At 41.1% G+C, this 144,179-nt stretch overlaps 5 protein-coding genes across 9 annotated transcripts; 3 read left to right on the top strand and 2 right to left on the bottom strand.

The window, feature by feature from the left end:
• Positions 1-5,062: 5,062 nt before the first annotated feature.
• Positions 5,063-12,317, bottom strand: mtmr8 (myotubularin related protein 8). The gene is made up of 14 exons (XM_020464960.2): positions 12,030-12,317; positions 11,436-11,558; positions 9,326-9,488; positions 9,049-9,206; positions 8,746-8,874; positions 7,554-7,688; positions 7,327-7,459; positions 7,036-7,145; positions 6,727-6,852; positions 6,545-6,594; positions 6,156-6,356; positions 5,904-6,032; positions 5,625-5,751; positions 5,063-5,534 (listed from the first exon to the last, which is right to left on the bottom strand). Exons 1-14 carry the CDS (start codon positions 12,051-12,053, stop codon positions 5,325-5,327), a joined length of 1,818 nt encoding a protein of 605 aa, XP_020320549.1. The 5' UTR covers positions 12,054-12,317; the 3' UTR covers positions 5,063-5,324.
• A 10,724-nt stretch (positions 12,318-23,041) lies between these two features.
• Positions 23,042-41,589, top strand: LOC109873184 (probable ribonuclease ZC3H12B). Its single transcript, XM_020464770.2, has 6 exons — positions 23,042-23,477; positions 35,088-35,878; positions 36,003-36,142; positions 36,519-36,753; positions 36,839-36,945; positions 37,045-41,589. The coding sequence occupies exons 1-6, from the start codon at positions 23,280-23,282 to the stop codon at positions 38,487-38,489; spliced, it is 2,916 nt and encodes a 971-aa protein (XP_020320359.1). The 5' UTR covers positions 23,042-23,279; the 3' UTR covers positions 38,490-41,589.
• Positions 41,590-48,025: 6,436 nt separating this feature from the next.
• On the top strand, positions 48,026-83,055 carry msna (moesin a). 3 transcript variants are annotated; one of them, XM_020463680.2, is made up of 13 exons: positions 48,026-48,334; positions 62,090-62,173; positions 66,223-66,318; positions 66,431-66,705; positions 66,809-66,892; positions 72,722-72,868; positions 73,038-73,134; positions 73,826-73,989; positions 74,416-74,546; positions 74,793-74,953; positions 75,299-75,391; positions 80,621-80,851; positions 81,048-82,143. In XM_020463680.2, the coding sequence occupies exons 1-13, from the start codon at positions 48,323-48,325 to the stop codon at positions 81,210-81,212; spliced, it is 1,740 nt and encodes a 579-aa protein (XP_020319269.1). In that variant the 5' UTR covers positions 48,026-48,322; the 3' UTR covers positions 81,213-82,143. The 3 variants fall into 3 exon arrangements, with proteins under 3 accessions (XP_020319269.1, XP_031663694.1, XP_020319270.1); XM_031807834.1 differs by lacking the exon at positions 48,026-48,334 and adding an exon at positions 54,167-54,399; XM_020463681.1 differs by lacking the exons at positions 48,026-48,334; positions 66,223-66,318; positions 66,431-66,705 and having other exon boundaries at positions 62,115-62,173; positions 81,048-83,055.
• Positions 83,056-94,942: 11,887 nt separating this feature from the next.
• fdx1b (ferredoxin 1b) lies at positions 94,943-99,515 on the top strand. Its single transcript, XM_020465164.2, has 4 exons — positions 94,943-95,193; positions 95,556-95,683; positions 95,841-95,970; positions 96,201-99,515. The coding sequence occupies exons 1-4, from the start codon at positions 95,027-95,029 to the stop codon at positions 96,304-96,306; spliced, it is 531 nt and encodes a 176-aa protein (XP_020320753.1). The 5' UTR covers positions 94,943-95,026; the 3' UTR covers positions 96,307-99,515.
• Positions 98,247-133,706, bottom strand: arhgap20b (Rho GTPase activating protein 20b). Of its 3 annotated transcripts, XM_020464671.2 has the most exons (15): positions 133,351-133,706; positions 128,224-128,306; positions 121,957-122,121; positions 121,562-121,711; positions 121,423-121,464; positions 121,199-121,283; positions 120,934-121,008; positions 120,450-120,516; positions 119,011-119,196; positions 107,462-107,634; positions 107,131-107,292; positions 106,831-106,940; positions 103,021-103,210; positions 102,094-102,208; positions 98,247-101,978 (listed from the first exon to the last, which is right to left on the bottom strand). In XM_020464671.2, exons 1-15 carry the CDS (start codon positions 133,423-133,425, stop codon positions 100,360-100,362), a joined length of 3,297 nt encoding a protein of 1,098 aa, XP_020320260.1. In that variant the 5' UTR covers positions 133,426-133,706; the 3' UTR covers positions 98,247-100,359. The 3 variants fall into 3 exon arrangements, with proteins under 3 accessions (XP_020320260.1, XP_020320261.1, XP_020320262.1); XM_020464672.2 differs by lacking the exon at positions 128,224-128,306 and having other exon boundaries at positions 133,351-133,705; XM_020464673.2 differs by lacking the exons at positions 128,224-128,306; positions 133,351-133,706 and adding an exon at positions 122,288-122,332.
• Positions 133,707-144,179: the final 10,473 nt, after the last annotated feature.

Below are 144,179 nucleotides of genomic sequence, written 5' to 3'. Positions count from 1 at the left end.
GCAGTGACATTGCAGTATATAAATGCCCTTTACATTTAACATCCTACACATTTCCATTACATCAAATTAACTGCTTGCAAATTCCCTTTATACACTAGAATGAACTTCTCACATTCAAAGCCCCCTGAAATAATGGAAATGACCCTCTGGCTGGTGTATTTTTTTCTTGCTCCGTCTCACAGGTTGCACTTGATTATGGAGAATGTAAACAGAATGTAATTTGCTCCATGCTACAATGACACAGTCCATTCAGATAAACTATATTGCCTTAAAAATGTGGTTTGGCAACTCAAACAAATAAAAGTGCAATCATTTTGTTGGAAATCAATGTTACAGTTGATCACAAACTATGCATTATCACAACCTTAATCACAGATGAGAAAGAACACTTTTTATTACTGGCCTCAATATTCTAGAAAAACCTGCAAAAAAATATAAAACACATTTGATCATTGCTTTTAAATTCACACATGCCTCATCTCTGGTACAGCCTCTTTTGTACTCTGACATGTTTGAAAAAGATCCATGCATTGCAATTTGTTCAGGCTGTGCTATTCTTTCTACATAAACAGTTTTGCATTTATTTGGTCCTTTTCAACAAAATGGCATTTCAAGAAAGTGACAAGAAAAGGCAGATATCAATTCATTAAAATGTTGTTGCAAATAACAAAGACACATGTAGAGCATATTCAGCATGTTTGCAGTAGAATAAAAGGGCATTATAAAATGCATAAAAACAACTATTCTCAGGGAATCTCTCATTTAAACTGCAATATGTAACTTTTTGGGCGACCCAACCAAAGTCACATAGAAAAGTGAGTTACAGATCTGTCATTCTCATTAAAAGCAAGTATAAGAAGTGGTATATCTGTTCTATGTGCACTACTTCTATGCTCCCCGTTCTTAAGTTTTGTTTGAGTCTTTCACTTTAGTTTTGGTACACTAGATTCAAACAGCTGGGATAGATGGTGAAATGATTCTCTACACAATGACTGCTTGTTTTGTGAAACTGATATAAGGTACAACTATTTGAATTTTAGCATATTGCACCTTTAACAATCATTACATCGCAAAATTAAACCAAACTTAGGTCTATACTTTTACAGCATATTCCCTTTGTTGGGGAGTATTTCAGTATCCTTGATTCATACAGAGCCTCAACATTTATTATGCCATAGAGTGGGTTTCTATGGGATACTAAATACAGTTGAAGTCGGAAGTTTACATTCACTTAGGTTGGAGTCATTAAAACTTGTTTTTAACCACTCCACAAATTTCTTGCGAACAAACTATAGTTTTGGCAAGTCAGTTAGGACATCTACTTTGTGCATGACACAAGTAATTTTTCCAACAATTGTTTACAGACTGATAATTTCACTTATAATTCACTGTATCACAATTCCAGTGGGTCAGAAGTTTACATGCACTAAGTTGACTGTGCCTTTAAAACAGCTTGGAAACTTCAAACAAATGATGTCATGGCTTTAGAAGCTTCTGATAGGCTAATTGATCTAATTTGAGTCAATTGGAGGTGTACCTGTGGATGTATTTCAAGGCCTACCTTCAAACTCAGTGCCTCATTGCTTGACATCATGGGAGAATCAAAAGAAATCAACCAAGACCTCAGAAAAAGGAAGGAAGAAGACGCGTTCTGTCTCCTAGAGATTAACGTACTTTGGTGTGAAAAGTGCAAATCAATCCCAGAACAGCAAAGGACCTTGTGAAGATGCTGGAGGAAACAGGTACAAAAGTATCTATATCCATAGTAAAACAAGTCCTATATCGGCATAACCTGAAGGGGCGCTCAGCAAGGAAGAAGCCATTGCTCCAAAACTGCCATAAAAAAGCCAAACTACGGATTGCAACTGCACATGGGAACAAAGATCGTACTTTTTGGAGAAATCTCCTCTGGTCCGATGAAACAAAAATAGAACTGTTTGGCCATAATGATCATCGTTATGTTTGGAGGAAAAAGGGGTAGGCTTGCAAGCTGAAGAACACCATCCCAACCGTGAAGCACTGGAGTGGCAGCATCATGTTGGCAGCATCATGTTGTGGGGGTGCATTGCTGCAGGAGGGACTGGTGCACTTCACAAAATAGATGGCATCATGAGGCAGGAAAATGATGGAGATATATTGAAGCAACATCTCAAGACATCAGTCAGGAAGTTAAAGCTTGGTCGCAAATGGGTCTTCCAAATGGACAATGACCCCTAACATATTTTCAAAGTTTTGGCAAAATGGCTTAAGGACAAAGTCAAGGTATTGGAGTGGCCATCACAAAGCCCGGACCTCAATCATATTGAACATTTGTGGGCAGAACTGAAAAAGCGTGTGCAAGCAAGGAGGACACCTAGTCACTCAAAGGTTTTTCTTTATTTTTTTTACTATTTTCTACATTGTAGAACAATGGTGAAGACATCAAAACTATGAAATAACACATCATGTAGGAATCATGTAGTAACCTAAAAGTGTTAAACAAATCAAAATATATTTTATATTTGAGATCCCTTTGCCTTGATGAAAGCTTTGCACACTCTTGGCATTCTCTCAACCAGCTTCACCTGGAATGCTTTTCCAACAGTCTTGAAGGAGTTCCCACATATGCTGAGTATTGTTGGCTGCTATTCCTTTACTCTGCGGTCCAACCCATCACAAAAGTCATGTGATTGTGGAGGCCAGGTCATCTGGTTCAGCACTCCATCACTCTGCCTCTTTGTCAAATAGCCCTTACTTACCTGGAGGTGTGTTGGGTAATTGTCCTGTTGAAAAACAAATGATAGTGGGACTAAAGGCAAACAAGATGGGATGGTGTAGAATGCAGAATGCATTGATGCTGTGATGTGCCTTGAATTCGAAATAATTCAGTGTCACCAGCAAAGCACCCCAACTTCTCCTCCTCCATGCTTCACGGTGGGAACCACACATGCGGAGATCATCCGTTCACCTACTCTGCGTCTCACAAAGACACGGCGGTTGGAACCAAAAATCTCAAATTTGGACTCATTAGACCAAAGGACAGATTTCCACCGGTCTAATATCCATTGCTCGTGTTTCTTGGCCCAAGCAAGTCTCTTCTTATTATTGGTGTCCTTTAGTAGTGGATTCTTTGCAGCAATTTGACCATGAAGGCTTGATTCAAGCAGTCTCCTCTGAACTGTTGGATGTTGAGATGTGTCTGTTAAGTGAACTCTGTGAAGCATTTATTTGGGCTGCAATCTGAGGTGCAGTTAAATCTAATGAAGGTAACTCTGGGTCTTCCTTTCCTGTGGCGGTCCTACTCATGAGAGCCAGTTACATCATAGCACTTGGTTTTTGCAACTGCACTTGAAGAAACTGCATTGACTGACCTTCATGCCTTAAAATGATGGACTAATTTATCTTTGCTTGTTTGAGCTGTTCTTGGCATAATATGGACTTGGTATTTTACCAAATAGGGCTATCTTCTGTATACCAACCCTACCTTCTCAGAACACAACTGATCGGCTCAAACGCATTAAGGAAAGAAATTCCACAAATGAACTTTTAACAAGGCACACCTGTTAATTGAAATGCATTCCAAGTGACTACCTCATGAAGCTGGTTGAGAGAATGCCAAGACCATGCAAAGCTGTCAAGGCAAAGGGTAGCTACTTTGAAGAATCTCAAATATTTATTTTACCTTTATTTAACTAGACAAGTCAGTTAAGAACAAATTCTTATTTTCAATGACGTCCCAGGAACAGAGGATTAACTGCCTTGTTCAGGGGCAGAACGACAGATTTGTACTTTGTCAGCACGGGGATTCGATTTTGCAACCTTTCGGTTACTAGTCCAATGCTCTAACCACTAGGCTACCTGCCCACCCATATAAAAATATACTTTGATTTATTTAACACTATTGGTTACTACCCGATTCCATATGTGTTATTAGTTTGTCTTCACTATTATTCTACAAAGTAGAAAAAAAATAAGAAAAACCCTTGAATGAGTAGGTGTGTCCAAACTTTTGACTGGTACTTATATATATATATATATATGGCATTCCAAAAGTATTCAGACCCCTTGACTTTCTCCACATTTTGTTACATTACAGTCTTATTCTAAAATAGATTTTTTTTATTTAAAAAATGTATTCCCCCTAATCTACACACAATATGACAAAGCGAGAAAAAAAACAGGATTCTAGACATTTTTGCAAATGTATAAAAAATAAAGATTAATACCTTATTTACATAAGTATTCAGCTATGAGACTCGAAATTGAGCTCAGGTGCATCCTGTTTTCATTGATCATCCTTGAGATGTTTCTACAACTTGGAGACCACCTGTGGTAAATTAAATTGACTGAAAATGATTTGCAAAGGAACACACCTGTCTATATAAAAAGGTCCCATAATTGACGGGGCATTTCAGAGCAAAGACCAAGCCATGAGGTTGAAAGATTTGTCCGCAGACCTCCGAGACAGAATTGTGTCGAGGCACAGATCTGGGGGAAGGTACAAAATAAAATCTGCTGCATTGAAGGGCCTCCGTCATTCTTAAACGGAAGAAGTTTGGAACAACTAAGAATCTTCCTAGAGCTGGCCGCCCGGCCAAACCAATCAGGCCTTTACATTAGAGTGGCCAGACGGAAGCCACTCCTCAGTAAAAGGCACATGACAGGCCACTTGGAGTTTACCTAAAGGAATCTCAGAACATGAGAAACAAGATACTCTGGTCTGATGAAACCAAGCATAGTGCCAAGACAATGCAGGAGTGGCTTTGGGACAAGTCTCTGAATGTCCTTGAGTGGCCCTGCTAGAGCCCGGACTTGAACCTGATTGAACATCTCTAGAGAGACCTGAAAATAGTTGTGCAGCGACGCTCCCCATCCAACCTGACAGAGCTTGAGAGGATCTGCAGAGAATAATGGGAAAAACTCCACAAATACAGGTGTACCAAGCGTGTAGCTCGAGGCTGTTGAAGCACCTTTGGCAGCGATTTCAAAGTACTGAGTAAACATAACATAACATAGTAATACATATGTAAAAACTGTTAATAAGGCTGTAACGTAACAAACTGTGGAATAAGTCAAGCGGTCTGAATACTTTCCAAAGACACTGTATTTATCCCCCAAAAAAGGTTGTAAAATAAATTGTTAAATAAATGTTCAACTTCTATGGCTGCTAAAGAATTGGATCAGAATTTGTTTCATCAATAAGGCTGTAATTTGCTCAGTCAACTAACAGATTGGATAATCAGGCCACAAGCTTAACTGCTTCAGTGGTTATTTCAGAGGAACTTTGTCCCTCCTCTGACATCTTTGATCTCCATGGAAACAACTGTGCCCTTTGTGGCAGTAACTCAATTTTCTATAGCTACTGGTTCCATCTTCTCGCTCCCTGCAGTAGGTACCAACTCTATTTCAGCCTCCTCCACTGCAGCGCCATTCATGAGTGGTTTAGCATTTTCGGCTGTGTGGCTAACCGATACAGGAGCCAAAGAGGTTTGTTCAGGTGGCGTGCCTGTTGGACTGCCCTGATCTGCCAGAACCCCATCCATGACTGCCAACTGCTACAGAGGAATGAAAACATTGGAGAAATGTATTCAAGCCACCCAAGAAAGCTTTTACATGTGCCATTAGAAAAATCTATATCCACTTACTATCTGGAGATCTGTCATTTTCTTCTCACCCTCTGCCTTTTTCTGTGTTATGGTTAACAGGTGTTCCAGAATGGACTGCTTTGGCTGCATGCCCTTGTCAAAATGATTATACATGCCACACCAAAACCTGTCAAATAAATAATGCAATTGGTATTCTATCAAATTAAACACAAATTCAAATGTTTGAAAAAAATACTCCTGTACAGATATTGCTCATGTACATTGACAATATATTTATTTGCTCATAGTGGAAAACTCAGGAAACCAATGAGAACTTACTTGAAATTCAACGGCAATGTGCTTGGCCTCAGAACCTCCCTCCCTAATGAGCATTTGTGCAGAGGATTTCTGTACTGATGGCGGTTCTCCCAGAGAAATGGCCAAACTGAGAAGGTCCTCTCATAAAGTCTGAAGATTGAAAGGATAAATTGTTCACGAACAGATTAAAACCTCCAAATTGGAAATGACTACTACAGAAAAGGAAATCAGATGTCTGCATAGGCACTGCAGTTTATTTCAGGGACTCCTCACCGCATCTCCTCTCGCTCTCTTTGGCAGTTGCCAATGAAATTTCCAAACTGGCAGGAGTAAACATGGTTGTGGATTTCCAAAAGGTACTTCTCGTTGTACTCAAAGCCACAGGGGTACTGCTCCATGAGATTCCAAAGACATTCAATGAACTGGGTGAATACAGGAGACACCTCCTTGGGATCCCCATCCACATGCCCACACCTGCAACTCAATATTATATCTGTTATCTTCTTATGTCCTATGTACACCATGAAAATCTTATGTTAAGACTTATCTGGGTTTTAGCTTGTCCGATAGTTCAGTTGTTTTCGTCTCAAAGTTGTGTAATTTAGCAGACACCAACATGGTTAGATGATTAGCCTTGTTCCAAATATATTAGATGTTAATACCTTTGTGTGAATTTATGCCCCATAGATATCCATTCTTTTTCTATCAAAACCTAAAATAAGAAATAAACAGAATGGGAGTTTAAATAGCGTTAAAATCATTATATTTTGTAGACAATAACTGTGTTGTCCAGCACAAAAATACTCAGTGTCAAGATAATGTAAGCAAACCACTCTGTTCTCACCATGAGTCCCTTGATGGTACGATAGAAGGGGTCCAAGAGGATGCTTGCCAAAGAACACACCTGAGCTGTGCGATCCCAGCCATCTGAGCAGTGTACAAGCACACTAGCCTTATCCTCAGCCACAGCCTTAGCAGAGACAAAGGATAACTCAGAACCACATCATACACGCTAGTTTAAAAAACTAGATGGATACAAAGCAAAAAAATAATTTGTTTTCATACATTTCTAAGATTATAGGTACTAAATAAGAATGTGTTGCTGTGTTTATATTGAACTAAGAAGATCGCTACATGGCAGGATGTCTATTACCTTAGCCAGAAATACTCCAGCATCCATCACAGCCTTGATGTGACGCAGCCAACCAGAATTCTCCAGTCCCGTCAAGTAGTCACTCATTGTTGGAGACTTCATAGCACACACTGAAAACAGAAGATGACAACTAAGCACCTTATAAACTTGACTTTGTCGAGCATGAACTTTGCCTGGTCTTTAGTCCATGCTGCAAAATGACTTTTCACTTTAGTAAATGATTCATAAGTATAACCCATTACATCCAATGATTATGGTTCCTCGTTTTAATGTGAGAGCAATGACAGTAACCTTCCAGAAGCTTCTGCAGACTGTTCCTCATGACATGGATATTCTCAATGCCCACAAACTGAAAGCAGATGTTTGAGTAGTTGTCCTCATTCTCGTATCCCTTCCCTGCTGCTCTATTGGCCATTGCATTCAACTGGGGGAAAAGTAGGATGGTTTGGATTAGGATGGGGCAATTGAAACATACAGGAGAAATTAGCAATACAATTATCTGAAAGCGTATTTATTACCTTAGGCCTGGTATCCACCACATACATGAAGGTGCTTTTGGGATTAGCCCGGCTGATTGCCTGTAGCATCTCCTCATCTTCTACACACCGAGCACTTAACCCGGACAGGGGCTGGCTACAGCGGCAAATGGCAGCCTGGTAGATGAGGGGGAAACCAAAACAGCTTCACCATGAAGTGCATTTGGAATGCCATTGTAATCATTAACCCTCCTGCTGTGTCCGGTTGAATTGGACCGATTTACAAGTTCTCTCTGAAAAATGTAGTTACTTTAATCTGATTGTCATAAGGTGCCATGACTTTGTCCACACAGGGCATTTGAACACACTAAATACATTTTGATCATTTTCATTACATTTTGTGTGTTTTATTGAACTTTTGTACACCTGTGGTGTTCCCGATCAAAAATGACCAGTCTTTAAGAAATGAATGGGTGAGACTACAATTAATGTATAAAATTGAGTTCAGGCACATGCCCATTCATCAGATGGACACACTTCGTCTCCCAGACCCCCACATGCATGTGTGTTTGAGCACACACATACAAACACCTCACTCCCCTTCTTGGCTTCCATGGCAACCCCCATGGGAACCTTTCTCCAATATAATCTTCCCCCAAAGGAGAACCACACCTGTTGGCATTCTCACAAACAATTGCAACATTGTCGCAGTAATATAGCAGCTCTGGTACATAAAGCTTTTTTGAGACCTTGCTTACGATTCATTCTGTGGCAGCACAATGACCAAACGATATACTGTATGTGAGGCTCTTGACCATATATTTTATCATGACACTGGTGAGGAGAGTCCTCACCAGTGCACAATATGTTTCATCTGAGTATTTGTAGTCAAAATAATCCATACATTATGCTTTTCTTTTTTTTTTTTACTCAAAAACTAGTTGTATGAGCTCAGGTCAATGAGGCCTACAGGCCATAAATAGCAAATAGAAGTTAAAAACGTGTAATGTTCACAAGAACTTAAGTTGATAAAAAGATTTAACAACATTAGGTGATAATATATGTATTATTATTGATTTATAATCAGCTCTAATGGGACGGTCATTTTGGACCGGGAACACAGAATTAATTAACATTAAACGAACACAATAGGAGGGTTAACAGATACGGTAAGTATAGCATGCGCAGAGATGAGACTGAACCTTGCATTAAATTAGGGAGAGTCTGAACTTACATTACTTTCCTTGTGGTAGTAGGAGAGAGTAGGAATGCGCCCCCTGCTCCTGAATTTGGCACTCCCAAAGACTGTGCCCTTACTTGCGGTTTTAGGAATGCCCAGTTCTGAGTGATATGTGCTGCAAAGCTAAGCAATCCAGAGGGAACAGAACAACGTGTGCATGCATTAGTTGCAAATGCCTTTGCTTGATGAGAAGCTAATGCAAAACTAAGAATTGCATGGGGGAGGCAAGACAGCATTTGTTTGACAAAAAAGCAAATCCAATAAAGAGTCTGAAAGGCATATGATTGCTTAACTTACCTCATAGTTCTTGTTGAGGTCTGTCATTTCCCAAAACTCATTGGGCAATCCCATTCTTTTGAAATCCATGGCTGAGTCAATAAAGCCCCAACCATTTCTTCTCTCATCTTCATCTTGTTTTGGGTTGTAAAGAAAAGCATACAACTCTTCCACTTTCCCTATAAAAAAAAATTCCAATGTTACTGTATGGACGAATTGTATAAATATTCACAGTGGATCATAATTTTGTTTTTCCCCGAAAGGGAGGAGGGTTGATCTGGAATGCTACTGTAAGTACCTGGTTGGGAGAGTCTGACCAGGGACTGATGAACATTTTGGCAGTCCCTCTCACTGGAAATGACAAAGTGAGCCACATGGAAATTCTTGCAGGAAATGTGAAGTGGGCATCCCATGGCTGTAAGAGGGAGTTTCTCTACTGTGGCTATGAGATGGTGTAACATCTGGTGAATATGAGAGTGAAACCAAAAGCTATTAATCTTGAGTCCTGGCTTTTAAGTTCCCTACCACTTCAATATTGGCAGAAACCCAGATAGGTGTAGGCCTAATATTTGTGGCACCACCCCTGCTACCAAGGGGCATATACAGTGGGGCAAAAAAGTATTTAGTCAGCCACCAATTGTGCAAGTTCTCCCACTTAAAAAGATGAGAGAGGCCTGTAATTTTCATCATAGGTACACTTCAACTATGACAGACAAAATGAGAAAAGAAAAAAAATACAGAAAATCACATTGTAGGATTTTGAATGAATTCATTTGCAAATTATGGTGGAAAATAAGTATTTGATCACCTACAAACAAGCAAGATTTCTGGCTCTCACAGACCTTCTTTAAGAGGCTCCTCTGTCCTCCACTCGTTACCTGATTTTAATGGCACCTGTTTTAACTTGTTATCAGTATAAAAGACACCTGTCCACAACCTCAAACAGTCACACTCCAAACTCCACTATGGCCAAGACCAAAGAGCTGTCAAAGGACACCAGAAACAAAATTGTAGACCTGCACCAGGCTGGGAAGACTGAATCTGCAATAAGTAAGCAGCTTGGTTTGAAGAAATCAACTGTGGGAGCAATTATTAGGAAATGGAAGACATACAAGACCACTGATAATCTCTCTTGATCTGGGGCTCCACGCAAAGTCTCACCCCGTGGGGTCAAAATGATCACAAGAACGGTGAGCAAAAATCCCAGAACCACACGGGGGGACCTAGTGAATACCATCAGTAACACACTACGCCGCCAGGGACTCAAATCCTGCAGTGCCAGACGTGTCCCCCTGCTTAAGCCAGTACATGTCCTGGCCCATCTGAAGTTTGCTAGAGAGCATTTGGATGATCCAGAATAAGATTGGGAGAATGTCATATGGTCAGATGAAACCAAAATATAGCTTTTTGGTAAAAACTCAACTCATCGTGTTTGGAGGACAAAGAATGCTGAGTTGCATCCAAAGAACACCATACCTACTGTGAAGCATGGGGGTGGAAACATCATGCTTTGGGGCTGTTTTTCTGCAAAGGGACCAGGACGACTGATCCGTGTAAAGGAAAGAATGAATGGGGAAATCGTGAGATTTTGAGTGAAAACCTCCTTCCATCAGCAAGGGCATTGAAGATGAAACGTGGCTGGGGCATGTATCGTGAGATTTTGAGTGAAAACCTCCTTCCATCAGCAAGGGCATTGAAGATGAAACGTGGCTGGGTCTTTCAGCATGACAATGATCCCAAACACACCGCCCGGGCAACGAAGGAGTGGCTTCGTAAGAAGCATTTCAAGGTCCTGGCGTGGCCTAGCCAGTCTCCAGTTCTCAACCCCATAGAAAATCTTTGGAGGGAGTTGAAAGTCCGTGTTGCCCAGCAACAGTCCCTGCTCTGCATCGCTGCTCTAGAGGAGATCTGCATGGAGGAGTGGGCCAAAATACCAGCAACAGTGTGTGAAAACCTTGTGAAGACTTACAGAAAATGTTTGACCTCTGTCATTGCCAACAAAGGGTATATAACAAAGTATTGAGAAACTTTTGTTATTGACCAAATATTTATTTTCCACCATAATTTGCAAATAAATTCATTAACAATCCTACAATGTGATTTTCTGGATTTTTTTTTCTTCTCATTTTGTCTGTCATAGTTGAAGTGTACCTATGATGAAAATTACAGGCCTCTCTCATCTTTTTAAGTGGGAGAACTTGCACAATTGGTGGCTGACTAAATACTTTTTTTGCCCCACTGTAGTTGCTTACACACCAACTTAGTCTACATCCTATCCAGTGCCTTCATATATGTGAACAGTGAAGGTGTACATAGTATGGGAAAGGGCCATGGGTTGCTTTCATACCAGGCAATTACACCCCTTTGGCGCTCAAACCCTTGCCATGCTCTCTGAGCAAGTGTCATACCCAGGTTTCCTTGCGAGTGTTACAGGAGGTCTCCACAAAGATTAGATGGGTTGCTGTTAGATAGAGAGTGCCAATGGCTGGCTTCTTTGCAGTGTATCGATCCAACAATTTCACTTCTTCCACCTGTATTTCAAATAAAAACGACATTAGGACAGATTGAGTCACCACATGCCATTCTCTGAATAACAAATATCAACAGGTGAATGAATGGCAGAGAAATAATTTCCAAGCACTCTTACTAAAACCAACACCAGGAAATCCTGGAGACCTAGAGGTTCCAACACAGGTGTGCTGACATGCAGGAATGTAACTTTAGTTAGCTAGCTAGCGTATTTGCTGTTGCTTGTTGTGACGGTCAGTCTCATGACAACTATAGTTGCTAGCTAGCTAACAATCAAACATGACTAATTTAACAGTGTTATGTAGCTAAATCAGAGAGCTGGCAGATTATTCAGTTTTAAAACTATCCTATGAAACGTAACAGGCTAGATAACGAAGTCAGGTAATGTTAGCGTAGTTGCTAGCTAACTAACGTTAGTTATTGCCAGTTAGCATCACTGGCTAAAGTTAGCTAGTTAGCTAGTGGCCACCTACCTTTGGCGTTAAAATGTGCTCCATCGTCCAATGCCAAGAAATGGGTGCTGGTCTAAACAAGATTCATTTTTTAAAAACGACTTTTTTTTTTTTTTTCGGTTGCTATTTCCCGAAGAAACTTGTAATTCTGCCTTCCTACCTAGCGCAAGCCAGCCTAGCAATAAAATGTTGGTGCGTTCAAGGTCGCCTAATTTGTAAGGAACTTCCTCTATATTTTGAACTTTTAGCAGTTTCATGTTTCAAGCGAAATGTTACAAAGCTAGTCAAATTTGACAGTGTAGCAGTTTTCAAATGCATGTAGCCATGTGTCATTTGTGCTACAGTAGGACCATTTGCACAGGAAAGAAATGCCTACCAGACACATGCATGACTTAGTAGTGTGCCTTTGTACAGTATGTGTATAACATTTCTGGACATCAATTACATGCATTTGCTGAGACAGCTTATTGGCTTTTTCAAACACACCCTCATCACTGTTCCATTTTTGTCCGTTTGCTCTGATTTTAGCAAGGGTAACATACCAAAGTTGTGCTGATGTGAGATATTATTGTACAGCTGCAAAATTGGTACTTTCAATTATATGAAATACAACCCTTGATTAAATCATAAGAACATACTACTCTTGTTTATGCTTTTGTTGTAATCTCGATGCTGTTTAAAAATATATATATTAATTATGTTTAGAAAAGGTTATGAATGCTTTCAAAGAATATCACTCACTGTATAAGCCCCTTTTCAGTACATGACACATACTACGTCACGCACAGAAGCACGGGACTTTAGGATGCAGAAAGAAAGCCATCACCATCTGTACCCGTTATGTATAGCCTATATTTACGTAGTTATTATTTATAAACAACAAACACGTTTTGGGGTTGTAATACGCTTGCAATGTTATTTTGATTATCGCTTGAAAAATTGCTCAGATTATATTTGGTTGTGATCTTTGCAAAATACCTATTTTGGATGCAGCAGTTGTAGTTTGAATGCTAACGCTCATTGACATAGGCTGGAAGCAAAGCTAGCCAAAGAGCCATTATACTTGTTTATTTAAAATAAAATAAAATGTAAAACACAGTTGATTTGCGATGATGACACAAACAGTATATTAAGTAGGACATTCATACAAATCATAAAATCTAATTATAATCTAAAAGTATTGTGAAATTCACTCATAAGCAACATGTCAATTTTTAATATATTTTTTTACCCTGGTGGTCTATGAGAACTCCTTGTTTTCTGCAAGCAAATAAACGATGCAAAATATGTTTTGCAAGTGATGGATCAAGTAGCCTGTAGTTTTGTATACTTTTTGAATGGTTTTCAAGGAGCAAAAACATAGAGCAATGGTCTTCAGCGCAAAAACTTAATGAAAAGGCATCTGGTAGAAGTAAATTGATCCACCATTTTCATGTTATATATATAAAATGTTTAGTTGGCCATTCCTAAGGGGGAAGTGAATGGGGATTTACACTGAAAATATGGTCCGAGGTTAACACAGGTTTAGGAGATCTTATACATTTTGTTCTATGAGATAATATCAGTCAGTTAAATTTACTTTCATGAATTATTAAGCCTTTGTGTGCTTGTTTTGATTAAATGCTTAAACATTCATAGAACAAAATGTATAATATCTCCTAAACCTGTGTTTACCACCGACCTTATTTTCGGCGTTTATCCAAAACAGTACAAAAAGCCCATTAATTTCCCCATCGGCTTTGGCCAACGAGCCATGGCGGAGTTAGCCGCCATTAGTCCCTAAAAAAAGACACCATTACTATTGCTCTGGAATGTCAAGATGGATATTTATAATGGGCGTGTTCCTCTGCCCAGGCGTTGCTGATTGCATGCCAGATTTTACAGCGCCTGGATATAATATTTTAGATAGGCTACTGTATCAGCTAACCACATCATATATTATAGCAATCTGGTGCCAGTCGATGACTGGGACTGCCACGCAGAAATATCAGCCCACAGAGAGAAACACGAGATTGAACTTCACTCAACTTTCTAGAGCAGTGGTCACCAACCGGTTGTTCTCCAATGCATTGCTAGTCGATCGCCAAACATTTACGTAAAAAACCCAACGATGAAGCCTTGTGTTCCTATTTGGTTTATTCTTTTCTATTTATTTATTTTGGGCTGTTGGGGGTAGATGCACCTGATTCAACTGCCCTGTGTGCCAGGAAGGCAAACTGTTGTCATTTTGAACCATTTCTGGTGTCCGAAGGTATAAACTCTGCCTTCCCGGCGGGCCCAGAGAGCAAATCAAGTGCACTACAGGTCTACCGCTGGCCAATCTAATTGCTCAGATTACCGTGTCTGCAGTAATGTAGCAGGCGTAAGAGAAAGCTACAGCAAAATTGATACTGTGATATTTCAAAACGTTTAAAACCATGACTAGAGAGACTGTCAACAAATACAGCAAATAGTTGGTGTTTTTATGAGTGAGTTCATGTTTAAATTCTTACTCAGCACTGTCAACACTTTGTATTCAACACTTTTATAAGCCATAAATTGTGCATTCTTCCTATTTCCACTCAGTGCTACAACAAGCAGTGCATCAGTACTGATTGAGTAGGAGAGTGTATCTGTAGGCTTGAGCTGTTCTTATTATTAGCGGCTTGGGTCTTTTTTAATATCGAGGAATATTTCACTTTCTCTGTTCATATGAATAACAACATGAATTTGTGCACGAGGCAAAAATAATGCTGCGAGACTAGAAGAGACTCGAGTCGCCCCGTCAGCTGGAAGTCTGTGTCCCTTTTTGGTCAGTGTCAGTGGAGGAAAGGGAGAGTGGAGGGATGTTGAGAGGCGGACCCTCAGTCTGCTGCTCTCTCCCTAAAAGTAAAGAAACCTTAACAGAAAATGACTCAAGTAAAAGTGAGTCACCCAGTAAAATACTAATTGAGTAAAAGTCTAAAAGTATTTGGTTTTAAATATACTTAAGTATCAAAAGTAAATGGAATTGCTAAAATATACTTAAGTATCAAAAGTAAATGGAAAAGTATAAATAATTTCAATTTCCTTATATTAAGCAAACCAGAAGGCAAAATGTTCTTGTTGTTTTTATTGATGGATAGCCAGGAACACACTCCAACACTCAGACATAATTTAAAAACTAAGCATTTGTGTTTAGTGACCAGATCAGAGGCAATAGGGATGACGAGGGATGTTCTCTTGATTAGTGTGTGAATTGGACCATTTTCCTGTTAAAATGTAACAAGTAAATCAAATCAAATCAAATTTATTTATATAGCCCTTCGTACATCAGCTGATATCTCAAAGTGCTGTACAGAAACCCAGCCTAAAACCCCAAACAGCAAGCAATGCAGGTGTAGAAGCACGGTGGCTAGGAAAAACTCCCTAGAAAGGCCAATACCTAGGAAGAAACCTAGAGAGGAACCAGGCTATGTGGGGTGGCCAGTCCTCTTCTGGCTGTGCCGGGTGGAGATTATAACAGAACATGGCCAAGATGTTCAAATGTTCATAAATGACCAGCATGGTCGAATAATAATAAGGCAGAACAGTTGAAACTGGAGCAGCAGCACAGTCAGGTGGAAGTTGAAACTGGAGCAGCAGCATGGCCAGGTGGACTGGGGACAGCAAGGAGTCATCATGTCAGGTAGTCCTGGGGCATGGTCCTAGGGCTCAGGTCAGTTGAAACTGGAACAGCAGCATGGCCAGGTGGACTGGGGACAGCAAGGAGTCATCATGTCAGGTAGTCCTGGGGCATGGTCCTAGGGCTCAGGTCCTCCGAGAGAGAGAAAGAAAGAGAGAAGGAGAGAATTAGAGAATGCACACTTAGATTCACACAGGACACCGAATAGGACAGGAGAAGTACTCCAGATATAACAAACTGACCCCAGCCCCCCGACACATAAACTACTGCAGCATAAATACTGGAGGCTGAGACAGGAGGGGTCAGGAGACGCTGTACTTTTGGGTGTCAGGGAAAATGTATGGAGTAAAGTACATTATTTTATTTTGGAAAGTTATGAAGTAAAAGTAAAAGTAGTCAAAAATATAAATAGTAATGTAAAGTACAGATACCCAAAAAAACAACTTAGTATGTCACGCCCTGATCTGTTTCACCTGTCCTTGTGCTTGTCTCCACCCCCCTCCAGGTGTCGCCCATCTTCCCCATTATCCCCTAGGTACTTATACCTGTGGTCACTGTTTGTCTGTTGCCAGTTCATCTGGTTTATTCAAATCAACCATGGGTTTGTTTCAGCGCCTGCTTTTCCACTGTCTCTCTTTTTTGCGGCCTCTTGGTTTTGACCCTTGCCTGTCCTGACTCTGAGCCCACCTGCCTGCCCTGACCCTGAGTCAAGTCTGCCTGCCGTACTGTGCCTTTGCCCCTACTCAGGATTACCGACCTCTGCCTGACCTGACCCTGGGCCTGCCTGCCGTCCTGTACCTTGGCCCCACTACTCTGGATTATCGACCCCTGCCTGCCTTGACCTGTCATTGGCCTGCCCCTGTTGCAATAAACATTGTTACTACAACACAGTCTGCACTTGCGTTTTACCTGAAACCTGATAAGTAGTACTTTAAAGTATTTTTACTTAAGTACTTTACACCACTGAGATGCAGGCACCATCAGCCCAGTAAAATAACAATAAAAAGCAAATTATTTAAATGTATGCTAACTCAGCTGTGCCTCACAAGTAATACAACAACAGATCTATTACCGGTGTGATCATATAGCCTACCTCAAATTTTGAAATATAATTTTTTTAAATGGCCTGAACAACAATGGATTGGCAGGTCAATTCAAGCAAAGCCAATATACTGTGATAATGTATTGGGCCTATGGCTTACTGCACAAACCTCATTGCTTACAGTACTGTTTTTAATTGGTTAATTTTGCAACGGCTTATGTTTTTTTAATGTAATGTTAAAAAAAATCTGAGCAGTAGATCTCGGCTTGCATTTTGTTCTAAAGTGTTTCCTGTTAATACTATCAACGTTTCCCTTTACTGTGGCAATTGTGATCGAATCAACACAATATTATATATTAGCAACACAATATTTTCAATGCAACATACTGAAACAAAACAAACTATGCAAGAGATTTTGTTGTAGGCAGAATGCATCGGATTAGGATTCTATTGCATTGACACACACTACTCAGCTCATACTCTACAGAGACCAGTGCGGCATAAACAATCAAAGCTGCAGTAGGCCTATATGCAAATAGACCATTGCCATATATGGATCTGTGCCATTTACGTTGAACTGAACTGTGTTTACAGCATGAGCGGTCATGAGTAGATGCTTGTTTTGAAATCAAAGCGAGAGCTGCATGTAGCCACGTGTGCACATTTTGATCATATCCTAGTTATTGAGTTATTAGCCCAGTTATAGATAATTTGTGGTCAGCAACAGGGGAGTGACTGCTAGTGATGTATTAGCCCAGTTATAGAACATTTGTAGTCAGCAACAGGGGAGTGACTGCTAGTGATTTATTAGCCCAGTTATAGATCATTTGTAGTCAGCAATAGGGGAATGATTGCTTCCTACAAGAGCACAAAATGTGTACATTTCTAGGCGTCTTTGAAAAGCAAGTCAGGTAAAGAGCTTTTTTTAAATCTTAACTGGGCAGTGTTGTATTTTGAGACAGGCTTGAATAAGCTAAGTAGCCAATAGGCAGAGGGTAGCATAATATGTCTGATTATATGTAATAATGGTATTGAAATAATAATGTATTTTATTTTGTAAAGTGTTTTCTTGCATCAATACAATAACATTTTCAGTCACCTCCTTGTCTGAAGGACAAGTGGATAAAAAGGTTAATGTCAAGCCCTCCATGTTTGTTTCAAAAGTCTCATGGAATGTAGAATGCAGCCTACATTGGCTGCTACTGTAGGCTGAATGATAGAATAGCTATTTCCATGGTAAAATGTTATGGGATGCATTTTCTCCATTGTTTTTGATGGTAGGCCACTGGTAGGCCTACATTATCATGAAATAGCCACAGTAGACTACATGGCCACTGTTAAAACTGTAACTTAAAGCTGGTACAGCCTCAGTGTTCACAGTAAACACATGCTGGCAGTTGCACAGAATTCTCACAACGTTCAAGCTTGCGCTCAGCGGACCTGAAATTTGCTCAGTGCCAAAATAAATGACAGGGAACATTGGTCATCATGTTATTAGCAGAGATTTGGTATAGCACAAAGAGATTACATTGCAAACCATTAGTATTCAACTGACACTGCTAGCCAGTTGAGGATTTTGGATGCAAATTTGCAAGCTTGTTTTTACTGAGGCTGACTTGCTAGTAATGTCCCTTAACATTGCAATGGACTTCTCAGATGGGGCATATAGAATATGAATTACTTTTTCCCTGCTGTATGATACATCTATTTGTAGAGGGTAGTGATCATAGAAATAAGAATGAGTATAACAGGTGTCCCCATTTAAGTGAATGATGGCATAATGGGTGGACTGGCGGTCATTGCGAGTGTATCCATTAGAGCAAAGCAGGAAGTAAAAGCAGGAAGTGTAACCATCAATCTGTGCTGTGATTTGTTGAATCAACTCAAATTACATTTAAAAAAATACATTCCATTGCATGAGCCAAATCAGTTAGCATAATTTAAATTAACTTTCTACAGTACCATAGAAATGATTACATCACTGTCAAATTACCAGAGTTAGAGGTTCCAAGCCCATTCTATTCATTCTTATTTCCATAGTAGTGATCCTATAAGGGCATAGAAAATATATTGTATCTTGACTGCTATTAAGAAGAAATCTCTCTGAAACACTATTATTACAATACAGCAACAACATTTGATTAGGTTAGTTAGGTGTTTATTATATAGAAAGCATACACAAAACAATGTCACTTTCCTTCAGCTCATCCCACATGAAATATATTACAGTACTTAATATAGAATTCTGTAGTAAACTGTAGAATACTATACTACACACTGTAGTATCACTTGATCATGTGTAGTACTTACTATAAAATGTTGTAGTATACTGTAAAATACTAATACTACAGTATTATCTGCAAAAAACAATGTAGTAAATACTACAGTAATGTCTGCAAAAACACTAAATTGTTTTTATCTGCCCATTCCCCACCCCGTATGCCAATTTGTGCCACCCATAAGTGAGAAACCTAAATGCCAGGTATAGACCATATATTTTGTTCCCTACAGGTTATAGAAAAGAGCAAAAGCTCTGAACTATCCATTCAGACCCCAGTCCTACCAACCTATAGGCTATGAAAAAGTTATCTTTTAGTATTTACCCAGTAGGTTTCCTCAAGTAGAAAGCCTCCACTTGTATGTAAAAGATAATACAACTAAAACACTATGGTAAATACTACAGTATTTTCTGCATAAATACAGTGCCTTGCGAAAGTATTCGGCCCCCTTAAGTTAATACTTTGTAGCGCCACCTTTTGCTGCGATTACAGTTGTAAGTCGCTTGGGGTATGTCTCTATCAGTTTTGCACATCGAGAGACTGACATTTTTTCCCATTCCTCCTTGCAAAACAGCTCGAGCTCAGTGAGGTTGGATGGAGAGCATTTGTGAACAGCAGTTTTCAGTTCTTTCCACAGATTCTCGATTGGATTCAGGTCTGGACTTTGACTTGGCCATTCTAACACCTGGATATGTTTATTTTTGAACCATTCCATTGTAGATTTTGCTTTATGTTTTGGAACATTGTCTTGTTGGAAGACAAATCTCCGTCCCAGTCTCAGGTCTTTTGCAGACTCCATCAGGTTTTCTTCCAGAATGGTCCTGTATTTGGCTCCATCCATCTTCCCATCAATTTTAACCATCTTCCCTGTCCCTGCTGAAGAAAAGCAGGCCCAAACCATGATGCTGCCACCACCATGTTTGACAGTGGGGATGGTGTGTTCATGGTGATGGGCTGTGTTGCTTTTACGCCAAACATGACGTTTTGCATTGTTGCCAAAAAGTTCAATTTTGGTTTCATCTGACCAGAGCACCTTCTTCCACATATTTGGTGTGTCTCCCAGGTGGCTTGTGGCAAACTTTAAACAACACTTTTTATGGATATCTTTAAGAAATGGCTTTCTTCTTGCCACTCTTCCATAAAGGCCAGATTTGTGCAATATACGACTGATTGTTGTCCTATGGACAGAGTCTCCCACCTCAGCTGTAGATCTCTGCAGTTCATACAGAGTGATCATGGGCCTCTTGGCTGCATCTCTGATCAGTCTTCTCCTTGTATGAGCTGAAAGTTAAGAGGGACGGCCAGGTCTTGGTAGATTTGCAGTGGTCTGATACTCCTTCCATTTCAATATTATCGCTTGCACAGTGCTCCTTGGGATGTTTAAAGCTTGGGAAATCTTTTTGTATCCAAATCCGGCTTTAAACTTCTTCACAACAGTATCTCGGACCTGCCTGGTGTGTTCCTTGTTCTTCATGATGCTCTCTGCGCTTTTAACGGACCTCTGAGACTATCACAGTGCAGGTGCATTTATACGGAGACTTGATTACACACAGGTGGATTGTATTTATCATCATTAGTCATTTAGGTCAACATTGGATCATTCAGAGATCTTCACTGAACTTCTGGAGAGAGTTTGCTGCACTGAAAGTAAAGGGGCTGAATAATTTTGCACGCCCAATTTTTCAGTTTTTGATTTGTTAAAAAAGTTTGAAATATCCAATAAATGTCGTTCCACTTCATGATTGTGTCCCACTTGTTGTTGATTCTTCACAAAAAAATACAGTTTTATATCTTTATGTTTGAAGCCTGAAATGTGGCAAAAGGTCGCAAAGTTCAAGGGGGCCGAATACTTTCGCAAGGCACTGTACTACAGTATACTACAGTCCACAAAACACTACAGTATACTACAGTCCAAAAGCACTACCGTAAATACCAAAGCATACTGCAAACCGCAAAAAACACAACATTAATTACAGTACTACAGTAAATACTACACTATTCATTGTAGTGTTTTTGCTGACTTTAGCCCTTAAAAACACTACAGTGAATACTAAAGTGAATTCTGCAAAAACACAACAGTGAATAATATAGTATTTTTAGTAAACAGTTGAGGGATGGAGCTGGAGAAATGTAACCACTCTCAAAAATGTAATGTAACCACTCTTTTTTTATTTATTTTACCTTTATTTAACTAGGCAAGTCAGTTAAGAACAAATTCTTATTTTCAATGACGGCCTAGGTACAGTGGGTTAACTGCCTGTTCAGGGGCAGAACGACAGATTTGTACCTTGTCAGCTCAGCTCTGGATGCAAGAACAGAGTAAAACAAGGTTATATTTTGTGTTTTGATGATGTAAGACAGTTGAACTCAGCTCGTGAAGCATTAATAAGTTGTATTCTTCAAGAATCAATGGGTACATATAATTAATTTTAAAGTAACAAAATGGATGTAACAATCACAGATTGAAAGAAAGAAAGTCTACATTCTAGCATTAAACACATCCTCCCTAAACTCCTCCTCACAATTTTTGTTGCACTGAATGGAGAGGGGTATTCTACAAAGCAGGTTCAATGAGTTAGGCAGCTAATTTGCCTAAATTCAATCATAAAAAATGTACACAATCTAACCATTATGTGCCTCACGCAGCCACCTGGTCCATTCTATAAGCCATATGTGAACTATTTGATGCATCCAGAGCACACAATGTTAATGGTCCAACAGTCTTAGATAACCGCTACATGTACAGACACCAACTGGTCGTCCATTCCATCCCGCAGTCTCCAATGCACACAGAACAGTTGTACACAGGTGTCACGATATGATGCGATTACACTTCTATAGATACTTTTTTTGCCACATGACACAGAAACGAGCAGGACTAAAATGGTATTTGGAAAACAAACATAGTTGATCATATTGGTGGACACTTTGCATCGTACAGTCATTTGTGAGTACCCACTTGTTGAACTAAGAGTTATCTATGGAGAGAGTACATACAGTACATTTTGGTAACATGTTTATTATCCACTGATTTCAGTGCATATTTATGTGTAAATAAAATTCTTTTCAGCAATTTTGTCCTAACTGATCCTATAATAATGATTCCAAACTGTCTAAAATCCCACCGTAATAAAGGTGACTAATACATAGTGTGACAATCATCCCATAGGCCTATATTGACAAAATGACTCATGGCATTGTAAAATGAGTGCCATGGTAGAATGCTAGAACAATAGCCTTCCAATGTTTTGGGCTGCAAACAAGCTATATCTTCAGGATAGCCAGGAGATTTGGAGTTTAAGGATTTTGTGATGTATACTATCCTATAAGTTTTTAAAATAGTGTCCTTGCTGGTGTGTGGGGAAAAACAGTGGGAGGGAAGGACAATCTCTTCACACAGAGGATTTAAAAAATATATATATTTTATTTTTATTTAACCTTTATTTATCTAGGCAAGTCTCGTAGCCTACTAATAGATTGGTAGGCCTTGTCTCTTGAAAATTAGTTTTGGGAAGTGAGGGATAGGTAAATAGCATAAGAGGGCACAGCTGGGGACTAAGAGGATGCACAGTCATTAGTGTTGTTGAGACTAAAACACGTTTTACATAGGACTGTAGTTGTGATACAGTAGGCCTATAGCCTATATAATGGGTGGGGGTAGTATTTAGTGTTCACATTATTTCTGTTATGTGAGACATGGAAAAACATTTCAGTTCAGCATGCACATCTCAACTGAGAACAAGTCTTTAGATACAATGCCCACCAAACTCAGTTATTGTAATATATTTTGATGCCACACATGAGTCAGCCAACTCATAGCTTACTTTAAAAATATATATATATATTTAGCTGAAAATAAATAAATACATAAATAACCAACTTGAATATGCAGTTGAAACTGTCTCTGTTGATCAAAGTAACCTGGCTATATGAGGCGGTAGTGATGATCAATTAATTCTCGAGGCATTGTTAAAGCTGATCGTCTGCACAGCGGGATAGTAAAAAGACGACCTGGAACGGCACCACATTCTTTCTTTTCCGTTTCACTGGCCTGCCCTGGTGTAGGACTTGTTGCTAAGATACAGTCTGTGGGAGGCAGACAAAAAATGATGAAGGGAGGGGATGATGAATGATATTTAGCTATAGTAGCTTGCTAGCTGTGTTTATTATTTGCTGTAATGTTCGTAGATAGACTTTAATAAAGCTCAATTTTGAACTTTCTGAACAAGACATCATAGCTAAGGTTAATAAATTCGTTTGACGGCTGAGTGCATTATATTTGTGGGTCGTTGATTTACCATAAATAAATGGTTTTGGAGCTGGCAGTGCCCGCAAATGCAGGCCCTTTGCTTCACCGCTCCATCCCGCACATTGAGCGTATTTTCCGGGTAAGGGTCAGCTACGGATCCGCGGAGTCAAGCTGCGACAGCGCAAATGTCAGCACCAGCAATATCATAATAGTACATGTCGCGGAGGGCAAGGAAGATGACTGCACCAAGGCAAAAGTAAGATAACTTTGTTGTAACGCTACTGTTAATATTTGCTTCGTGTTATTTAGCTAGCTACCGGTAACGCGTTAGCCGCATAGAAGCGGTCAACTAGTTAGCTAGATAAATCTGCTAGCTAACGTTAGTTGATCTACTCTGGATTGGTGTAGTTAGCTTTCACTGCAGGCTAGTGTTTGCTATTAACTAGCTAGCTCCCTACTATATTCGCTAGGCTAATATGAAACTAACGTTAATCTCGCTTGGGGTGGATTTGGTAATGTATGACTAGAGCTTCATGATTACATGTACGTTAACGTTAGTTATTGTTTTCTGGTAGGTAACTAGCTAGTAATTTAACTAACTTTACTGCCAATAACATTCTTAGCTAACGTCATTTTCATGAGGCGCAATATTAACTGTTTTGTGCTCTAACAAGTGCTAGCTAAGTTAACGTGTTTGAGTATTTTTTTTTAATGTATATACATTACATTTTTTACATAGCTGAAATAATGTTTCTGGCTAAGCTAGTCTTTACATGTCTCAGCTACTAGCCAATGTAACCAGAAGGAATAATTAACGTTTGTACTGTTTAACTAGGTAGATTTGTGTTGTATGGTAAACTATGATTGTGAGTTAACGTTAGCCTAGCTACCTTTTGCAGAAATGTTGCTGAAACATAGCTTATGCAAAATAAACTATTCGAATCTAACGTTAGCTAGATAGTTAGCTACGGTAGTTATCTAATTATATTATTCATCGTTGGTGTCTATGTAATCTGCACTATGAACACTTCTAAGAAATTCTGTACACCTAATACCTACTTCAAAATACTCCTTATTTGACATTTTATGGGGTTTGACTTCCAGGACTTAGGCTACTCATGGTGTTGAACCGTTAATGTTTTGTGCTTCAGAACAATATTCAGGTGTGTACCTCCATTACTGCAGCATATCTGTACTTTGCATCCTCGCTGTGGGGCCTCAGCTTGGCCAAGCATCTTAGTCCTTCTGAATGCACATGCTCCACTTGTTGCTATGATACAGGGCTGCACAAGCCTGTGCATGTGCAGTGCTTGAGTGGCCTTGCTGTGTCTCAGCCTGTGATGTGGAGGTGGAGAAAAAAAAAGATGGGGCTTCTTTGTTGTTTCATGCTGCTCTGCTCCTCGACAGTTATGTCATTTTGTTCCAGGAAATTCCAACACATCAGTATTGTTGTGAGGTAGCTATCGGGTTTCCTGCAAATACATAAATGTCTGTGTTGACTTTGTGAGGACACCTATACAATATCTGCCACTTTTGTAATAGAATGGGTTAGCCTCTTCCCAATATGTTGTCTTTTTATATAATATATAGCCTAGTTATTCTTATGGAAATAAACTACTTTGTCCTTAGGATGAAGTACAGTAGTTTCATTCATTCAATTTTCTCAAGCCAGATCTACTCCATTATCTTAGGTTTTGTGTAGTGTCCTGACTCACTTTCTATAATAAGAGGTTGGGAAATAAGTAGGCTGGGAAATAAGTAGGCTATCTAAATAAGTATTATTTAGGCTATCCAAGGTTTTAAGCTGTTGTGCACATGTTCATTAGGACATTAGCTGCATAAGGCTCATCATATTACTAAATCGTAGTAGAAAGACTACTAGAGATGGAAATGTCCTGTTAAGTGGTTATCAAATGCCTATTCACAATGTGGAGGTTAAATCTGAAAATAGGATGATGCAATCTGTACAAAACTGGGGGAATGATGTAGCTATGAACTGAATTGTTTGTTTCTTGTGCAACTTATTACCCCTGTTTAACATTGTAATTCTCATATTTTTAGGCACGCTACGTTAATCATGTTTGCCAGGCTGCCTAGAGAAAGATGGGCTCTGTTTTGTTAGTCGTGACTGCTAAAAAGCAGTTAGCTGATGACAGGGCTGCGTTGCTAGGCAACCCATGTCATGAGCTGAGCCTCTTGAAGCAGGAATGGAAGTAGCTATCTACTATCTGCAAGACCTGGGGAAGTACTGCTTTCAATAGCACATGCATTTGGTGTCCATTTACATTTTTTAAAGCACTTGGATTTGTTTGCATATTTGGATACAAATTAATAAAGGTTTTTAAATGCACATGTAATGTCAAATGCATTTCAGCCTTTACATTCTGTCGATTCACAATGGATAAGATTGAGCTATTCATTATTTTATTTAGGGGCTTTCGACTGGCGCAGCAGTCTAAGGCACTGCATCACAGTGCTAGAGGCGTCACAACAGACCCTGGTTCGATCCCGGGCTGTAATAGGGAGTCCCAAAGGGCGGCACACAATTGGCCCAGCGTTGTCCTGGTTAGGGTTTGGCCAGTGTAGGCTGTATTTTTATATGGGGAGGCAGGTAGCTTAGTGGTTAGAGTGTTGGACTAGTAACCGAAAGGTTGCAAGATCGAATTCCCGAGCTGACAAGGTACAAATCTGTTGTTCTGCCCCTGAACAAACAAGGCAGTTAACCCACTGTTCCTAGGCCGTCATTGTAAATAAGAATTTGTTCTTAACTGACTTGCCTAGTTAAAAAATATATATATATATATATATATACACATTTCAATATTTTATTTTATACAATTGCAACATGGGCACCATCATGCATTAGCTTGCACTGATCCAGAAGAGTTCTGAGACATATTTACAACTCATTGAAACTCTGAAAATAAATACATGGGCAAATGTTACCAAACATGATAATAATAGGGATGCATTACGGTAGGCAGCTAATTGTTAAATTACACTTTCCATCCTTACCTTGTTAGGTCACTGTCTCTGTGCTGATCGCCTGTGAGTGAGACAACGCTAGAGCTAGCCAATGGGAGCGTAGTATAATGCACCTCTGAATAACGGGGCGTGGTTTTGGCTTAACTGCGTTGGGAAAAAGAAAGACGCACCCAGACTATTTGCATTGCCCCCCCTCTTTTACGCTGCTGCTACTCTCTGTTATTATCTATGCATAAGTCACTTTAATAACTCTACCTACATGTACATATTACCTCAACTAACCGGTGCCCCCGTTATATAGCCTCGCTATTGTTATTTTACTGCTGATATTGCATTTTTTTGTTACTTTTATTTCATTTTTTTGAAGTTATTTTTCTTAATTAACTGCATTGTTGGTTAAGGGTTTGTAAGTAACTATTTGACTGTTTATTTGGCGCATGTGACAATTTTATTTGAGTATTTATATTTCAGTTTATTCTTTTCAGGGGGAGTTCAGGGGCTTTAGATTTCCTCTAGAGTTGCATTGGGCAACAGACTGAGGGTTGGTGGTAATCATCTGGTGCAGTTCTGAGTTCCGGTAGACCCTTGCATCATGCACTGTGCTGGGGTAGGCACTAAATACTCTGGTGAAAAGCATTTTGTCGTCGCATACAGCCTGGAGGTGCATAGAATGGAACGACTTTCAGTTGACATGCAGTTTGTCTCTGTATTCTCGGGTGGCCTTGATGGCAATGTGTGTTCCGCAATGGCTCAGATCACTCCAGGGAACTTAGCTGCCTTTGTGATGCCACTGATGACTTCTCGTGCTCTGGCCCTTGAGAGATGAGATACAGCTACGATCACCGTTTGTAAGCAGGCTTCGACCGTAGATTTAGAGACATCAAACCTGATGCCGATTCCCCTGCACAAAGGAATATAATGTATATTATGATATTTATATACATTATGATGTAACTGTTATAATAACATAACGCTGAAACAATTCAATCCTTGCCAACTAGGCCTATCAGTCATGATTTGAGATCAAATCCAAATGATGCTGAAGTAACATGCAGTTCATCATTACCACCACAAGGCGTCAGAGCTACCATGTGCCTTTTAATGACAGTTGAAAGGTCATGTCAATATAATGTAAACAAGACCAATCGACCATTTAGCAGGATGAATTTCTGGTGAGTTTTATTGCAGATCGCTTGCTGTTTATTTTATAAAATATTTTGAGTGACAGTCTGGCCCTGTTAACCTGTTGTCTGAGCATTATGACAACTTTATTAAAGTGTTTGAAGTATCTACAGTTGAAGTCGGAAGTTTACATTCACTTAGGTTGGAGTCATTAAAACTCGTTTTTCAACCACTCCACAAATTTCTTGTTAACAAACTATAGTTTTGGCAAGTCAGTTAGGATATATACTTTGTGCATGACACAAGTAATTTTTCCAACAATTTTTTACAGACAGATTAGTTCACTAAAAATTCACTGTGGGTCAGAAGGTTACATACACTAAGTTGACTGTGCCTTTAAACAGCTTGGAAAATGACAGAAAATAATGTCATGGCTTTAGAAGCTTCTGATAGGCTAATTTACATAATTTGAGTCAATTGGAGGTGTACCTGTGGATGTATTTCAAGGCCTACCTTCAAACTCGGTGCCTCTTTGCTTGACATCATGGGAAAATCAAAATAAATCAGCCAAGACTTCAGAAAAAAAATTGTAGACCTCCACAACTCTGGTTCATCCTTGGGAGTAATTTCCAAACGCCTGAAGGTACCACGTTCATCTGTACAAACAATTGTACGTAAGTATAAACACCATGGTACCACGCAGCTGTCATTCCGCTCAGAAAGGAGACGTATTCTGTCTCCTAGAGATGAACGTACTTTGGTGCGAAAAGTGCTAATCAATCCCAGAACAACAGCAAAGGACCTTGTGAAGACGCTGGAGGAAACGGATACAAAAGTATGTATAGCCACAGTAAAATGAGTCCTTTATCGACATACTCTGAAAGGCTGCTCAGCAAAGAAGCCACTGCTCCAAAACCGCATAAAAAACTGATTTGCAACTGCACATGGAGAAATGTTCTCTGGTCTGATTAAACAAAAATGGAACTGTTTGGCCATAATGATCATCGTTATGTTTGGAGGAAAAAGGGGTATGCTTGCAAGCCGAAGAACACCATCCCAACAGTGAAGCACGGGGGTGGCAGCGTCATGTTGTGAGGGTGCTTTGCTGCAGGATGGACTGGTGCACTTCACAAAATGGATGGTATCATACGGGAGGAAAATATAGGATATATTGAAGCAACATCTCAAGACATCAGTCAGAAAGTTAAAGCTTGGTCGCAAATGGGTCTTCCAAATGGATAATGACCCCAAGCATATTTTCAAAGTTGTGGCAAAATGGCTTAAGGACATCAAAGTCAAGGTATTGGAGTGGCCATCACAAAGCCCTGACCTCAATCATATTGAACATTTGTGTGCAGAACTGAAAAAGCGTGTGCAAGCAAGGAGGCCTACAAACCTGACTCAGTTACACCAGCTCTGTCTGGAGGAATGGGCCAAAATTCACCCAATTTATTGTGGGACGCTTGTGGAAGGCTACCTGAAACGTTTGACCCAAGTTCAACAATTTAAATGCAATGCTACCAAATACTAATTGAGTGTATGCAAACTTCTGACCCATAAAAGCTGAAATAAATCATACTCTCTACTATTATTCTGACATTTCACATTCTTAAAATAAAGTGGTGATCCTAACTGACCTATGAGAGGGAATTTTTACTAGGATTAAATGTCAGGAATTGTGAAAAACTGAGTTGAAATGTATTTGGCTAAGGTGTATGTAAACTTCTGACTTCAACTGTCGGTCTAATTGTATGTTGTTGGTCTGTGCACGTGTATGGACTACAGTGACTAGCTGGGATGGAATTGGCTAGTTATGATGTTACTTATCAATGGTGTGGTACTGTAGATTGACAACTTTGTCAAGTTCTGTACCTTTTTTATATTGAACCTTTTATTTAACTAGGCAAGTCAGTTAAGAACAAGTTCTTATTTTACAATGACTGCCTACCCTGGCCAGACGACACTGGGCCAATTGTGTCGGGGATCGAACCAGGGTCTGTAGTGACGCCTTTAGCACTGAGATGCAGTGCCTTAGACAGCTGCGCCACTCGGGAGCCTCTGTCACATTCATGATTATTTTAAAATGGCACAACAATATTAATCTGAATGAGTCCTGATTTCCTAGTAACCACAGCATGATCATGAGCTGCTTGTCTGCTAGATTGAATGGCAAACAGACTGCCTGGTTGGTTATTTGGGTAGCTGTTTCCTCGCAGAGGGTTTGGAAGGTGCCCCTTTTCATTCTGATGTGCATTTTGAAGTCGTCATCAATGTACGTACAGTGCCAGTCAAAAGTTTGGACACATCTTGTCATTCAGGTTTTTCTTTATTTTTAATAGTTTCTACATTGTAGAATACTATTGAAGACATCAAAACTGTGAAATAACACATGTAATCATGTAATAACCATGAGTGTCATCCAGCTTTATGAGGTAGTCACCTGGAATGCATTTATTACCTGGTAACTGCTCGGCCTCCGACCGCAAGGCACTACAGAGGGTAGGGCGTACGCCCCAGCTTCCTGCCATCAAGGACCTCTATACCAGGCAGTGTCAGAGGAAGGCCCTAAAAATTGTCAGACTCCAGCCACCCTAGTCATAGACTGTTCATTCTGCTACCGCACAGCAAGCGGTACCGGAGCGCCAAGTCTAGGTCCAAAAAACTTCTTAACAGTTTCTACCTCCAAGCTTGAACGGCTAATCAAATGAACTGTTTGCATTGCTATTCTCTGGTTATTATCTATGCGTAGTCACTTTATTCTACGTACATGTACATATTACCTCGACTAACTTATGCCCCTGCACATTGACTCTGTACGCTCGCTACTGTTATTTTACTTCTGCTCTCTAACTATTTGTTAATTAAACATGTTTACTTGTCTGTTTTTTACTTGACACATATTTTTCTTAAAACTGCATTGTTGGTTAATTAACCTCTCTGGGATACTGGCCAAAAGCCAGTGAAAATGCAGAGTGCCAAATTCAAATAAATCAAACTTTCATGAAATCACACATGTAAGATACCAAATTAAAGCTACACGTGTTGTGAATCCAGCCAACATGTCAGATTTCAAAAAGGCTTTTCGGCGAAAGCAAACGATGCTATTATCTGAGGGTAGCACCTCCGTAAACAAAGAGAGAACACATTTCAACCCTGCAGGCGCGACACAAAACGCAGAAATAAAAATATAAATCATGCCTTACCTTTGATGAGCTTCTTTTGTTGGCACTCCAATATGTCCCATAAACATCACAAATGGTCCTTTTGTTCAATTAATTCCGTCGATATATATCGACGGAAAAACACTGGTTCCAACTTGCGCAACGTGACTACAAAATATCTCAAAAGTTACCTGTAAACTTTGCCAAAACATTTCAAACTACTTTTGTAATACAACTTTAGGTATTTTTCAATGTAAATAATCGATAAAATTGAAGACGGGATGATCTGTGTTCAATACAGGAAGAAAACAAACTGATGCTACCTTTCTGGTCACGCGCCTCTATCTAACAGTACACTTCAAGTGACCCTTGTTCAAGATGGCTGTACTTCTACATTACACAAAGGAAAAACATCAACCAATTTCTAACGACTGGTGACATCCAGTGGAAGCGCTAGTAACTGCAAGAAGGTCCCTTAGAAATCTGGATTCCCAATGAAAAGCCATTGAATGGTTTGGTTGACCATTGAATGGTTTGTCCTCTGGGTTTCGCCTGCTACATAAGTTCTGTTATACTCACAGACATGATTCAAACAGTTTTCTATCCAAATCTACTAATAATATGCATATCTTATCTTCTGGGGATGAGTAGCAAGCAGTTGAATTTAGGCATGCAGGGTAGCCTAGTGGTTAGAGCGTTGGACTAGTAACCGGAAGGTTGTGAGTTCAAACCCCTGAGCTGACAAGGTACAAATCTGTCATTCTGCCCGTGAACAGGCAGTTAACCCACTGTTCCCAGGCCGTCATTGAAAATAAGAATGTGTTCTTAACTGACTTGCCTGGTTAAATAAAGGTAAAATATATATATTTTTTTAAATATGCATTTCATCCGGACGTGAAAATACTAAGTAAGCATTTCACTGTTTCATTGTATTTGGCGCATATGACAAATACCGTTTTTGATTTGATTTGATTTGATTGATCAGGTGTGCCTTGTTAAAAGTTCATTTGTGATATTTCTTTCCTTAATGCATTTGAGCCAATCAGTTGTGGTATGCAGAAGATAGCCCTATTTGGTAAAAGTCTATTTTATGTCAAGAACCGCTCAAATAAGCAAAGAGAAATGACAGTCCATTACTTTGAGACCTGGCCAGGCAATGCAAAACATTTTCAAGAACTTTTAAAGTTTCTTCAAGTACGTTGCAAAAACCATCATGCGCTATGATTAAACTGGCTCTCATGAGGACCACCACAGGGTTACCTCTGATACAGAGGATAAATTCATTAGAGTTACCAGTCTCAGAAATTGCAGCCCAAATAAATGCTTCAGAGTTCAATTAACAAACACATCTCAACAGGAACTGTTCAGAGGAGACTGTGTGAATCAGGCCTTCATGGTTGAATTGCTGCAAAGAAACCACTACTAAAGGACACCAGTAAGAAGACTTGCTTGGGCCAAGAAACACAAGCAATGGCCATTAGACTGGTGGAAGTCTGTCCTTCAGTCTGAATTTGAGATTTTTGGGATGAGTTGGACTACAGAGTGAAGGAAAAGCAGCCAACAGTGCTCAGCGTATGTGGGAACTCCTTCAAGACCGTTGGAAAAGCATTCCAGATGAAGCTGGTTGAGAGAATGCCAAGAGTGTGCAAAGCTGTCATCAAGGCAAAGGGTGGCTACTTTGAAGAATCTAAAATATATTTTGATTTGCTTAACAGTTTTTGTGGGTTAGTACATGGTTACATATGTGTTGTTTCATAGTTTTGATGTCCACTATTATTCTACAATATAGAAAATAGTAAAAAAAATCTTGATAAATCCTTGAATGAGTAGGTGTCCAAACGTTTGACTGGTACTGTGTGTATGTATGAATGAATTAACAAAGCCATCGATCATGTGGTACCATTCATATATAAATATGCGAAGACTCAATAGTGCAAATTAAGTTGGTTAAGATGGCATCTCATGGTGACCTAACGTGCGCAGTTTGAGCTACTCCAGGAAGTAACGTTGCAGGCTGGCTCAGTGCTGCCCCCTCGCATTGAGTAACTCAAGTTGAAGGCTGACCGGGTTACTGCCATTAGTAACTAAATTATCCTTAATGTTTTCCCTGTGTACTTTTAATATAATTGGTTCAAGGACCTACATCTGGTGTATTTAAAGCAATTATTAGTACCAGGATTGTCTTCAAAAATGTGTTTTGACATGAAGATTGACCACAAATAATGCAATTTTTCTTTTCACTGTAACTGGGATAATGTTTTCTACAAACAATGCCTGCAGTAACACGGCCAGCCTTGAACTTCAATGGCGTCAATGAGAGGGGGCAGTCATTCTCCCCTGGGAGCAGCTGACAATAACAGCTAAGCTAGCCACTGAAAAAGTTCACCTGAAAAAAGGTTCTCTCAACGTTAGCCTTAACTAGTGAAGACAAAAAGATCTTCATGAAAGTCAGAGATGCTTTTGAGAATAATTTTGTGTGCAAACACAATCTATGAGAGGGCTAGAGTCATCACATGGCGTCGAGCCAGGTGTGTCAGCTGAGACATTTATCAATGCAGTTCATAAACTAGCAGAGCACTGCCAGTATGGGGGGATACTACAAGAGGCGATGATCAGAGGCAGACTGGTAGTAGGCATAATGGATCATGAGCTGTCAGATCATGGCGTACCATGCCACCCCTCTGGCTCATGCAACATCAGAACTCTTTTGCCAGTCCCATCTCAACTCAAACCTGAGTGGCCAGACCTCAAGTCCTTTTGAGAGGAAGGATAGGGATATGAAGGACAAACAAGCCGCCTGGTTCAACAGACGACGGAGAGCGCAGGAACCACCAAACCTTGTTCCAACCAGTCTGTATCAAGAACGTCCCCAGCATTGGCATGGTCAGCAGCTCGGCAGACTCTAAATTCCTACAACATCGCGATGCCAACAGGCAGCCTGAGAAGAAACAGGTCTCCGCTACATGTCATCCCACAGAGCGTCCTACCAGACGACCACAATTTCTGGTTGCATCATAAGACCTCCTTTGATTTATAGAGACACGGGGGCCAGAATAACCCCCTACCACAGAGTTTCAGGTAGTCTACCTTGGCTTCTGAAAAGAAAAGAGCTCCTGGAAAAATAAATTGGTTAAAGCTGCAATATATGTAACTTTTTGGGCGACCTGACCAAATTCACATAGAAATGTGAGTTATAGATATGTCATTCTCATTGAAAGTGAATTTGAGAAGTGGTAGATCTGTTTTATGTGCGCTATTTCTATGCTTCCATTAAGTTTAGTTTTTGCATCTTTTACTTTGGGTTTTGTACACCAGCTTCAAACAGTTGAAAATACAATATTTGTGGTTATTGAAAATATATTTCACAGTGGTACTTGCTTGTTTTGTCACAAAATGAAATTAGTAAAAATATTAGAATTTTAGCAACCAAGAAATGGTGGAGCGATTTCTGCATATTGCACCTTTATTTTTTAATTGAACCTTTTATTCAACTAGGCAAGTCAGTTAAGAACACATTCTTATTTACAATGATGGCCTACACCGGCCAAACCCGGACGACTCTGGGCCAATTGTGCCCCGTCCTATGGGACGCCCAATCATGGCCGGTTGTGATACCCTGGTTCGAATCCAGGCTGTGTCTGTAGTGATGCCTCTAGCGCTGAGATGCAGTGCCTTAGACCGCTGCGCCACTCGGGAGCCCAATGTATCTGCCCTGTAAAAACATTTTTATCTCGAGTTCCTAAAAAGTGTCTTGATTTAAATCTGTCTTTACAAAAAGGAGGACATGTAATGATGCTCATTAATACATGTATACAGTTCTACAACGTCTCCTGTGTCTCTGTTCAGTCCTAAACTCACAGTGGAGAGAGGGAGTGAGTGCTGGCAGTAAAACAGGTAGCCCTACTTTGCAGATACTTTCATTGCAAGAATCAGGATGATAGACATTACTGTTCACCAGATAAGGGTTTTAGAACCCAAAAATCTGCAGGAACGTTGTGTAGCCTAATCACCGGAAATGACCTACCTGCGCAATATATGCTTTGGTAAAGAGGAAGGCGATGTCAATTTTTCATTTTTATCATCTTTCTTAACATTTACACATGCATTAGACATTAGTGATGGGGGAAAAATCAATACGATTACATATCACAATATTATTTTGGATGATATTGTTTCGATACTTTGACTCCACATTTTGGCTAGGTAATGTTAGTTAGCGCTAGTCAGCTGTACCTGGGACAAAACTATTGTATTTGTCATTCTATATCTTGTCTCGACCTTCTTTTTAAATGGTGAGCCATCATGTTTTCAACACTTATTTCCATGACTGATAAACTATAATGCTCTCTCTTGTCTCTGCAGCAGACATATAGTGAGCAATATGTTTTGAAATTCAAATCACAGGACGGAATCGCAATGCATATAGAATCGCAATACATATCGCATCGGCACCTAAGTATAGTGATAATATAATATTATAATATCCCTGGCAATACCCAGCCCTATTAGACATGCATTGAATTTTTTTACTTGTAGGCAGGGATGACATTTGGCCAGTTTGGCGTTTTTATCGACAATCACCCTTTGTTTTTTTCCAGGATTACATCGTTTCCTTAACTTCGCCAGCTCACCGAAAGAGAGAGCATCTAACGTTGGCTCAACACAAACAGCTGGTTGTGCTGAAGCCAGTCATCGAGTATGACTCTCAGGCTGTGGTGGAGGTGAGGGAGCATGTGGTGGACATCTCCGGTGGCGAGAGGAACGTGATGACGGCATGGTCGATGGTGGAGAAGATCAAAATGGAGAAACACCCTTGCAGGGAAGAGGCCTCTGAGCTGACTGAGGCCCAGCAGCCCAGTGGGGAGTCGGAGGAGGGGAACAGCTCAGAGAGTGAGTCAGAGCATCAGCTGCAAGTGAACAGCGGCAGCTGTAAGAGGACGGAGCTCTTCAGTGCCACCAAGCCTCACCGTCAGCTCTGTCGCTCTCCATGCCTGGACCGGCCTAGCTTCTCCCAGAGCAGTACTCTACCAGAGCTCCGCCCTGACGACACCAAGGCCGCCGCATTCCTCAAACAGGCCAGTGACAAGGTGTACCAAACCAAGATGGAGTTTGCCTTGAAGCTGGGATACTCAGGTGAACAGGTGGAGACTGTGCTGAACAAGTTAGGGGCTGCTGCCCTCATCAATGATATTCTGGCTGAGCTTGTGAGGCTTGGTAATAAAGGTGAACTGGAAGTTCAAGCCAGCAGTAACACAGGCACGTTGGTCTCCCGTGGAGGCCCCTGTGTCAAAGAGGCTGTCAGTCCGGAGGTGTCACTTGAAGATGATTCCGTGGATCCTTATGATAATCTCAGGCCTATTGTCATTGATGGATCGAATGTGGCAATGAGGTAAGTCTCATTTAGTACCTTACCTCGTGCAAAATGTGTTCTGAACCATCTGTTTTTGAAAGACTGTACTTGAATTACCTTTACAAGCAGACTTTTTTACTATGTGGTTGTTTTTGTTTTGTAGCCATGGAAACAAAGAGGTTTTCTCTTGCCTTGGTATCCAATTGGCTGTTGATTGGTTTGTGGAGAAAGGGCACAAAGACATCACAGTGTTTGTTCCTGCCTGGAGGAAAGAGCAGTCGAGACCTGATGCCCCCATTACAGGTACTAAAACTCTACTTCAATTAGCCACATTTAGACGTACAAGCCCGAGATATTTTCTAAAAAGGTTGTCTATGTTTTGGGGGGAGGGTGGGTGTATGTGTTTTATCGACGTGTGTGAACATTGAGCTCAATTATCCAGTGCAAAAAAAGCACCTACAGTGAGAAATTATTGTTACCATTTTAAATAATTTAAGATGATCTAACAATTATTTGAGTTTGGATTATGTTGGACTGCAATTCATTTGTTTACAAATGTAATGCATATGAAAATCTCAATGTGTAATCACGCAAACCACAGGTACATAGGCCTACAGAGTTCTGTGTAACAATTTGTACACTGCTGTTCTTGACTGATGTTTTAACTTTCATTTCACAGACCAAGACATTTTGCGGAAGCTGGAGAAAGAAAAGATCCTAGTGTTCACCCCATCTAGAAGAGTCCAAGGGAGGAGAGTGGTGTGCTATGATGATCGCTTTATAGTGAAGCTGGCCTGTGACTCTGATGGCATAATTGTGTCAAATGACAACTACAGGGACTTACAGAATGAGAAGCCGGAGTGGAAGAAGTTCATAGAGGAGCGGCTGCTGATGTACTCGTTTGTCAATGATAAGTAAGTCATCAAAGGCCTTAGTTACTTGGGCAATGAGTGTAATTAACTACACAATAACTAAGCATATTCCCATTTTATGTTTTAGATTCATGCCACCTGATGATCCTTTGGGAAGACACGGTCCAAGTTTAGAGAATTTTCTCCGCAAGCGTCCTGTTGTTCCAGAGCACAAAAAGCAACCCTGTCCATATGGTAGGTTGTCTCAACAAATAATTATATTGTATTTTTGTGGTTTAACTGCTGATGTATATATTGTTTAATTTGTGCTCTCTTTGATATCACCTTATACAGGGAAAAAATGCACTTATGGACATAAGTGCAAGTACTACCATCCAGAGCGTGCAAACCAGCCCCAACGGTCAGTGGCTGATGAACTGAGGGCATTTGCCAAGTTGTCTGCTGTGAAGACAATGAGCGAGGGGGCCCTGGCCAAGTGTGGCACTGGACTCGCCACAGCTAAGGGGGAGAGTGGCTCTGAGGCTAAACGAGTGACCCCGAAGCGCCAGTCCGACCCCAGCATCCGCTCAGTCGCCTGCGAGCCAGAGGAGAGACTGTCCGCTGTCCGTAAGCCTGAGGCAAATTCTGTGCCTTCCCTTGTGTCTGCCCTCAGCGTGCCCACCATGCAGCCTGCAAAGAGCCATGCGGCTGGTGCCTTGAACACACGATCAGCCAGCAGCCCAGTACCCGGCTCCCTCCAGTTCACCCACAGCTCCCTGGAGCATATGTCTAGTGTACAGTACCCACATCCACCCATCCTAGTCACCAACAGCCATGGTGCTTCTGTCACTTACAGTGAACAGTTTCCTAAGTACGATTCTGTGAGCACGGACCACGGATACTACTCTATGCTTAGTGATTTTTCTAACATGAGCATGAGCAGCATGCACAACGTGGATAGCTTCTGTAGCATGGAGCATGAGCACGGGGTTTATCTGAGAAATCCCAGCCAGCATTGCCCTGAGCCCTGCCTCAGCCACTCTAACAGTGACTCCTTTTCCTCTTATGGGGAATTATACATGAGCTCAGTGGACAGTAGCCTGGATGAGAGCATGAAGGGACAGCAGTCTCCAGCACAGAGCAGACTCCAGGCCTCCTCCCATGGGGGGTTCCACCACGAGGCCCTGACCCGGGTGCAGAGCTATGGCCATGAGGAGCCCAAGCAAGGTCCATGCAGGAAGCAGTCCATATCCCACCTGGTACCGCATGTCCAGCACCCTGTTGTTGGGGCCCGGTCCAGCTGCCCAGGGGACTACCCCTTACCTCAGAATGTCCTCCCATCACAGTCCTCGCAGCCGGGACGCTCCCTGGGCATGACACGTATGGACAGCATCTCAGACTCCAGGCTGTACGAGAGTAACCCCATGAGGCAGCGCAGACCCCCACTGTGCCGCGAGCAGCATGCCAGCTGGGACCCGCTGCCCTGCGGCAGTGAGTCCTATGGATACCATTCCTACCCCCTGAGTAACAGCCTGATGCAGCCGTGTTGTGAGCGGGTGATGGTCCGCAGCATGCCTGACAAGATGGAGCAGATTTGGAGGTCTCCATGGGAGAACCCGCCTCAAGTCGAGCACCAGGAGCGCCATGTCATCCCAGAGCACCTGTACCAAACATACCGCAACCTCTGCAACATCTTCCCATCTTTCGTGGTGCACTCTGTCATGGAGAAAAACCCTCATCTGACGGACCCACAACAACTCGCTGCCGTCATTGTCACAAAGCTGAGGTCTTGCCATTGAGTATTTAAATTTAATTTTTGAATCTACAATTGTCTGAATAGTATTGGTACTCTACATTTGAAGTAAGTTATTTGATTGTCATCCAAACAATTTGTCCTCATGAAATTCACTAATGTAAGCGACTTTGACTGATGGTAAGATATTGAATTTGAACGAAGTCGTCCATTTTAATACAGAGCAGAATTATTTCACTATACGTAGATCATATTGTGCATATCTGACATTGCTGTAAATGCTACGTGACTTTTTTGTTTATTGTGCAATTATTATTTTGGGGTAAAAGACAGAGGGAAGTGAGTGCAAGCATACCTCAGAGCATGAACTTTCACGTTTAATGGCCTTATATCTGAATGACCTCACTGCTCCAGTCATTGTTTAACGGGTTTCGATTAATATCCTAATGTAGTTGAGTTCAGTCTCCTTTGCGTTTTAAATGTTAAGCACTAAGTATTTAGAATTATATATATATTTTCTCAATCTCACTTTACAAAGCTACTATTTTGGTAGAGCTTGCGAGTGCACGTACATAAGCAAGCCAAACTACAACTGGGAAAGATTATACTTAAAACATCTGTGCACATATAAAACACATGAAAGCCATTTAAAAGACATTTCAAAGCTGCTGAAATAATGCCAAATATTTTGAGAATTAACCTTGTCATTATAAAGCGATCGTAGTTTTGATGCAGACAATTGATTGGGTAGTAGTGTAACATCACATCAGTGTTGTAAGACTTAACCGTTGATTTATTGTATGGCTGGTTGTGTTGATTAGTTACCTTAATGTAACTGTTACATGGAAATGATTGGGAAAATTTTTGGGGCATGTATATATCCTTGTCTTGCACCTTGGGACCTGGCATGTGACTTGATGGCACATCCAGTGTTTAACGTGACTTATATTTGTAATTACTAAGGAACTGGTGAAGTCTCATCTGCAAAATGCTTTAAAGAAAAGCATCCATTTCCTTATTTATGCTGAGAGACAAGCCATGTAAATGAACACATGAAAACGAAAGCATCTCTGAATGTTATTTGCCCAAAATATTTTTCGGGCTTTGTTGAGTTTGTTTTTTCATGAACTAAGAGCAGGCCATGTTGGGCCTCTTGTCTCTTCATGAGAAGGTGTGACACACTGCCTAAATGTTTCTTCCTGTGAAACACTCAGAAAGCGAGGCTGCCGTCAGGGTTGTTTCTGGCATTTGGCTTACAGTTTGCGTGCCTACCTTTCCCCTCAATATTTTCCCTCAAGTTTGAAAGGCTTCATAATGGTAAAGTAATAAAGACCCCCCCCCACACTTACACTAAGTGACATAAAAGTGGGAATAGACTACTGAAATGTGAAATTTGTTGGTTATAATGTAATCTGTCACGGAATCATGTTTCTTTTCTCAGTGAGTAAAATATCATGATCTGAAATCAAGGTTTTTGGGCCATATCCAATGCACATTAGTATTTAGTTTATTTTGACATGGCATGTGCATGTTTCATGATGATAGCAGAAAGCCCCCCCACCCTCGCCTTTTGAAGTGCCGCAAACGACCAAGCCTAAAATGTCTAGAAATGACATTTGTTTGTTGATACAAATTGTATCTATTTCTTGATTGTAAAATATATTTATGAAATGTATATTATAAAAAATGGTTTTATTTAAGAAGAAAAAAATACAATGCCATAATGTTTGTGACACTATGTGTCACTGGGAGTAGCCCATTGGTATGTATTATTTCTTACTGGGAACAGTAGTTTATTTACAGGGACACTTACGTGCTACATAGAAGTGCACAGATACCCTGTGTGTAGCTGTAAGCATAGTGTCCTCTCTCTCTCTCTCTGTGTATACTAAAATTACCACTCAATGTACCGTTTTAATGTGCTTTTAAACTTGTTGCATTAAAGTTTTTTGCTGTGTTGTAACCCAAGCAGCTTGATAAAAAATATATATATTTTCTGCTCTTTTCCTGCATTGATACCATCTGTATTTAAATGTATTGACATGTAGACATTGAAAAACATTTTAGTTGCTTCACAGAAAACTGAATAGATTGAAATGCCAGCCATAATTGCTTGGGTTACGAAACTTTGGGGGTTATTTGTTAAATTCTATGAAGAAAAAAGGATTTTACCCAGATAATAATATATTCAACTCTTAGTCTACTGACACAGTAAAGTCAAGTGACTGTGTGTCAGTATGATTAAGTGAGTATTTGAGACAAGTCATCTGTATTACCTCTGATTGGACAAGGGTAAAACGTGTGGAAAGGGATTTGATGAATAACCCTCTTTTATTTGGTAACAAGATTATATCTTTATTGATTTATAGTTTACTTTGGTAAATTTGTCACTCACAAATGGCACTTGATCTAGCCTTAAGTATTTTAAAGCATGTGAGATTATATTGGTTTTAGTTATAATATGTTTCAAATGAGAAATGTTATTTTAGCCCTGAGCATTTGTAATTACATTTGAATTTAAAAGATAGGCCTATGTTTGTGATGACTGATTTCACTCTATCTTCATATTGGTGGTCTCAGCAACTAGGCTTGCGGTTGATTTTATTGTTTGAATTGAACACAGCAGATAGAGGGTTGAAATGCTACAAATAATTGTCAATGTGTAGATTAACCTTGAATCAATGTTCTAAATATACCAGCTCACCTGACATTGTACATTTATCTTATACACCACAATAGCAATTCTCAGGTACTATGAGATTTACTACAAATTACTTCAGAAACAATATTATTGATGTGTGCTATTACTATAAATGATAAATGCGCTTACAAAGTCAGATTTGTGAATTAGTTCAGGTCTCATGTCCTAAAGCTAAATTGAACTGTCTTGTATTGTGGTTTTAACATGTAAAAGGGTTATAAGAGTGAGTTGACAACTAGGTCATGTGTTATGAGCTGCAGTAGTTTGTTCTATTCTATGTTGAATGAAACGCATTGCTTTTAAATTGTTTTAAGTAAGAAAACAATTACAAAAAGACAAAAACACTGAACTCTTTGGGTCTGTTGGCTCAAACAAAATGTAAGTCTCTATGACCAAGTGTGTTTGTTTCCTCAAATAAAGCAAAACTATGTTTTGGTGTTATTTTGTTGGCCCTATCAAGCATTTCATCTTGTCAAGCATTTCAGATGTCACATTTTTTTAACAGCATTTTGATATTCTACAGCAGTCCCCCATCCAAGGGCCAGCAGAGGGGTGCAGGATGGCTGCTGAAAATAGTCACCATTCTATAGTCACTGAGGAGAGCTTGCAAGTATCCAGCTCATGTCTGCAAAGTAGTGTACTGTGTACACTACTCTGTATCCTGTGCTTATGACAAATTAACTTTGATTTATATGCCACTGGATTTTTTTAACAAGTATTCTGACTGAATATAATTCATAAGAATTTGTAATTCTGATACATATTAGTGGCATAAAAGCGATGAGGGGAACCTTATGTTTGCGTTGATCTATTGCTTACTCATAGATGGGTTGGCTGAAAACGTCACAAACGATGTGCGTGCTTCCATGGGGCAGATGTAGGCTGGTTGTGATTTGACTGGCCAGATTGATTTAAAAAAAAAACTGCAATGTGTGCAATCGTAAGTGACTCGTTTCATCTTATTATTACCTTGTTTTGAGGGATTTCATGTCAATGTTAAAATTCGCCCGCTAGCGAACCAACAACCGTAACGATGTATTTGAGAGACAAGTGGTCATTGTGCAAATGTATTTGTTTTCAATGAACGGCGGAGACGAAATATAGCTAACATGTTGTCAACAATGTAAGCGAGCCAACCTAATCTGTTTTGCCCCAAGGTTGCGCACGCAATGTTTTTGTTGTTAAACAACCAACCCGTCTATATTTCTAGTTATATTTCTATGGAAGCCAAATGATTTAGAGTATAACTGATATTGTTTTGTTGTTTCTTAGCCTGCATGTGCATCGTACTGACTGGTAATCTCCATCTCCACCTGATTGTCAAACACGGTCATGATAGAGAGGTTATTCACCATCAGGCAGGAAGAGTCCTCCGACTGGCCTGGGACTTTCCCAAGTGTTCTTTCACTGGACTTTGTCTAAAGAGGCGAGAACACAAAATGCATTGTAAGTTGATTATTGCTTATCAATAGGATCCTGTTTAGATATAATGAAATAACATGGAATCAGAATATCCAATCATATTCATGTTCTGCAAATTGGCATGACAACCGAACTGACCTGTGCAAAGTTGCCAGGGAGAACCCCTGAGTTCCGCGGCCCTCTCGGCCCGAACAAATGGGCTCAGGTACTCTTGGACGTCCTCCATCCTCTGGCTGGGCCTTGCATGGGTCAGACCCGGTGCTCCATGTCCACCAGGATACCAAAAGTTCAAACAGTAAGTAATTTTCAAACATAATGGCAGAAAATATTTTTCATAAGCTGGTACAGAGCAATAGAGAATACAATAAGTGATGTGTGTACATAATTAAGTCAGTTGCTGCTGGAGCAGGTGAGGCATTGCCACACGGAGCGTTCAGACATGCTGCAAGGAGTTGCTGCCACCTCAGCTGGATATGATTCATGAAGATCTTGTCCTCCAGTCTGGCATTCCTTTGGCTTTTTGATTCATAATGTTATCAGGTAAATCTGGCACTGTTTTATCTTTAAATTGAGTTTATTATTGGGGTAGAACATGATTGTACAGTTGGCGTTGCAGAGGATGACATCAGAGATCCACCCAGCAATATAGAAGGGTCTGTGTTTCTGGACTACTTCAGAGAGCTGCTGCAGCTCCACAAACAGTTTCTCCAGGAGGAGGTGAATAAAGAGCTGAGAGTTGAGAGCCTTCAGGAGGGGCAGCCAGAAATGCAGGACGACTCGAGGAAGGCCGGGAGCAGTGGGGTAGGCATTTTCTTAAAAAACTACGGCATTCTTCTCTTAGTAAGGTAAGTGTGTATGGCTTACACTATTTTTGACATGACTCCAGTATTACTACAACATCCATTCATCAATAAATTAATTATAGAATTTACACAGATTTATTTTAAGAACTTTATTGGGGGAAAACAACCTAATCCCAGTCTTACCTGAGGGGTCAACACCAAGTGACTCCAGCTGTACAATGGTTGGAACCATGACTCCATCCTCATCAATGCATATATTAGTATTTCACTATGTGGGAAAAAGATCAATGAGGGCCTGGAGCTTTTCCATTTCAATACAATTACTATTTGTTAAATACATTCTGATGCAGTTTGTCGAGTTGACATAACCATTACAATACCAATGGATGTGTTAACTCTAGTGCAAAGTGCTTGATCTGGGCAAGGATCCAGCTCATGTCTGCAGAGGGTGCTGGCCATAAGCTCTTTGGTTTGTCTTCCTCTCGAAATCCTTCAAACGTCTACACAACAAAAAAACATAGCAATGATGACCAAACTCACAATTCATGTTCTGGGACCAAATGTATAGATCATAGAATTGAAAAGAGAAGTATAGTCTATGATTGCTTTGAGCCCTATTGCGTCACAACCGAAAAACACATGCCACCTGTTTATTGCACCCACCCTACCCCTCAACTCAACTTAATGGCATCACAGTGAAAGGCTGGGATGAGTACACAACCATATGCTATAAAATTACTCTACAGTAATAACCAAATGTCTCTCTTGAGAGGCCCTTGTGTATAGATGGGGTAGAGGAGATGCTGTGACGACTAGAGAACAGACAGAACGTCTTGACCCTCTATTAATATAGTATATTGAGTTGAGTGCACAAGTCTCACAAATCATAGGAAAAGTGTTATGATGTTATGATAATTGAATGAAATTCTATTGGTCACGTACACATATTTTGCAGATGTTATCATGGGTGTAGTGAAATGCTTATGTTCTTAGCTCCTACGGTACAGTAATACCAGGCTGAATCACATCCGGCTGTGATTGGGAGTCCCATAGGGCGGCGCACAATTGGCCCAGCGTCGTCCGGGTTTAGCTGGGGTAGGCCGTCATTGTAAATAAGAATTTGTTCTTAACTGACTTGCCTAGTTAAATCAAATAAAAATAATTAAAAAATACATACAAATCCCACAAATAAAAAGAAAGGAATAAAGAAATAGAGAAATATTAGAATGAGAAAGAAATAGAGAAATATTAGAATGAGAAATGTCAGAATCTGGAATGTAAATATAGTGTGCCTTCAGAAAGTATTCGTACCCCTTGACTTATTCCACATTTTTTTGTGTACAGCCTGAATTTAAAATTTATTAAATAGATTGTTTCTCACCCATCTACACACAATACCCCATAATGACGAAGTGAAAACATGTTTTTAGAAATGTTAGCAAATGTATTGAAAATGAAATATCAAAATTGCAAAAGTATTCACACCATTGAAGCAATACTTTGTAGAAGCACCTTTGATGGTGATTATATCAGTGTCTTTTTGGATAAGTCTCTAAGAGCTTTGCACACCTGAATTGTCATAGATTTTCTAGTTGATTTAAGTCAAAACTGTAACTAGAACATTCAATGTCTTCTTGGTGAGCAACTGCAGTGTACATTTGGCCTTGTGTTTTAGGTTATTATCCCGCTGAAAGGTGAATTTGTGTCTGTTGAAAAGCAGACAAACAGGTTTTCCTCTAGGATTTTGCCTGTGCTTATAGCTGTATTCCGTTTATTTTTATCCTAAAAAACTCCCTAGTCCTTACCCATGACAAGCCTACCCATAACATGATGTAGCCACCACTATGCTTGAAAATATGAAGTGGTACTCAGTGATGTGTTGTGTTGGATTTGCCCCAAACGTAACGCTTTGTATTCAGGACAAAAAGTTAATTTCTTTGCCACATTTTTTGCAGTATTATTTAAGTGCCTTGTTGCAAACAGGATGCATGTTTTGGAATATTTTCATTCTGTAAAGGCTTCCTTTCCCCTCTGTCATTTAGGTTAGTATTGTGGAGTAACAACAATGTTGTTGATCCATCCTCAGTTATCATATCGCAACTATTAAACTCTGTAACTGTTTTAAAATCCCCATTGACCTCATGGTGAAATCCCTTAGCAGTTTCCTTCCTTTCCGACAACTAAGTTAGGATGCCTGTAACTTTTTAGTGACTGGGTGTATTGATACACCATACCAAGACTAATTAATAACTTCACCATGCTCAAAGGGATATTCAGCATTTATTTTTTAAATGTCATTCAAAAATCATGTTAACCACTATTATTGAACATGGAATGAGTCCATGCAACTTTGTTAAGCACATATTTACTCCTGAATTTATTTATGCTTGCCATAACAAAGAATTTGAATACTTATTGACTGAAGCCATTTCAGCTTTGAATTGTTTGTTAATTTCAAAGATTCCACTTTGACATTATGGGGAATTGTGTGTAGAAATAAAAGATCCCAAAATTTTAGCATACACTCAAAAAGCTTATTTCTCTCAAATTATGTGCACAAATTTGTTTACATCCCTGTTAGTGAAGATTTTTCATTTGCCAAGATAATCCATCCACCTGACCAGGTGTGGCATATCAAGAAGCTTATTAAACAGCACGATAATTACACAGACGCACCTTGTGCTGGGGACAATAAAAGGCCACTCTAAAATGTGCAGTTTTGTCACACAACACAATGACACAGGTGTCTCAATTGTTGAGGGAGTGTTCAATTGGCATGCTGACTGCAGCAATGTCCACCAGAATTGTTGCCAAATAATTGAAGGTTCATTTCTCTACCAGATGCCAACTCAAACATTGTTTTAGAGAATTTGGCACTATGTCCAATCGGCTGCACAACCGACCATGTGTAACCACGCCAGCCTAGGACCTCAAAATCCGACTTCTTCACCTTCACGATCATCTGAGACCAGCCACCCGGACAGCTGATGAAACGGAGGAGTATTTCTGTGCTCCTGCCCAGTTATCAGTGGGGGGAAAAGGACCCAATTGTCATACTTGAGTATATGTAAAAGATATAACATATGTTATTATAAAATGACTCAAGTAAAAGTGAAAGTCACCCTGTAAAATACTACTCGAGTAAAAGTCTAAAAGTATTTGGTTTTAGATATACTTAAGTATCAAAAGTAAATGTAATTGATAAAATGTAGTTAAGTATCAAAAGTAAAAGTATAAATAATTTCAACACCCTAGACCCACTCCAATTTGCATACCGCCCAAACAGATCCACAGATGATGCAATCTCTATTGCGCTCCACACTGCCCTTTCCCACATGGACAAAAGGAACACCCATGTGAGAATGCTGTTCATTGACTACAGCTCAGCATTCAACACCATAGTACCCTCAAAGCTCATCATCAAGCTAAGGATCCTGGGACTAAACACCTCCCTCTGCATCTGGATCCTGGACTTCCTGACAAGCCGCCCCCAGGTGGTGAGAGTAGGTAGCAACACATCTGCCATGCTGATCCTCAACACTGGAGCTCCCCAGGGGTGCGTGCTCAGTCCCCTCCTGTACTCCCTGTTCACCCACGACTGCATGGCCAGGCATGACTCCAACACCATCATTAAGTTTGCTGACGACACAACAGTTATAGGCCTACTCACCGACAACAACGAAACAGCCTATAGGGAGGAGGTCAGAGACCTGGCCGGGTGGTGCCAGAATAACAACCTGTCCCTCAACGTAACCAAGATTAAGGAGATGATTGTGGACTACAGGAAAAGGGGCACCGAGCACGTCCCCATTCTCATCGACAGGGGCTGTAGTGGAACAAGTTGAGAGCTTCAAATTCCTTGGTGTACACATCAACAACAAACTAGATTGGTCCAAACACACCAAGACAGTTGTGAAGAGGGCACGACCAAGCTTATTCCCCCTCAGGAAACTAAAAAGATTTGGCATGGGTCCTGAGATCCTCAAAAGGTTCTATAGCTGCAACATGGAGAGCATCCTGACCGGTTGCATCACTGCCTGTTACGGCAATTGCTCGGCCTCCGACAGCAAGGCAAGACACCTCAGAGGGTAGTGCGTACGGCCCAGTACATCGTTGGGGCAAAGCTGCCTGCCATCCAGGACCTCTACACCAGGCGGTGTCAGAGGAAGGCCCTAAAAATTGTCAAAGACCCCAGCCACCCCAGTCATAGACTGTTATCTCTACTACCGCATGGCAAGCGGTTCCGGAGGGCCAAGTCTAGGACAAAAAGGCTTCTCAACAGTTTTTACCCCCAAGCCATAAGACTCCTGAACAGGTAACCAAATGGCTACCCGGACTATTTGCATTGTGTGATTTTATTTAGGAATGTAGTAAAGTAAAAGTTGTAAAAAATAAGTACGTAAGTACTTTACACCACTGCCAGTTATGTGAAATCCATATATTATTATATGTTTGTTATTTTATTTAACCTTTATTTAATCCGTAATCCATAGATCCATAATGTATTTATTTGAATTGACCGATTTCCTTATATGAACTGTAACTCAGTAAAATCATTGAAATTGTTGCAAGTTGCGCTTATATTTTTGTTCAGTATAGTTAAACTGTTTACGTTTAACTGGAGTTTTACAAAGGCATAACGGGTCATGAGAATACAGGCGGAGTCTGCTGAAAACTACTTTTAGTATGTCTTCATTGCGTTGGGTGTGGTTTTTCAGTCACAGTGCAGGAAATCAAGCTCTGGACCACGACTTTGAGGCGAAACAAAGAAGTAGTCAAATACGAGTAGCCTTCTTTAGGTTGTGGGAAAAGTTTGAAATCAAAGATAAACTGAACGTGACTGACGCTATTTCAGATTGCGCACCTTATCTAATGGACACACGTTTTAGTTGACTCCATTGTTGCCATCATCCAATTCCTGACATCAGTGACTAAAGACCGAGAACTGCAAAAATGCCAAAGACGGTGAGTATTTTTTTTTTTTGTGTTTTGGGGACAGTTTATTTCCAACGTTCACATATACATAGAAGTTATTTAAAAACGCCACTCTGGTAAAAATGTATTCCGGTCTTGTTAAGTCGAGAAAGATAATTTAGCCCATGATACAAGGTCAAATGTTTGGATTGACTACACTATATGTCTTCATAAGCATCTATTCGACTTAATAAACTAAGTGAGGATACTGAATTTGTCTGACTTTGTATCCTAAAGTAGCCTAGGGCTATAGGTCTGAAAAGGTTTCGCGCGCATCAAATGAATGAAACGTTTATTGTCTATATCGCTGTTACCTATATTTTCCCTGCAGATTCTCCAAAACTTGTTTTATTAACGATTTCAATGAATTGATAGCTTATAATGTTGGCCAAATAGAATTTTTGTTGACCTATGTTTGTGTCAATTCTATTAACCGTTATTTTGTGTCAACCTATGCGCTATCGACAACCCCCCCCCCCCTTCCTGGAACGTGATTGGCTTCCGAATGAACTTTAAAAGAAGTTGAATGGCGCTTCGTTGTTTTCATATCAACTCTATCCCTGTTCGTAAACAATTATGTCAGACATTTTGTACGTTATTATTCATATCAACGCGGCCAGTTAGTTTGGGTTTTGTTTGCTGTGGGTTTACCGGAGGTTCCCATTCGTTGACGTTGTTTGTCTTTGTGGTACCCAGTAGTACAACATCTAGCCTGACAGATGCACTCTTCAACAGTGAACTCCTACGGTAGTCTGTCCTATAGGATTGCTATTGAATGATGCAGGTCAGGTCACATGCAATCTGCTCTATCAAAATGTAGTCTATACAGAATCTAAAAGTACTTAAAGTTTGATCTATGGCAAACCTTTGTTAAGTTTACCAGGCCTGTGTATTAGGTTTTTCCTACATAGCCCAGCCCAGGGAAATGTAGTTCAATGTAGAATCCACTGAATCAGTTCTATTGATGTTACATTGCACTGCATCTGTAATTTATATACTTTCTACATTATCTTTATCAAGTATTTACATCAAATTAGGAACATTGAATATGCCATTCTGTGTAGCATCATAGCATAGGCCTACTACATGATTCACAAGACAGAAAAGTAAGACATCAGGATTTAAAAAAAATCACTGCGATCAAATGCGCCTCAGGTAATGACAGTAAAATAAAGTGCAGTGTTGTGACATTTACCTTTTAAGACTTTTAACTCATGAGAAGATTATAGTTGTATTATTTTTTTATCTTTGTATTTGTATTAACATGTCTTTTCACACCAGTCATTCATGTGTCCCCCTACCATTAGTGTAGGCTTTGCTTCTTTTGGCATTGTTACAGTTTCCCAAGGAACTGTAATCTAGTGACTCAAAGTTTCTGAGATTACGTCAGTTCCTTTTTAGCTATTTCCTGGCCTGCAGTCTCTTGACTGCCACTGAAAGCCTTATTTGGTGTTTCACAGCACAGACTCCCCCTTCTCCGCCCTGCACAACTGCAACTGCATGGTTCCTCAGCCATCGTTTCAGCACTTGAGAGTCGTTCCATGTCATTTCAGCAGACCATGACGCCCACCATCTCAGATTGTTCTGAAATTGCTTCTGTAGTTAGAAACAGATAAGATTGGCATTCCTGAAACATTATTTATTGCGTTATTTACCATACCTTTAAGGTAGTTTATGGTCCCTGAATTGGCCCTTTTAACCATATCAGTCCCGATACCCCAGCAAAACCCAGGCTTTTCATTTATCTGTAGCCCTTATATTTAGCCTCACAATGAAGTGTTTTACCATTTTCTTTCTAGGACAGCCAGGTTTTTTATATTTTTATATTTTATTTAACCATTATTTATTATTTAAGTCAGTTAAGAACAAATTCTTATTTAGAATGACAGCCTACCAAAAGGCGAAAGGCCTCCTGCTGGGAAGGGGGCTGGGATTAAAGATACAAATAAATCAAATAAAAATATGGGACAAAACACACATCATGACAAGAGACAACACTACATAAAGAGAGACCTAAGACAACAGCATAGCATGGCAGCAACACATGACAACACAACATGGCAGCAGCACAACATGGTAGCAGCACAAAACAGGGAACAAACATTATTAGGCACAGACAACAGCACAAAGTGCAAGAAGGTAGAGACAACAATACATCACGCAAAGCAGCCACAACTGTCAGTAAGAGTGTCCATGATTGAGTCTTTGAATTAAGAGATTGAGATAAGATTGGGTTACTAGTAGAACGCAAAGCAATTTGACATAAGCAGTTGGGGTCATGGTCTGCCAAAGCAAAAACCTGATAAAAATACATTAATATGAATGCTGTAAGTACAGAACTTGTTTGCTCAGTGGGAAAATCACTAGTCAGTGACAACTGTGTGGAGTTTGACAGCAACTATGTGAGCTTATTACAGTAATATGACACTGTCCTGAGATTTCCTATGGTGTTCTATGTAGAAGAACCCCTTACCTTGTAATAATTCTTGTGTAGCTTGTGAGCGTCATAGAGCAAACATGTTACACGTGCGTGTTCGTGAGAGTCAGCTTTTCATAGATAGCGTAATAGTTTTTAGCTCAGACTCAACAGACATTTTTGTAAAAAAAGACCACGCCCCGGGCCCCTTCGGGATCAGCCCTTGTCTCACAAACACCTCTCTATCTCAGCCCCCAATGGATACAGAAGAAAAATACTAATCCAATTGTACAACCAATAAGTCTGTGGCTCAAACACACAATGTTTACAAGTGGTTAAACGTCTTAAATCATGCCCGCACAACAGTGGGATTAATTTATAGGATTCCCATAATATTTAAGAATTATAGTACCCAATATCCAATTTGGATCAAACTTCTTCCTGCTATTGAGTAAGACACGAGGAATAAAATAAAATGGCCACCAGTGGACCCCCCACACCCCAATACTATCCCACCCCAACAACCAGTATACAGTATAGTAGGTCTCTATGTCTGACAAGTAGTATGGAGCTGCAGCTTGGAGTATTACTACTTTATCCTATGTAATGTATTTCCTTTGAATCTGTTTTATTTCCGTCTCTCTCCTGTTAAGAGAGATTAGCCATTGTATTCGCATTAGTGTGAAAGTACCCGTTTTTGCCCACTAGGTGCTGCTGTTCCTGCTACCGCTACATCATTTTATCAATGTTGCTGGTCTTTTGTGTTTTCTTTGCGACTTTGGGTAGAAAACAAATAGCTTTTGCTAATGATAAAAATAAATTGTGTAGTCATCCTCACAAGTCAAGCCAGTCCTCCATGAAAACATTTTAGTTCCTCCATGAAACCATCACCAGATTCACAGGGAACATAAGATGAAGACCAATCCTTCAAGCCGCAGCTGTATACTATTTGTTAGACATAGCGAACTGATACTGTATATTGGTTGTTGTGGTGGGTTTGGCATGTGGTGTGGTGTGTCCGGGGTTGGTTTTTGGTCATTTTATTGGCTTCTTTAAGTCTTATTCATAGTTTAGAATCAGATGTTAGGTACTATATTTATTTAAGATTACTTAAGAATCCTATAAATTAAAAGGACAATTTGAGTGCAAATAGAGGTGCACTGATATTTAATTTTTGGCCGATATCCAATATTTTCCTTGACAAAAAAATGATGCCGATAACCGATAACCAATTTTAGCGGCCTTTTAAGCATTCTAGTACAGTTAAATAGTTAACACACACACACATGGACACAGCGGTCTAAAGCACTGCATCTCAGTGCAAGACGCATCACTACAGTCCCTGGTTCGAATCCAGGCTGTATCACATCCGGCCGTGATTGGGAGTCCCATAGTGCGGCGCACAATTGGCCCAGCATTGGCCGGAGCCGTCATTTGTAAGTAAGAATTTGTTCTTAACTGACTTGCCTAGTTAAATAAAGTTTACACACACCCACCACACTGACCAAAAAGTTATTTTGTTGGCATTTACGTATGTCCCCATTACCAGTAAAACGTAATCAAAACCTATTTCTTTCACTTACTTGCTGTGCTGTTTCGTTGTTCATTTGTTCAGTTGTTTCATTCTCAACCAGGATTTCTATGGAAGGCCGTCTGGGTCTTTGCGTGTCAAAAAAGATACACGTCAAATAACACAATTTGACGTGTCAAATAACGCAACATCTGTTTCAGTGGCTATAGTTAGCTAGCTAACTATTTAGCTAGGTGACATCATCTAAAATAACCCTAGTTTATAAGACAGTTCTTATTTTATTAATGGTGGTCAGACCCGTCTATGTGAAGCTAGCCACAATAAGGATTAGACACAATAGTGGACTTCAAAATAAAAGTATGGCATAATTCTACTATTTGTATTCATTTGCATTACTGTCAATTACATACTTTTACTTGGAAGGCAAACTGTTGTGCCTAATCCTGGCTAGCTTCACAACACATAACCTGGTGCAGTCGAGCCTCACTAGCCAGATGAAGCTAGCTGGCTGCTTATAACGTTAGCTTTGGGAAACTTGACTTGCTATTTATTTTCATGAACTGAAGTTAATTTTCAATAGGCTAACAAAAAGTGGGAACCTAGCTAATACTTACTCACAAGGATTCCTAAATAGTTGCTAAAAATAATGAAAATGACTTCAGGTTCTACTGGTCATTGTTTTCAGACTGGTTTTATTGGTGCTAGCTAGGTACCAAGCTAAAGCTAGTTGCGGTTGAACTAACTATTCTTTATTACCAACAGGGTATTGTAAACACATCGTGGCCTGTATTTGCTTGTTTACAGACTTTTTTTTGTACAGCTTTGACAGTGCTACAGTATCTTTTTTTGACACACAAAGACCCAACCGGCATTCCGTAGTGTGAATGTCGTGAAGCTAATAGCAGTGATGCCATTACTGTGTATCTCCGGTAGGGAAACATCTGAAAAATAGCGCACTTGGTAGTGTGTACCGGTGCTCGACCAGTCGGCAAAAGCCAACATCGCCCACGACAGAGAAAGGTTGATTGTCAAGGGCAATATCTTGGCTTTAATGGGTTTCGCCTTTGAGTTGTCTCGCTGAAATTTTGTTACTCTTTCAAATGACTGCTCGATCCACAGAGCAGACATTGTGGGCTAGTTTAGGAATGCTGTGTTGCACGTATAGCGCAACATTTTACGTGGCGTCATTACGTCATGTACCTAAGTTATATAGGTAAGCACGTCATGACATCTGTTTTGCACATCGGGGTGTTAAACTAGACATCAGCCTATACCGATGTTGGCATTTTTAGCTAATACCGTCCGATTCCGATATGTTCACTGATATACCGTGCATCCCTAGGTTCAAATCAATTATCTTAATTTCTCAGAGATCAAATTATATTTGAATAAAATGCTAATCTTATTTGTCTCTAACTACAGAAACGATTTCAGCACAATCTGAACTGGTTGGTGTCAAGCCTCTTTCTTGTGCTTTTTGATGTGGAATGACCCTTGATGTTTTTAAGCACTTCTACAGGTCACCCCATGTCAGAAACCAAATTGATTCCTGTCTCGTTAACAGATTACCCAGATAATGTTATAGTACATATGTTATAATATGCTATTTTACATCAAATAAAACATCTTATTACATTCGTAAGACCCTTTCATCAATAAAAAGTTACTTGCACTCTGGTTAACTGTGCTTTTGATGTACCTTTAGACTCTATAACTCTACACATCACTAAGGAATGTGTTGGTATTCTATGAGGTTGCTTTCCTTCAGAAATATGATATTCTAATCAACAGCCATTTCTACTTCTTACTGTCCATGAAGTGAACTACTATATTGGCTTGAGTATAATTGTGTTAGCTGACAAGTGTTAGTTCTTCACAAACAGAAACAAACGAAGTGGAAAGACTAGTGCTATGTAAGAAAGGGATTAAGCAGCTCTGTAAATGCACATAGCAGAGTTGAGATTAACAATTTGTAATAAACTAAGCCACAGGCGGTAGAGTGTGTGAAAGGCAGAAATTATGCAAACCTTTGGGGGCTTTAGCCCATAAATGGAGAGTAACTGTGTGGCAAGTCTGAAACGTCTTTCCCTGGCTGCAGAAAACCAACCAGTGAGTTGTCTTTTGTTGTTTGTTTTGTGTTTTTTTGTTGATTTAGATGTAGTTTTGTTTCTAACAAACCTCATGTTTTAAATAGGATCTCACCCTTGGTTAGCATAAAGCACTCCAGTATTTCTTAGTAAGTGAACAATAATGATTCTGATAATGACCTTATCAATATGTGCTGAAGTAGTTGCTTTTAAGTTGTTTGAATGCACAGGAGATGGCATTATCTGTGATTCATGAACCTGTTTTGAAAAAAGGATAAGTCATAGTACAGTGAGTTTAACTAACTTGAATCTAATAGACTCACACATTCAACCTGAAAAATATCTACATAATTGAAAATGTATTGATTCAGGTAAAATTGACTTTAGTGGTAGTTTAGAACATGTTTGCTCTATGGAGAAGAGAGGTAATAGTTTGAGGCTAACCTAAATCTCAGAATTTCGTGGAATTAGAGTGAGCTTTTAGCTTCTACTTTGTGAATGGTTAAAATGCACCCCAAAACAGATAAAAGTATATGTTACCAAGAATCTAACCACATAGTATTGTATAGGGATTATCCATCAGTTCCTGATTTCCACAGATTTAGGATTTTTTTAAATCCCCTTTTGAAGTTAATTTGTTTGTATTTCAATCATCATATCAATTAAATATTTGTCTTTTCGGCTTTGCCGAATTGAAAAAGACAGATGTCTCGAGGAGATAGTTAAAGGAGGAGGCATTCCGAAATGTTGGAAATATATATAGTTTTTTCTTCTGGTGATTGGTGTCCCAGTTTATAATAATTTGCTGTCATAAAGTGTGCATACTTTACTGAAATACAGTCTATAGCTAAGGTTTGTTATAGCTTTGTTTTCTGCCCAGTATGATCAAACTCCCTTTACAAGACAGAAAAGGCATTGAATGTTCCGAAGGGCAAAAAGGAAACATTAACATGTATCCTTGGTCCTGTTATGATGAGTGATGTTTTGCTGCTGTTCTAATAATAGTGTGTGACAAGTTTTCTGAACTCTGGCCATGCGAGACCCACCCTTACCGGGCAGAACTGCACATTCTTAGTTCCTTTTTCACGTGAGAGATGAACTATTTTTACCCAGAAAAGTCACTTCTTAACAATGACTGGCAGCCAAGAACCTGTTGGCCTGAACTACACAATGAAATGATGTCTAATCAGTAGGCTATGTCATGTTAAGCAGTCTGTCTAGTTGGCTGGGAAAATAGACAGTATAGTGTATGATTTAGGTGATTCATCATATCATTAATACAAATCCATTTTTAACATAGTGACAGAGACACAATGTAGGCCTTACATGCAAACTACTTACATCAATGTTTTACTGGATCTTGTAGGGCAATTAACACAGTTCAAAGAATCACTGAAGTTAGATTCAACTCACATTTGTGGTGTGACTCAGTTCGTAGTTTATACCGTAAAAGAAATGGCTATGGTAATAGATAGTTTTAGGCCCTAACTTGTTTACAAATATAAATTATCACTCATGGAATAGCCTTGTATCTTAATCATGGTGAAATATTTCCCAGTGCTCTGCAAATGCACTTAAAAATTAATTTCACTGACAAATGTTATGTTCATGTTGCCAAGACATGGATAGAGGAAATTCTGAAACATCATCAGGCTAACCACTCCATAGAAAACTGGGCTCTGACTTTGTCAGAAATACAGTTGCTTTATTCATCTCTCCCCCTACAAAGTTAGGTAAAACCTTTATGAGAAATGTGTCCCAGATATTGTTAAATCATACATTTTAAGAAAACAAGGAATTAAAATATGCACTGTTGAAGTAGAGTTGTATTTGTTTGAAAACCAACCATGTCAAGGGTTTGTACTATTCACTTGTAGATGGCTGAATGTGTCTGGGTCCTAGTTAATTCCTGCTCCTACAGACCTTGGCCCATTCACAGCTCTACTATACAGCCCTCTTGTCTGTGTGACGCCGCCAGGCCTCATTCCAGCCAAAGCTTTACCCTCTCCAGCTCCCTGCTCTATCCCACCGGCCCGCCGGTGATGACAGGAAGTGGCAGGGTGACAAGTGGCCTGACCAGCAAATCGGGGCCTGCTGACACAGAGGGGAAAGAACGCAGCCCTAATCAGCCACACAACTGGAAAATAAGGCATGTTGTTGTGGCTCAGCTCAGGCGTACTGTTCCCCCCCCCCCCACACACACACTGAAATACAGGCTGGCTGATTGTGCATTTACATTTTTGAGAGGAAAGAGAACATGGAGCCTTGTCAATATAGATTAATCACTCTCACAGCATAGGACATACGTTTAGGGTACACAGCAGGAGAAAGCTTGTATACCATAAAACAGACATAAGACAGGCAGCTTACACACTTTTTTTGCATTCCTTTTATGGGCATACTGGCTATAAGTCTGCTGTGAGTGTTGTGCCATGATGTACAGTGCATTCGGAAAGTATTCAGACCCGTTTACTTTTTCCACCTTTTGTTACATTACAGCCTTATTCTAAAGTGGATTCAAAAAAATATTTGTACATTTACACACAGTACCCCATAATGTCAAAGCAAAAACAGGTTTTTAGACATTTTTGATAATGTATTACAAATAAAAAACGTCTTATGCTATGAGACTCGAAATTGAGCTCCGGTGCATCCTGTTTCCATTGATCATCATTGAGATGTTTCTACAACTTGATTGGAGTCCACCTGTGGTAAATTCAATTGATTGGTCATGACTTGGAAAGGCACCAACCTGTCTATATAAGGTCCCACAGTTGACAGTGCATGTCAGACCAAAAACCAAGCCATGAGGTCGAAGGAATTGTCTGTAGAGCTCCGAGACAGGATTGTGTCGAGGCACAGATCTTGGGGAAGGGGTATCAATAAATGTCTACAGCATTGAAGGTCCCCAAGAACACTGGCCTCCATCATTCTTAAATTGAAGAAGCTTGGAACAACCAAGACTCTTCCTAGAGCTGGCCGCCCGACCAAACTGAGCAATCGGGGGAGAAGTGCCTTGGTCAGGGAGGTGACCAAGAACCTGATGGTCACTCTGACAGAGCTCCAGAGTTCCTCTGACGAGATGGGAGAACCTTCCAGAATGACAACCATCTCTGCAGCACTCCACCAATCAGGCCTTCATGGTAGAGTGGCAAGACCGAAGCCACTCCTCATTAAAAAGCACATGACAGCCCGCTTGGAGTTTGCCAAAAGGCACCTAAAGGATTCTCAGACCATGAGAAACAATATTCTCTGGTCTGATGAAACCAAGAATGAACTCTTTGGCCTGAATGCCAAGCGTCACATCTAGAGAGAACCTGGCACCATCCCTACGGTGAAGCATGGTGGTGGCAGCATCATGCTGTGGGGATGTTTTTCAGTGGCAGTGACTGGGAGACTAGTCAGAATCGAGGGAAGATCAACGGGGCAAAGTACAGAGAGATCCTTGATGAAGACTTGCTCCAGAGCGCTCAGGACCTCAGACTGTGGCAAAGGTTCACCATCCAACAGGACAATGACCCTAAGCACACATCCAAGACAACAGGAGTGGCAAGACAGGGGTGGCTTCGGGACAAGTCTCTGAATGTACTCGAGTGGCCCATCCAAAGCCTGGACTTGAACCCGATCGAAAATCTCTGGAGAGACCTGAAAATAGCTGTGCTGCGACACTCCCCATCCAACCTGACAGAGCTTGAGAGGATCTGCAGAGAATAATGGGAGGAACTAAAAAAATACAGGTGTGCCATACCTTTGTAGTGTCATACCCAAGAAGACTCGAGGCTGTAATCGCTGTCAAAGGTGCTACAAAGTACTGAGTAAAGGGTCTAAATACTTACAGTACCAGTCAAAAGTTTGGACACACCTACCCATTCAAGGGTTTTTCTTTATTTGTACTATTTTCTACAATATAATGATATTGAAGACATCAAAACTATGAAATAACACAAATGGAATCATTTATTAACCAACACAAGTGTTTAACAAATCAAAATATATTTATTTTTGAGATTCTTCAAAGTAGCCACCCTTCGCCTTGATGACAGCTATGCACACTCTTGGCATTCTCTCAACCAGCTTCATGAGGAATTCTTTTCCAACAGTCTTGAAGGAGTTCCCACGTATGCTGAGCACTTGTTGGCTGCTTTTCCTTCACTCTGCGGTCCAGCTCATCCCAAACCATCTCAATTGTGTTTAGGTTGGGTGATTGTGGAGGCCAGGTCATCTGATGCAGCACTCCATCACTCTCCTTATTGGTCAAATAGCTCTTACACAGCCTGGAGTTGTGTTTTGGGTCATTGTCCTGTTGAAAAACAAATGATAGTCCCACTATGCACAAACCAGGTGGGATGGTGTATCACTGCAGAATGCTGTGGTCGCCATGCTGGTTAAGTGTGCCTTGAATTCTAAATAAATCACAGACAGTGTCACCAGCAAGGCACCCCACACCATCACACCTCCTCCTCCATGCTTCACGTGGGAACCACACCACACTACTCGCAATCTGAGGTGCAGTTAAATCTAATGAACTTGTTCTCTGCAGCAAAGGTAACTCTGGGTCTTCCTTTCTTGTGGCTGTCCTCATGAGCGGCAGTTTCATCATAGAGCTTGATGGTTTTTGCGACTGCACTTGAAGAAACTTTCAAAGTTCCTGAAATGTTCCGTATTGACTGACATTCATGTCTTAAAGTAATGATGGACTGTCGTTTCTCTTTGCTTATTTGAGCTGTTCTTGCCTTAATATTGACTTGGTCTTTTACCAAATGGGGCTATCTTCTGTATACCACCCCTACCTTGTCAGAACACAAGTGATTGGCTCTAAAGCATTAAGAAGGAAAGAACTTCCACAAATGAACTTTTAACAAACCACACCTGTTAATTGAAATGCATTCCATGTGACTACCTCATGAACCTCAGTGCTCCTGAGTGGCGCAGCAGTCTAAGGCAAGAGGTGCAAGAGGCGTCTCTATAGTCCCTTGTTGGATTCCAGGCTGTATCACATCCGGCCGTGATTGAGAGTCCCGTAGGGCGGTGCAAAATTGGCCCTGCGTCTTCTGGGTTTGGCCGGGGTAGGCCGTCATTGTAAATAAGAATTTGTTCTTAATTTAACTGACTTGCCTAGATAAATTAAGGTTAAAAAAAAGTTGGTTAAGAGAATGCCAAGTGTGTGCAAAGCTGTCATCAAGGCAAAGGGTGGCAACTTTGAAAATCCTCAAATATAAAATATATTTTGATTTGTCTACCACTTTTTTTGGTTACTACATGATTCCATATGTGTTATTTCATAGTTTTGATGATTTCCGTTTTTTATATACAGTATATTTGAAAAAATAATTACTGTGGTATTTTGCTTTGCTTTGGGGTATTGTATCATTATGCGGTATTGTATGTATTATGCGGTACTGTACATTTTTTTATACATTTTTGAGTAAGGCTGTAACGTAACAACATTTTGATGACTAACTCATCAGGTTTTGTATACCTGCTGTTATATGAATCATTCTTCAATCAATTTGTTCATTTTTAAAATTCCAGTTTTGGTATCATGATTAAGATAACCCAATACTAGTATATGTGTTGGATAAACCCAAAGCTAGTATATGCAAGTGTTTTTCTGTACATGAGCAGTTACTTTGCTCATTTATATGAATCTGTAGATAGTCTTTCATCATGTGTTTCAACATTCCAGAGGTAAAACCCAAGTCTTTAAATAGGCTACTATTCCTTATAACACTTGTGTAATTACAAAAATGGTAGAGCTTGCTGTTACAAAAATGTTCATATTATTACTGTTACTGCACAGGTATTAGAGCAACGTTTTATCATAATCACATATTAGCCTCCAGTAAATGTCGAAAGAGGGCAGAACCGTGAGCTAGAGAGCTATCCTCTTTGCATGCATGTACGTGTGTGTGGGTGTTAAAAAATCTAAAAGAGATTGTGCTGGTGTGATCACTGAGCACAAGTGATCTCTGAGAGGCAGGCAGGCAAGCAGAAATGTGATGAATTACAGGATGCAGTCTCAGTGAGCTGCATGTTGGGTGGCTCTCCCTCGCCTTGCGAGGCCCAGCTATCAGAGGATGTGGTTACTTCCTGTAGTGGAGCAGCTTAGTAGAGAAAGAGAGCTGGGGGAAAACATGTCCCCCTAGTACGCAAAAACCAAAATGTTTTTCTGCTGCAGCTACTCATTCAGAGAGGTATACTCAGTGGCTAAACTTTCATTTGACACAGTGCCAGTATAGAAGCTATATAGAGATTGTTTTATCTTCTGTGTAAAATCTTCTCCCAATAAATTCTGTTCAGTGTTCTGTTATCAAATTTCTGTTAGTGGACAAGTTTTAATGCATCATTAAGAGAAGACTGATATATTTTCCCTTTGGTTTCTGTGGAGTCAGTGTGCCTCTTTTTCTAATATAAGCTGATAATACCTCCCTCAGTAGGTTTCCTGACATTATTATTATAACATTTTGGGGGGGTTTGAGGCTGATCAATAATTTTAGTCCCCAAGTGCAATCGCCTCTCTCCCATGCCTTTGAAACATTGTTATTGTCTGCCCCACCCTCCCCTCTCTAGTGAGTAAGGGAGTGTAAATTAACATGCAAAGAGTATTTAATGGAATAGTATGAACATGCAAAAAGTATCTTCAATTAAAGACAAATGTTTCACACTGCTTTGATAAAAGTTGTGGTTGAATCGTTGTATCAAGCCTAAATCGTTGTATCAAATCAAATCAATTTATAAAGCCCTTCTTACATCAGCTGATATCTCAAAGTGCTGTACAGAAACCCAGCCTAAAACCCCAAACAGCAAGCAATGCAGGTGTAGAAGCACGGTGGCTAGAAAAAATTCCCTAGAAAGGCCAGAACCTAGGAAGAAACCTAGAGGAACCAGGCTACGAGGGGTGGCCAGTCCTCTTCTGGCTGTGCCGGGTGGAGATTATAACAGAACATGGCCAAAATGTTCAACTGTTCATAGATGACCAACAGGGCCACTGTGGCCCCATCCGACGATACACCCGGACAGGGCAAAACAGGCAGGATATAACCCCACCCACTTTGCCAAAGCACAGCCCCCACACCACTAGAGGGATATCTGTATTATGTATTATGGTTGTATTATGGCTTTTGGTTACTGCCGTCAAAGTAGTATTTGGAACCTAACTGATGTACTATGATGCATTAGCTGCCTGCTCATTAATCTGTTCTACTGTGATATTTTGGACACCAGTTATTCTGAAGCAATGTGTATCCACCCTGCTATAACTGTAAATGTTTCAAGAGATGTTATAAGTTACTTTGACAAAATGTTTAATCAAAAATAGTTTTTGAAGTTAGTGTGCTTATTTTCCTGGCCATGTATTGTCATGTAGGTCCACTCCTGACCTGCTGTGAAAAGCCTAATGCTTGGGGTCATAGGCAGATGATGGTTCATGCTAATGCCTATAAGGCCCATTCCCCATTGATCAATCAAAAAATAACTTTTGTATTTGCATAAATCACTGTAAGGAACTCTATAACAGTCTCTATAATGTAGATTGATTCTCATCAATCTCAAATTCTCAATCAGAGGCATCACATTCATATGCAAATTTGTTGTAAATCAGTTATACCATCACATGTAAAAAAATAAATATTAAAAAAACACATTTATTATGAAGGAATTCATTGGTTGTCAGTCATAGCGTACTAACTCAATTATTTTGGTTTCCTCAACAGATTAGTGTGCGAGTTACCACAATGGATGCAGAGTTGGAGTTTGCCATCCAGGCCAACACAACGGGAAAGCAACTCTTTGACCAGGTAAGAAAATTGCTTGCTCTACTGAAACAAGGCAAATGACATGTTCTTGCTGTGCTTTCATTCATTGCCAATCAGTGTAAATTGCAAGCAGGGGAATGGAAGCCCAGTTGTGGGACTGGAGTGGAGGGTCTATTTTAAGAGGATATCTCACTGTTCCTTTTATTGAGTCAAGCTGTGCTCTATGGCGTAGGCTCTAGTCTCTCTTCAGCTGCAGACAGAATGTTAGTCATAGAATCCACTGGCAGCACAAAGGAACTCCATTTCCAAGACAATAAAGGCACGCTTTGTCCTGTTAACTTTTCATTTGCACTTGCTTTCCAAGTGGGCGGAGTAATTTCCCCTGGTGAACATGTGCTCGCTCATTGAAATTACACCATTAGAAATACACTACATGACCAGAAGTATGTGGACACCTGCTCGTCCAACATCTCATTCCAAAATCATGGGCATTAATATGGTCCCCTATTTTATTTCTAATTCTTATTTTACATTACAGTACACCCTTTGCAGCTGTAACAGCCTCCACTCTTTTGGGAAGGCTTTCCACTAGATGTTGGAACATTGCTGCAGGGACTTCCATTCAGCCACGAGAATTAGTGTCACGCCTAGGGTTGCACATTTTGGGGAATATTCAGAGGTGGGAACTTTCCGTGGGAATTAATGGGAATATATGGGAATTAACGGGAATATATGGGAATTAACGGAAATATATGCAAATGAATATCAATACTATTTAAATGTAGATGTTTTTTGCATTGGATATATTTATCATATCATATAGAGACAGAAACATAAACCTTTTACCTTATCATAAGTAGACATAATGGCAAATTATGAAATCCTTCCGATAGACATTTTTAAAAACGAAAGAATTAAACTTGAAAGTGAGTTGACTCTTCACGTGGGATGATTTCACTGAACAACAAAAGAAAGAGAATATTGAATGATCCCCAATGATCCATTGTATCTCCCAAAAACGTTGTAAAAAATCTGTTAAATGATAGTCTAGAAACTAAAGCTTTAGTTGTCTTCCTCTCATGTCTTCTCCCAAGAGGTGGACCTCTTCAACGTCCACCTCTTGAACACCAGACTCTGAGGCCTCATGTTCACTGTCACTTTCCAACCTTGCTAAGGATGGCTCGTTGTCAGGCTCAAAAAGCCTCAATTTGCCTGGATGGCCATCAATTTTTCAGCCCTTGTATTGGTTAGCCTGTTGTGTGCTTTGGTGTGTGTGTTCCCAAACAAGGACCAGTTGCGCTCTGAGGCAGCTGATGTTGGTGGGATTTGGAGGATGAATGGAGGCAACAGGGGAAAGAGCCTCAGATCCACAAAGTCGCTTCCACCAGGTGGCAGATGAGATATGTTGGCACGACTGCCATATTGCATCTCCATCACAAATTGCTTGGAAGTGTACTTCTCCAGACATCCAGGTCAAGGTGGCGAGACACCGTATTGATGACACCATAGGCCTTGTTGATTTCTGCACCAGACAGGATGCTCTTGCCAGCATACTTGGGGTCCAACATGTACACTGCGGCGTGTATGGGCTTCAGGCAGAAGTCTTCACGCTTTTTGATGTATTTCAGAACTGCAGTTTCCTCTGCTTGGAGCAACAGTGGGCAGGGCGCTACGGATTTCTTCTCTTACATCTGCAAGCAGATTCTGAACATCAGACAGGATGGCATTGTCTCCCTCAATCCATGCAATGGCTACTGCTATATGTTTCAGGAGTTTCAGGCTGCTTACCACTCTCTCCCAAAATACATAATCCAGGAAGATCCTCTTGATGGGGCTGTCTATATCGGCCATTTCTTGGAGAGACTCCTTCCCCTCCAGGAGACTGTCAAACATGATGACAACACCACCCCAACGGATGTTGCTGGGCAGCTTCAGTGTGGTGCTCTTATTCTTCTCACTTTGCTTGGTGAGTTAGATTGCTGCTATAACTTGATGACCCTTAACATACCTAACCATTTCCTTGGCTCTCTTGTAGAGTATATCCATTGTTTCAGTTTTCAGGAGCAGATTCAATGCATGAGCAGCACAGCCAATGGGTGTGATGTGAGGGTAGGACTCCTCCACTTTAGACCAAGCAGCCTTCATGTTCACAGCATTGTCTGTCACCTGTGAAAATACCTTCTGTGGTCCAAGGTCATTGATGACTGCCTTCAGCTCATCTGCAATGTAGAGCCAGGTGTGTCTGTTGTCCCTTGTGTCTGTTCTCTTGTAGAATACTGGTTGAGGGTGGAGATTATGTAATTAATTATTCATTGCCCACAAACATAGTGAGTGTTGCAACCGAGGACAGACCATTTTTACGTGCTTCAGCACTCAGTGGTCCCGTTTTGTGAGCTTGTATGGCCTACCACTTTTCAGCTGAGCCATTGTTGCTCCTAGATGTTTCCACTTTACAATAACAGCACTTACAGTTGACCAGGGCAGAAATTGACGAACTGACCTGTTGGAAAGGTGGCATCCTATGACGTGCCACGTTGAAAGTCACCAAGCTCTTCAGTAAGGCCATTCTTCTGCCAATGGTTGTCTATGGAGATTGCATGGCTTTGTGCTCAATTTTATAAACCTTCCAGCAACGGATGTGGCTGAAATTGCCAAATTCAATCATTTGAAGGGGTGTCCACATACTTTAGTATGTATATTGTACATCGTGATTCTAAACTGCCTTGACTGAGGTTTAGTGATGGTGTGATGTGTAGGCAGTGGTGGTGTGTATAAACATTGTCTTCTTAATGGGAAACACCCCTACCAGGCTGTTGACACAGCAGATGTTTATTGAAGGCATTCAGTTGTACAACTGACTAGGTATCCCCCTTTCCTTTCTCCAAGGAATTTAATGCATGAGTGGTTATCAGTCCCTAACCGTCTCAAACTTTTCTGCCATGCCTGTTTGTGTGCGGAGAGGAGAGGTTTTGGTCCCACTAGTTTTACAGTGGCTCTCTCAGACAGAAATATGTCATGGCTGAATGGCAGGCCAGCCTGGCCTCAGAGAACGTCTGTATTGTTTTAGCAGAAGGGCCAGACTCTTGAATCACTCCCAAGGCATCCATCACCAATGTTATTATGGCTGTTGTGTCATCCCTATTTCACTTCATGATTATAATCACATAGATTTTTTTGTTTCTCTTATATTTATTATGATAGATTTTTAAATGAAGTGTGGACTTTGCTGTCCTGGCATATCTGTGTCAGGACGGCCCACAGACCTCTCCCTATAAGTGGCAGTTGGTGTAGTGGGCAATCTGGGCAGAGGACTAGATGACTCCCTCCACAGCCATTAGATAAGAGTTTCCACTGTATTTTTACTCGGTCTATCAGGCAGCGAGCTGTAAGGGGCAGAAATGCTGTAGTACAAAGTTTAACGTGTGACTCAATTCTTATTTCAATCTAGTTTTGATAGTACATACAATGGGTGCCTTTCACTAGTTAGCCTAATGGATTCAAATCTTCTGTTTGTTTGTGTTTGTGTGAGAGAGAGAGGATCTACTGATATAACAAAAAAATATTACCAATGTCTAGGGTAGAACATGAGGAGTTATGTTGTTCACCACGTAGGTCCAAGCAATTACTCTTAGGAAATGGCTGGCAACTGCATTATCCCTCAGGCCAGCATTTATTCATTTATATCCAATTTTGTGAATGAGTTCAGTGTGTTGAAAAATGTAAGTAGTTAGCTTACTATTTTAGCATTGTCAATAGGTTTAGCTTTGAAATGGGTATTTGATTCTGTATTCTTTTTTCATCAGAAAAAAAAACTGTATTCATTTTAAAGATAAGTTGAATGTCTAAGTACTAAGCTAAGATGTTTCACATTCATTTCCTCAGTATAATTTGATATAACTGTGTAGAAGGACTTGAGAGGATTAAATCTTCAGATTCTTTTAAATGAATGACTCAACCATCATGCACCATTACCTAAGTTAAAACCTGACCTGAAACAAGAATGTCATGTAACACTGTTTTCACAAACAATTTAACACAGTTAACCCCTGTTAAGAGTTGGGTTACATTTTTTAAAAATTGTGTGCCCTAAGGTTGTGAAGACAATCGGACTGCGGGAGGTGTGGTTCTTTGGTCTGCAGTACCAGGATACAAAAGGTTTCTCGACCTGGCTCAAGCTCAATAAGAAGGTGAGCGCCTCCATTTAAACAAGGATATAGTGAACAAGGTTTCCATGCCACCTTAAGTAAAAGAGAAACTGCTCCTGGCGCCTCCACTCATCTTTATGACCCCTGACACTAGGTGACAGCCCAGGATGTAAGGAAGGAGAGCCCACTGCTGTTCAAGTTCCGGGCCAAGTTCTTCCCTGAGGATGTGTCAGAGGAGCTGATCCAGGAGGCCACCCAGAGGCTGTTCTTCCTGCAGGTAAAGGAAGGGATCCTCAACGATGACATCTACTGCCCCCCGGAGACGGCTGTGCTGCTGGCCTCCTACGCCGTGCAGGCCAAGTACGCCGATTACAACAAGGAGATTCACTTGCCAGGATACCTGTCCAGTGAAAAACTGCTGCCTCAGAGGTGAGGCCTCCACCATCTCTAGAGTCTACATAACACCTTTTGATTGCACCTTCGTACTCTCATGTTTTTATGGTGTCATATAATTTTGTCTTTGTGTTTTTAGGGTCCTGGACCAGCACAAGCTCAACAAGGAGCAGTGGGAGGAGAGAATCCAGGTGTGGCATGAGGAACACAAGGGCATGCTCAGGTACTGAATCACACACACACATTACTTACTCACCCCTCCTAGCTTTGTTGTCCCTGGCCTGAGAAACATCTCTATTGGTTTCAATTGAAAGTTGAGTATCTCTGCACAGTAGGACATACCACATCATGGTGAAAATTGCTTAAGCTTCTCTCAGAGTGAATAGATTTGCACTCTGAGAGCTTGATTATGTGAAAGCATGTGCTGTGATGTTTTGAAGCATCTTGACCATCAACTCCTATTAACAACTATGGCAGCTACCTAGCTGTTAGTCTTCAAATAACTTAACTGCTTGTGTTCCTTCGGTGCTTACTTTGGTGCATTTTTTTAGATGTAAGTGGCGTATTTTCAAAACTCTTGAAGGCCCAGTGCAGTCAATAACGCAATATTCCTGTGTTATATGTACAGTATATTTCCACACTATATGAGGTTGTGATAATGCCCTTTTAGTGTAAGAGCTGTTTGAAAAGACCGTCTGAAATTTCAGCCTGTTTTGGTGGGATGGAATTGTTTTCCTGCCTGGTGTCATCACCAGGTGGTAAATTAGTTAATAGACCAACAGAAAGAAGAAAGAGTGTTCCAAATCTCTTTGCCAATAACAGCTAGATTTCAGTTTTTCCCTCCCCACTTAGACCACTCCCAGATTTTGTAAATTATTTTTACCATTTTAATTTAAATCAATCACAGTAATGTACTTAATTGTTTCCCAGAAATGATTTGATATTGAGATAAAAACGTCTGCATTGGACCTTTAAAAACTCTAATCTAGTGATGGGAAACCAAGGCTTTCTAAACCCTTTTGCGGCTTTCACCAAATTGTGGTGCAATTTTTAAATTTTATTACACTGGTCTTTTAACACATTATTGACATCTGCTGAACAGGAATAAATTAGCGTTTTTCAAAATGTTTATTTAGACTTGTTTTCCCATTGCATCTATCAGAACTTTGTGGTGCAATGGATAGGTGTGAGTGTTGGTAAACTAAATTTAGTTAGAATAATAGGTTTGCATCCCACATTCTACTTACCCTTTTTGCCTCCAGGTTCGCTATGTTTTCTAAAACTTTGCATCCGCGGTATTATTTAGGATGCTGAAGACAAAAGATGATCATAGGCTACACTAAATAAAGCAAATTATTTGAACACCAGTGGGAAGATGGGTTCACAGTAAAAAATGGTTTTTAACTATAGCAAAGATTCAATCTTGTGCCTATGCTGGTGTCTTATTCCAAATCTCCATCCCTACCTGCTGAGCTACCGTTTAGGTGCTATAAACTGAAAAACATTAAGTAAATTGGTAAGTAAGGTGTCCAGCAGAGGTTGGTGTTTGAAAGCAACTTTGTATCAAAGAAAGCACCACGGTGAAATCAGTGGGATCTCGCATTTTGCAACACCCATTTTGAAAAAGCATGTGATCAACCGAAATGTTACTTTGAAACTATCCGTCATTGGTATATGCTTCAAAACGAGTAATAAATCAGTAGTGTGACGGTCGAAGCTTCAAACGTCATCATCACATGGTATTGTTACTTTGATACAAGCATCGTTACATTGTGTCCAATCAGTAGTGCTTTGAAAACTGCATCGGAGCGTCGGAGCTCTGGTATCAATCGTCCAATCACTACTCTAAACTGATAACACTTGTAATGCCCCCTATGTTATGTTCAGAACATTTGATTGTGTATTGATTGGAGTTGTGCACATCTTTCACCCCTGAGTCATTCATGCAAAATCTAGGTTTTTCGTGAATCTTTTGTGAAATACCGTGAGAGCATTTTACCATAACTTGACATGCACATTTATTTGTTTGCAAATCAGAATTTTTATCATTTTAATCCAATGGCATGTTGTGAGCATGATGAGAAATACAGTTTCATTATCCTACTAGGGGTATTGTTAAGTAGTTGGCTATGGTAAAAACAGAAGGAGTTTGGATGGCTGATGAGCTTTCTAAACCTCCCATCCATATAGAAATTAAATCTGAAATGAAATTACTCGGGATCTATATACAATGCCCTCGGAAAGTATTCAGACCCCTTGACTTTTTCCACATTTTGTTAGGTTACAGCCTGATTGTAAAATTGATTAAAATGTATTTTTTTCCCCCTCAATCTACACACAATACCCCATAATGACAAAAGAAAAACTGTTTGAGTGATTTTTTTTTCTTCATTTTCTTTTTGCGGAAATATTACATTTACATAACTATTCAGACCCTTTACTCTGTCAGCGATTACAGCCTTGAGTCTTTTTGGGTATGACGATACAAGCTTGGCACACCTATATTTAGGTGTTTCTCACATTCTTCACGGCAGATCCTCTCAAGCTCTAAGGTTGGATGGGGAGCGTTGTTGCACAGCTATTTTCACATCTCTCCAGAGATGATTGATCTGGTTTAAGTCCAGGCTCTGGCTGGGCCACTCAACTATATTCAGAAACTTGTCCCAAAGCCTCACAGTCCTAGTCCCAGTCCCATTCTCCCAGTCCCTGCCCCTGAAAAAACATACCCACAGCATGATGCTGACTCCACCATGCTTCACCGTAGCGATGGTGCCAGGTTTCCTCCAGATGCGACGCTTGGCATTCAGGCCAAAGAGTTTATTCTTGGTTTCATCAGACCAGATAATCTTGTTTCTCATGGTCTGAGAATCCTTCAGGTGCCTTTTGGTGGAGAGCTGCAGAGATGGTTGTCCTTCTAGAAGGTTCTCCCATCTCCACAGAGGAACTCTTGAGCTCTGTCAGAGTGACCATCGGGTTCCCTGACCAAGGCCCTTCTCCCCCGATTGCTCAGCTTTAGGAAGAGTCTTGGTTGTTCCAAACCTCTGCCACTGTGTTCTTCCCCAGGTCTGTTCCTAGACCCAATCCTGTCTCAGAGCTCTACGGATAATTCCTTTGACCTCATGGCTTGGTTTTTGTTCTGACATGCACTGTCAACTGTGAGACCTCATATAGACAGGTGTGTGCCTATCCAAATCATTTCCAATCAATTGAATTTACCACAGTTGGACTCTAATCAAGTTGTAGAAGCATTTCAAGGATAATCAATGAAAACAGGATGCACCTGAGCTCAATTTCAAGTCTCATAGCAAAGGGTCTGAATACCTACAGAAGCAAAAAAAAGTATGTGAATCCTTTGGAAATACCTAGATTTCTGCGTAAATTGGTCATAAGATTTGATCTGATCTTCATCTAGGTCACAACAATAGACACACACAGTCTGCTTAAACTAACAACACACAAACAATTATAAGTGTTCATGTCTTTATTGAATTCATTTTTCCGTTGATGATAGCAAGTTGTCCAGGCCTTGAGGCAGCAAAGCAGCCCCAAACCATGCCGCTCCCTCCACCATACTTTACAGTTGGGATAAGGTTTTGATTTTGGTGTGTTGTGACATTTTTTATCCACACATAGTGTTGTGTGTTCCTTCCAAATAATTGAACTGTAGTTTCATCTGTCCACAGAATGTTTTGCCAGTAGCGCTGTGGAACATCCAGGTGCACATTTGCAAACTTCAGACGTGCAACAATATTTTTTGGGGACAGCAGTGGCTTCTTCCGTGGTGTCCTCCCATGAACACCATTCTTGTTTAGTGTTTTACGTATCGTAGACTCGTCAACAGAGATGTTAGCATGTTCCAGAGATTTCTGTAAGTCTTTAGCTAACACTCTAGGATTCTTCTTAACCTCTTTGAGCATTCTGCGCTGTGCTCTTGCAGTCATCTTTGCAGGACGGCCACTCCTAGGGAGAGTAGCAACAGTGCTGAATCCAGGCTACATCACATCCCGTCGTGATTGCGAGTCCCATAGGGCGGCACACAATTGGCCCAGCATCGTCCGGGTTTGTAAATAAGAATTTGTTCTTAACTGGCTTGCCTAGTTAAATAAAGGTTAAATAAAAAATAAATTATCTTCAGATCAAATTTGATGACCAATTTATGGAGAAATTCAGGTCATTCCAAAGGGTTCACATTATTTTTCTTCTCACTGTATATAAATAAGGTATTTCTGTTTTGTTTTTTATATAAATGTGGAAACATGTCTAAAAACCTGTTTTCGCTTTGTCATTATGGAGTATTGTGTGTAGATTAATGAGGATAAACACTTTTTTTGTAGAATAGACTGTAATGTAACAAAATTTTGAAAAAGTCAAGGGGTCTGAATACTTTCCAAAGGCACTGTACGTCCATAATTTTTTTTAAACTGGAACCGTTTACCTTCAGACAAGTCCCGTGACACGGGTGCGTCAATAGACTCTTAAGGATTCTAGAACAGTGACTCGAACAAAACTATTTTTAAAGTGATATCTGATTAAATGTATGGTGGTGAAGCTGCATACCGAAACCCTGATCCCTGCAGAAAGTGAAGAGTGCATTCAAAATCTACTCAGTACACAATTGACAGATACTGCATGGTTGATTTCTGTACGACGTCTACCAGTGCGTGCTGTAGTAAAGTGGAGCTGTTTTGCTAAAAGTACATTTTGTCTTATGCCCAATTGTCTTGATGAAGAGAGTTTAGAACACTTTTTATGCAACTGCTACAGAACTAAAGAAATATGGGATCTGATGAAGTTTTGATTTTGATGTAGGTGTCTTCGATACTCATATAGATGACAAAACTAAAGAATGATGGTGGACAATAATATGCATTGTGAACAATAAGATTTGGAAGACAAGATGCATTGACTAGTAAACACATTTTTGTCCCCTCAAACTCTATTTTTAAACAAATCATAACAGAACTAGGGCGGCAGGTAGCCTAGCGGTTAAGAGCGTTGGGCCAGTAATCGTAAAGTTGCTGGTTTGAATCCCTGAGCCGACATCTGCCGATGTCCAGTTGAGCAAGGGACTTAACCCTAATTGCTCCTGTAAGTTGCTCTGGATACGAGCATCTGCTAAATGATGTAAATGTAAACTAAAAAGAAGCTGGCCTACAGAAACTTCCATGGACACTATTAAATCTGTAAACCATGTAATGTAATTATGAACGCATGTATTGATGTGAAAGCTAAATTGTGTATATATATGAACTATCCTATTATGATTGTAAAAAAAACTTAAATAAGTGATTTTAAAGATGTATGTTGGTGTATCATGGTGTTGAATGCCATTTCTGCCCCATGCAACATTATACAAGATCACCTTCTCTACATGACTTGACAACTGATATAGTATCGCCTTTCTCTCTAATTGATTCATCAATGAAATTCAGTTGAGTGGAATATATTGCTATATACAACCATTTAGTTCAGCAGTGCATTGTACACTACACTATAATTCTAAATGGTAGCACATACAGTGACTCATTCCACTTTGTCCTATTGAAACACACTGGCTGATGGAGAATTATGATGTAGTATTTACAGCCACATACATATGATTTGGTTTTACCTTCCAACATAAATTGATGTCAAATTGATACATTTATTTTACAGTGTTCAGCAGTTATTAAACTATATACACGTAAACTAGGCACTACATAATTTTGGTTCAGTAGTTATCAGTTTTGAGCAGTTTGATTAAGTGATAGTTAAAGGTATTGTTAACAAATGACAAGCAAATTATATCAAAAGTAATGTGTATATTACATTTTGAAAAGCAGATACCTAGATTGAATATGTATGCATATTGAAAGAGTGATTTGGTGCAGTGAACAAATTACTTTGACTTTGGTTTTAAGTACTCAATCTATTGAAAATGTACTTAGTTTTTGAAACATCTGTTTTTATTTTTTGTGCTTACAGTTGTGAAAATGTACCACATACTTGTGAACATTGCACCAGTCATTGAAAAAAAAAAAAAAATTTAATGTAATTTGTATTACTTCCACAGAGAGGATTCAATGATGGAGTACCTGAAGATCGCCCAGGATCTGGAGATGTACGGTGTCAACTACTTCAGCATCAAGAACAAGAAAGGATCAGAGTTGTGGTTAGGAGTAGACGCCCTGGGACTCAACATTTACGAACAAAATGATAAGTGAGTGACTCATGTCGAAATATACACCACAGGGGTACTCACAAGTATGGGACTGAAATATGTTAAACATATGCTTACAAACTTAGGTACAATGGTTGTTTTCTGATTATGACATTATGTGCAAAATAGTGCAAATATCACTGTTTATATGTTATTTTTGCCTCAACAGGATGACACCTAAAATTGGATTCCCATGGAGTGAAATCAGGAATATTTCCTTCAATGACAAGAAGTTTGTCATCAAACCCATTGACAAGAAAGCACCAGTATGTAACCACCCTCTCTATACTCATCCATAGTTTATAAGGTTATACAGTATTATACAGTATCTCCTAGGTACAAAAATCATTATTGTTGCCATAATTATTTTTAGAAAGATTACTGGTATGGACTGGTCTCATAGATCAGACATAACATAGTAAATATACATCTCGGACACTGTAATTTGTATGTTACATTTGGTATGGTTACATAAGTTACTTGAGACAAAAACGAATGTCTAGCAATCCAAAGGTTGCATGTTTGATTGAATCTCATCAAAGACAACTTTAGCTACTTAGCTACTACCTTTTAGCTACTTAGCCTGTTAGCTAACCATTCCCCTAATCTTAACCCTTTTAGCTAACCCTTACCCTAACCTTAACCTAACTCCTACCCCTAGAGCTAGCTAATGTTAGTGTTAGCCATCTAGCTAACATTGGTCACAACAAATTGGAATTCTTAACATATACATTTTGCAAATTTGTAACATATTGTACATTTTGGAAATTCGTAACATATTGTACGAATTGCAATTCGTTACATATTATACAAAATGGATGATGGACATCCACAATTTAATACATACTATACGAAACGTAACAATTCAAACTAAATGGCGTGTCTGAGATTTATGTATAAAATAATACGAAATGCTCTGAGACCACGTTGGATAGTCAAACATGCTTTCTCTTCTAGGACTTTGTATTCTATGCTCCACGACTGCGTATCAACAAGCGCATCCTGGCACTTTGTATGGGCAATCATGAGCTGTATATGCGTCGCCGCAAACCAGACACCATCGAGGTACAGCAGATGAAGGCCCAGGCCAGAGAGGAGAAGAACCACAAGAAGATGGAGAGGTCAGTGTCACCACCACCACACACTCAAGCTACTGCTAACATGAGTCTATTTCAAGACATCAGACCTTTGGTTACTCCTGCCTCTGTATTTGTGTCATCCTTGTACAAGCCCAACAGCAATGCTCAAAAATAAAGCTGAACATGAAGGGCATTTGTGCATCAATTGATAGTTTCTAACATTCAAATCAGCAGACTGTTGTGGGTGTCAACTGGTGGCCACTGGCCACACATGAGGGTCTTTGTTATGAGTGGATTTTTCTTAAGAAATTCCCTCTAACTTCAGTAGCCATCAGAACAATGACAGATCTATTTAGCTAATGTTTATGTTGGCCTATTGTCTGATAAAGAAGGCTTGACAATGTTAGGAAGTTATCCATGTTCCCTCCCTTCTATATCCCTGTTTACTCTACGGCCTCTGTCCACCAGGGCACTGCTGGAGAACGAAAAGAAGAAGAGAGAACTTGCTGAAAAAGAAAAGGAAAAGATTGAAAAGGAGAAGGAGGAGCTTATGGAGAGACTGAAACAGATTGAGGAACAGACAAAAAAAGCTCAGCAAGGTTGGAAACACCCAATTTCTGTAGTATAAACAAACTATTTTCTTTACTCTTAAAGCTGGGAGTCTTATAAGTGTGGTTGTTCATAGCTTTTTATTGATTGTTGTCTAAATACACAAGTTGTTAATTTATCCTTTATTTATGCAAGTTAGTCTTGTTGAGGTAAAACATATTTTGCAAGAGAGATAATGAAGCCCAAGCTACAGTACACATAATTAATTCTGTCTATCATCATTACTGTGTGTGCAGAGTTGGAGGAGCAGACACGGAGGGCCCTGGAGTTGGAGCAGGAGAGGAAGCGTGCTCAGGAGGAGGCGGAGCGTCTGGAGAAGGAACGCAGGATGGCTGAGGAGGCCAAGACCGCCCTGCTCCAGCAGTCTGAGAACCAGATGAAGAACCAGGAACACTTGGTGAGTTACACACACATTAATGAACAGCACACGCAGTGTCAGCACGTAGCATTGTGCTACAGAGTGATGAGCTGAGTAAAGGGATGATTATGAATTACTGTAGTTCATTCATTGGAATATAACACATCAATTATTATTTGTATTGTATAGGAACATGTATTATCATGATAGTTAATATTATTATTCTAGAAATTGTGAAATGCATGAAAATCATTGTTTAACTTCTAGTTTTCTAACTGTGGTAGTCTTCACATGGTTTGGAAAGGAAAATAAGCAAACATCTGTTGAAACTTTCAAATCCAAATTCATGGAAAGAAATTGAAAATAAAAAAATTGTTTCCACAGGCCACGGAACTGGCTGAGCTGACCTCAAAGATCTCACTACTGGAGGACGCCAAGCAGAAAAAGGAGGATGAGGCAACGCAGTGGCAACAGAAGGTGTGGTCTCAGCTACTGCTCTCTTCATTCACTCTGACCTCCCCCACCTTCTCAAATGGTTTAGTCCCATGTGTCATTAAGCTATAGTCAATGTTACAGTAATTTATCCATTAGAAAAAAGTAAAAAATTAGGATGAACCATAGTCTAGCATTCAAGCTTAGCCCTGATTTGATGTTCTGAAGTTATAGCAGTTGGGCACTGTTTGTTTTAAGATACCATACTTAGACTCCCTCTGGTGCAGGGCATTGCTCCATAGGAAGGGCCCCTCCTCTCCTCCCTGTGGGCATGGTGACTCATGCTGTGGTGTGGGCCTGGCTGTAAGGGGAGGGTTCTCTGTCTTTACGTTAGGGAAATCCTGTTTGCCTGGGAGGATATCTTTCACCCCATTGTGCATTTTTTCCCTATTTTAGCATTTGAAAGAAAGCAAATCTAAATGGCAGGTCCCAAATGTCCTGTGATTGTGCTGTCTAGAACAAACCCATATTCATACGATGGATTTATGAGCTTAGACTGTCACTGATTGGTGCACCTGTCACCCAGGGAATAAATGTATATTTTGGGTCCATTAGGACTGTAGAATCTTATAGACGTCATATTTCTTCTGCCAGGGGGCAACAGCAAGATGGCACCAACAGAGAGGGTCACCTCGCTTCTAGTCCTTACGAAACTATGCAGTATTTTGTTTTTTAATGTATTATTTCTTACATCGTTAGCCCAGAAAATTTTAAGTTTTATTACATACAGCCGGGAAGAACTATTTGATATCAAAGCGACGTCAACTTACCAACATTACGACCAGGAATATGACTATCCCGAAGCGGATCCTTTGTTCGCCACCCAGGGCATTTGATGTGTTCCCAGAGGCTGACCCAAAACAACGTTGCCGCAGAAGACGTAAACAGAGTGGCCTCCTGGTCAGACTTCGGAGGTGTGCACTCCACCCACCGCTTCCGAGTATATTACTCGCCAATGTCCAGTCTCTAGATAACAAGGTGGGCAAAATTAGGACAAGGGTTGCTTTCCAGAGAGACATCAGGTATTGTAACATACTCTGTTTCATGGAAACATGTCTCTCTCTCGAGATATGTTGTCGGAGTCGGTACAGTCACCGGGATTCTTTGTGTCGCACCGACAGAAATAAAGATCTCTCTATGAAGAATGGCGGGGGTGTATGCTTCATGATTAACGACTCATGGTGTAATCATAACAACATGCATGAACTCAAGTCCTTTTGTTCACCTAACCTAGAATTCCTCACAATCAAATGCCGACCATATTATCTCCCAAGAGAATTCTCGTCGGTTATTGTCACAGCTGTGTATATCCCCGCTCAAGCCGATACCACGACGGCCCTCAAGGAACTTCACTGAACTCTAAACCATCATCCTGAGGCTGCATTTATTGTATCTGGGGATTTTAACAAAGCAAATTTGAGAACAAGGCTACCTAAATTCGACCTGCATATTGATTCTCGCACTCATGCGGGAAATACACTGGATTGCTGCTACTTTAACTTCCGTGGCGCATACAAGGCCCTCCCCCGCCATCCCTTCGGCAAATCTGACCACAACTCCATTTTGCTCCTCCTGTCCTATAAGCAGAAACTCAAACAGGATGTACCCATGACAAGAACTATTCAATGCTGGCCTGATCAATCGGGATCCACGCTACAAGATTGTTTTGACCACACAGACTGGGAAATGTGCCGGGCAGCCTCAGAGAATAATATTGATTTATACACTGATTCGGTGAGTGAGTTTATAAGGTAAAGCATTGTAGATGTTGTACCCACAGTGACTTAAAACCTACCATAACCAGAAACCATGGATAGATGGCGGCATTCGCGCAAATCTGAAAGCGCGAACCACCGCATTTAATCATGGAAAGATGACCGGGAATATGGCTGAATACAAACAGTGCAGTTATTCCCTCCAAAAGGCAATCAAACAAGTGAAATGTCAGTATAGGGACAAAGTGGAGTTGCAATTCAACGGCTCAGACACGAGACGTATGTGGCAGGGTCTACAGGCAGTCACGGACTACGAAAAGAAAACCATCCACGTCACGGACACTGACGTCTTGCTTCTAGACAAACTAAACACCTTTGCCAGCTTTGAGGATAATACAGTGCCACCGACGCGGCCCACTACCAAGGACTGTGGGCTCTCCTTCTACATGGGCGACGTGAGTAAGACATTTAGAAGTGCTAAACCTAGCAAGACTACCGGCCCAGACGGCATCCCTATCCGTGTCCTCAGAGCATGTGCAGGCCAGCTGGCTGGTGTGCTTACGGACATATTCAATCTCTCCCAATCCCAATCTGCTGTCCCCATATGCTTCAAGATGACCACCATTGTTTCTGTACCAAAGAAGGCAAAGGTAACTGAACTAAATGACTATCGTGCTGTAGCACTCACTTCTGTCATCATGAAGTGCTTTGAGAGACTAGTCAAAGATCATATCACCTCCACCCAGACCCACTACAATTTGCATACCGCCCCAATATGTCCACATGAGATGAAATCGCCAGGAGGAATACCTATGTAAGAATGTTGTTCATTGACTACAGCTCAGCATTCAACACTAGAGGTCGACCGATTATGATTTTTCAGCGCCGATACCGATCATTAGAGGACCAAAAATGCCGATACCGATTTAAATCGTCTGATTTAAAAAATAAATAAAAAATGTATTTGTAATAATGACAATTACAACAATACTGAATAAACACTTATTTTAACTTAATATAATACATCAATAAAATCAATTTAGCCTCAAGTAAATAATGAAACATGTTCAATTTGGTTTAAATAATGCAAAAACAAAGTGTTAGAGAGAAAGTAAAAGTGCAATATGTGCTATGTAAGAAAGCTGACGTTTTAGTTCCTTGCTCAGAACATGAGAACATATGAAAGCTGGTGGTTCCTTTTAACATGAGTCTTCAATATTCCCAGGTAAGAAGTTTTAGGTTGTAGTTATTATAGGACTTATAGGACTATTTCTCTCTATACCATTTGTATTTCATTAACCTTTGACTATTGGATGTTCTTATAGGCACTTTAGTATTGCCAGTTTAACAGTATAGCTTCCGTCCCTCTCCTCGCTCCTCCCTGGGCTCGAACCAGCAACACAACGACAACAGCCACCATTGAAGCAGCGTTACCCATGCAGAGCAAGGGAAACAACCACCCCAAGGCTCAGAGCGAGTGAAGTTGGAAAAGCTATTAGCGCACGCTAACTAGCTAGCCATTTCACTTCGGTTACACCAGCCTCATCTCGGGAGTTGATAGGCTTGAAGTCATAAACAGCGCAATGCTTGACGCACAACGAAGAGCTGCTGGCAAAACCAACGAAAGTGCTGTTTGAATGAATGTTTACGCGCCTGCTTCTGCCTACCACCGCTCAGTCAGATACTTAGATACTTGTATACTTGTATGCTTGTATGCTCAGTCAGATTATATGCAACGCAGGACACACTAGATAATATCTAGTAATATCATCAACCATGTGTAGTTAACTAGTGATTATGATTGATTGTTTTTTATAAGATAAGTTTAATGCTAGCTAGCAACTTACCTTGGCTTACTGCATTCGCGTAACAGGCAGTCAGTCTCCTTGTGGAGTGCAACGAGAGAGAGGCAGGACGTTATTGCGCTGGACGAGTTAACTGTAAGGTTGCAAGATTGGATCCCCCGAGCCGACAAGGTGAAAATCTGTCGTTCAGCCTCTGAACGAGGCAGTTAACCCACCGTTCCTAGGCCGTCATTGAAAATAATAATGTGTACCCTCCAAGCTTATCATTAAGCTTGAGGCCCTGGGTCTCAACCTCGCCATGTGCAATTGGATCCTGGACTTCCTGACTGGCCACCCCCAGGTGGTGAAGGTAGTAAGCAACATCTCCACTTCGCTGATCCTCAACACTGGGGCCCCACAAGGGTGCGTGCTCAGCCCCCTCCTGTACTCTCTGTTCACCCATGACTGCGCGGCCATGCACGCCTCCAACTCAATCATCAAGTTTGCAGACAACACATCAGTAGTGAGCTTGATTACCAAGAACGACGAGACACACACTTGAAGTGTGGTGTCAGGAAAACAACCTCTCACTCAACGTCAACAAAACAAAGGAGATGATCGTGGACTTCAGGAAACAGCAGAGGGAGCACCCCACTATCCACAACGACGGGACAGCAGTGGAGAAGGAGGAAAGTTTTAAGATCCTCGGCATATACATCACGGACAAACTGAAATGGTCCACCCACACAGGCAGTATGGTGAAGGCGGCGCAACAGCGTCTCTTCAACCTCAGGAGGCTGAAGAAATTTGGCTTGTCGGCTAAAACCCTCACAAACTTTTACAGATGCACAATTGAGAGCATCCTGTCGGGCTGTATCACCGCCTGGTACAGCAACTGCACCACCCACAAACGCAAGGCTCTCCAGAGGGTGGTGCGGTCTACGCAACGCATCACCGGGGGTAAACTACCTGCCCCCCAGGACACCCACAGCACCCGATGTCACAGGAAGGCTAAAAAGATCATCAACAAAAACAACCACCCGAGCCACTGCCTGTTCACCCCGCTACCATCCAGAAGGTGTGGTCAGTACAGGTGCATCAAAGCTGGTACTGAGAGACTGAAAAACAGCTTCTATCTCAAGGCCATCAGACTGTTAAACAGCCATCACTAACACAGAAAGGCTACTGCCTACATACAGACTGGAAATCATTGGCGACTTTAAAAAATGGATCACTAGTCACTTTAATAATGCCACTTTAATAATGTTTACATATCTATTGCATCTTGTCTATGCCGCTCGGTCATCGCTCATCCTTATATTTATATGTATATACTTTTATTCCATCCCTTTACTTAGATTTGTGTGTATTAGGCAGTTGTTGTGGAATTGTTAGAATACTGTTAGATATTACTGCACTGTCGGAACTAGAAGCACAAGCATTTCGCTACACTCGCAATCACATCCAATAACATTTTATTTTATTTGAACAGAATCAGACAGGTGAAAGATTGGCTAATACTGTGCTGTAGTGACACAAAATCCTTTATGGATATATTAGATTATACTGGACTCAGCTAAACCATTAGCTAACACTGAAGTTCACCTGAAGTTCACCCCTATGTTTGTTTTTATCACATAACCTATTGATTGATATTCCTTGTCCTGAATCAGTTCATACCATGAGTCATTAACATTAGTGGCTGCCCCCCTTAGGCCTGCATGGTGCAGGAGGACCTGGAGAAGACCAAAGAGGAGCTGAACAGCAAAATCATGGCATCACACATACAGGAGCCTATGCAGGCCGAGAACGAGCATGACGAGAATGACGAGACCAGCGACCAGGCCAGTGCCGAATTCACGGGCGGCATCTCCTACAAAGACCGCAGCGAGGAGGAGCGTATGACCGAAGCCGAGAAGAACGAGCGCGTGCAGCAACACCTGCTGGTGAGTGACCGACTGTGGCTGCTGTCCACATCAAACACCTCCAGGACTAGAGACACAGCTGTTTATAGGGGTTGCATCACTCTTTATGATATTGTAGAGATTACAAGAATGGGGCCTATGAACATGTCCTGGTATACCTGTGTTGTTGTGTGAGCCGTAGTGAGACTTGGCAGTAATGTTATCTTTCCTCTACCAGGCTTTGAGCTCGGAGTTGGCCATCGCTCGAGATGAGACCAAGAAAACCGCAAATGACATCATCCATGCGGATAATGTGAAAGCTGGACGGGACAAGTACAAGACCCTCCGGCAGATTCGGTCGGGCAACACCAAGCAGCGTATAGACGAGTTTGAGTGTATGTGATGTATCTTGTTTGCAACTACTATAACCCCCACAGCGGTGCCATACTTGGTCCATTCATTCTAGACTGCAGACCTGCCTCACACAAGCTACAGTGCCTTTTACCCAAACAAGACCAGAATACATATCAAAAAGCAAAACAAAAGTACAGCAAAATGTATATGAATAATGGTGCACAAATCACATTACATGTAATGTTATTCAGAATTATGAAATAAGTGGATGCATCAGGGACATTTTTTATAGAAGAATGGTTTAAAGTGAATCAAATTTGATAATACATTTTTCCAGCCTTTGAATTTGGGTTATAGATGGAGGGTGTTTTTATTGATTATAATTTAGTTATTTTTAAGTGATTCATCTCTCACACTGTTTTAAACTAAAAATTAACAAAACAACACAATGCAGGACAGCTGCAATTACGTTATGGTTGGCCACATTTTAGGTGTCATTATTTCAGAGCAGGTTTGTTTGTTTTGAAGTAGACCTATTACTGTAAGCATTTTCCACAAATTAAGAGAAAACATCAAACTGTAATTAGATTGTAGTTTTTTATTATATTCTAATTTTAGGCATTTAAAGAGATTGTTGTCTTTCTAAGAGAAGGACATCTTTGTTTGGAAACTCTCAACAGTATTACTTTTACATAAGATTTTATTAAGTCCATATGAAATAAGCGCTGGAATACCACGTTTACCATTTTCAGAGAGACACATACTTATGAATGACTCTTTATAGACCAAGTGTATCTGCTATGACATATAGCCATGCACACTAGTAGCTACCATGATTAGGGGTTTGTTTTTGTATATCAATCCTTTGCTAAGTATTTTATTATATGGAATTTTTAGAAATATGATTCTACGGCCTGTCTTGAAGGATTTATTTTGTGATTTGGATTTTTCAATAAAACAGGTTATGATGTGTAAAAAGATGGATGTCTTATGAAATGTAAAGTTGTCTGCATGCTTCCCATCCGTAACAGTTCAAAATAGTTTGTGTATATATTATGACGACACAACGCTGTTGTGACGTTTTGGTCTTCTGCAATGTTGTTTTTTGGGGGCAGTTCGTGCACACAATTTTAGTTTCTTGAGGTAAATTGAAATTCGGTAACTGAAGTCTATGCGCCTTCATGATTGGTCAACAGTAGGGATTCTTCAATCAAGTGTTTGTCAGTCAGCGTGAGACAACTCGTTTTCATGCAAAAATCACTTGAGAAATACTACAACAAACATCTTAGATATAAAATTGCGCCACTAAAACCTCATCGCCACTAAAACCTTATTTTAGATGAATTCAGATTATTTTGAGGAAGTGTACACTGGCTACGGCGCCTCAAGAGGGACAAAGAGTAGTAACGACCCTGGGTTTACAAGAGCGGATATCGACTCTGCGGCTTGAGCATGCTTTTGCGGCACCGTCGATAGCGCGCTGGACTTCGGACTAGAAGGTCGAGGGCTCGAGACCTGCTCCCTGCCTGTTTCATTACGTTCTAACCCCAGGGTCGTTACACTACTCCCCCCTTTCAAAGAGCGCGTCCTCGCGCTAGCTTGCGACTCGACGTCATATAGGAACGCGTTCACATGCCACGCGCCCATATTGTCGCTACTTTCTCATTCATTTTTCAAGCGAAGGTCTTTTGAGTTTGGCTAGGAGCAAACCGAACCTAGTATGCAGATGTCTTAAGTGTCCCGCTAGCCTTTTGTCAATTCAATTATATGCATGACTGGAAGCCACCAGCCAGAATCAAAACAAGGATGTTACAGTACAAGGCAGTGCTTTGTCTTCAGCAGACATTTGCTGCTAGTCTTCATTTCAACTGTCATTAAAAGCAGAAACTACAGTTTTATGTGTTATGTTTTCCCTTTTCCTTATTTTTTTGTATGATCTCAGAAACAGGAATTTTGGGCAAATGCCGGATGGGCTGCTCCATCTTTAGCCAAGTGGGAATGTCCAAATATGTGTTTTTGTGCAGATGTATCATTATTTGGCTGATAATTGGGGCCTCAATGAAAAGAAAAATGGTTTGTATGTCAAATTTCAATGTTGCTCCAAATGTCGAATTTCAACGTATTTTTGACACCCTGGGTTGACTCCTGCTCAGTATCATTCCATTTCTCCAATACCTTTTTTTTAGTTGCTCCACCCATCAAATGTAAAAGGTTATGGGTTAAGGTTTTGGATAGGGTAAAAAAAATAAAGTGTCAACCTGTGGGATCAAACACGCAACCTTCAGATCCAGAGTCAAGCCTACTTGATGGTAATAGAGCTCACAGTTGCCCCTAGTGACCGGTTTTTAAGGTATTTCCTGAAGTCCTCGGGACATGGATAGACGTTCAATTTCAAAGTCACTCTTGTCTCTGCCTGCACTGAAACATTCTGTGAGTAGCAGCCATAGACTGTAAAAAGCAGGGCATATATGAGTGCATCTGATGTAGATTAGGGGAGATGGGGGCTATACCAGGGATATAGTCTACTGCATGGGCCGATTGGCTATCTGGCAAATCCAAGATGGACCATCTTTTTGTTTGGTGGGCAGGTCAAATAAAAAAAAAAATGGACAAAAAACAAAAAGGTATTTAAAAAAAATTATATTTGCTTGGTTTTCTCTGTCACAATATATATATATATATATTTTGAACATTTGCCTGATCAGATGGGCCGGCTCGGTTTTCCGATTGGCTGAGCTGAGGATGCACAAAAAATTCACATTCATAGTCAAACGCGCATCAGCTCAGATAATGGATCATGAAACACGGAAATGTGGTGCATTTTCTTGAGGCCGACGCTGCTAAATATGTGACATTTTTATTTTCTAAAAGTTCTTATATTTTTTTATTTAATCATTATTTAACTAGGCAAGTCAGTTAACAAATTCTTATTTACAATGATGTCCTACAAAAAGGCCCCCTGCGGGGACGGGGGATAAAAAAATAAATAAAAATAGGACAAAACACACATCACGATAAGAGAGACACCACAACACTACATAAAGAGAGGCGTAAGACCACATATGACCAGTTTGCAGAGGAGTAGAGTGCAGTGATGTGTCCTACAAGGAGCATTGGTGGCAAATCTGATGGCAGAATGGTAAAGAACATCTAGCCCTCGAGAGCATCCTTACCTGCCGATCTATAAATTACATCTCCGTAATCTAACATGGGTAGGATGGTCATCTGAATCAGGGTTAGTTTGGCAGCTGGGGTGAAAGAGGAGCGATTAAGATAGAGGAAACCAAGTCTAGATTGAACCTTTAGCCTGCAGCTTTGATATATGCTGAGAGAATCTAGCCACATTCCCAAGTACTTGTATGAGGTGACTACCTCAAGCTCTAAACCCTCAGAGGTAGTAATCACACTGGTGGGGAGAGGGGGATTCTTCTTACCAAACCATATGATCTTTGTTTTGGAGGTGTTGGTAATGTTCTCTAGTTGTGCCGTGATTAGGTCAGTGTTCTGTCACTCATGGGGACACTGCATTTACGGGGATAGGTAACAAAATTCACCTCCCTTGGGTGCTGCCATAGATTTACATTAGAAATTCCCATACAAGAAGGCTCAAGGTCATTGGCCACAGATAAAATGACGTCAAATAACGTTACATCTACCATAGCTTTGATTGGACTGATCATGTCAACATCATACTTTCAAAATCTTAGCTAGCAAGCTAAACAAGCAGTCATCGTCATGAATCATGTTGACAATCTACTGTCAAATCCTTTTCAATCCTTGTCATTTGACGAGAAATTACAGATAACATTTATCAGTGCTCATCGGCCGTTGGACATAAACATTACACAACAAGTTGGAAATCGCAAATTCATCAATGAGTGGTTTGGAAGGAATCAGTGGCTAACTGCAAGCGGGGCAAAGCAATCACTAGCCTGCTATTCAGTGGAGTGGGTGTGTGGTCCAAGTCTGAGTTTCCAAGCTTAAAAGGATTAACATTCCCATGCAACGCCTTGGGTCAGAAAAGGTTGAATACATTGGGCATGCTGTCAATCCAGGATGACTTCTGCAGCGTTCAAAACAACTGAAAATTCGGAACTGCGAAATCTCTGACTTCAGTTAGCTCAAGACAACAGGGAAAATACGCTTTGAACGGTCATCCAGCTTAGAATTCCAAGTCGTGAACTTGGGCCCCTTTCTAGAGCTCAGACCTGAAGATCACTGACGTCATGATTTGACCTTGTTTTTTCATAGTTCCCAGTTGTCTTGAGAATGTCAGACTTTGAAGACAACGTTTGTGCACAAAGGACTGCCGCACCGCCTTCCTATTCAAGTGAGCACAGCACAACAAGGTGAGTCCAAAAATATATTGTATTCTGCTGCATAAATTATGTAATATGCCAGGGAGATATGTATACATTTGCTAAGAAAGTAATACTAAGTGTATGTTGTGTAGTAAGCTGTTAGTAGCCAATGTGCTAATCATTTGTTCCCTTTCCCCCTCTTACCTTAGCCTACTGTTCTGACTTGGTGGTGCACATGTAGTCTATAGCCTGTTTCAGAGAAATGTAATCATTGAGAGCTTTTATTGTCTGCTTACATGACTCTTTTATTTATCCTACGGTTCTGACTTGGTGTAGCTGGAGAATACTGTAAGAACGGCCCATGTTCTGAATTCTTTCGCTGTACATTTCAAAAGGGCTACACAAATAGTTATATTGCCTACGTCCTTCCTAGCTCGCTGATTAATGTCTTAATTGAAATTACGGATAGCCTCTTATCCGCTCATCATTCCCTTATGCCATGGAAGTACAGTGCATTCAGAAAGTATTCAGACTCCTTGATTTTTCCGCATTTTATTACGTTAGAGTGCATTTGCATTTTGTTAAATGACAGCCTTATTCTAAAATGTATTAAACCGTTTTTTTTCTCTCATCAATCTCCACACAATACTCCATAATGACAAAGCAAAATCAGCTTTTTAGGAATTTTAGCAAATGTATTAAAAATAAAACACTGAAATATGACATTTACATAAGTATCAGACCCCTTTTTCAGTACTTTGTTGAAGCACCTTAAGCAGCAATTACAGCCTCGAGTCTTCTTGGGTATGACGCTACAAGCTTGGCACACCTGTATTTGGGGAGTTTCTCCCATTTTTCTCTGCAGATTCTCTCAAGCTCTGTCAGGTTGGATGGGGAGCGTCACCGCACAGTTATTGTCAGGTCTCTCCAGAGATGTTCGATTGGGTTCAAGTCTGGGCTCTGGCTGCCACTCAAGTACATTTAGAGACTTGTCCCAAAGCCTCTCCTGTGTTGTCTTGGCTATTATGTGCTTTGGGTCGGTGTTCTGTTGAAAGGTGAACCCTCGCCCCAGTCTGAGGTCCTGAGCGCTCTGGTTCAGGTTTTCATCAAAGATCTCTCTGTACTTTGCTTCATTCATCTTTCCCTCGATCCTGTCTAGTCTCCCAGTCCCTGCCACTGAAAAACATTCTCACAGCATGATGCTGCCTCCATCATGCTTCACCGTAGGGATGGTGTCTGGTTTCCTCCAGACTTGGCATTCAGGTCAAATAGTTCATTCTTGGTTTCATCAGACCAGAGAATGTTGTTTCTCATGGTCTGAGAGTCCTTTAGGTGCCTTTTGGCAAACTCCAAGTAGGCTGTCATGTGCCTTTTACTGAGGAGTGGCTTCTGTTTGGCCACTCTAGCATAAGGCCTGATAGGTGGAGTGCTGCAGAAATGGGTGTCCTTCTGGAAGGCTCTCCCATCTCCTCAGAAGAACTCCGGAGCTCTGTCAGAGTGACCATTGGGTTACTGGTCACCTCCCTGACTAAGGCCCTTGTCCTCCGATTCCTCAGTTTGGCCAGCGGCCAGCTCTAGGAAGAGTCTTGGTGGTTCAAAACTTCTTCCATTTAAGAATGATGGAGGCCACTGTGTTCTTGCGGACCTTCAATGTTGCAAATATTTTTTTAGGTACTCTTCCCAATCACAATCCTGTCTCGGAGCTCTACAAACAATTCCTTTGACCTCATGACTTGGTTTTTGCTCTGACATGCAGTGTCAACTGTGGGGCCTTATATAGACAGGTGTGTGCCTTTCCAAATCATGTACAATCAATTGAACTTACCACAGGTGAACTGCAATTAAGTTGTAGAAACATCTCAAGGATGATCAATGGAAACAGGAGGCACCTGATCTTTATTTCGAGTCTCATAGCAAAGGGTCTGAATACTTACGTAAATAAGGTATTTCTGTTTTGTATTTTGAATAAATGTGTCAACATTTCTAAAAACCTGTTTTCGCTTTGTCATTATGTTTTACTGTGTGGAGATTCATGATGGAAAACAATTATTTGATCAATTTTAGAATAAGACTGTAACGTAACAAATGTGGAAAAAGTCAAGGGGTCTGAATAATTTCCAAATGCACTGTAAGTGGCCGGTGATTTTAATATTTTTATTTATTTATTAGGACCCAGATTAGCCGACGCCAATGGTGACAGCTAGTCTTACTGGGGTCCGACATAACAAAAAATACAATACAGACCAAATACTTTACAATTTACATACATTTAAAAACATCAACATGTAGTGTGTGTGTGTGCATCTATCAGTTACACATTCAGTACATACACACGACAAGTAATCATCTATTAGTCATTTATTCAGTGATGTTCTGCTTTCTTCTATGTGTTTATTCATTCACAACTAGGATGGGTAATACTTTATATTAGGATTGGTAATATTTTATACTAGGATGGGTAATACTTTATTTTAAGGCTACGTTATAAACCATTCATAAGGCATTTATAAATTGTGTGTTCATCATTTATTAATGATTACTCCCACATTAATAAACTATTTACTAATGATTAGTAAAGTATTTTTGCAGTCCCTAATCTAAAGTGAGTGCTTTTTATATTTTATAAATGTTTTGATTGACCAGTGTAATTTCTCTCAAAAAGATGGGCATGCCATTGGTAGCCATTCCTGCAGTACCTCGTAAAAGAATAACACATGCTGTTTAAGAAAAATACACACTGAGTATACAAAACATTAAGGACACCTGCTCATTCCATGACAGACTGACCAGGTGAGTCCAGGTGAACGCTATGATCCCTTATTGATGAGACAACTGAGACATGGATTGTGCATGTGCACCATTCAGAGGGTGAATGGACAAGGCAAAAGATTTGAGTGCCTTTCAACTGGGTATGGTAGTAGGTGCCACCGGTTTGTGTCAAGAACTGCAACGTTGCTGGGTTTTTCACGATCAACAGTTTCCCGTGTGTATCAAGAACGGTCCACCACCAAATGGACATCTGGCCAACTTGACACAACTGGAGACATGGAATGAAAACGGACCAGCATCCCTGTGGAACGCTTTCGACACCTTGTGGCCCCTGGTCTTCTGGCACCAGTTCTGTGGGAAAAGATGTTAGTCTTAGCTCAGAGATGAGTGCAGTGTGGCCACACTCTTAGAAAGCAAGGTGCTATCTAGAACCTATGTGGCTGTTCCCATAGGATAACCCTTTGAAGAACCATTTTTGGTTCCAGGTAGAACCCTTTTGGGTTCCATGTAGAACCTTTCCATGGAGGGTTCTATCTGGAACCAAAAAACGAGTTCTCCTATGGGGACAGCTGAATAACCTTTTTTAAACCCTTTTTTCTAAGAGTGTAGGAAAAAACATAGACACAGATGTACTGCTAGTTCCTTAAAATGTTGGCTCTATATGTAATAGCAATGAACACTTAGGAGTGACAGACAGAGTGAGACAGACAGTATGACACAGTGTCAAAGAGTGACAACAGAAGAGCACAAGGAGAAACACAGACAGATAGAGACAGAGTGACTGTAGAGAAGATGCAGAGACAGACTACACTACAGGGAGGCAACAGAGACACAGTTATACTTGTGAGTTGTATCTCCAGCTGTGTTTTTACCTGTTGTATTTGTCTTAAAACAGGTGCTGGTCAAAAATAAGTGGAGGAAAAAGGAGGAGGACTATGTTTCACCGGCCCCTGGTACAGTAAAAGTTGATAAACGCTGATGTACTGCCTATGTTATGTGTCAGTAGCATTACTACCTGTGTGTTTAAGTAGCGTGGAGTTGGGGTTTTGGTTGAATCAATGGCAATGTGAAACCAATACAATGTAACATATTATCAAACTCTGATTTGAATTATAGCTCCGAACTATGTGTGAAAATGCCCTTAGAAGTGTCTGGACCGATTTCTGGTCCCAGTCCGTGCCTGTCTGCTTTCATTTTGGCCTGCATGTAAGTATGCCCTTGGAATAAACTGAACAAAAATATAAACGCAATGCAACAATTTCAAAGATTTTACTGAGTTACAGTTGATATGAGGAAATCTGTCAATTTAAGTAAATTAATTAGGCCTTAATCTATGGATTTCACATGACTGGGAATACAGATGTGTATCTGATGGTCACAGATACCTTAAAAAAATGACCTCACAATGGGCCTCAGGATCTCATTGCGGTATTTTTGTGCATTCAAATTGCCATCGATAAAATGCAATTGTGTTCGTTGTCCGTAGTTTATGGGATAACATAATCCCACTGTCACCATGGGGCTCTCTGTTCACAACTTTGACATCAGCAAACCGCTCGTCTACACAACACCATACACGTGGTCTGCAGTTGTGAGGCTGGTTGGATGTACTGTCAAATTCTCGAAAACGAAATTGGAGACAGTTTATGGTAGAGAAATTAAATAATCTGGCAACAGCTCTGGTGGACATTGCTGCAGTCAGCATAACAATTTGCACGCTCCCTCAAAATTTGAGACATCTGTGGCATTGTTTTGTGTGACAAAACTGCACATTTAAGCGTGGCCTTTTATTCCCCCCAGCACAAGGTGCACCTGTGTAATGATCATACGGTTTAATCAGCTTCTTGATATGCCACACCTGTCAGGTGGATGGATTATCTTGGCAAAGGAGAAATGTTCACTAACAAGGAGGAAAACAAATTTGTACTCAACATTTGAGAGAAATAAGCTTTTTGTGCTTATGGAACATTTATGACATCTTTTATTTCATTCATTTCATTTTATTTATGAAACATGGGACCAACACTTTACATGTTCAATTTATATTTTTGTTCAGTGTAGATGCAATATACTTCAAGGATTGCAACATCCTGCAGGGACACTAGAGGTCCTTGGTTGACCAAGAATTGTATTCAAAACTTCAGAAAGTGTTTAATTCTCAGTACGCTGTGGAATCTCAGAAAAGTCTTCTCTTGTTTGCATGTAGGCTACCAGAATATGTTAAACCCCTAAATCAAATCCTGTTTTAACGCTTGGACAGATGACTTGTTGACTTATGGTTCAGCTCAATATAATGATTTGTATTAATTAAGTGCGACCTCCTTTTCTTCCAGGAGTGGCCATATACATCATGCATCTAAAGTATTCTCACATCAAACCAAATAGGGGAACATATATTTAGGACACTATTTTCTGCAGCATAAAGAGATCTCTCCAGGCAAAATCTTTACGAAATATAAAATCGGTAACACTTTATATGAAGGGGGAATATAGTACATAACACCTTTATGATACCAGTCATACCACTTTTATGAATGTTGCAGTATCAATCGTAACAACCATCACAACTCATTTATTCAACATCATTCATATTTTTTTATGTTTAAGTTCCATTGAATTAAATTGTATTAATCCTTTGTACAACAAAAATGTGTATGTTTACTGTCACAGTACCCAACCTCCTAACACACTATTAACTCAACAGGCTGGGAGAAGCACAGGGTAGGCCTTATAGCATAACCTTGTAGGTGTGAAATGCCTTATCAAGGCCACAAGGGTGGTATGGAATGGCACCAGCCCTGGGTGTAGATCTTTTACATACATTAGCTAGCTGGGCTTGATTGAGCTTGCTTGGCACAATGGATCAATTGATAAGTCCCGAAAGTGCAAACCCCACCCGCCCATCTGGCAATCCAGGCAAGCTCAAGCAAACGCTAAAAGTATTTGAAAGATTTCAAGTACTATTTGAACCAAGGTCTGGGTGGCAACAGAGCAATTATTTGCCATTGTATTGTGGTAGCATACAACCTTAGCTGAGACCTGAAGACATACACTAGCTCCACAAACGAATGCCTAGCCCCTAGCTCAGCCGGCTAACACAGTCTTGTGGTACGCAGAAGACCTGAGCTTGAACCCACCTAGTCAGTAACCTAGCAACCATCTCATGTACCACCATCAACCAGGTTTTTTGTTGTTGTACTATAATAAAAAGGGACTTTTATTTTAAAGACCACTTGTGAATTATGTTGAAAATATGTGTTATGAATGTTACATGAATGATACTGCAACATTCATAAAGGTATCATGACTGGTTTTATAAAAATGTTGTGAATAACTTATGGATACCCTTCATATAAAGTGTTATCATCAAAGCAACATAACAACACAAACTATGTACATTTACTACTTCTTCAATGGATGGTAAACATCAGTAAAACCTGCTGTAATGAGTCTCCTATTTATGAGAGGGGAGAGGTGAAAAACATAAACATACTTCTAAGTCCATGCTATGCCAATTTATTAAAATCACCGCCTACAGTCCCGCAAAGTCAAAATATAAAGACTGTACTCAACTATAATTACCTAATGAAGTGTAAAATCAATGTTTTGTTAGGATGTTGTTATCATTGAGCAAGTTTGTCAGGGATACTGAGAACTCCAGAGACCTTGGTCATGAAGGACAGGGTTGCATGGTAACAAGGACACCAGTTGCCATCAATGATTTATATACAGTACCAGTCAAAAGTTAGGACACACCTACTCATTCAAGGGTTTTTCCTTATTTTGACTATTTTCTACATTGTAGAATAATAGTGAAGACGTCACAACTATGAAATAACACATATGGAATCATGTAGCAACCAAAAAAGTGTTAAACAAATCTAAATATATTACTTTAAGTAGCCACCCTTTGCCTTGATGACAGCTTTGCACACTCTTGACATTCTCTCAACCAGCTTCACGAGGTAATTACCTGGAAGGCATTTCAATTAACAGCTGTGCCTTGTTCAAAGTTAATTTGTGGAATTCTTTCCTTTTTAATGCATTTGAGCCAATCAGTTGTGTTGTGACAAGGTAGGGGTGATATACAGAAGATAACCCTATTTGGTAAAAGACCAAGTCCATATCATGGCAAGAACAGCTCAAATAAGCAAAGAGAAATGACAGTCCATCATTACTTTAAGATATGAAGTTCAGTCAATCTGGAACATTTCAAGAACTTTGAAAGTTTCTTCAAGTGCAGTCACAAAAACAAGCGCTATGATGAAACTGGCTCTCATGTGGACCGCCACAGGAAAGGAAGACCCAGAGTTACCTCTGCAGCAGAGGATAAGTTCATTAGAGTTACCAGCCTCAGAAATTGCAGCCCAATTAAATGCTTTGAGTTCAAGTAACAGACACATCTCAACATCACCTGCTCAGAGGAGACTGCATGAATCAGGCCTTCAAGGTCGAATTGCTGCAAAGAAACCACGACTAAAGGACACCAATAATAAAAAAAACTTGCTTGGGCCAAGAAATATAAGCAATGGACATTAGACCAGTGGGGATCTGTTGTTTGGTCTGATGAGTCCAAATTTGAGATTTTTGGTTCCACTGCAGTGTCTTTGTAGGTGAACAGAGGATCTCTACATGTGTGGTTCCCACCGTGAAGCATGGAGGAGGAGGTGTGATGGTGTGGGGGTGCTTTGCTGGTGACACTGTCTGTGATTTATTTTGAATTCAAGGCCCACTTAACCAGCATGACTACCTCAGCATTCTGCAGTGATACATCATCCCATCTGGTTTGCGCTTAGTGGGAGTATCATTTGTTTTTCAACAGGACAATGACCCAAAACAGGGCTATTTGACCAAGAAGGAGACCAAGAAGGAGAGTGATGGAGTGCTGAAACAGATGACCTGGCCTCCACAATCATCTGACCTCAACCCAATTGAGATGGTTTGGGATGAGTTGGACCGTAGAGGGAAGGAAAAGCAGCCAAGAAGTGCTCAACATATGTGGGAACTCCTTCAAGACTGTTGGAAAATTATTCCAGGTGAAGCTAGTTGAGAGAATGCCAAGAGTGTGCAAAGCTGTCATCAAGGCAAAGAGTGGCTACTTTGAAGAATCTCAAATCTCAAATATATTTTTATTTGTTTAACACATTTTTGGTTACTACATGAATCTATGTGTTATTTCATAGTTTTAATGTCATAACTATTATTCTACAATGTAGAAAATAGTAAAAATAAAGAAAAACCCTTGAATGAATAAATGTGTCCAAACTTTTGACTGGTACTGTATATACTAGATGACTGTTAGGGTTTGAGGGTTTGAAGCCACTGCACCTCCATCTTGGCACTCCCCCCTATTGTAAATAATATTATAGAAATAAATGTATTAATGGCTACATTTGTTTTTGCCACGTTTATTCTATTACAGGCACCTTAATGCATACTTTAAAATGATATGCTAAACATACAAATAAAAAATGTAATATATTTAAAAATATTTTCCTTAAAGTATGTTTTGAAAGTACTAATGTTACTGTCCCCGTGACAACAAAAATACTTAAATATATGAATTTTTGACCTTGAAAAATTTAATTGAAAAACTGTAGAATTCCATTCATTCCTATGGAGGACCGCTCCGTGGAGTACCAATATGGCCAACCGGTGGTTTCAAAGCCTCTCCATGGCCAAAACATAACATCAGCAATTCAGGGTTTGTATACATCATTGGTTGCCATGCAAACCTGTCCTTAGACAAAATGTATTGACACGATACTGCTCTCACATTGAGCATGACATGTTCATCCATTCACAAAGCAGTAGGCTTAGTGGAATAACTTTGTTGTTAGATATGCATTTTCTAAAATTATGTTTTTTGCTGTGAGCTCGTAAAGGTCAGAGACACCCTCAGTGTGAGGACCATAATTACATTTTTTTTGACCTACTAAGTTAAAGAACAATAAGGTAATTTGTTGAGTTGTTTGAGATTCTAGTTGCCTGTCCTGCCACTGTGTCCTTGCTCAAGGCACTTAACCCCTAAACTCCTCCAGGGGTGCTGCACTGTGGTTGACCCTATGGCTGACCCTGCTCCAACCTTTGTGTGGATGTGTGTATATTGTCTAGCCTTAACAAACATTAAGAGCTAAACCTGACCATTGTACAACCTAATGTGCACATAATGTACTTTTATATACATACCTAGAGGATGATATGTGGGCCAGTTTTCTGTGAGCTAAAAATGTAAAAATGTGTTCCCTCCAGCAACAGGAGTAGACATTACATTTTTGTAAGACATTCTAAAACTTAAAGCAGGTTTACAATGGCCACACATCATCATACAGCCAGTAGTTGAGACATATGTTCAACATCTTGTAGGTAATAAAGTCTTATAGGTTATCCATAAAGTCACATAACAGGTGGCTGCTCCAAATGCAATTAAATGAGTTTTATATCTAGGTTTTCTGGACAGAGATTGCATTATTTTTTCAAAGAAAAACAACAGCATATTCTTATGAGGAACAAATAGCTCTCATCAGAGGTCAAAATGGGCTAATTGTGTTTAAACAGTGTAGGAAGCCATTGAGGATGCATACTTGAAGATCTACGATGACCTTAGGGTTGATGAGATGTGTTATTCTTATAGATGTTAGCTAAACCATTCTCTGCCATCTGCAGAGCTGAGGTTAGGTTATCTATGCTAGGCCTTGGCCCTTCTTGTGGGCTGAGTTCTACTCAAGGCTGATGGTATTCACCAGAGGCCCCCTTTATCACTCAGTCCACAATCGACACGCCACAGGCCAACATGGCAAGGTGTTTGTATCTCGGCTCCTTCCTTTTCACTAAGATGGTCAATACACCCCGTATCTCAATGGGAGTCAAAACCTGCCTCATTAAAACCTGGACCCCACACAGCCAAGGCAAAGCCATCACCATCCACTCGGCCATACACTCCGACTCTGAAAAGAACAGGTAGGTGATTTGAAATTGCTTGTAGGACCATAACATTATCTGCTAAGGTTAGTTTATAGGTCTCTTGAAACCATATATTTTATAATCTGCTGTACACTTTAATTATGTATTCATACTGTTCTTTCTCTGTTCTTACCCAGAGCCATATTATAGTGAGTACCTCTACAATGGGTGATAATATAATAACTGCTGATAAATGTTAATTCAGTTGGCTGAAGATTAAAATCTTTTAATAGGCTTTGATACAATACATCCAGAAAGACCGCTAAATGTTCGACCTTTTCAAACATATTGCTTAAGATAAATGATATGTACTCTTTATCTGGAAAGTCATGGCTTATAACAAGCTCTGATTTTTACAGCTTGTCGGAGGAAAAAGTCATAATACACTTTATTAACCAAGATGGCATCAGAACCACCACTGCTGTTACTGAAGGACAGACCCTGTTGGATGTTGTTGTAAACAAAAACTTGGACATAAGTGGTTTTGGTATGTAAACAGGAAAAATAGACAAGTAAGATATGAATATCTTTAGCAAATATGTATCACTGTATGTTGCATTTACAGTATAAAAGCCATCTACTATCCAGGTGTCTTTAAGGATTTTCACATATGTCCCTTTATTGTCTCCTCTGTTGTTCTTCAGGTGCATGTGAGGGGACATTAGCATGCTCCACCTGTCATCTCATTTTTGACAAGACATTTTATGAGAAGATGGAACCAACGGTGGATGAGGAGATGGATATGCTAGATCTAGCTTACGGGCTTACCAAGACGTGAGTTTAATTTTGAAATGATAAAGTGTCCTTCGCTTGTGGAAATGTTATGATTTACATACGCAATCACAGCTCAATCAAAACAGGCACACACAATAAATGTTGATTTAATCCGGTCAAAACAGAAACAAGTGGTAGGGCCTCACTGCTGAACTGACATAGACACAACAAAGTGCAGGAAATTCGGTAATTCATCATCTGTCTGCCTCTAATCTGCTTCTGATTGACAGGTCCCGTCTTGGTTGCCAGGTGACAGTGCAGAAGTGGATGGATGGTATGACTGTCCAAGTGCCCCAAGAGGTGAGGGATGCTGTGGGATCTAAAGGCAGCCAGTGATCCTTCATGCAACCTGCTACACCTCTCACCTACTGTACCAAGTCTAATCATCATCATAATCAAACATCTCCAGGAACATATCACTCAGGACCACTCTGACATGTATTTACCCATTGCCCTACCAATCAACTAGCTTCTGTTGCAGAATCGGTTGTAGCGATTACATATTACCTGTACTTAGCATACAAAATTACCTAAAGTGGCATGCATTATAAATAGTAAGTTATTAAATGTTACAAACATTGCCTGTAGTTCAATGACATGTCACCTAGCATGCTGGCTTTATAAAGGGAAACCATTGGAAATATGGAAGCACATTAAAGTGGACCATCTTTATTCAGCAGTTCTCTGCAAAGTGCCTTCAGAAAGTATTCACACTCCTTGACTTTTTCCTAAATGTGTTGTGTTACAGCCTGAATTTAAAATGGATTAAATTGAGATGTTATGTCACTGGCCTACACCCAATACCCCAGAATGTCAAAGTGGCATTATGTTTTTTAATATTGAAATTTATACAAATGAATACATTTTTAAAAGTGAAATGAGTCAATAAGTACTTCAAATCCTTTGTTATGGCAAGCCTAAATAAGTTCAGGAGTAAACATTTGCTTACCAAGTCACATAATAAGTAGCATGGACTCACTCTGTGTTCAATAATAGTGTTTAACATGATTTTTGAATCACTACCTCATCTTTGTAACCCACACATACAATTATCTGGAAGGTCCCTCAGTCGAGCAGTGAATTTCAAACACAGATTCAACCAAAACAAACAGGGAGGTTTTCGAATGCTTCGCATTCTATTAGTAGTAGCAGACATTGAATATCCCTTTGAGTATGGTGAAGTTATTAATTACACTGGTGATCAATACACCCGGTTGCTACAAAGAAACACACGTCATTCCTAACTCAATTGCCGGAGAGGAAGGAAACTGCTCAGGGATTTCACCATGGGGTCAATTGTCACTTTAAAACAATTAGAGAGTTTAATGGCTGTGATAGGAGAAAACTGAGGATGGATGAATAACATTCGAGTTACTCAACAAAACTAACCTAATTGACAAAGAGAAAGAAAGTAAGCTTGTACAGAATAAAAAATACCCAAAATATTCATTCTGTTTGCGACAAGTTCTAAAGTAATACTGTAAAACATGTGGCAAAGCAATTAGGTAAATGTGATATTTCTGGATTTCATCTTCAATAAATGTTCAAAAATTTAAAAATGCTTTCACTTTGTTATTATGGTGTATTGTGTGTAGATAGGTGAGAATTATTATTATTTTTAATTCCTTTTTTATTTAGGCTGTAACACAACAAAATGTGGACTAAGTCAAGGGGAATGAATACGTTCTGAAGGCACTTTCTAAACCACATACATTTGCCTTTAATAAGTAATTAAAACAACTGTTTTTTCATTCAACTACATTGTGTGAAATTTGACCCACTAATCTTTGTGCAAAACAATAAGTTGTTGCAATTAATCACCCTGCATATTTTAAATAGGATGTCTAGAAAGTTGGGACTGAGAAGGCATGGAAAAACACATGCAGAGAGTTTTGAGGGCAAACATGATTTATTATAGGTGGTGCAATAAACATAGGCATATACAGGTTTGTAGCAACTGATAATGTAATAACTGCCAGTAATGTAATAGCTGCTAATAATGTAATACATGTTGCATTCATTATGTAATACATTGTCAATAACCTAATAATGTTATATATCTAAAAAGCTTTTATTACATTATGCATTGATGAATACATTATGGAGTGGGTAAAAGCTTTTTCATTAATAGTGTAATAACTTTAACCAATAATGTAATAACAACTTAAAAAAATAAATACTAAATCTATATTCACTCTTTTCCACGCATATAAAGTGTCATGTAATAGCTGAGTACACACCAAACCACATTCCTGAGTCGTTATTTGATATTACTAAGGGAATGTAACCAGTGGGCTAATGTTGGAGAGCTCATATTCATGTTTCTCAACAGACATAAATGGGCAGATCGTGGTATTTAAATCCTGACACACTTAGATATTGCAGATAATACAGTTCCAAAATGTTGTCATATCTACCAGAACATGTAAAATGAAGCTGTGAGAGTAACTTTGTATTAAAACATTTCTTGTACTGGTTGACCTGAAAAAGAAAAATGTGTAACACTTCCATGTGGCTCATAAGGGGACTGTAAAGGTAAATACATTAAAGTAGTGGAAAAAAACACAGATTTCAGCCTTGGTTCAATGGGTTATGTGTGAGTGAGTGAGTGAGTGAGTGAGTGAGTGAGTGAGTGAGTGAGTGAGTGAGTGAGTGAGTGAATCAGTCAGTCAGTCAGTCAGTCAGTCTGTGAGTGAATCAGTGAGTTTGTCTGTCTGTCTGACATGAGTTTGGTTCCATCGCCACTCTGAAAGGCAAAGTAGCCTGGTCAATCCTGGGATAAGGAGGAGTGAATACTTATGTAAATAAGGTGTTTCTGTTTTGATTTTTAATACATTTGCAAAAATGTCAAAAAAACTATTTTTGCTTTGTCATTATGGGGTATTTTGTGTAGATTGATGAGAATAAAATACTAATTTAATCCATTTTAAAATAAGGCTGTAACATAACAATACGTGGAAAAGTCAAGTGTTCTGAATACTTTCAGAAAGCACTGTATCAATGCATCTATCTATCTATATATATGGAACACCTTATGTACACTGTGTGTGTGTATATATATATGTCACGGTCGTCATATGGAGGAGAACAAGGCGCAGCGTGGTAAGCGTACATACTTCTTTAATCAAAGAAAGAATACTGAAAAAACTATACAAAACAACAAAACGAACCGTGAAGCTAATATGGCTAGTGCAGACAGGCAACTAAACATAGAATAAGAACCCACAAAATACCCAAGGAATATGGCTACCTAAATATGGTCCCCAATCAGGGACAACGATAAACAGCTGCCTCTGATTGAGAACCAATCTAGGCAACCATAGACATATAAACACCTAGACTTACAAAAACCACTAAACATACAAAAAACCCTAGACAATACAAAAACTAAACAAGCCACCCTCGTCACACCCTGACCTAACCAAAATAATAAAGAAAACAAAGATAACTAAGGTCAGGGCTTGACAATATACACACACAGTGTACATAAGGTGCTCCATTTTACACATGCAAAATGGCACTGAACTTTTAAAAAACAACAGATTTTTTTTTTTTTTTAACTCAATGTGATTTATGTTGTAATTCTTCTTTAACGATAAAAGTTAGAATCAGGAAAATGTGAACACCATGCAATCGCTTGACAGTATTTGTAACTCAGTTTGGATAATATTCCATCTCATGTATTTACATTTTTTACAGCTATTTTGTGTGTTAGATGAACTATATTTGTATAAGTGTTTGCTCATATACAAATTGTGCATGTTATACCTAATTTGCCTCACATTTTTATTTTTTCCCTGACATATTATCCCTATCATCTTCTTGAACATGTCACAGTCCCTCCAGTAAACACACACATGACGTTGAAGGCAAGATGTCTGGTCCTTATTCATAGCTTCAGCCATTTGCTATACAAAAGCATTAAGCATCCCCATTCAGTTGGAGGAGGTGCTCTGTCTGAGTGGTTTGCATAAATACCATTCATTTCCTCTAAGCAACAACCCACAGGACATTGCACAGACTGTTGAAATTGCTTATCAAGCTGACTAGTTTGACAAAATGAACTGCAAGTACTAACCCATTGAGTCTTTACCATCTGACACGGTCTTACTTCCTTGCTTAACTTTCATTACACATTCATCATACATTTATCTGCATTCATCACTAATCCTAATTCCTGCATTTAATCTGCACCATTCTTAATTTAGAATTTAGCAAGAAATACGTAGATATTTACACACAGAGGGAGGTAAAGTAATCCTTGATTATCTACATTCTGATAACCCACTATAAAACACCAAGTGATGAGCATTTGTACAATCAGACAACTGATTCCTCACCGTGTGATAGCTTTGTGGCATTTTCTGTTGGTTCAGCCACTTTACTTTGCTACTGGAGTTTACTTACAAGTTTTTTTTCAATTGCTTTTGCATCCGAGTTGCCATTCTTGTTGTCACCTGAGCTGAAGTATTCTCTCACAGTGTTTCTGACAGTTGCTGGCAGTTTTATTCTTACAGTGTGGCTGATTGTGCTTGCAGTTTTGGCATTGGTTTTAGATGATGTCTGGGAGAGAGGGGTGCATCCACCACCCAACTGTTCAGGGACCACCTCACCACAGTCAATCTCTGTTTTAGTCTTTGCTCCTTTCTCCTTGTTGTTGACAGATTGTCTGATTGACACAGACTGAAGGACCAGTGGAGTGTTTTGACCATAGAACACTGTCTGGGGTATGTGGACCTGCACACTCTGACCGAGAAGTTCCCCGTTTTCCTTATGTTCTCTCCCTGTGTCAGACACCAGAGAGACGCCGCACTCTTCCACAGATTGATCAGACTGTTTCTTCACCAGCATTCTGTTAGAGGAGGTGTAAAATGTAATTTTTGTCCTCTTCACCTCTTCTTTGTTGACAGCCTGGTTGTTTGTTTTTCTCAGCTGTATGTGTGTAATGGATATTTCTTTGGTCTGGCCTTTTGACTCTGATGTCTCAAACACTTTATCCTTCTGGCTCTGGTGCACCTGCTCCCCACTCCAATCAGAGATACAATTCTCACTGTCATCTGGTTGAGAGACAGGGCTTTGACTATTCTCACCTTTTAAACTATAGAGGCTTTGCGTATGCAACTGGTAGTCTTCTCTATTCTGAATGCTATTAGAACGGTAATGCTCCTTGTCTTCTTCTCTCTCATCATACTTATTATACAAGTCCAAAACCTCGGGTGCCTGAGCCACTGCCACTGGGAATGTCATGCTCCAGTCTTTTGGGAATTTCTTCGGGGTGTCTGGGGTGAGAGGGCGTAACCGTGCCGACGTGCCGAACAGGAAGGGTAGGGAGCTGGGCTCGTTGGGAGAGGACACAGAGTCAGAGCAGAAGGAAAAGGCACTGTCTATGGAGCTCAGAGAGGAGGCAGACGGTGAGGTGGCTGCGGAGGACAGGCTGGAGAAACTGGACCTGTTGGACATGGCCAGCCTCTGGGCAGGGTGCCAGAACCTAGAAGCTACCTGAGGGGACCTCCAGAAGGCATACCTAGATCTGCTGCCACCTACCCTGGGGCTGCTGTCCCCCTTTAGTAGCCCCTTAGCGTGGGGTTTGTGTGTGTGTTGGGAGTGGTCTGCACAGCCACACATCACTGCCGCATCGCAGCTGGACTGACGGGCAACAGGAGTGTGGATCTGGCTTTGGGACCCTGACTGGGGAGAAGCCAGAGACACACTGGGTTCTGAGGAGCAGCGGGCTGAGCGAAGACTCTGGGTCCCCATCAGGGAGCATATAGACCCACTGGACAGTGAAGACATAAAGTCTAGATTTCCACAGCTATAAGCACTTTCCTCACTCACATATTGCTTTTTCAAGGAGTCAACCTCATTCAGAAGGCCCAAAATCTCTTTCTCCTCTTTCAAGACCAGTTTCCCTGGAGACAGGAATAAAGGTTCCCTGTTAGGAGAGTGAAGTCCTCCTTGCTTCTCCCAGTCCCAATCATCAGACAAGTAGAGCTGCTGGTAAGACTCCACTGAAAGAAAAAACACGAGAGGATCAAAGATCAAAGCGAGACCACATGGTTACTGTGAAAATGCAAAAAAAAAAGAAAAGAAAATCAACCATATGTTATCTAACAAAGATCTCACCCATGACATCGTCTACAGTTCCTTGTTCACAATTTGTCTCAGTAAAAATGCACTCAACATCTTTACCAAAAATGGCCGGGGTGTTTTCAATGAGTAGTTGGATGAGAGCTGCAACCTGCAATGGAGACATGAAAACACATTGAGTCAGAAAGCGTTAACAAAAAAGGGGATACAGGAGATGAACATACACTATCTGCTCATGCTAACTACAAAACCAGAGTCATTAATGGGGTCCAATGAAAATGGCTTTCAATTCAGTGTATTATTCCAATTTACACAGAAAATAAACAACTTATACAGTGAGCTCCAAAAGTATTGGACAACAAATATTTGTTGTTGTTTTGGCTTCAGATTTGAAATGATTCAATGATTATGAGGTTAAAGTGCAGACTGTCAGCTTTCATTTGAGTGTATTTTAATCCATATCGGGTGAACCGTTTAGAAATTAGAGCACTTTTTGTAGATAGTCCCCCCATTTTAGAGGACCAAAAGTATTGGTGCATATCTACATTATGTGCATTATTAAAGTAGTAAAATGTTACGTATTTGGTCCCATATTCATAGCACGCAATGACTACATCAACTTATGACTGTACAAACATGTTGGATGCATTTGCTGTTTGTTTTGGTTGTGTTTCATATTATTTTGTGCCCAATAGAAATGAATGGTAAATAATGTATTTTGTCATTTTGGATTTTCACTCTCATATTATTTTTCAGAAGTTGTCGGGTGCTAGATTCTCATAGTCCATAGCAATAGAGATGGTCTGCACACAATAAATAATCTTCAATAATTCATTTATTTATCTGTGTAAGAAATACAGAGAAATAATAGAATACATGAATTATTGAAGATTATTTATGGTGCTTATAAAATGTCAGTAGGGTACTATTGATGTTGGGCAGGGGATCCCTAAGTAGATCTACCTTTTTAGTGGACTGACTCTCCTCCTCTGGCCCTTTAGGCACGGGCAGCCACAGCATGTTGGGAGCGATACAGAGAGCCAGGTTCAAAGCGTTCATCTGGTTCTCCTGCGAGCTCTCCTGGATGTGATAGAGAAGGGCGAACAGGTAGCGGAGCAAGGTAACATTATCCTCTGGAAGCTGGCTCAATAGCCTGAAGGGGACAGACAATGGAGTGCCATTAATACCCTAGCGGCTAATTGAGGCCAGTAATGTAGAGAGGAATGGGTGAGTGGCTGATGCAAACACCCGAGTGAATGTGTTCTGTCCTGTTCATATGCCATTCTTTAGTCTGTCTCTGTCTTTAGTAAATTCCACTTCTGCACATAATACAGTAAATTTACTTGGGGAAGAACACATCAATAAATATATCTCTTCATGTTGTTGAAGTTGCTCTAATGTGCCGAATGTGTGTTTTTCAAAGATATTAAGATAAAAAAACAGATATTGAATGACTTTGAAACAGGACATGAAGTGCTGAGAAGTCTATTGGAATTAAAAAACAAGCAATACAGTTCTGTGTGTTTTTTTAGATGCACGAAACGATTGAATGAATTTAGCTGAATTGCAAACCACTGCTCTTCTATTCTATTGAGGGCATTTAGCCTCTATTAAAGACAATTCTTTGATATGTCCTTTTTTTCACTTTTCTGCCAGTCACAGGTTTCAAGATTTGAATTATTGTGTGCATTCTGTTGTACAATTTTCAATATTGTTCTGTTTCTGCTCACATCTATGGCTCAGCGTTACCCAAATGTTTCCTATCTATTTATTGGCAATTTATTACATTATCAGCATTATAAATGTAACAATTATGAACCGCTATTACATTATTGTCAGTTATTTCATTATCAGTTGCTACATTATTGGCAGTTATTTCATTATCAGTTGCTACAAGATCTGAAAAGAGCAATTATTTCCCCCCCTGATTGTTACACAGTGATATGAAGGTTCACGCCATATTGGATTCTTGTTAACAGTTGCTGTTCTTAGTGTTCTAGGATAAAACATGCATAAAAACAGACAATTATTAAAGTGGTGCAGTATACATGCGTTATAAATAAAGGTTGAAATCCAGGCATGTCACATGATTGCACAAAACACAGGGTCCTAGTTATTACTGTATGTGTTTAAGACTGTTATACAGTGCATTCGGAAAGTACTCAGACCCCTTGACCTTTTCCACATTTTGTGACGTTACAGCTGTATTCTAAAATTTATTAAATCCCCCCCCCCCTCAATCTATACACAATACCCCATAATGACTAAGCAAAAACATATTTTTAGAATTCTTTGCAAATGCATAACAGATAAAAAACTGAAATATCATATTTACATAAGTATTCCGACGCTTTACTCAGTACTTTGTTGAAGCACCTTTGGCAGCGATTACAGCCTTGAGTCTTCAGGGAAATGACGCTACAAACGTGGCACCACTGTGAATGGGGAGTTTCTGCCATTCTTCTCTGCAGATCCTTTCAAGTTCTGTTAGGTTGGATGGGGAGTGTCGCTGTACAGCTCTTTTCAAGTCTCTGCAGAGATGTTAGATCGGGTTCAAGTCCGGGCCCTGGCTGGGCTTGTCAAGGACATTGGCTGGGTGGCCAGCTCTAGGAAGAGTCTTGGTAGTTCCAAACTTATTCCATTTAAGAATGATTCAATGCTGAAGACATTTCTTGGTACTGTTCCCCAGATCTGTGCCTAGACACAATCCTGTTTCTGAGCCCTACGAACAATTCCTTCGACCTCATGTCTTGGTTTGGCTTTGACATGCACGGTCAACTGTTGCAACTTATATAGACAAAGGTCTACCTTTCCAAATCATGTCCAATCAATTGAATTTACCACAACCAAGTTGAGGAAACAGCTCAAAGATAAATAATGGAAACAGGATGCACCTGAGCTCAATTTCGAGTCTCATAGCAAAGGATCTGAATACTTATATAAATAAGGTGTTTCTGTTTTTATTTTTAATACATTTGCAAAAATGTCTAAACTATTTTTGCTTTGTCATTATGGGGTATTTTGTGTAGATTGATGAGAATAAAATACTAATTTAATCCATTTTAAAATAAGGCTGTAACATAACAATACGTGGAAAAGTCAAGTGTTCTGAATACTTTCAGAAAGCACTGTATCAATGCATCTATCTATCTATATATATGGAACACCTTATGTACACTGTGTGTGTGTATATATATATGTCACGGTCGTCATATGGAGGAGAACAAGGCGCAGCGTGGTAAGCGTACATACTTCTTTAATCAAAGAAAGAATACTGAAAAAACTATACAAAACAACAAAATGAACCGTGAAGCTAATATGGCTAGTGCAGACAGGCAACTAAACATAGAATAAGAACCCACAAAATACCCAAAGAATATGGCTACCTAAATATGGTCCCCAATCAGAGACAATGATAAACAGCTACTTCTGATTGAGAACCAATCTAGGCAACCATAGACATATAAACACCTAGACTTACAAAAACCACTAAACATACAAAAAACCCTAGACAATACAAAAACTAAACAAGCCACCCTCGTCACACCTGGACCTAACCAAAATAATAAAGAAAACAAAGATAACTAAGGTCAGGGCGTGACAATATACACACACAGTGTACATAAGGTGCTCCATTTTACACATGCAAAATGGCACTGAACTTTTAAAAAACAACATAATTTATATTTTTTAACTGAATGCGATTTATGTTGTAATTCTTCTTTAACGATAAAAGTTAGAATCAGGAAAATGTGAACACCATGGAATCGCTTGACAGTATTTGGAACTCAGTTTGGATAATATTCCATCTCATGTATTTACATTTTTTACAGCTATTTTGTGTGTTAGATGAACTATATTTGTACAAGTGTTTGCTCGTATACAAATTGTGCATTTAGCCTCTATTAAAGACTATTCTTTGATATGTTATTTTTTCAGTTTTCTGCCAGTCACAGGTTTCAAGATTTGAATTATTGTGTGCATTCTGTTGTACAATTTTCAATATTGTTCTGTTTCTGCTCACATCTATGGCTCAGCGTTACCCAAATGTTTCCTATCTATTTTTAAATTAATTTTTTACCCTGTTTTCTTCCCAATTTCATGGTATCCAATTGGTAGTTACAGTCTTGTCTCATCGCTGCAACTCCCGTACGGACTCGGGAGAGGCGAAGGTTGAGAGCCGTGCATTCTCCGAACCACAACCAAGCCACACTGCTTCTTGATACAGTGCCCACTTAACCCGGAAGCAAGTCGCACCAATGTGTCGGAGGAAACACTGTGCACCTGGCGACCGTGTTAGCATGCACTGCGCCCGGCCCGCCACAGGAGTCTCTAGTGCGCGATGGGACCAGGACAAACCTGCTGGCCAAACCCTCCCCTAACCCGGACGACACTGGGCCAATTGTGCACCACCCCATGGATCTCCCGGTTGCAGCCGGCTGCGACAGAGCCTGGACTCGAACCCAGAATCTCTAGTGGCACAGCTGAATCTCTAGTGGCACTGCGATACAGTCCCTTAGAACATTGCGCCACTCAAGAGGCTCCAAATCCCATAGAATAGGTAGCCACAGGACAATCATTCAAGCAGGAAAATCTCAATAAAACAATTGTAAGCAGATCCATTATATCAGAGGTGGGTGCAGAGGGTGGAGTCTTTTGTTTCATCCCTGCTCTAACACAATTGTCTCAGTTCATTAAGGACCAAATTACTCCTTTATTTTAGCCACTAATCTATTGTTGGTAAACAAATAAACAGATGTATGAATCTCTCACCCTTTTATCAACTCAATCTTGTCTTCAATATCATCAGCCGCCATGACCTCCATCCACTTCTCATACAGACCAGTACTTAGCACACTGCCAGGGATGTTGCGCAGAAAGTCCTGTTCATTCAAATATAAGTCCGAGCAATCAAAATCTATACAGTACAGTATGAAAATAGTTTTTTTTTTAAAATGTTGGTCCTCCATTTTAACATGTTACTGTTACTGCTGGCCATAATATTTCAGTTTAAAATCCAATGCAGTCTAGTAAATAATCTAAAACACAAGTGAGACTTCAGAAAGCAATTACAGTGATGACTGATGCAGCAACAAACACAGACTCCCCCTCCAGCTGAACACTGTTGCCAGAGTTCAGTCTTTCCTTCAGTTCCCGGCATGTCTTAGCATTGGCTGAGCGCCGGAAGATCCCTGTGGTGGTGGGGCCCTCATGATACAACAGATACAGCACGTCCTGTATGGAGAATAGACCAGACATGTAGTAGTTTGCAGGCGCAATTACAAGCTGTGAATAATTTGCCCACCATGACTGATATTATCCTAATTTTCCCATCATGATTGGAATTATCCTCACTGCTTTCCCAGCAGTAGAGATGAATCATTTATAATTTTTCAGAACTCACCATGATGGGTCTGGGTAGATTTCCATGATGACAGATGGAGGACAATGAAAGACCAAAGAGCTTGTGAGGAGTTGTGGGGGATTCAGGATTTCCACCTCCTTGGCTGCCATGTCCTCTTCTCAGAGCCCAGTCTAACAGAGACTTCTTTCTCTTTATGTGTTTCTGAAAGGAATCTGTTGGAAATTATGAACAGCGCATTCTTTAGAAACTCTGAGTGACAGATATGTGGTTGTCATTCAATCAGACCTGCTTTCAGCCAAACAAAAATATTAAAATGTCATTTTGAGTAACAAATCTGTCACGGCTTCAATAAGTAATGAGTGCAGGAGTCAGGCGCAGAGAGCAGGGTAGTTCAAAAGATGTGGATCTTTACTATTCCCAAAAAAAACAGAGAGACGGTCACGCCACACACACAAAGGGCGCGTAAAGTCCCAGTCCAAACAAACAGGACAAAACTGATCGGAAAAAAGAAACCACAAGAATAATCAAACACCATAAACAGAAAAACAACAAAACCACAAAAGCCGGTGGGCCTACTGGGTTTAAATAGCCCACAACCAAACCTAAATATGAAACAGGTGCAACAAATCAGACACAACTAAATGAAACAGAAAAGGGGATCGGTGGCAGCTAGTAGGCCCTCCCAGTCCACGAGGTACTGCAGGCCCCTCACCCGGCGTCTCGAGTCCAGAATAGCTCGTACAGTGTACGCCGGGGACCCCTCGATGTCCAGAGGGGGCGGAGGGACCTCCGGCACCTCACCTTCTTGTAGGGGACCAGCTACCACCGGCCTGAGGAGAGACACATGAAACGAGGGGTTAATGCGATAGTAAGAGGGAAGTTGCAATCTATAACACACCTCGTTTATCCTCCTCAGGACTTTAAATGGCCCCACACACTGCGGCCCCAGCTTCCGGCAGGGCAGGCGGAGGGGCAGGTTTCGGGTCGAGAGCCAGACCCTGTCCCCTGGTGCGAACACAGGGGCCTCACTGCGGTGGCGGTCAGCACTCTTCTTCTACCGTCCACCGGCCTGCTTAAGAGAGTCCTGGACTGCCCGCCAGGTGTCCCTAGAGCGCTGTACCCACTCCTCCACCAGAGGAGCTTCGGTCTGACTTTGATGCCACGGAGCCAGGACCGACTGGTAGCCCAGCACGCATTGGAATGGCGACATGTTCGTGGAGGAGTGACGGAGTGACGGAGTGAGTTCTGGGCCAACTCCGCTCATGGGACGTACCTCGCCCATTCTCCTGGCCGGTTCTGGCAATACGACCGCAGAAACCTACCCACTTCCTGGTTCACTCTTTCCACCTGCCCATTACTCTCGGGTGATAACCAGAGGTCAGGATGACCGAGACACCCAGACGCTCCATAAACGCCCTCCAAACACGGGTCGTGAACTGGGGACCTCGATCAGATACGATGTCCTCTGGCACCCCGTAGTGCCGGAAGACGTGGGTAAATAGAGCCTCCGCAGTCTGTAGGGCCGTAGGGAGACCAGGCAATGGGAGGAGACGGCAGGACTTAGAGAACCGATCCACAACGACCAGAATGGTAGTGTTCCCCTGAGAAGGGGGAAGATCAGTAAGAAAGTCCACCGATAGATGAGACCAGGGCCGTTGTGGAACCAGGAGGGGCTGTAACTTCCCTCTAGGCAGGTGCCTAGGAGCTTTACTCTGAGCGCACACCGAACAGGAGGAGACATAGAGCCTCACGTCCTTGGCCAAGGTGGGCCATTTCCCTCTAAGACCCCGCACTGTCCTCGCAATCCCCGGATGACCTGAAGAAGGTAGTGTGTGACCCCACCGAATCAATTGATCACGGACACCAAGCGGCATGTACCTGAGACCGGTCGGACACTGTGGAGGCGCAGGTTCCAACCGCAACGCCCGCTCGATGTCCGCGTCCACCCCCCCACCGGAGCCACCAACCTAGCAGCTGGAAGGATGGGAGTAGGATCGATGGACCGGTCCTCAATGTCATAGAGACGGAACAGCGCGTCGGCCTTAGTGTTGAGGGAACCTGATCTATAAGAGATGGTAAATCTAAATCGAGTAAAGAACATAGCCCACCTAGCCTGAAGCGGATTCAGTCTCCGCGCCGCCCGGATATACTCCAGATTGCGGTGGTCAGTCCAGATGAGGAAAGGGTGTTCAGCCCCCTCAAGCCAGTGTCTCCACACCTTCAGGGCTTTTACCATAGCTAGCAACTCCCGGTCCCCCACATCATAGTTCCGCTCCGCCGGACCCAGCTTCTTAGAAAAGAAAGCGCCGGGGCGGAGCTTAGGTGGCGTGCCCGAGCGCTGTAACAGCACGGCTCCAACCCCAGCCTTGGACGCATCCACCTCCACTATGAATGCTAACGAAGGGTCCATCTGCCTCGGCCGACCACCGTAAACGCACCGCCCCCCACTTCAGCAGTGAGGTAATAGGCGCTGCCATTTGGCCAAAACCCCGGATAAATCTCCGGTAGTAATTGGCAAACCCAAAAAATTGCTGCACCTCCTTTACCATGGTCGGAGTCGGCATATGACGCACGGCGTTAACGCGGTCACACTCCATCACCACCCCCGAGGTGGAAATGCGATAACCCAGGAAGGAAACGGCTCGTTTGGAGAACACACATTTCTCAGCCTTGACGTATAGGTCATGCTCCAGCAGTCGCCCAAGTACCTTGCGCACCAGGGAGACATGCGCGGCGCGTGTGGCAGAATAGATCAAGATGTCATCAATGTATACCACCACACCCTGCCCATGCAGGTCCCTGAGAATCTGATCTACAAAGGATAGAAAGACGGCTGGAGCATTCTTTAACCCATACGGCATGACGAGGTACTCATAGTGGCCTGATGTGGTACTAAACGCTGTTTTCCACTCGTCTCCCTCCCGAATACCTGAAAAAACGCGCTCCGTGGAATGATTCCACCGCCGTAGCGATGAGAGGTAGCGGATAACTAAATCCCATTGTGATCGAATTTAGACCTCGATAATCAATGCACGGACGCAGTCCTCCCTCGTTTTTCTTCACAAAAAAGAAACTCGAGGAGACAGGTGACATGGAGGGCCGAATGTACCCGTCTCAGAGATTCCGTGACATATGTCTCCATAGCCAACGTCTCCTCCTGAGACAATGGGTACACGTGACTCCTGGGAAGTGCAGCGTTCTCCTGGAGGTTTATCACGCAATCTCCCTGTCGATGGGGTGGTAATTTGGTCACCTTCTTTTTACAAAAAGCGATAGCCAAAATGGCATATTCTGGGGGAATGCGCACAGTGGAAAACTGGTCTGGACTCTCCACCGACGTGGCACCGATGGAAACTCCTATACACCTACCTGAACACTCCTCTGACCACCCCTGAAGAGCCCCCTGTCTCCAGGAAATGAGGGGATTGTGAATAGCCAGCCAGGGAATCCCCAACACCACTGGAAACGCAGGTGAATCAATAAGGTAGAAACTGATCCGCTCCCTATGATCCCCCTGCGTTACCATGTCCAGCGGAATCGTGGCCTCCCTGACCAGCCTTGACCCTAACGGTCGGCTAACTGAGGAGTGCACGGGGAAAGGTGGGTCTATCTGCACCAACAGAATACCCAACTTACGGGCGAGTCCGCAATCCATAAAACTCCCAGCTGCACCTGAATCGACTAGCGCCTTATACTGGAGAGAGGGAAAAAACGCAGGGGAAAAAATTCATAAAAACATGTGACCAACAGGGAGCTCTGGGTGAGTTTGGTGCCTACTCACCTGGGGTGGCCGAGAAGTGTTCCGCCTGCCATCTCGACTCCCCAACGCACTCCTCCAGCACCGGTCCAAAGTGTGTCCTCTCCAGCCGCAGTAGGTGCAGGAGGAGCCTCCTCCTCCAGTCCCCCTAGATGCAGCTCCTCCCAACTCCATTGGAGTTGGAGCGGGAGGGCTGGGAGGTGGAACTGACAGGACCCCCTCTGAACGCCCGCGGGCAGCTAGCAGGTTGTCCAGTCGGATCGACATCTCTATAAGCTCATCGAGGGAGAGTGTGGTGTCCCGACAAGCTAGCTCCCTGCGGACGTCCTCCTGGAGGCTGCATTGGTAGTGGTCCATCAGGGCCCTGTCATTCCACCCCGCACCAGCAGCCAAGGTCCGGAACTCCAAGGCGAAGTCCTGCGTGCTCCTTGTCTCCTGTCTGAGGTGGAACAGTCGCTCACCCGCCGCTCGGCCCTCCGGAGGGTGGTCAAACACGGCCCGAAAACGGCGGGTGAACTCCGGGTAATGGTCCCGAGCCGAGTCTAGGCCGTTCCAGACAGCGTTGGCCCATTCCAGGGCTCTACCCGTCAAACAGGAGACGAGGAGGCTCACACTCTCCTCACCCGAGGGAGTTGGACGAACGGTAGCCAGGTAGAGCTCAACCTGGAGCAAAACCCCTGGCACCCAGCCGACGCTCCATTGTACTCCCTCGGGGGGCGCGAGACGCAACATGCTGGAACCAGACGATGACATTGGAGGAGTGGGTTGTGTCATCTGTGGGGGAGCTGGGGTGGATGTCGGGAGACCACTCATCTCCCATCGCTCCATCCTCTCCATCATCAGGTCCATCGCCGAACCGATCACACGGCTGTGTGATGGAGGACGCGCTCCTCCATCGATGGAAGAGGGGTGGTTGCTGCTCCTGCTGACTCCATAGTGGTGCGGGCTTCTGTCGCAGCTTCAATAAGTAGTGAGTGCAGGAGTCAGGCGCAGAGAGCAGGGTAGTTCAAAAGATATGGATCTTTAATATTTTTTTAAAAACAGAGAGACGGTCACGCCACACACACAAGGGCGCGTAAAGTCCCAGTCCAAACAAACAGGACGAAACTGATCGGAAAAAAGAAACCACAAGAATAATCAAACACCATAAACAGAAAAACAACTGGGCCTACTGGGTTTAAATAGCCCACAACCAACCCTAAACACGAAACAGGTGCAACAAATCAGACACAACTAAATGAAACAGAAAAGGGCCGGCGACGACGACCGCCGAGCGCCGCCCGAACAGGAAGAGGCACCATCTTCGGCGGGATTCGTGACAAAATCAGCGCAATTCTCAGAGGAGAACACACAAAAACAATTATATATAATGCCAAATAAGGGTTATTTGGCTCGTAATGATAGCGGAACTCTTTTTGGTGCTACAGTATATACTGTAGAACCCTTTTCAAAGATTCTGAAAAGAACCATGTTCATAAGGTTCTATATGTAACCTTGTTTTGTGATGTAAAGAACTCTTTCCTAAGGTTCTATAAATAACCATTACCAAAAGTTTCTATACTGAACAAAAATATTAACGCAACATGTAAAGTGTTGGTCCCATGTTTCACAAGCTGCTATAAAACATCCCAGAAATGTTCCATATGCACCAAAACTTATTTCTCTCAAGTTTAACGCACACATTAGTTAATAGATAATCCATCCACCTGACATGTGGCATATCAAGAAGCTGATTTAACAGCATGAACATTATGCAGGTGCACCTTGTGCTGGGGACAATAAAAGGCCACTCTAAAATATGCAGTTTTGTCACACAACACAACGCCACAGATGTCTAAAGTTTTGAGGGAGTGTGCAGTTGGCATGCTTACCGCAGGAATCTCTACCAGAGCTTTTGCCAGAGAATTGAATGTTAATTTCTCTACCATAAGCCGCCTCCAACGTCGTGTTAGAGAATTTGATAGTACGTCCAACCGGCCTCACAACCACAGACCACGTGTAACCACGCCAGTCCAGGACCTCCACATCCGGCTTCTTCACCTGCGGGATCATCTGGGACCAGCCACCCGGACAGCTGATGAAACTGTGGGTGTGCACAACCGAAGAATTTCTTGTCAGAAACTGTCTCAGGGAAGCTCATCTGCGTGCTCGTCATCCTCACCAGGGTTTGGACCTGACTGCAGTTCAGCATCGTAACCAACATCAGTGGGCAAACGCCCACCTTCGATGGCCATTGGCATGCTGGAGGAGTGTGTTTTTCACAGGCGAATCCCGGTTTCAACTGTACAGGGCAGATGCCAGAAAGCATGTATGATGTGTGCGAGCAGTTTGCTGACATCAACGTAGTGAACAGAGTGCCCAATGTGGCGGTGGGCTAAAGACAACGAATACAATAGCATTTTAACGACGGCAATTTGAATGCACAGGGATACCATGATGAGAATCCCATTGTCATGCCTTTCATCCGCCTCCATCACCTCATGTTTCAGAATGTTAATACACTGTCCACAAGGACCTGAACACAATTCCTGGAAACTAAATGTTCCAGTTCTTCCATGGCCTGCATACTCGCCAGACATGCCACCCATTGAGCATGTTTTTGATTGCCCTGGATCGACAGCGTGTTCCAGTTCCCACTAATATCCAGCAACTTCACACAGCCATTGAAGAGGAGTGGGACAACATTGTACAGACCACAATCAACAGCCTGATCAACTCCATGCAAAGGAGATGTGTCTCGCTGCATGAGGCAAATAGTATTCACACCAGATACTGACTGGTTTTCTGATCCACGACCCTACCATTTTTTTTAAAGGTATCTGGGAGCAAGAGATTCATATCTGCATTCCCAGTTATGTGAAATTCATAGATTAGTGAGTAATATATTTCTATATTTCAATTGACTGATGTCCTTAAATGAACTGTAATTCAGTAAAATCTTTTAAATTGTTGCATGTTGTGTTTATATTTTTGTTGTTCTGTTGTTACAACCCTATTCTGGTACTACAAAATGTATATATAATTTGCATGGTGCTGTAAAGTACACTTTCTTATTAAGGTTCTCTAAAGAACTATTCTCAATTTCAAAGGTTCTATAAAAAGTTTCTGCCATATAATATTGTTTTGTGTTGAATAAAAAATCCATAGATGTTATTTTTGTGTTGGTTGACAAGTTGAATCAGGTGTGCTAGCACTGGAATAGATCAAATACATGGAATGGCAGGCTGTCGCTGAGGAGAGGTTTTGAAGAACTTTAATATCCTACAGTTTCTCTGAAACTTAGCTGAACAAGGACATGGATAAAAGCTTTTTTTCTGTGCATCGGCAGCACAGAACGGCAGCGTCGGGTAAGCTCATGGGGGGTGGTATGTGTCTCTTTGTTGTGTCTCTACATCATCTGGTACGCAATCTCTAATATTAAGGAAGACTTGATGTTCTGCTCGCCTGAGTTAGAATACCTCAAGATAAGCTGTACACCATACTAAGAGTTCTCATCTACATTGTTGGTAGCTGTCTAGTTACCAGCACAAAGCGATGCTGGCACTAAGATCGCATTGAACAAGCTGTATGAGGCCATAAGTAAACAAGAAAATGCTCATCCAGAGGTGGTGCTCCTAGTGGCCGGTAATTTTAATGCAGGAAAACTGAAATCCATCTTACCAAATTTCTACCAGTGTGTCACCTGTGCAGCTAGAGGTGAAAAAACTCTAGATCACTTTTACTCTTCACACAGATATGCTTACAAAGCTCTCCCGTGCCCTCCTTTTGGCAAATCTGACCATAACTCTATCCTTTTAATTCAAACTCAAAACAGGGAGTACCAGTGACGAGCTCGATACGGAAATGGTCTGATGAAGTGGATGCCAAGCTACAGGACTGAAAAATGTTCTCGGAACTCATCTGATGGGTTTGAGGAGTTTACCATCATTTGTATCATTTGATTTACACAACATGCCTACCACTTTGGAGATGCAAAATATTTTAAATAGTGAAACAAACAAAAAATAAGACAAAAAAACGGAAAACTTGAGCGTGCATAACTTTTCACCCCCCCAAAGTCAATACTTTGTAGAGACACCTTTTGCAGCAATTACACCTGCAAGTCTCTTGGGGTATGTCTCTATAAGCTTGGCACATCTAGCCGCTGGTATTTTTGCCCGTTCTTCAAGGCAAAACTGCTCCAGCTCCTTCAAGTTGGATGGGTTCCGCTGGTGTACAGAAATCTTTAAGTTATAACACAGATTCTCAATTGGATTGAGGTCTGGGCTTTGACTAGGCCATTCCAAGACATTTAAACGTTTCTCCTTAAACCACTCAAGTGTTGCTTTAGCAGTATGCTTAGGGTCATTGTCCTGCTGGAAAGTGAACCTCTGTCCCAGTCTCAAATTTCTGGAAGACTGAAACAGGTCTCCCCTCAAGAATTTCCCTGTATTTTGCACCATCAATCATTCTTTCAATTCTGACCAGTTTCCCAGTCCCTGCAGCATGATACTGCCACCACCATGCTTCACTGTGGGGATAGTTTTCTCGGGGTGATGAGAGGTGTTGGGTTTGGGCCAGACATAGCATTTTCCTTGATGGCCATAAAGCAACCTTTTAGTCTCATCTGACAAGAGTACCTTCTTCCATATGTTTGGGGAGTCTCCCACATGCCTTTTAGCAAACACCAAACGTGTTTGCCAGCTTCCAGCTTCCTAAATTAAGTTTTACAGAGGGCAAGATACACAAACTAATAGCATAATAGAGAAAACATGTGGATTCATATTTAGAAGCAGTGGAAAGCAGCATTGTTTTTATATATATATATATATATATATATATATATATACACAACCATGAAGATGTCTTGCTCTCAGCATTCTGTAAATTCATGCATATGTTCATATACTGTAGCATGAACATATGCATGAATTTACAGAATGCTGAGAGCAAGACATCATCATGCTTATGTGACACTTGAATGTTGGTCAAAAGGGAAATAAATTAAATAATTCGCTAGCAGGAATGACACCGATAAACAGCGTTCTTCACTCTCTGCCTGCTGAACACCTGCTCTCACCGTCGTTAACAGAGCTGCTGGAAAACAGTGGGGTCGAAGGACGCTCTCTACCGGTCTCCCCGCTAGCATTGGAGGCAGTGGAGCATCTGGACCAACTATTGAGGAATTGAACTAAACCATTCCAACGTTTCTGAAACTACCTCCCCTAACATGTCATGTTTGAAATGTTCTACCCTCTTGTGGCTTTGAGTCAGTGACTCTTATCACGGAGTTTGCTAGTTACCGACACCATGTGCAAACACAGTTTACTAGCACAGTCTTGCTCGAGCCTCCCGCCTGTTGTGTACCGGAGAAAACTGTGCCTGACAGGTAAGGAAAAATGACACTGTCAACCGATCATCCCCACCTCTCGATAGCACAGCAGACGGAAGGCTAGGGCGACACGTGTGCTAGCTAGCTTGATCGTTAGCAACACGGTGTGCTAGCTTGCTAGTTAGCCTCCCACCTACTGTGTACCATAGTCCTCCTTAGGACTAGCTAGCTAAGCAATCAGTGTGTCTGTCACTCCAGCCTGACAAACACCTGCCCTCGTCATTGTTAACAGAACTGTGGGAAAACAGTGCCCGACAGGCAGGGGAGAAGGACACTGTCAAATTAAGTGGACACTTCTGATGACGTATCGTGACGTCTGATCAGTACACACTTGCAGGGCGGAAGGAATGATTTTAAAATGGAAATTGGACGGAAATTCGTGACTCGTTCCGCGATGATTGTGTTTTCAGCCACCGGTAGCTTGTGGGTGCTTTATATGCACTACAGTCAATTATGAGTGCATGTCTGTCTACTATAATTATTAATATGCGCCTACTGTATGATAGCTAGCAAATTAATTAGCTAACTAATGTTAGCCTGCCTAGCTGGAACTTCTGAAGAAGGAAAATGTTTAATTTCTACAATTTCTGAAAGATAAGCAAACATTTTTTTTGTTTGTGCCGTCATGTGCATTAGTAGCACCATTTATAACTTATTTACATTCGTTTTTACTTACACTTGTATGTTGACTTCTCCATTGAAATGTTTTTTTAAAGTTTTTGCTGACTTTTCTTAGCTGATGTACAATCGTCGCGAATTGAATTATGGGGAGTTTCAGGCCCCGGAGTGAACATAGTTGTTTGTACACTAGCAAATACGACTAAATACAAGGGCTGAGGGGCTTACGTTGCAAACTTCCCTTGCTTGGCTAATCATTTGGACCACCCTCCAAGATGGCGACGGGGATTCCTCCAAGGGCATAAGGCGAGGGTAAGTGGAAGAGGGTGTGTATTTTAAATGTTTGGACAGCAACCACTGTCCACTGGTATATGGCTAGCTACCTAACGTTGTCGCCCCCGCCCCTTCTTCTTCTGTGGGGTTTATCGGCAACTGGAATCCAACGTTATTGTGCATTATGCCACCTACTCTACTGGAGTGCCCCTGCCTATGTCTGTCCTAAATAAAACATCTACCAATATAAGTATAAAGAGCAGGAATGCCCTGAATTTCCGTTCACAATTGCACCCTTCTCTGGAGGAATTGTGTGCTACCTGCATGAGTGACAGAGGGTGGTGCTTGCTGTGTGTGGCCTAGGAGCATAAAGCAAGCGACGGCGGGAGACAACCTGTCTTGTTTGAGCAGTGTAGAGAAGAGTGTTTTTCCCCCACTGGTGCTCCCAAAATGAAACTCCAGGTCGCACAGCTAAATTACCACTTAAAGAGTCATTATGGTTGCACATAGAACCATCACCCTTACCAAATAACTCTTGAAGAATCTTGTTTTCTAAGTGTCCAGACAGACAGGGAGAATACAGCCACAAAGGCATACATGAAAAGACAGGGATGTGAGGAACTGATGTGTGGATACAGCCCTTAGACATGGTATATTGGCCATATACCACAAACTCTTGAGGTGCCTTATTGCCATTATAAACTGATTACTAACGTAATTAGAGCAGTAAAAATAAATGTTTTGCCATACCTGTGGTATATGTTGGCCAATCAGCATTCAGGGCTTGAATCACCCAGTTTATAATCATGAATGAATGATGATGTGACCTGGATGGTCAAGTGGTTAGTGCTGCTGCTCCTGGTACACATACATACCGCTGTCACAGTAGGACTGAATCCGGCATATACTGCTCTGTGACCATTAAAATTGGATCTTTCCTGGGATGTGAGCACTGATGTATGGTGGAAAAAGTTAAATACATGTTTCTTGCCATAAATTGTTCAGTAGAAAATGTTGACATTACAAGACAGCTGCTGAAAACACCCTTAATAAGGCATCAATGCAGAGAAATCGCCATGCATGGTTTTTCAGATATACTTTCCACATTTGTGCATAGAAATGACTGCAAAACAATTCAATTGGCATTTGAGAATACATGATTCGTTATAAAGTGCAACAAAAAGGTCAGCAATAAAATAATTTGTATTTCTTTTTCTCACAATTTTATGCCATGACAGAGAGACAGTATGCTATGACAGAGAGACAGTATGCTATACCTCCAACAAGCAATGGAACATTTAGAACACTGTAATTATTCTAATTACAGGAAGGATATTCTGATAACATCTGTACTACATGTGCTAGCGTGACAGGAAGTTATTTACTATCTCCATTATGAATAAACCACTTCTGTAAAGAGGGCTAGATAATTGACTTGTAGAAACAAAATCCACTAAAGAAAATTACATTGTTTACCCCTGTGGTGTATATCGGTGGAACTTAAAAATCAATACATGCCAGCATCTCTTTCTCTCTCTCTCTCTCTGTGAAAGTTAATAAATGATTCACCTGCTCGACCATGTCCTCCCCCCTCAGCCTTTAGCCTAAGGATGAAGCGAGGCCCGGAAGCGTCTTTAAGAAGGTGATCAAGGTAGAGGCTCCCATCTACAGTCAGAATGTTGTTGGTGACTGTCAAGGCTTGGCGGTCCATTTCCCTCAAGGAGTTCAGAATAATACTGAAGGGATGCTCATGACCTGTCAGACACGACACGTGTAGATCAGATCAGGTTTTTTTTGTATAGAATTGGAAAATGCATTCACTCCCTGCTGCTACCATTTCTGTTTTAAGGATTAAAGCACAAAGGGATGTGGTAATGGCCAATATACCACAACTAAGGATTATTCTTAGGCACGACACAACGCGGAGTGCCTGGATACAGCCCTTATGCCGTGGTATATTGGCCATATACCACAAACCCTCGAGGTGCCTTATTGCCATTATAAACTGATTACTAACGTAATTAGAGCAGTAAAAATAAATGTCATACCTGTGGTATATGTTGGCCAATCAGCATCATGAATGAATGATGATGTGACCTGGATAGTCAAGTGGTTAGTGCTGCTGCTCCTGGTACACGTACATACCGCTGTCACAGTAGGACTGAATCCGGCCTATACTGCTCTGTGACCATTATCATTTGATCTTTCCTGGTAATCTATCATTAGCTTACTATCTGTTCAAATAAAACCAAAACATCGAAAGGAGTCAAGAGGCAAGAAGACAAAAATCGAAAGGAGTGATTCAATTATATGGGAGATGCATGATGAATCACAACCCCCTTATAATTACATGGGCTTAAAGAAAAAGCAAATGTTATATAAAAATGCTTGTAGTACCAGTCCTTAGCTATTTAAAAAAAAACTGAGATCACCTCATCATTTCCCAGAGTCTATTTTGTTGCTGCTCATTTAAATGTAGTCCAGTGTATCTCAGTTGGTAGAGCATGGTGCTCGCAACGCCAGGGTTTTGGGTTTGATTCCCACAGGGCACCAGTATGAAGTTGTATACACTCACTACTGTAAGTCGCTCTGGATAAGAGTGTCTGCTATAATATACTAATGAGCATTGACTAAATTATGTATTTTTCTACCAGCATTGACTTGAGAAAAATAGACAGAATAGCATGCGGTTGTATGAGACATTAATTCCAGACACACAAAGGCCCTCATGAATCCCTCTTCCGATCCCCAGGATTCCTAATATGCTTTGGTTTTGTGAGAGGCTCCTGTAGCCAGGTCGCAAAGATTACAGTTTCAAGTCACAAACACTCCATGTGAACACACTAAGATGAGTACAGACAGAACCTGCCTGACTGAAATATTGGTTTGGGTAATCCTTTGACGGGACAGAAACTATGGTCTAAAATCCAAGCCAAGTGTGCCTTCATCCTGACTGTTTTTGGAGGCGTGTTTCAGTGCATAGTGATAGTACTATCACATTTCCTCACCGATAAGAGGATATAGGGCTTCCTCTCTCCCCGAGACTACCCAGAGGCGGTAGTCAGTGGGTCTGCCCTATGGGAGTAGAAAAATTATGTTTAGGATGAAGAAAGGAACATCAGAGTAAACTATAAGCCTAGGGATGGTCAGAGTCAGGAAATTACATTGTAAAGCATAAAATGTTGTCAATGATCCTTGTGTTCCTTTTCTGATACTCTTTCTGTCTTTTCTAAAGATCTATGAGTAAACATGTAGGCTAGTAGTAGCAGAATTTGATCTAAATTCTAAAGAGTAAACCTTAAAAAAACGAAACAAATGATTTACAACAGGTGTAATATTGCAGAGCTTGGTAAAAGTAATACTAATAATGATATATTACTCTATAATTATAGTAAAATGTTTGTCCATACACATTCTAAACAGAACAGTTGGATTACTTCTAATAATAGAACAAAGACATAATTAATACAGAAATTGGTGGCAACAACTCACAGTGAGTTTAAATTGTTGGGTGAGGATCCTGATGACTTTGTCAACATCACATGTATTGTCCACATTCACAGTCGTCTAGATTAAAACACAAATAATTCCTTCATAATTTTATAGAATTGGAAAATATTTTCTGAGGTTACTTGAATAAATGTTATGTTATAAATAGTCATACATGTAATCATATTTAATTTAGAATGTGAACATTTGGGGAAAATAATAAGCATCTGAGAAGTAGCAGTAGTTGTAGATGAGTGAATTCTCTTACCATTGCACTATTTCCAATGTCCACGAGAACAACCTTCATGGTGAGATTACTGAGATATTCCACTTCCTTGGATTTGGTGATGTGCCTGTGCCAAATAGCATATATTAGTGCTAATGTGCATGCATCAGATAGGTATCAGATAGGTACAGTACATAATCCTATACATTTAATATCAGAAGTCATTTTCTATATTGTACATCTGGGTTTTGTAAGTATTTCCTTACCATTGTAAAGTGGAAAACCACTTCTCCTTTGACTCCGATGAACTGATAGGGAAAACAAATGCCATCTTTATTTCCCTAAAATAGGAATTTAATTAAATGTCAAGTACTAACCAAAAATTATTAGATTGGTGGAGCCTACCTGAGAGTTACCACGTAATTGATGGTAGGCCAGCCAATGACAAAGGAGTTCTTTGAGCACAGTTTTCTCTCTGCAACCTCTTCCATGCAGGAAGCCAACCATATCTCACACAGCCTCACTCTCTCCTTCCGTTTGCGGCTTGTGGAAGACCTGCAAGACAACAGGGTAAATACAACAATATCAGCAATCTATCAGGACAAATGCAACAGTAATTGCAATCATCAATTCCACTTTATATTTTCCTTTTGTTGAAGTGCCCCTCTCGTCCTAAGATACATCTGTACAATTTACATAATGGAGAAAATGATAACTTCTATCAAGTCATTGTTAGTTCTCATCTATTCTATTCATCTTGTTCAGTAAGTGAACATAATTTTTATATGCTGAGGACTAACTTTGATTTAGCGATGATGAGTGTGTCACTGAAGAGGAACAAGTGTCTCTCCTGGGTCTGCAGTCCAGTGCTGAGCTGCACGTGCTCTTCCATCACAAACTCTGCACTCTGGGATGTTAGGTTCTGGATCAGCGCTGCTCTTGGTGATGGGACTGGGACGGCATCCCTAAAGACAAAAAACACTCTGTAAAGGGGGTATCATGTCTCTGGCAATGAGACATGATACTGGACCTTGTTTCCCATCAAACATGCATTTACAATACGTTCATCACATCACATCACACAAAAAATACACAGGGGTTACATACAGTGCCTTCAGAAAGTATTCATACCCCATGACTTGCAGTGCATTCGGAAAGTATTCAGACCCCTTCCCTTTTTCCACATTTTGTTGTGTTACGGTACAGCCTGAATTTAAAAGGGATGAAATAAAAAAAGATTCTCACCCGTCAACACACAATACCCCATAATGACAAAGTGAAAACATAATTTTACAAATGTTTGAACATTTATTGAAAATGAAATACAGAAATATCTCATTTACATAAGTATTCACATCCCTGAGTCAAAACATGTTAGAATCACCTTTGGCAGCGGTTACAGCTGTGAGTCTTTCTGGGTAAGCTTTGCACACATGGATTGTACAATACTTGCACAGTATTCTTAAAAAATATATATCTGTCATGTTGTTTGTCGATCATTGATAGGCAGACATTTTCAAGTCTTGCCATAGATTTTCAAGTCGATTTAAGTCAAAATTGCAACTAGGCAACTCAGGAACATTCAATGTCGTCTTGGTAATCAACTTCAGTGTATATTTGGCCTTGTGTTTTAGGTTATTGTCCTGCTGAAAGATGAATTTGTCTCCCAGTGTCGGTTGAAAAGCGGACTAACTAGGTTTTCCTCCAAGATTTTGGCTGTGCTTAGCTCTATTCTCCATTCTCTTCTCCATTAATTTATTTTTAAAAACTCCCTAGTCCTTGCCAATGACAAGCATACCACAATGCTTGAAAATATGAAGTGGTACTCAATGATGTGTTGTGTTGGATTTGTATTCAGGACATAAAGGATTGCAATCACACATTTTTGGTTACTACATGATTCCATGTGTTATTTCATAGTTTTGATATTTTCACTATTATTCTATAATGTAAAGTAAATAAAGAAATAAAGAAAAAACCTTGAATGAGAAGGTGTGTCAACTTTTGGCTGGTACTGTATATACAGTGCATTCGGAAAGGTATTCAGACCCCTTTTTCCATATTTTGTTATGTTACAGCCTTGTTCTAAAATTGATTAAATAAATATACATGCAATACAACATAATGATAAAAGAAAAACAGGTTTTTAGAAATGTTTGCAAATTTATAAAAAATAAAAAACAGAAATACCTTATTTACATAAGTATTCAGACCCATTGCTATGAGACTCAAAATTGAGCTCAGGTGCATCCTGTTTCCATGTATCATTCTTGAGATGTTTCTACAACTTGACTGGAGTCCACCTGTGGTAAATTTAATTGATTGGACATGATTTGGAAAGGCACAGATCTGTCTATATAAGGTTCCACAGTTGACAGGGCATGTCAGAGCAAAAGGAATTGTCAGTAGAGCACCGAGACAAGATTGTGTCGAGGCACAGATCTGGGGAAGGGTACCAAAACATTTCTTCAGCATTGAAGGTCCCCAGGAACATAATGGCCTCCATCATTCTTAAATGGATGAAGTTTCGAACCACCAAGACTCTTCCTAGAGCTGGCTGCCTGGCTAAACTGAGCAATCGGGGGAGAAGAACCCAATGGTCATTCTGACAGTTCCCGATGGTCACTCTGGTCTGATGAAACCAAGATTCAACTATTTTGCCTGAATGCCAAGCGTCACGTCTGGAGGTAACCTGCAACCATCCTTACCTTGAAGCATGGTGGTGGCAGCATCATGCTGTGGGGATGTTTTTCAGCGGCAGAGACTCAAATACTAGTCAGGATCGAGGGAAAGATGAACGGAGCAAAGTACAGAGAGATCCTTGATGAAAATCTGCTCCAGAGCACTCAGGACTTCAGATTGGGGTGAAGGTGCACCTTCCAACAGGACAACAACCCTAAGCACACAGCCAAGACAATGCAGGAGTGGCATCTCTGGACAGACCTGAAAATAGTTGTGGAGTGTCGCTCCCAATCCTACCTGACAGAGCTAGTTCAGATAGAGCCTAGGCCAATTCAGAAAAGCCTCTGAATTAGCAGTGAGTGATCAACAGTATCTAAAGCCTTTGACAGGTCAATGAAGAGAACAGCACAATGTAGCCTTCTATCCATACAGTTAACCTCATAATTTATAACTGTCACGTCTGCTCCCGCAGAGGGTGCCAGGTTGCCCTGCATCACGCACTCTTATCATCCATTATGCACACCTGCCTTCCCTCGTCACGCGCATCAGTGATATTGGACTCACCTGGACTCACTCATCACCTGTTATTACCTCCCCTATATTTTGGGCAGCAGGGTAGCCTAGTGGTTAGAGCGTTAGACTAGTAACCGAAAGGTTGCAAGTTCAAATCCCTGAGCTGACAAGGTACAAATCTGTCGTTCTGCCCCTGAACAGGCAGTTAACCCACTGTTCCTAGGCCGTCATTGAAAATAAGAATTTGTTCTTAACTGACTTTCCTAGTTAAATAAAGGTAAAAAATTAATAAAAATTCCCCAGCTCTGCATTGATTGTGTTACTTGTTTGCTGACGCTGTTCCATGTCCGTTATTTATTAAATGTTTGACTCCCCGTACCTGCTTCGTCTCTCCATGTGACAGAATGCAGAAGCCAACACACCAAGCATCGGAGAGTACTGACGTTCTGGTTGGTATGGTGTCATCGGCTCTGGGTGCCTAAGCCAGCCCGTCGAGCTTTCATGCCCCGGCTGGCTCGAGAGGTCTCTTTACCTCAGTTGGCTTGGCGGCTTCCCATCCCACGTCACACTCCACCGGATCTTCAGGCTCCCTCTGCAGCGGGATCGACAAGCGTCTTGCCTCAGCCGGTTCGTTGGGCTCCCATGCTCCAACTGGCTTGCTCAGCGCCCAGGTCTCAGTCGGTTTGCCCAGGTGGGACTCCTGGTTGCACCCCAAGAGGAGGGGGGGGGGGTTACTGTCACATCTGCTCCCACATCCCCCCCCCTCACTGGGTTCCTCTTAATGCAAGACAATGCTAGACCTCATGTGGCTGGAGTGTGTCAGCAGTTCCTGCAAGAGGAAGGCATTGATGCTATGGACCGGCCCGCCCGTTCCCTAGACCTGAATCCAATTGAGCACATCTGGGACATCATGTCTCGCTCCATCCACCAACGCCATGTTGGTGTCCAGGAGTTGGCGGATGCTTTAGTCCAGGTCTGGGAGGAGATCCCTCAGGAGACCATCCTCCACCTCATCAGGAGCATGCCCAGGCGTTGTAGGGAGGACATACAGGCACGTGGAGGCCACACACACTACTGAGCCTCATTTTGACTTGTTTTAAGGACATTACATCAAAGTTGGATCAGCCTGTAGTGTGGTTTTCCACTTTAATTTTGAGTGTGACTCCAAATCCAGACCTCCATGGGTTGATACATTTTCTTTAAAGTCACAGAGGGCTATTGAAAGAAACAACACTTTAAACACTTTTTTGAAGAGTTTGACATTTGGATCCTTTGCTCCGGACAAGGGTAATTCCAAGCATAAAGCTGACACGTAAATGACTAATATTGAAAGTATTTAGAAAATTCCCCAAACAAATCTTTTCCCTATAAAATATTAAGCTCAAATAATGCAACAAAATATTTTTTCAATTCTACAAATAAAGTTCTCCTGCCGGACAAGGATTGTCCAGACTTTAAAGAATCCCTAAGCTAATTTCCTGTCATTCGAAAGATTTTTTTCATGGTTTATGACGTGTTCATATGCTATCTGGGCCCCCAAAAGCTTGTGCGGGGTGTGTCCTATGCCAGTGACTACAACTCAGCTACCAGTACCACCTGGGACTACCAGCACACACAAAGGTGTCAAATGACAATGATTGAGTTAGTATCAATGTTGAAATGTCTATGATCATTGCTGCAAATACAGAAGCATGTACTACAGTGTTCATGACTATGAGACAAAAAAGGGCACAGTGAGGGAGGGAATCTAAATGTCTACAGAATTAAGTGTCGATTAATAGTGATCTTTTGTAAACAAAGCCATCCAAAAGGTAGATGGAGACTAAATTATCTTCATTTCTTTTGTAGGAGCTAATCCGAGATGGCAAGAGCCCTACAGGCCGTATTTCACAGGGGTTGTTTTTGTTACTCCTCACTATTTAGCTGCTGTTACCATGATAGAGAAGCTCTGAGACCAAATAAAGGCAGGAATTCTTTGCAGATGGCAGCGCTAAAGACCTTGGGACTGTGGAGTGCCGTGTGCGTTATGCGTCACTGAGACAGTGAGCTAGAGCAGGGCTTGGAGAAGAGAGGTTCAAACATGGAAACAAAATGCTAGCCCTTCCACAGCTCAAGAGCAGTACAAACGTCATTGGAAAAACTAAATAGATTAAAATGAGAGAATAGTAAACCACATCCATAGGCTATCCATAGGTCGTATAGCTGCAGGAAGTAGTTGTGGGGGGTGTTTAAAAAATGTTTGCCGGTGCTACAGACATTTATATCAGTCCACTAATACAAGGACTAGTAAAGGCCCAGTGCACTCTGTTTTGGAGAAGAAAAAAATTATAAGAATTGCATGTTTTAGGGGGTACTGCAGCACCCTCAGCACCCCTACTTCCCATGGCATATGCATTCTTATGCTGTACACTAACAAAATATACTGTACCAAATCATATCCAGTATAGCATAATGTCGTTCAATAACTCATGACAACATAATCCTGTCACCAGTCTGCTTCTAGTTTGCTTTCTTGGTAAATGCAGCGACAGGGCCTGTGCAAAGCTGCCAGTAATACAAATATTGTATCACTGAACAATTACAATGGCTGGAAAAATGTACATTTTCCTGTCAGATGAGACCGTTATTATGGCTGAACCATGAGTAAACACAATCAGTCACTGACATGAGAAAAAATGGAGCTATGAAAACAAATACACAATATATACAAAAGTATATGGACACCCCTTTCAAATTAGTGGATTCGGCTATTTCAGCCACACCTGTTGCTGACAGGTGTATAAAATCGAGCACACAGAAATGCAATCTCCATAGACAAATATTGACAGTAAAATGGCCTTACTGAAGAGCTCAGTGATTTTTAACATGGCACAGTCATAGGAGGCCACCTTTCCAACAAGTCAGTTGGTAAAATATCTGCCTTGCTAGAGCTGCCACGGTCAACTGTAAGTGCTGTTATTGTGAAGTGGAAACGTCTAGGAGAAACAACAGCTCACAGTATGGGACCGCCGAGTGCTGAAGTGCGTAGCGTGTAAAAATCATCTGTCCTCGGTTGCAAGACTCACTACCGAGTTCCTTACTGCCTCTGGAGAAATGTCAGCAAAATAACTGTTCATCGGGAGCTTCATGAAATGGGTTTCCATGGCTGAGCAGCCTCACAAAAATCTAAGATCTCCATGCACAATGCCAAGCGTCGGCTGGAGTGGTGTAAAGCTTACCGCCACTGGACTCTGGAGTGATGAACCAACGATTCACCATCTGGCAGTCTGATGGATGAATGCTACCTGTCCCAAATGGTCTGGGGGTGTTTTCATGGTTCAGGCTAGGCCCGTTTGTTCCAGTGAAGGGAAATTTTAACGCTACAGCATACAACAACGATTCTATGCTTCCAATTTTGTGGTAACTGTTTGGGGAAGGCCCTTTCCTGTTTCAGTATGACAACGCCCCGTGCACAAAGCGAGGTCCATACAGAAATGGTTTGTCGAGATCGGTGTGGAAGAACTTGACTGGCCTGCACAGAGCCCTCACCTCTACCCCATCGAACAACTTTGGGATGAATTGTAACGCCGACTGTGAGCCAGGCCTAATTGCCCAACATCAGTGCCTTACCTCCCTAATGCTCTTGTGGCTGAATGGAAGCAAGTCCCTGCAGCAATGTTCCAACATCTAGTGGAAAGCCTTCCCAGAAGAGAGGAGGCTGTTATGGCAGCAAAGGGGGGACCAACTCCATATTAATGCCCATGATTTTGGAATGAGATGTTTGACAAGCAGGTGTCCACATACGTTTGGTCATGTAGTGTAGCATGAGTAAAAAGGGAAAACAAGTGTGCAGACAGACAGACATATGGTTTGGCATTATTCATATGGCTGACCTCCTGTGGCCCTTTGGTTTGCTGAATGCCTTTGTGATGGCTGATTGGCCAGAATGTCTTCGCTGAAATGATGTCCTCATTTTCTGTGAGAAAAACATAGATTTTCCAATCAGGGATGAATTAAACAGATCATTCATTCATGGAGCCAAAAGTGGCTTGGTAAAGGGGTAGTTCCTCCAAATTAACAACAACAGATGATTCCCTACCGTGAACATAGTCTATGGAGAGACTGTTTACATTTAGGAGAGACAGTACATTTACATTTTAGTCATTTAGCAGATGCTCTTATCCAGAGCGATTTACAGTTAGTGCATTTTGTTATTATTTCATTACACATGACCAACCTTCAAAGCATTGGATTGTGTTTCATAATGACTTGGTTTGCAATGACCTTCATCTATCTAATTTTACCAAGGAGAGCCTTGATTTGACCATGTACTGTAATTTATGACAATGCAGCAGGAAAATAAGTTTGCAGTCAGTGGCGGAGAAGTAAAGAAATATGATCTGCAGACTACATTCTCTCCTGGCTATAATTGAGAAAATATACGCATGAGACATCATACTGATGGAATTTGTAGTGAAGTCCAGCAGTCATGGTAAGCCTGATGTCTTTGATGTCTTGTAAAATAGTTAGTACCAGGAATTGATATCTGTAGGCCTACTCGGTACATGGTTAGTCATATATTTTTCTCATCATCCATGTAGGCTACTGCATCTCATAAAATACAATACAATATAATTGTAGCACTGCATAAATAAAATAAATAAACATGTTTTTTACATAAGTGATGGAAAGCAGAATGTGGTATAGTTGCATCTGTTTCCTGCCTCTGCTAGGCAGCTGGAGGGTGAAGGAAGCCCTATCCACCATATCAGTATTATTAGCCTTTGGGGTAGAGCTACACAATGCTGCAGGGAGGTTCTAAACTCCTCAATATTGAATCTGTGTGGTTGAGATATTGTGTTATGTGCTGTGAAAGTATTTTCTATGGTATTGTAAATCTATTTACATTTGATTTATTCACCTTTATTCACCTTTTGTTACATTACAGCCTAATTCTAAAATTTATCAAATATATTTGTTTTCTCATTAGTCTACACACAATACCTCATAATGACAAAGCAAAAAAAAAAGGGTTTTATAATTTATTGCAAATGTATAAAAAAAATGTTTTATTTTTGAAATATTTCATTTACATAAGTATTCAGACCCTTTACTGTGTACTTTGTTAACACACCTTTGGCAGCGATTACAGCCTTGAGTCTTCTTGGGTATGACGCTACAAGCTTGGCACCCGTGTATTTGGGGAGTTTCTCCCATTCTTCTCTGCAGATCCTCTCAACCTCTGTCTGTTTGGATGGGGAGTGCACAGCTGTTTTCAGGTCTCTCCAGAGATGTTGGAATGGGTTCAAGTCCGGGCTCTGGCTGGGCCACTCAAGAACATTCAGAAGCTTCTCCCGAAGCCACTCCTGCGTTGTCTTGGCTATGTGCTTAGGGTCATTGTCCTGTTGGAAAGTCGCCCCAGTCTGAGGTCCCGAGCACTCTAGGGCAGGTTTTCATCAATGATCTCTCTGTAGTTTGCTCCGTTCATCTTTCCCTCAATTCTGACTAGTCTCCCAGTCCCTGACGATGAAAAGCATCCCCAAAGCATGATGCTGCCACCACCATGCTTTACCATAGGTATGGTGCCAGGTTTCCTCCAGACATTGATGCTTGGCATTCAGGGCAAAGAGTTGAATCTTGGTTTCATCAGACCAGAGAATATTGTTTCTCGTGGTCTGAGAGTCCTTTAGGTGCCTTTTGGCAAACTCCAAGCGGGCTGTCATGTGCCTTTTACTGAGGAGTGGCTTCCGTCTGGCCACTCTACCATAAAGGAATGATTGGTGGAGTGCTGCAGAGATGGTTGTCATTCTGAAATGTTCTCCCATCTCCACAGAGGAACTCTGGAGCTGTCAGAGTGACCATCGGATTCTTGGTCACCTCCCTGACCAAGGCCCTTCTCCCCTGATTGCTCAGTTTGGTCGAGTGGCCAGCTCTAGGAAGAGTCCAAACTTCTTACATTTAATAATGATGGAGGAACCTTCAATGCTGCAGAAATGTTTTGGTACCCATCCCCAGATCTGTGACACAATACTGTCGTCTCGGTGCTCTACGGACAATTCCTTTGACCTCATGTCTTGGTTTTGCTCTGACATGCACTGTCAACTGTGGGACCTTTATATAGACAGGTTGGTGCCTTTCCAAGTCATGACCAATCAATTGAATATACCACAGCTGGACTCCAATCAAGTTGTAGATACATCTCAAGGATGATCAATGGAAACAGTATGCACCTGAGTCGCATAATAAAGCGTCTGAATACCTATGTAAATGTGAGAAAAATATATATAAATATTTTCTGAATGGTGTTTTCCTATTTTGTTGCATTACAACCTGTAATTTAAATGGATTTGTTCTTGGATTTCAATGTAATGGACATACACAAAATAGTCCAAATTGGTGAAGTGAATTGCAAAAAATAGCTTGTTTCAAAAAATTCTACAAAATAAAAAACGGAAAAGTGGTGCGTGCGTATGTATTCACCCCCTTTGCTACGAAGCCCGTGAATAAGATCTGGAGCAACCAATTACCTACAGAAGTCACATAATTAGTTCAATAAAGTCCACCTGTGTGCAATCTAAGTATCACATGATCTCAGTACATGTACACTTGTTCTGAAAGGCCCCAGAGTCTGCAACACCAGTAAGGGGCACCACCAAGCAAACGGCACCAGGAAGACCAAGGAGCTCTCCAAACAGGCCAGGGACAAAGTTGTGGAGAAGTACAGATCAGGGTTGGGTTATAAAAAAAATATCAGAAACCATGAACATCCCACAGAACACCATTAAATCCGTTATTAAAAAATGGAAAGAACATGGCACCACAACAAACCTGCCAAGAGAGAGCCGCCCACCAAAACTCACGGTCCAGGCAAGGAGGGCATTAATCAGAGAGGCAACAAAGAGACCAAAGATAACCCTGAAGGAGCTGCGAAGCTCCACAGTGGAGATTGGAGTGTCAGAGCTGGGTTTTACGAGTGGACAGAGTGGACAGAAAAAAACAGCAGAACCCATCCAACTTGAAGGAGCTGGAGCAGTTTCGCCTTGAATAATGGGCAAAAATCACAATGGCTAGATGTGCCAAGCTTATAGAGACATACCCCAAGAGACTTGCAGCTGTAATTGCTGCAAAAGGTGTCTCTACAAAGTATTGACTTTGGGGGGGATGAAGAGTTATGCAGCTCAAGTTCAGTTTTTTTATTATTATTTCTTGTTTGTTTCACAATTAAAAATCTAATCCATTAACATGTTAATTAAGTGAGGATAATACATTGAGACTGCCATTTTTGATATGGTTCTTTCAGGAAGTGTTCACACCCCTTGACTTATTCCACATTTTGTTGTGTTACAGCCTGAATTCAAAATGGATTAAATTGATATTTCTCACCCATCTACACACAATACCCCATAATGAGAACATCATTTTTTTGTTGTTGATGAAATTTTTGCAAATTTATGGAACTTTCAATACAGAAAATCTGATTTACATACAGTAAGTATTCACACCCGTGAGTCAATACATGTTTGAATCACCTTTGGCAGTGATTACAGCTGTGAGTATTTCTGGGTAAGTCTCTGAGCTTTGCACACCTGGATTGTAAAATATTTGCCCATTATTCTTTAAAAAATTCTTCAAGCTCTGTCAAGTTGGTTGTTGATCATTGCTAGAGAGACATTTTCAAGTCTTGCCATAGATTTTCAAGCTGATTTAATTAAGTCTGTAACTAGGCTACTCAGGAATATTCAATGTCATCTTGGTAACCAACTCCAGTGTATATCTGGCCTTGTGTTTTAGGTTATTGTCCTGGTGAAAGGTAACTTTGTCTCCCAGTGTCTGGTGGAAAGCAGACTGAACCAGGTTTTCTTCTCGAACTTTGCCTGTTCTTAGTTCTTTTCAGTTTATTTTTATCCTAAAAAAACACTCCCTAGTTCTTGCCGATGACAAGCATACCCATAACATGATGCAGACACCACCATGCTTGAAAATATGAAGAGTGGTACTTAGTGATGTGTTGCGTTGGATTTTCCCCAAACATAACGCTTTGTATTCAGGACATAAATTAATTTCTTTGCCACATTTTTTGCAGTTTTACTTTAGTGCCTTATTGCAAACAGGATGCGTGTTCTGGAATAAAAAAAAATGTAATTTAGTTTAGTATTGCGGAGTAACTACAATGTTGTTGATCCGTTTTCTCCTATCACAGCCATTAAACTCTTTCATGGTGAAGTCCGTGAGAGGTTTCTTTCTTCTCCGGCAACTGAGTTAGGAAGGACGCCTCTATCTTTGTAGTGACTAGGTGTAAAGGTACACCATCCAAAGTGGAATAGTCAATGTCAGCTTTAATTTTTTTTACCCATCTACCAATAGCTGACCTTCTTTGCGTAGCATTGGAAAACCTCCCTGGTCTTTATGGTTGAATCTGTGTTTGAAATTCACTGCTCAACTGAGGGACCTTACAAATAATTGTATGTGTGGAGTACAGAAATTAGTTAAACACTGTCATTGCACACAGAGTGAGTCCATGCTACTTATTATGCGACTTGTTAAGCTGATTTTTACACCTGAACTTACTTAGACTTGCCATAACAAAGGGCTTGAATACTCATTGACTCAAGAAATTTCAGCTTTACATTTTTAATTCATTTGTAAACATTTCAAAAAAATATAATTACACTTTCGTATTTTGGAGTATTGTGTGTAGGCCAGTGACACAAAATCTCAATTGAATACATTTTAAAAACAGGCTGTAATAACACAAAATGTGTAAAAAGTCAAGGGGTGTGAAGGCACTGTACATCTACATTGTAGGACATGTTATATAAAAGCCTGATACAGCTTTCAGCTTGGTTTAGAGAAATGAATACAAAACATTATTCTACATTCTAAACATTAATCAACTCTTTGACAAATAACTTTGATGATGTACGTGCATCCTAACACACATACACACACACAAACAATGATTTGAGATTGCACAGTACCTAATGTAGAAAGTGAAAGAAAATGAAGTAAGAAGAACTTACCTTCTCCTTCTCTGGAATCCTTGACTCATTGCAGTTTACTTTGGAGTGGGAGCCAATGCTTTGTTGAGGGGTCATCTTTTTAAGCCCAGCAGGTCACAAACACAGTCAGTGTAATGTCCCGGTGCACTTCGATGCTGCCGTTCACTACAGAGGAAAGTTTTTAAAGGTAGCAAAAAATCATAGTCACACTTTGTTTGACAAAATAATTTGTTTGTACTGAGAGCCCTTTAGAGTGGTACCGTAAGAGGCACCCTTTTCCTGCCCTTTCCCAAATCTCACTGCTTTCTGAGCTGGGCCTCCCTCTTTCCACCCCACTGACTAAATAAGGATATCCCATCCCAGTCTCCTCACACAGTAGCCAGTGTGCAGCACACTGAGGATGGGGCAGACAGTCGGTCAGGAGGACCTTCTCGGGTTACACTTTATTATCCAGCCTTCACCCAGGGGGCAGTAAGGAGCGAGTTGTGGTGAGTTGAGGCTGCACAGTGCTCTCAACCTCTTCCTGTGGTATGACTGAGGTTGGAGAGGATTCAAGTTCCTAATGCAACAGGTACAGCTTATAGTGTTACACTAGTACAGTCCATTAAGGTTGGTTGGCACATAAACGACGTGTGATTGTACTAACGTTAGGCCTACATTTGACGTTCATCAATGCATCAATTGAAATATAGAAAATGTATTGTAGCTTGGTATCCCTTACAGAAAAACCACATTTCACATGTGGAAAATCACACGATTTCACATGAAATTTCACATGTGAAACCATGTGTATTTTGAACACTTCACATGTGGTCACCAGAAATTCCCGTGTTTTTTCCATAAAGGATCAAATAATTTATTCCCAATTTAAGTTTACACTAAAGTCAAAATTAACAGTATATTCAATGTTAACAACAAACTAAACTTTCCAAGTAAACCTTAGGCAAACTACACTTAGAGCTGATGAGAATCAGTTAGTGAATTTGCTGGAATACAATCCTGTTTGTGTTCTGTGTACTAATGAGAGAGGGTATATTGATATTGGCTGATGACTCAAACAAACTGAATTCTTCCACTGCTCTATGTTCTTTACTAGCCTACCTTGTTAAATAAAGGTTAAATAAATAAATAAAATAAATAAAAAAGTACACGTCCTGGTAATCTGTCTGGCCCAGCGGCCTTGTGACTGTTGACCTTTTTAAAGGTCTTATTCACATCGGCTGTGGAGAGAGTGATCACACAGTCGTCCGGAACAGCTGATGCTCTCATTCTTGTTTCAGTGTTATTTGCCTTGGAGCGAGCATAGTAGTCATTTAGCTCGTCTTTCGGCGAAGGCCTACCAAGAGTTTATGTAAGGACATCTCTCTCAGCAGACCAGACATTACAAACAGCTAGCAGCAAAGTAGATTGGTCACGAAAGTCAGAAAAGCAATAAAATGAATCGCTTACCTTTGATGATCTTCGGATGTTTGCACTCACGAGACTCCCAGTTACACAATAAATGTTCCTTTTGTTCCTTAAAGATTATTTTTATGTCCAAAATACCTCCATTTGGTTGGCACATTATGTTCAGAAATCCACAGGCTCAAGCTGTCAAGACGGGGCAGACGAAAATTCCAAATAGTATCCGTAAAGTTCATAGAAACATGTCAAACGTTTTTTATAATCAATCCTCAGGTTGTTTTTACAATATCAAATCAAATCAAATCAAATTTTATTTGTCACATACACATGGTTAGCAGAGTGTAGCGAGTGTAGCGAAATGCTTGTGCTTCTAGTTCCGACAATGCAGTAATAACCAACAAGTAATCTAACTAACAATTCCAAAACTACTGTCTTATACCCACAAGTGTAAGGGGATAAAGAATATGTACATAAAGATATATGAATGAGTGATGGTACAGAGCGGCATAGGCAATATACAGTGGATGGTATCGAGTACAGTATATACATATGAGATGAGCATGTAAACAAAGTGGCATAGTTAAAGTGGCTAGTGATACATGTATTACATAAAGATGCAGTAGATGATATAGAGTACAGTATATACGTATACATATGAGATGAATAATGTAGGGTATGTAAACATTATATTAGGTAGCATTGTTTAAAGTGGCTAGTGATATATTTTACATCATTTCCCATCAATTCCCATTATTAAAGTGGCTGGAGTTGAGTCAGTGTGTTGGCAGCAGCCACTCAATGTTAGTGGTGGCTGTTTAACAGTCTGATGGCCTTGAGATAGAAGCTGTTTTTCAGTCTCTCGGTCCCAGCTTTGATGCACCTGTACTGACCTCGCCTTCTGGATGATAGCGGGGTGAACAGGCAGTGGCTCGGGTGGTTGTTGTCCTTGATGATCTTTATGGCCTTCCTGTAACATCGGGTGGTGTGGGTGTCCTGGGGGGCAGGTAGTTTGCCCCTGGTGATGCGTTGTGCAGACCTCACTACCCTCTGGAGAGCCTTACGGTTGTGGGCGGAGCAGTTGCCGTACCAGGCGGTGATACAGCCCGCCAGGATGCTCTCGATTGTGCATCTGTAGAAGTTTGTGAGTGCTTTTGGTGACAAGCCAAATTTCTTCAGCCTCCTGAGGTTGAAGAGGCGCTGCTGCGCCTTCTTCACGATGCTGTCTGTGTGGGTGGACCAATTCAGTTTGCCTGTGATGTGTATGCTAAGGTAACTGAGCTAAACGACTACCGCCCCGTAGCACTCACTTCCGTCATCATGAAGTGCTTTGAGAGACTAGTCAAGGACCAATTTGCTTACCGCCCAAATAGGTCCACAGACGATGCAATCTCAACCACACTGCACACTGCCCTAACCCATCTGGACAAGAGGAATACCTATGTGAGAATGCTGTTCATCGACTACAGCTCGGCATTTAACACCATAGTGCCCTCCAAGCTCGTCATCAAGCTCGAGACCCTGGCTCTCGACCCCGCCCTGTGCAACTGGGTACTGGACTTCCTGACGGGCCGCCCCCAGGTGGTGAGGGTAGGCAACAACATCTCCACCCCGCTGATCCTCAACACTGGGGCCCCACAAGGGTGTGTTCTGAGCCCTCTCCTGTACTCCCTGTTCACCCACGACTGCGTGGCCACGCACGCCTCCAACTCAATCATCAAGTTTGCGGACGACACAACAGTGGTAGGCTTGATTACCAACAACGACGAGGCGGCCTACAGGGAGGAGGTGAGGGCCCTCGGAGTGTGGTGTCAGGAAAAGAACCTCACACTCAACGTCAACAAAACTAAGGAGATGATTGTGGACTTCAGGAAACAGCAGAGGGAACACCCCCCTATCCACATCGATGGAACAGTAGTGGAGAGGGTACAGTAGTCGTGAGGGTAGCGATACCTCTCCACTACTGTTCCATCGATGTGGATAGGGGGGTGTTCCCTCTGCTCGTCCGCAAACTTGATGATTGAGTTGGAGGCGTGCGTGGCCACGCAGTCGTGGGTGAACAGGGAGTACAGGAGAGGGCTCAGAACACACCCTTGTGGGGCCCCAGTGTTGAGGATCAGCGGGGTGGAGATGTTGTTGCCTACCCTCACCACCTGGGGGCGGCCCGTCAGGAAGTCCAGTACCCAGTTGCACAGGGCGGGGTCGAGACCCAGGGTCTCGAGCTTGATGACGAGCTTGGAGGGCACTATGGTGTTAAATGCCGAGCTGTAGTCGATGAACAGCATTCTCACATAGGTATTCCTCTTGTCCAGATGGGTTAGGGCAGTGTGCAGTGTGGTTGAGATTGCATCGTCTGTGGACCTATTTGGGCGGTAAGCAAATTGGTCCTTGACTAGTCTCTCAAAGCACTTCATGATGACGGAAGTGAGTGCTACGGGGCGGTAGTCGTTTAGCTCAGTTACCTTAGCTTTCTTGGGAACAGGAACAATGGTGGCCCTCTTGAAGCATGTGGGAACAGCAGACTGGGATAGGGATTGATTGAATATGTCCGTAAACACACCAGCCAGCTGGTCTGCGCATGCTCTGAGGGCGCGGCTGGGGATGCCGTCTGGGCCTGCAGCATTGCGAGGGTTAACACGTTTAAATGTTTTACTCACCTCGGCTGCAGTGAAGGAGAGGCCGCATGTTTTGGTTGCAGGCCGTGTCAGTGGCACTGTATTGTCCTCAAAGCGGGCAAAAAAGTTATTTAGTCTGCCTGGGAGCAAGACATCCTGGTCCGTGACGGGGCTGGTTTTCTTTTTGTAATCCGTGATTGACTGTAGACCCTGTCACATACCTCTTGTGTCTGAGCCGTTGAATTGAGATTCTACTTTGTCTCTATACTGACGCTTAGCTTGTTTGATTGCCTTGCTGAGGGAATAGCTGCACTGTTTGTATTCAGTCATGTTTCCGGTCACCTTGCCCTGATTAAAAGCAGTGGTTCGCGCTTTCAGTTTCACGCGAATGCTGCCATCAATCCACGGTTTCTGGTTTGGGAATGTTTTAATCATTGCTATGGGAACGACATCTTCAGCGCACGTTCTAATGAACTCGCCACCGAATCAGCGTATTCGTCAATGTTGTTGTCTGACGCAATACGAAACATATCACAGTCCACATGATGGAAGCAGTCTTGGAGTGTGGAATCAGATTGGTCGGACCAGCGTTGAACAGACCTCAGCGTGGGAGTTTCTTGTTTTAGTTTCTGTCTGTAGGCAGGGATCAACAAAATGGAGTCGTGGTCAGCTTTTCCGAAAGGAGGGCAGGGCAGGGCCTTATATGCGTCGCGGAAGTTAGAATAGCAGTGATCCAAGGTTTTGCCAGCCCTGGTTGCGCAGTCGATATGCTGATACAATTTAGGGAGTCTTGTTTTCAGATTAGCCTTGTTAAAATCCCCAGCTACAATGAATGCAGCCTCAGGATGTATGGATTCCAGTTTGCAAAGAGTCAAATAAAGTTCGTTCAGAGCCATCGATGTGTCTGCTTGGGGGAAAATATACGGCTGTGATTATAATCGAAGAGAATTCCCTTGGTAGATAATGCGGTCGACATTTGATTGTGAGGAATTCTAAATCAGGTGAACAGAAGGACTTGAGTTCCTGTATGCATTTGTGACCATACCACGTCTCGTTAGCCATAAGGCATACGCCCCCGCCCCTCTTCTTACCAGAAAGATGTTTGTTTCTGTCGGCGCGATGCGTGGAGAAACCAGCTGGCTGCACCGACTCCGATAGCGTCTCTCCAGTGAGCCATGTTTCTGTGAAGCAAAGAACGTTACAGTCTCTGATGTCCCTCTGGAATGCTACCCTTGCTCGGATTTCATCAACCTTGTTGTCAAGAGACTGGACATTGGCGAGAAGTATACTGGGGAGTGGTGCACGATGTGCCCGTCTCCGGAGTCTGACCAGAAGACCGCTACGTTTCCCTCTTTTACGAAGTCGTTTTTTTGGGTCGCCGGCAGGGATCCATTCCGTTGTCCTGGGTGAAAGGCATATTCTTGGTCGTACTGATAGTGAGTTGACGCTGCTCTTATATTCAGTAGTTCTTCTCGACTGTATGTAATGAAACCTAAGATGACCTGGGGTACTAATGCAAGAAATAACACGTAAAAAAACAAAAAACTGTATAGTTTCCTAGGAACGCGAAGCGAGGCGGCCATCTCTGTCGGCGCCGGAAGTAGAACATAAAATATATAATCGATCATATTTAAACCGGACTGTAGCTTCTTCAATAGGAGAGAGAGAGAAAATGTCTGCTCCACTCTGTTGGCGCATGCAAAATGCTGCTGGCACCCAGCCATCTAATGACGCGATGTGATCTTTCTCGCTCATTTTTTCAAACTAAAAGCCTGAAGCTATGCCTAAAGACTGTTCACACCATGTGGAAGCCATAGGGAAAGGAATCCGGTTGATATCCCTTTAAATGGAGGGAAGGCATGCAATGGAACAGAGAGCTTTCAGGAAAAACAGCACTTCCTGGTTGGATTTACCTCCAGTTTTCGCCTGCAATATCAGTTCTGTTATACTCACAGACAATATTTTGACAGTTTTGGAAACTTTAGAGTGTTTTCTATCCTAATCTGACAATTATATGCATATTCCAGATTCTGGGCCTGAGAAATAGGCAATTTCATTTGGGTACGTTTTTCATCCAAGCATCAAAATACTGCCCCCTACACTCAAAGAGGTTTAACAAACTATAGTTTTGGCAAGTCGGTTAGGTCATCTACTTTGTGCATGACACAAGTCATTTTTCCAATAATTGTTTAGACAGATTATTTCATTTATAATTCACTGTATCACAATTCCAGTAGGATACACATACACTAAGTTGACTGTGCCTTTAAACAGCTTGGAAAATTCCAGAAAATTATGTCATGGCTTTAGAAGCTTCTGATAGGCTAATTGACATAATTTGAGTCAATTGGAGGTGTACCTGTGGATGTATTTCAAGGCCTACCTTCAAACCCAGTGCCTCTGCTTGACATCATGAGAAAATCAAAAGAAATCAGCCAAGACCACAGGTCTGGTTCATCGTTGGGAGCAATTTCCAAACGCCTGAAGGTTCCACGTTCATCTGTACAAACAATAGTACGCAAGTATAAACATCATGGGACCATGCAGCCGTCACACCGCTCAGGAAGGAGACGTGTTCCGTCTCCTAGAGATGAACGTACTTTGGTGCAAAAAGTGCAAATCAATCCCAGAACAACAGCAAAGGACCTTGTGAAGATGCTGGAGGAAACAGGTACAAAAGTATCTATATCCACAGTAAAAACGAGTCCTATATCGGCATAACCTGAAAAGCCGCTCAGCAAGGAAGAAGTCCCTGCTCTAAAACCGTCTGAGTTTTAATGTATTTGGCTAAGGTGTATGTAAACTTCCGACTTCAACTGTATCTGTCAACACAGTCATACTCATGATGTATAATCCTGTAATTTGATTCTGGCCCCCAATGGCAAAAATATGTTCTAATGTAGCCCTACATGGAAAATAATTGCCCAGGCCTGGTCTAGATGCACAATTAAAGGGCCAGATACACAAATAAAGGAAATTCCCTAAAAAATCTACATTTGTTTTGTTTTCCAGACCAAATAAAATTGTTCTTCTGATGTGATTTAATAGTTGACATGGACTCAGAACATCCAATTTGGTTGTTTCTCTAGGAACAATTGTAATTTTGAGGGTGAAGAACAAAATCTAAAACCAGGAAAAATAAAACTGAGAAAGCTATTTGGTAAGTTGTTTATTAACCATTATTTTACCAAGTATATTGACAAAACAGTGCACTACTTTCTCTTGTAGGCTACCCTAAGGACCAGGGGAAGAGTTGCAGGGGAGAGGAGAAAATATTTGAAAGCTGGAAAAAAAACTGTAGCTCATAACATGTATTTTTATTTTTAAAGCAGCTCTCATGCTAGAAAAGGTTGGAGACCCCTGGTCTAGGGTTTGCCAAGACTGGTGTTACAAACTAAAAACATCTAGGCAGCAGCAATCCTGTGTGTGTAAACAACTCGTTGATAAGAGGTCGAAGGAGAATGGCAAGAATCGTGCAAGCTAACAGGCGGGCCACAAACAGGCAAATCATGGTGCAGTACTACAGTGGTGTGTAGATTAGCATCTTGGAATACACAACTCTTCAGTCCTTGTCCCAGATGGGCTATTGCAGCAGACGACTACGGCGGGTTCCACTCCTATCAGCTAAAACCAAGAAGAAGCAGCTCTAGTGGGCATCTGATCACCAACACTAGACAATTGAGGAGTGGAAAAACATTGCCTGGTCTGACAAATCCTTGCTGATGGCAGAATCAGGATTTTGGTGTACAGTAGCATGAGTCCATGGCCCAATCCTGCCTGGTGGCGGTAATGGTGTGGGGAATGTTTTCCTGTCCCTTGATACCAATTGAGCAACGTTTCCATGGCCTGAAGAATTCAGGCTGTTCTGGAGGCAAAGGGGGGTCCGGCCGGTACTAGATGGGTGTACCTAATAAATTGAGTGTATGTTCATGTCATTGTCACCAATCACCTGCAATCAATTCAATCAACTGCAATCAATTCAATTCAGATGCTAACTAGCTATGCTAACCATAACACAGAGTTACAGTATCTAGTTAGCATGCTAGATAGCCTGACTGCGAACAATACATCCAAAGTAAGTATTTGCAACAATAACAGTCGAGTTTCAACAACAGTCCAAGCAACATATAAGTTATGTTCATGTAATTGTCACCAAGTAATTGCAATACACTCAAACATAATTCGAATTTAGATGCTAACTAGCTAAGCTAACCATAACACAGAGTTACTGTATCTACTTAGGGCGAGGCTATACGGACAAGTCCGATGCCCCAATTGATAACATATGTCAGGCAGTTGAGAGTTGAGTGGAGATTAATGGATTCGGTTCAGTCAGTTCTTCTGTCAGTCATCCTGAATAAGCCTAGTTTATGCTGGCTAGCGGGCAACAACAGCAGCAATGCGCTAGTTAAAACTTGTAAAAGAAAGTTATGTTTATTTCAATGGGCAAGGGATTAATAACTTGTACCATTGGTCACCATCTGGATCTCACCTTTACATGCCAATTAGATAACGTAATAACAAGCTGGTGTGAATGACCAGTGTGCCACGGTGTTGTATGGAGGTGCTTCCCCTGGTGCTTTCCACTGGCAGCAGTTGCTTCACCGGGCAGATGTATCACATTGTTGACATTAGCTAATGTGGCCAATTTCTTCCATTCCACTTGTTTATATTTTGAGTAGAATAAAAGCCTACACAAGAAATAACTTGTAATATTGGTAGTAAATAACCATCTGGATGTCCCTGTGATAGTCTACTGCTCAACGGGGAGAGTTTTCTGACATATGGAATTGTTTGCAGATGGTCATACTATGGATCATTTAGCTGTTGGATTTTGAATTTTAGGACCCCTTTTTGGGGAATACAATTTGGCCTTTACTTCTATAGCCCAGATGTGTTATTTTATCTTTGACCTTTTATTTAACTGGGCAAGTCAGTTAAGAACAAATTCGTATTTACAATGACGACCTACACCGGCCAAACCCGGACGACGCTGCGCCGCCCTATGGGACTCCCAATCACAGCCGGATGTGATACGGCCTGGAAATGAACCAGGTTGTCTGTAGTGACACCTCAAGCACTGAGATGCAGTGCCTTAGACCGCTGTGTCACTCTGAGTATTTGAGTAACACATTCATAAATGGCAAAACAGGCAGTTAAAAAATAAATCATAAGAAACACAGTTTTGAAGTGTCTGTCCTTTATTTAGGAGAAAAAAGAAAGCTCAGGAAATATATACAGCTCTGGAAAAAATTAAGAGACCACTACAAAATTATCAGTTTCTCTGGTTTGACTATTTATAGGTATGCTGGGTAAAATGAAAATGTTGGTTTTATTCCATAAACTACTGACAACATTTCTCCCAAATTCCCAATAAAAATATTGTCTGTTCTGAATGCATGCTATTCAATCGATCACTGCCTGCACCTGCTCGCCCGTTCAGCATCACTACTCTGGACCGCTCTGACTTAGAATACGTGGATAACTACAAATACCTGGGTGTCTGGTTAGACTGTAAACTCTCCTTTCAGACTCACATTAAGCATCTCCAATCCAAAATTAAATCTAGAATCGGCTTCCTATATTGCAACAAAGCCTCCTTCACTCATGCTGCCAAACATACCCTCGTAAAACTGACCATCCTACCGATCCTTGACTTCGGTGATGTCATCTATAAAATAGCCTCCAACACTCTCCTCAACAAACTGGATGCAGTCTATCACAGTGCCACCCGTTTTGTCACCACCAATGCGACCTGTACGCTCTCGTTGGTTGGCCCTCGCTTCATACTCGTCGCCAAACCCACTGGCTACAGGTTATCTACAAGTCTCTGCTAGGTAAAGCCTCGCCTTATCTCAGCTCACTGGTCACCATAGCAGCACCCACTCGTAGCACGCGCTCCAGCAGGTATATCTCACTGGTCACCCCCAAAGCCAATTCGTCCTTTGGTCATCTTTCCTTCCAGTTCTCTGCTGCCCATGACTGGAACGAATTGCAAAAATCTCTGAAGCTGGAGACTCACATCTCCCTCACTAGCTTTAAGCACCAGCTGTCAGAGCAGCTTACAGATCACTGCACCTGTACATAGCCCATCTATCTACCTACCTCATCCCCATACTGGTATTTATTTATTTTGCTCCTTTGCACCCCAGTATCTCTACCTGCACATTCATCTTCTGCCGATCTACCATTCCAGTGTTTAAATGCTATATTGTAATTACTTCGCCACCATGGCCTGTTTATTTCTTTAACTCCCTTATCTTACCTCATTTGCACTCACTGTATATAGACTTTTTGTTTTCTTTTGTTCTACTGTATTATTGACTGTATGTTTTGTTTATTCCATGTGTAACTCTGTTGTTGTATGTGTTGAATTGCTATGCTTTATCTTGACCAGGTCGCAGTTGCAAATGAGAACTTGTTCTCAACTACCTGGTTAAATAAAGGTGAAATAAAAATAAATGAATCAAATAAATGGTCATTTAGAGCATTTCTTTGCAGAAAATCACAACTGGTCAAAATAACAAACAAAAAAATGCAGTGTTGTCAGACCTCGAATAATGCAAAGAAAATAAATTCATTTTCGGAAGTGCGACATAGGCTGATGCGATGGATTGAGACGCATCCAATGTGAAAAAGATATCTCTAGCTTAAACTGACTGGTGCGTCAATTGACTCAATTGGGTTATTGTAGGGATTTTCACCGAAAATGTACAACTACGGCATTAACGTCTACCAGTTTTATATAAAAGAAAATACTAACCATTACTGAATGATTCTGAAAAGTCTCGCTTTAGTTTCTAGCCACAAGCATAAACAAACTACCTGGGGAGG

Source organism: Oncorhynchus kisutch, linkage group LG28 (genome assembly GCF_002021735.2).
Source record: "Oncorhynchus kisutch isolate 150728-3 linkage group LG28, Okis_V2, whole genome shotgun sequence".
Taxonomy (NCBI): domain Eukaryota; kingdom Metazoa; phylum Chordata; class Actinopteri; order Salmoniformes; family Salmonidae; genus Oncorhynchus; species Oncorhynchus kisutch.
Note: the sequence above shows the minus strand (reverse complement) of the source record. Positions and strands in the feature narration are given on the sequence as shown.

Excerpts from the sequence above, each read along its gene's own strand:
- LOC109873184 (XM_020464770.2), top strand. The coding sequence starts at position 23,280 with ATGGTTTTGGAGCTGGCAGTGCCCGCAAATGCAGGCCCTTTGCTTCAC. Across the intron at positions 23,478-35,087 it reads ATGACTGCACCAAGGCAAAA|GATTACATCGTTTCCTTAAC; the intron begins GTAAGATAACTT and ends GTTTTTTTCCAG. Across the intron at positions 36,143-36,518 it reads ACCTGATGCCCCCATTACAG|ACCAAGACATTTTGCGGAAG; the intron begins GTACTAAAACTC and ends TTCATTTCACAG.
- mtmr8 (XM_020464960.2), bottom strand. The coding sequence starts at position 12,053 with ATGGAGCACATTTTAACGCCAAAG. Across the intron at positions 7,460-7,553 it reads TGGTGGATACCAGGCCTAAG|TTGAATGCAATGGCCAATAG; the intron begins GTAATAAATACG and ends CTTTTCCCCCAG. Across the intron at positions 6,357-6,544 it reads GGGCATAAATTCACACAAAG|GTGTGGGCATGTGGATGGGG; the intron begins GTATTAACATCT and ends ATTGAGTTGCAG.
- fdx1b (XM_020465164.2), top strand. The coding sequence starts at position 95,027 with ATGGCAAGGTGTTTGTATCTCGGCTCCTTCCTTTTCACTAAGATGGTC. Across the intron at positions 95,194-95,555 it reads TCCGACTCTGAAAAGAACAG|CTTGTCGGAGGAAAAAGTCA; the intron begins GTAGGTGATTTG and ends TGATTTTTACAG. Across the intron at positions 95,684-95,840 it reads CTTGGACATAAGTGGTTTTG|GTGCATGTGAGGGGACATTA; the intron begins GTATGTAAACAG and ends GTTGTTCTTCAG.
- msna (XM_031807834.1), top strand. The coding sequence starts at position 54,340 with ATGGAGAGTAACTGTGTGGCAAGTCTGAAACGTCTTTCCCTGGCTGCA. Across the intron at positions 62,174-66,222 it reads GAAAGCAACTCTTTGACCAG|GTTGTGAAGACAATCGGACT; the intron begins GTAAGAAAATTG and ends GTGTGCCCTAAG. Across the intron at positions 73,135-73,825 it reads CCATTGACAAGAAAGCACCA|GACTTTGTATTCTATGCTCC; the intron begins GTATGTAACCAC and ends TTTCTCTTCTAG.
- arhgap20b (XM_020464671.2), bottom strand. The coding sequence starts at position 133,425 with ATGACCCCTCAACAAAGCATTGGCTCCCACTCCAAAGTAAACTGCAAT. Across the intron at positions 121,465-121,561 it reads AATTACGTGGTAACTCTCAG|TTCATCGGAGTCAAAGGAGA; the intron begins GTAGGCTCCACC and ends TTTCCCTATCAG. Across the intron at positions 106,941-107,130 it reads TTGCTGCATCAGTCATCACT|GACTTTCTGCGCAACATCCC; the intron begins GTAATTGCTTTC and ends TTGAATGAACAG.